Source organism: Perca fluviatilis, chromosome 23 (assembly GCF_010015445.1).
Source record: "Perca fluviatilis chromosome 23, GENO_Pfluv_1.0, whole genome shotgun sequence".
In the NCBI taxonomy this organism is placed as follows: Eukaryota; Metazoa; Chordata; class Actinopteri; order Perciformes; family Percidae; genus Perca; species Perca fluviatilis.
The window spans coordinates 8,256,081-8,400,259 of NC_053134.1; the positions used below are offsets into that span (position 1 = coordinate 8,256,081).

The window sequence follows — 144,179 nt, forward strand, 5'->3', positions numbered from 1 at the left end:
CTGGGGTGCTGATACTAATATTTTTTGTAATTTTTAGGTCATAATTTGTGCAAAGGTCAAACTAAATATGGCATGCATTATATTGTTCTTTTAGAGTGGTAATTTGTCCATTCTAGGACACAAAAACTCCACTGAGACACAGAATATTTAAATTCATGACTAAAAGAGCTCTTTGAGGGGAATTAATACCAGGGTCATTTAGAACGCTATCAAAACAAGTATTTTTTTAAATTTATTTTAAAAAGTACCTATTCACATTCATGTGAAAATATAACCGTTTTTGCTGATAAATGACAAATATTTAGTGTTGATTCTCTGAATCAATGAGGTGATTGCTGTATGCATACAGTACACACATTTAAAAGCAACAGAGTGCATGCACTAGTTTATGCGCCCAGAACGTGATCTAATATGAGTCTAATTAAGCTCGATACTCAATATATTAACTCAAAATAGAGGCAAACCAACATATTAGTGTACTACTATTCTAAACCCCTGGGGGCTTCTGTATGAAAAGAGAGACGTTCAGGTGAAGTGAGAGGAGAAATTGTTTGTCTTTTGTTAATTCCAAATGCCGTGTAAAGTCAAAGCCCTCTGCATACTCTGTTAGCTGGAGGAGCTTTGTGTTTATTCTCCAGCCCGCGGAGCAATCCTCATGAATATTGGAGTCCAAATCAAAGTTTGTTTCTTGCCAATTACATTCAGAATGTTTTATTTCTTACTGTGGCAGATTTGTGGATGTGACAGAATTGATTTTTCTTTATTCTACTCCACACAACTCCACAACTTTACTGTTTCAAAACACACACACACACACACATTACTGGACAGAGATCCACTAGACAAAATGAACAGAGCTGGGTCCAAAGCTTAAAGACAGAAGATGAAACAAAGTTATAGAAGCCAGACCAATGGAAACACCAGCCAACAGGCCAAAGGACAGAGCAGAATATGGGTTTGTAAAGTAGTGCCATCTCAAATAGATGTCTTTTTTTAGAATAATGGGTTATGAGGGGTAGACAGAAGTCATTTTTGGCGAGAGACTGATTTAGGTGACAGCTGTGGTGATAAAATGGGCCAGATGGAAAGTGTTCGGATATGCTTTATAGCGGCTGATAATGTAATAGCTGCCGGATAAAGTAATAATCACTTGTCAGAATGTAACAAAATGACTTCTATATAGGTTGAAAACAAATCACATCAATTTGATCTATTAATTCCTAACTAATAATATAGTATTATCTTTTTTTGGCATTATTGTTATCATCATTCATTTAGATTTCTGGTCACTTTAAAGGTATATTTTACCATATGTTGACAAGCTGTTTCAATTATCCAGCTGCATCTGTTATGACTTCTTGACAGTACTTCAATATTTCCTCTGATGAGTTAAATTATGCCATTTGGTAAATGTCATGCTTTTAGACTGCCATTGGTTGATTCCTCTCAGTTTGTGAACTGTTAGTATCCCATTGACTTTTCCAGGGCATTTCAACAAAGGGCAGCTCCACATGTGGCCCAGGTTTTGAGGGATGTGCACGTGAGGCGTCTGAAGTATTGCAGTTCCAGCTCCAATGCAGTTGCTGTTTTATCTTCAGAGAATGGCTGGCAGTGCGGCGTGACTTCAAGACGCACTTTCATGGTGGGCGAGACAGAGAAATCTCACTAACTTGAAAGACAGAGAGAGATTATGCATTCTGCTGAAAGTACAGTGTGACATTAGGTTCGGGACAGAAGGTCTGAACGCAATAATTTCTCATCACCAAGGACACTTCAATTTGAACAGTGTCACCTCAGATATCACTTAGTTTTGAGATAATGAGGTATAAACGGTGCATGGTAGGCATAAGTCATTTTCAGGTTGATGGTTGAGAAAATAGGCTGCTGTGATAAGGTATACCAGAAGGAATAGGCTAAGGAAATTGCAGAAATATGTCCAGTATCTTTCTACCCATCCGTTCTCACTCTGTCTGGCATCCTGACCCCTGCCATCCTCCCTGTGTGGATGAGTGCTTCCCTGCACCAGGGACCCTGGAGATTGAAGAGATTGGCCGGAGAACCAAGAGCATGAAACCAACTGATAATGAAATATGGCTGGATATCTACAAGAACAAGATTAGACCTGCCTCTCATCTTTGTCCTGACTATCAGACTCTCAGGATCTAATGCACTTTGTGGAGGAAGATGTGTCTATTCACAGCCGTACATACAAACAAACCAGATAGGACACATGATCATCATTACAAAGTATGTTATAGCAACAGCAAAAGTCAAATATGGCTTATATATACAAAGAGCTGTTGTTCAATCAACAGCACAAATAGATAAAGGGAGACATACATTTGCACTGCCAAAGGCTAAAGACAAAATAAGCAAATGTATTAATGCAATTTGGCAAGACAATGTTGAAATGTGGACATTTTGTTGCCATTTCATGTCAGGTATGTTACATTTGGCAGTACAATCTTGACTCCATCTTGCTTATCTTTCAACTGTTTTCTGTGTGACTGTTGAGTGTACTTCCCTGGCCTCAAAACAGGTATATCAATTTGTCAGGAAACTCTTGTTTTCCTGGACACAATTCAATGTCCACAGGCTATTGACAGTCTGGTGTGTGAAATGGATGAGTTTTTATTTTGTTGCAGCCCCATCTATCGCAGCCAGAGAAGGTTTGAAAAAATGGATGTGTTTTTTTGAACATTAAAGCATGTAAACATGTTCTAGTAGAAACCCCAAATACATTTAGGAACATAAAAATGAGCATGATATGGGACCTTTAAGTTTTTTGGCATTTAAATGGAGCAAAGAAATTACTTTGGAAATTGACAACTGCTTACAAACTAATTTAAAGTAATGTTTTATTTTTGGCATTTTTTGACAGGACAGCTGAAGACATGAAAGGGGAGATAGAGGGGGAATGACACGCAGCAAAGGGCCGCAGGTTGGAGTCGAACCCGGGGCCCGCTGCATCGAAGAGTAAACCTCTATATATGGGCGCCTACTCTACCAACTGAGCTATCCGGGAACCCTAAAGTAATTTTTGTGAAGATTTTCATTTAGATAAATGTCTGTTAATTCACTATCTGTCACCAAATGAGGTAACACAATTGTGATTGAGCCTATGGCCCACTGATGAAAAAGCCCTTGCATTTACAGTATTATGAACTGGATGTCTGTGATTTGCCTGGGAAAAAAATCACAAGCGCACACTGTTAGTGACGCATTTTTCATCACTCAGCAGTGGTTGGTCTGTCAGAGAGGGTGAGCAGAACTAACGCAACATACTCACTCTTCAACTCACTTGCGCGTGACGCGGCGTACTGTTTTTTCCGGACTAGCGCTGCGAGTAAATGGTTACTAAGGCCAAACAAAAAAAGTGCCATGACTGCAGACGATGAAACTTCAAAAACATGTGAAAGTGAAATCCAAAAACACACCTGCAATCACTGCTTATTGCCAAAAAGAACAAAACGGAGATCCTTGAGATTGAAACTTTAACTAAACTAAAATAGCCTAACTTTGAACTTAGAACTTTGTCTCTATTTTCCTTTTAATTACTGTAGGAAACTTATGACAACATGGGCACTTATCTCAAAAGGTCACATTTTCTTTCAAACCTTCCAAACAAAAACAAAGATCCACTCTTTACAAAGACGTTTGCTGACAAACTACGTTCACACGCAGCGAAACGTATTATAATTCACTGAGGGATCTAATGCCGTCAGAACTCGGAGGTTCTGACGCTGCTGGTAAGAGTGAATGAGCAGCCTTTTGGGACAAACTAGGGGCAGATATGAATTTGCCCTCTGTGACTATTCCATATGACAGACCCCTACAACTTTTCATAAAAATGCTAATAGGGATTATAGAGAGAGCCTGCAGCACTTTCCATCAGCTGAAAGAGGCCATTATCTGGAAATTTAGTCCTGATATACCTCCTTCCCCACTCCATCAACAGGTGAGGGAATTAAAGCATTTCTATAGCGTAATAGAGTTTCTGTGGGGTGGATGGAGCTTTCTTTTCTCAGGATGGTGGCCTTTATGCAGTCAGGTTGGTGATTGGCATGTTGAATCATCATGAGTGTGTGTGTGTGTGTGTGTGTGTGTGTGTGTGTGTGTGTGTGTGTGTGTGTTAGATCCAGGCAGAGGAACTAAACCCCCCGCCACCGTCACATCGCATTACCGACTCAGTGGCATGGTATCATCACATCAAATTAGTCTTAATGAACACAAGCGAGCCGACTGAGGAGAGAGATAATCAAACTTTTATTAAATGACTTAATCTTCTGTACATGCATAATGTCATGGAAAGAGAGATGGGTCTGTGATGTCTGTCTGCGAGGGAATGATTTTCCCCCTTAAAATATGTGACTGTACATGGAAGCAGAGCTATTTTTCGACCGTCTAAAACCTATAGATTATTTGCCACAGTGCAGGAGCTCGCGGAGTAGCTCCTCAGTGGAATAAAATGATCTAAATACAGAAAGTGAGTTGCTATTACCAGCCAAGCCTGTTTCACTTGAGTAAACAAAAGAGATGCATTTCAAATAGTATGTTCCTTCAGTTCATTTGGTTATCATACAAAAAAATGCACTGTAGCTCACTCCACACATCTTAGATGCCATAAACAGAGCAGCTAAACACCTATCAAATATTGCAAAGACGTAACTTGTAAACAAATTACAGAGAGCTTTTAAAAAAAGAATACACATATATACTAGGCAAGGGTTTCACCCGAAGGACAAGTATAATAGTCAGATGTTAACATTAAAATGTGTAAAGCATATAATTGATCAAAACTCTTGCTATCATTTAAATTGGAAATATTAAAAAAACTAAGGCTGCCCCCTGAAAGTCGAATATTCGAATCATCAGTCGTTGACTCCTCAGTCGACTGAGATTATTCAAGACAAACACTTTTTTTTGGTCAGTGAGAGTGAGCGTCCCCTCGCTTTCACGCTGCTCTTCGGGGTAAAATCATTCCACTACGTCAAGTCGTCCCGTCTTCTCGGTGAAGATGTCGTGGGTACAGGCAGCTGTGGAACGGAGCCAGGCTGAGTGTTAGTGAGACGGAGACAGCTGCCCGGAGGAAGAGAGGCCTTGCCCGGTCAGGCTCCGAGATAACGTTATCTTCTGCCTTCTGCTTAGAAGTGGCGAATTTATAGCTCACAGCAACTTACTGGCTTTTGTTTGATATCTAGTGTTTTGCTATGCTGTTAGCGTTAACCTATTTCATTGGGTTAGCAAAATGGTCTTGGTTCAGTTTGCGGATCTTCTAGGTTTTTATTTTATTACCATTAGCTACAGTAGTTATTGTGCCTTCCAGTTGAACTGAGAAGTTGGAGTTCCCAGTCGTTAATGACAACTGGAATGCCCCCTGAAGTCGGATTTCCCACTCAGAAAGTCGGGAGAAACTTACCAACCCCGACTTCACAATCCAACATAGCTTCAACAGTAGGGAAAACTGTATGAATATACTGTTTTTAGCACTCCTGTCTTGTTTTTGTCTCATTAAATCAGTGGTACACACAGTACTGTCTGTCTGTCTGTCTGTCTGTCTGTCTGTCTGTGCACATGTTGCTACGGTGTTTGCACATGCAAAATACCGCATAATGCGATGTTATCAACTGGTATATTGGCTTGTTTACTTTATTACTTGAACTTGATCTCATTCAAACAAGAGTCGAATAATTGTATTGAACAGCCAATTCTGATTCAACTGACAAAATTATGAGTTATGTAAAGCCATAAAGTTATGTAAAGTTTTCTTCATTGAGGTTTGTAGATGCCCTATTGGGATTTATATGTAAAAATACATTATTGGAAGGAAGTAAATCTGGCACTAATGTTCAGTTATAAAGCACCAGGCTTTAACTGTACCATTTTCTCAAAGAATTGACATAAAAAACCTCACATGTATTGCAAGGCACTATGCCCACTTTGGCTGATGGTAATGTAGCAGTAATTATGTTGAATATGGTCCAAGAGTTCCTCTACAGAAGCTCCATCGTTCCATAGTTCACTAATGAAACTGCACTCAGACACAATTTCAACATAGTAACTGGAGATCTTTTAAAAAATTTGCCTAGGTGACTGCTACTAGGTGCACAAAGTTTCTTTTTTAACCTCTATACAAGTTTTAAAAGATTCTGTGTGCACTATTTTGTGCAGCACATACATTCATTTTACTTTTGCTGTTGAAGACCTTATCAAAAATCCCTCAAAAATGAACAATCTAAATGGCCTATATACAATACATTTACATTAAATATGCATATGATGAGACTGTCAGGAAATGAGAATGTTGAGCCCCTACTAGTTTACTCCGCTTTCACAACAATGGAATAAATCCTCCTCTGGGGGATGTTTTTAAGGCTGTGAGGCTCTGAAGTCGACTACTTTACAGTTTCACCTCTAACACACAAAGAGACAGAATCAAACAGATTAAATGCCATGCTGCTGGACTTGACCCAGGGCAGGAGGTCAGGACAAAGGAGAGAACAGAAATGCTCCATTCATCGGGGAGGAGGCTGGGTTGTTTGTGTCAGGTTCTACCTCGTCAGCTGGCCCACCACTTTCAGCAGAGTCTTGTTCTCCTGTTTGAGTTGCTCATTCTCATCTTCAATGTCATCCAGGTCCTTGGGGGGAAAAAAGATCAAAACAGACAGCTCTGGGGTTAGCACTTTCTGGACAGATTTAGTCACATTAATATTCACAACCCTGCCGCTATACCTTTGAGGGCCCAGTCAGGTTGGAGTGTTAGTCGGAGAGTTAAAGCAAACATTACTTGCTGCCAGGTTTGCCCCTCCAGCCAGGCTGCCTTGATAGCAACAAATTAGACATTAACAGCTCCAATTAGATGCAAGTGAGAAAAGCACTCAGTTGCCACAGCGCTGTCTCATCAAAGTGACACTCCTCATTTTCGGTTTCTTCCATCACCGGTCATGATCTCCTGAGAATGAGCTCAACTGCACTTAGAGGGAAGTCAAACTAAGGAGGCCACATGTTTCTAAACGCCATGTTGTCTCTGCTGCAGAGGAAGAGTGATATAAAGACTAGTTTCAGAGCAAACGCTCGTGTTTAAAGCAGCTATAATATGGCAAGCCCTTTGAGCATTTATTCCATATCCTTGATATCAAAAGTCAGGTTCCTCCACTAGTTAACTAGTAAAAGCCAAAAAACTTACTAGTTCACTAGTTGGACTGTTCCTGGATGTTACTAGTTCACTAGTGCGGTCCAAAATGTCCAAAAAAGTGACAAGTAAAAGATTATGTTCAAGTAGTAAGACAAAATATCCAACTAGTACAAACAAATGTCCAACTAGTACTGACAAAAAGCCAACTAGTGGAGGAACCGGACGTCTGATATCAAGGATATGGAACAAATGCTCAAAGGGCTTGCCATACTATAATAATATATTTTTGTAACAACAATGTGACAATGTGCTCATAGTGATAACCCTACAGAGAATTATCACCTGAATTTGCAGCTTGCCTCGGCTTTATGGAGCTTTATAGTTTCTGTCTTTATTGTTTAGCTGTATCTTCACTGTTTTGGTTAAATTTCACCTAATGGGCTGAACGATTTGGAAATGTAATGTCATTTTCATTGAAAGATATAATAAAATGATCAAGGTGTGATATATATTTTTTTTAAAGCATCTGTACCAAAAATGTAGACTGCGATTTGTAGGCGGGGATATCTCTGCAGCACCACAATACTTAATTCAGAATGGTATTTTGTAGGGCTGAACAGTTAATCGTTTTCAAATCGAAATCGTGATTTAAAAGAATGCAATTAGCTAATCGTGAAGACCGCGATTAATCAAATGTGAATATTAAGTTGAATGTTTGGTGTAACATTTGGTTTTTAACATTTTGTATTCCTCTTTTTATTATTATATTTTCAGATTTTTAACAAGATAACTGAGGCATATCAGAAATTTCAGTTTACAGGAAAGTACGGATATTTTTTATTGAAATTTCTTTTTTATCAATATAACTTTAGCTTCTGTGATTAATGTTCTTTGTTTGGCGGTTTAATGTCCCACGTTTACTTAAAGAAAAACACTTATGGCTGGCAATTCATATCTATGTTCTCATCCTATAAGAACTAGTGCAATGCCTGTTTGGAACGGGCGATTGCTTGGCCTGTGGTATTGCTGCTTGCAGAATTCATCAAAACCAAATTGTACCCCAAAATGACTTACAGAAGGACCCCAAACCACTTAATATGCAACTCCACTGTATAGCCTACTACTGACTTCCAGTGTAGGCTACTTCTACATCAGAGGAAGACATTCTACTACTGTATTTACCTGGCAGAGAATGCTGCAGATTCAGAATATAATCACAAAATATCAGACAGTAATCAGACATTAGCGTCAGGGACTCATGGCAGTGCACTACCCACCCTGCCCGTTATGAGCGCTAATCAGATATCTGCGTTCATCGACCACCAGAACCGGACCATGTGTGTGTGTGTGTGTGAGAGAGAGAGAGAGAGAGAGAGAGAGAGAGAGAGAGAGAGAGAGAGAGAGAGTGTTGTCTTGTGTCCGATCGTTAACGAATTTAACATTTTAGCAGAGGTGTTCATTTCCATACAGGTTTAGTGGCTTGATGGTTAACGGTGAAGTAGGGGATTTGATTCGCGGAGTTATTTTGCTGACTTAATTAATCCGACCCAGGGTGAGTCTGATGAAAATTGATGTATCTGCCTGGTTCAACTCTGAGATTTTCTCGCATTGCACAGCGCTGTGAAGGAATCATCTCCACGATTAGGCTACGTTATGTTCTGTCAGCTCACAGCAATTTAATACAATAGCAGGAAAAGAGTCCCCCCGCTGTTCTAAAGCGTTCTGCATGTGGTATCTGCTGATGTGCAGGTTACCTTCCCCCCAAAAACGGACACACATATATACGTCTCGCTTTATAAGATAGATAGCCTGCCTGTAAGTGGCATCACGCTCTGTCTGTACTTGTTGTCTGGTTGTGCCTTGCATGTGTGGGATTCTGATACGTCCTTAAATTCGTGAATTGTTGTCAAAGACCATCCAAAGTAGCGCAACTTTGCACCTTTTTGGAGGTCTGAGGTGTATGTCACATTTTAGCTGCCAAAACTCTGCTACTCTCTGTTTCTGGTCCTCAGGGTGAGAGGGGGAGTGGCCAGCGGATAGAGCGGCAAAAGCCAATGTGTGCTTCTTTAACCTATATATTTAACAATATATTTAACGATATCTTTTGCATTTCTAATCCATACAACGTCAAACTTGGCACCGCACTTACTCGTGCCTGTAGCAAGACACCTTTTTCTTCTTTTGACAAGTTTGAAATCTATTGGACAGTTCGAGAGATATGTGCATAACACACATACACATACACTGACAGACGTTCCTGCAATTTATAGATATGGAGCAGTTTTGATGGTGTCTCATGTTACAATGCTCGATGACATATTTTATCTGTTACACAGTGAATATTGAACATTAGCTATACCTTCATTTTAAAGCAACACTATGTAACTTTTAGCTGCAGAAGTAGTTCCAATGAGACAACCTGTAGGGGGACCGAAGTGGGAAAAGTTACATAGTGTTGCTTTAAAATCGCAAATCGAATCGTAATCGCAATATCTGGCAGAAAAATTGAAAATAGATTTTTTACCCAAATCGTTCAGCCCTAGTATTTTGACACGTTTGGCCTCCTGTGATTTGGATATTGCACTAGTCCATGCGATAAAAAAATAAAAAATTCGGATTAGTTCAGTCCTACTCTCACGGTTCTCATAGTGTTGTTTTCAGCAAAGCTGTAAAACCCCACTCTACACTACATGCTCAGCACCAAACAGCAGACAGACAAAGTTAGCATCTATCTGGTGAACTAACGAGCCAGATATTTCCCTCAGGAGTTGGTAGAGACCAAAACCAGAACTAAAATAGAGTGAATATTGGACTTACATTCATCAGGTGGCCAGAAACAACACTTTTAATGAATGATAATGTTGCTCTGTATCTTCTAGATGTGTAAATAAGCAACTGTTGGCTGACAAGTTCGCCATATCAACTTATATGTCAATGTTGTGTTCCACTGCCCCCAAGTCGCCAAAAAACAACAATCCAAAACAGTTATTACAGGTTTAACCTTTGAAAATGCAAAGTCTACAACTTGCTTCATCATTAGATCAAGGATCTCATTAGCTTTATTCGCACTGATATATGTGCTTACAGGGATCTGAGCTCTCTCTCTCAACAAGACACAATTTCTCTCTTCAAAGTGTATTAAGGGGGAAATATAAGTCCAGCAGTTAAGCTTTATCTTTTCTTTCTCTCTCAAATAAACTTCTATAGTGACTGAGGGTTCAATTTTCCTCTGCACAGAGACGGCAGACTGGATCAGCTGTTATCTCCTTCTTTCCCATCAGGCCTTGCGGGAGCCTCTCTCAGGGACATTTCTGATGGCTATCACCACGTTGACCGTCCTTACATAAAGGCCTTCTCATATGACCAGCTTCCTGTCTGTGTGATGCTATCAGCGTGATGCCTCCTGCAATATTGCACTCTTAGTGTTTGCTGATGGGTTGTGTAGTGTGTGTATCATGATGACTAAAGTGTTAAGATAATAACCAAGCAACATTCATTCGACTAGTTGCTGAAAATGTGCACAAGTCTTTGAGATGTATCCCCTCCTGCTACGTTTCCCTCAAGAGATGCCAAAAACCAGAGATGTATTTTACCACCAGCCTTTTTGACCCAGAAACACGGGCAAAGGCGAGTAGCAGTTGAGGAGGGATTATTGACAGTCTGATGAGGGTTTAGAGGGTTTGGGGAGGTTTTGCTCTGGCGGCTAAATATAAAGAGACATCAGCTTACATGAATATACACCGACCTTTCAACCCTGACCACAGTGTGAGGAGGTAACAGGACCCCGACCCGTGAGGCCAAACCAAACTTTAAAACAGACATGACTCCTGCTAGTGGGTGCACTTAGGGCTGGGACGGTTACCGCATTACCGCAATACTGCGGTCACGTGATGCCTATGTCTGAGCTAGTCACCGCCATCACCGCAAAAAAAACATTGGCCTGCACATGTGTGCACGTTGTGTCTAATGACATCGTGGATTAATTGATTCTAATGACATGGATTGTGTCTGATGACATTGTGTCTTACATGGATTCAAGGTTTTCTAAACAAAACTTATCATCAAAAGATGGAGCAAATCCGACCTTTCGCGAGTTGGGGAGCGCAATGTTCCATGACACATAATAACATTCCATTCGTGTTGACTATTAGGCCTATATGCGTGAGTAGCCTACCTGTGTAATATCTTGTATCGGAGAAATGTCTTTGCCTTTTCTACCGTGTATTACGGTAGGAAAGGCAAAGACATTTCTCCGTTCTCAGCTGAGGTAGACACATTAATGTTACAGCTGCAGTGTTTACCATTGCACATTAGCCTAGCAGCTAACGGAGTTTCCTTCTGTTTATAGAATCTTGTAAGGGGGTTGCGATATACCGCTCTACCGCGGGAATTTCTTGCTTTTCAACCACGGTAAGAAAAAATCCACACCGTCCCAGCCCTAGGTGCACTTCAGTGTGAAACACTCCCAGTGTGATGGCTACGAGATCTCTCAAAAGCACAATAATCTGAAAGTAAAGCAGCATTTTCTTAACTGATTATCCTGAGAGAAGACTTGGAGTTCTCTTCTTCAGAGAGACTAGGAACAACAAATAAGTCTCAGCAGGGGCCTGTTCTTTGTATGTAAATAACTTGAGACTGTCCTCCCGAGAAGAATGCCCGCATCAGTCGTTTCAGCGAATGGCTCAAATCAACATTAAGTGACAAAGGCATTTAGTGACCGTAGTAATAATGACCACTGTTCAATTCCCGTTGACATTAGTTTGACGGACTTATTGGATAATTGAGAATTATTTGGATTTTTAAATATTTCAAAGCTAGTTTCAAATTCAACTGGAGCTGTAGTCATAGCAACAAGTCCTTAAGCCCAAAACCTGCAAAGGTGCGAGTACAAGCTTATTCACAGTTAGCTGGATTATGACCAAGATTTGTTGGCGTGAACCCGATACATGAACTGAATTTAAAATACAAATTACGGCTGGCAGGCAGCTGTGAAACAAAGCCATTCTTCTGATTGTAATCGTTTTCTGAACACCAGAGGTAGATTGACCATACCACACTGATTGGCTGAAGATGGCGAGGGTGTAATTTGGTGATCGTTTAGTTTGGCCTGTGGCTCTACTTTACTGAATGTGAAATGACACAGCGTGAGGTTAAATTTCACTTTGAACGTTTTAATTGGAGGGTTTTTTGAATGCTCTGAATGTTGGGCTCTACCTTGTACTATCCATGAATCATACTGCCTGAGAGTAAATCAAAAGACAGAAACTGGGTGCTTAACAGTTAAAGACTGTGGTATTTGTCATGTTTTCAGCTGCCACTGCACTGTCTTACTTATTGATCTCCTTCGTTTTTGCTTTGTTCAATAAATGACCAGTCCAAACCTCTAAGATGAGGACCACAACAGTGTTTGTCCAGTATGACTGAAAATACCCTCAAATGTAAGATGACAAAAAGCCAAGAAAGTTGTTCTCAATTAACTTGAGACATACAATCATGTCTGAAATTCTTATCCACCGGGCAGCAAAATTGTTTTTGGTGAATAAATCCATAAGACAATAATTTCACCTGCGACACAGTGAAGCATTAACTTTGATGCTCAAATGTCATCAAACCACTGGGGAGTTTTTAAAAATGCAAATTGCACATACAATGCCTCTGAGTAAAATATTTGTATCTATCTATCTATCTATCTATCCATCTATCTATCTATCTATCTATCATAGAAAAACACAGCTATTATACACAACTCCACTAAAATGCCAGATGATGATTTCCAACCCACACAAGCCACCCACACATGAAAACACAAAGGAACGCATAAAAAAAAAAAAAATTAGAGTAACAAATTAGGTAGGCTGGACTCACTCTGTTCAGCAAGTCAATTTCCTCCCTCAGCTTCCCGATGAGGTCGTCTTTGTCCTGGTGGGCCTTCAGCAACCTATCGTTCTCCTGACGCTCTCTGGCCAGCTCCTGAAAACACACACAAATTAGCAACATCATTACATGAATTATAAATCCTTTCACCATTGCATTGCTTTTAAGCATTGCTGCCAGAAAGGAAGAACTCAAAATTTTAAAAGGTTTTTAGGTGTTGGGGTTGGGATGGGATGGCCTTTACCTTAAGTAAAGGAGTTCAAGTATAATGGGTCTCTGCATTAATGTGGGCATTGTACTGGACCGTTGAAGTGAAGAGGAAGTGGAGCATGAAGGCAACTCTCTCGATTTACCTATTGATCTATGTTCCAACCCTCGCCCAATGGTCATGAGCTCATTGAGAGGATAACATCGCAAATGAAAGCCTTTTTCTTGGCAGTTGGGCTTCGCCCTTACGATGGGGCAAAGGCTTTTGGTCAGTCTTTCGTGTAAAGGCCTTCATTCATTTATGGTGTGGACTACACATGAAAAGTGACAGAAATAGTTGTGGGAAGAATTAAAAAAATGCCGTTGGATTGTCAGTTTCAGAAAGCTGCCCCAATTCTGAAGTGCCAAAGGTGTGTAGGGAGAGGAATACAGATGCCGTCTAATGGTCCAACAAGCACTTTGTTTGATTCATACAAATGCTTTAAGGAGTAGAATTGCTGCTCTGTGGTATTAAGTTGTATGAAGATCTAATTAGGATGCCTTGCGGTGGAGTTACACCCAACTGGGAAGAACAGAATATCCTGGAAGGATTATACGGTGTTTCCCATCTGGCCTGGGAAAGCCTTGGGATTCCCCAGGAGGAGCTAGAGGAAGCAGCTACAAAACATTTTACAGTTTGATTGTTTTCTCTCAGACTAATGTTTGCACATGTTCTTATTAACTGTGTTTTATTGTAATGTTTGGTTTGGATGCAGCAATTCCCTTAAACCAAGACTATTTCCTCCTATGGGTGACAATAAAAGTAACCTTAACCTTACTACTGTCCGGCATTAAGCCGGCTACACATTGGCTGCGTGGCGTGAGCGTGGTGTTTCTGTCGTGTGTCAGCTGCGTGGCGGCTGTGTGGATTTTTGTGCGGATCTTTACACACCAGAAACGTGTCTGACGCGGCGCTGCTGCTGCTAGCCTTGTCTGGACACATGTATGTTTCCCATTGATTTACTGCACTCAAGCAGTAGTATATGTCATGGTAAATATAAATATATACTGATTTGATTACAGCAAAGACAACGTCGGCAGTATTGACGGCAAAATAGGCTACAGAATATTTTGTTTTGTATTGACAGGTGCAATATTTGAAAATCGATTCTTTTTTTTAAATTACATTTATATCTGCATTCATGTCAAAACCTAGAGACTTTCAAACATCAAAATGTCATTTATTAATATGTATTTGTGTCAAAATGACATATACACATCTTTTTCTATTCTATTTTGCCTGGAAACGCTTCCAACACGCTTGCGTGTCGCATGAAAAATAGGCGTTGGTCCTATTTCTAGTATGCGCGCGTTTTCGGTGCGGCTCGAGCTGCGCCTGAGACGTGCGTGTCACGCAGGCAGTGTGTAAGCTCTAACCTGTTAACGTGGGAGCCGAAATAAAAACCGACATGCCACGCAGCAGCCACGCAGCAGACACGCTCACGTGACGCAGCCAGTGTGTAGCCGGCCTTAGAAAGCCTTGGATGTGCCAAATCAAAACTGCAAACAGCTGTATTCAACATTTGAGAATATTCAGGCCTGTGTATTAACATGTTGCCTTGTTAATCTTGCATGGGACTACTTTACTGAAAGCAAATTTTTCTTCCAAAAGCATCTGGTTTTAAAAGGCATTAAGACTTAGTCAACTTAGAAAAGCATTGACTTGTTGCTGCATTACAGTTTTAAACTCACATATACACACACACACACACACATATATATATATATATATACATACATACATACATACATACACACATATATATATATATACATATACACACACACACACACATATATATATACACACATACATATATATACATATACATATATATATATACATATATATATATATATATATATATATACACACATATACACACACAATACACACACATATACACACACACACAACATATACACACACACACATACACATATATACATATATATATATACACACACATATATAACACATATATACACACACACACATAAAAAAATATAAATACACACACACACACACATATATATATACATAAAAATATACACAATAAAAATATATATATACACATATACATATATACACACACACACACAGACATACACATATATATAGAGATATATATACATAGATAGACACACACACATATATACAGCACACACACAGCACATATATACATATACATACACAGCACACATACATACAACACACACACACACACACACACATAAATAGCACACACAAATATAAAATATACACACAAGGAAAGTTCACATGTACACAACAACACAGTGAATGAATAAATATAGGCATAAATGGAGAGAGTTTTGAAATATAAACACAGGAAGGTATTAAATGCGCAAATATGGACACTTTTTATAATGGAACACCAGGAAACATGCAGGTAAGGAATAAAGAGAAGGTAGCCACGATTTGAGAATAGAAGGGACGCAGGAAGGAGTAATGTAGCCCCATGAAAGATCAAACATACAGTAAACTATCTGTATTTAAAGAAATGTATATGAGCAGCAGTTGGATGGAGAAGAGATTTACCTCCAGCACTATATGAAAAGACCATACATGATATATACCATAGAAAATTTGACAAAAGAATGTTAACAAGTTCAAAGGAATGTTTCTAGTCATTTAACTGAGAGAAATACCTGGCACGGAAGTCACTGAGGTCAAAGCAGTACCTTAAACCGCCATTTTAAGTGTTAAAAAAATTATTGTAGAACTGGGGGTATGGAGGGTCTGATAGAGCGGAAGCAGGAATACATTATTTTTGTTTGTCTGCCAAAGGACATTGGGGCAACAAGGAATGGAAGTGGAATGCCCAGTTAGTGGAGACAATTGTAGTGATAGCATATGTCAATCATAAAAATAAAAAAACACGACGCTTCCTCTGTGATTTTACATTTACATGGTGCTTGGGGTCGAAATAGAGGAAGAAAAGAATCCACTGAAACTCAGCTTCCTCAGATTTGCTCTCATTCGCTGATACTTCAAGTCCTATTTGTCAATGTCCCAGGGAGTAACTGACACCTTGATGGTCAAACAGTGGGCACACTAGAAGAGGAAATCATACATGTCCTCAGTATTGTATTTGGCGGTTTTACAGATGTAGATGTTAAGCCATGTCTTTAAATGTGTGTTGTATTTTTCCAACAGAGTTATTTTACCTGCATTGTGAAAAAGGCTTTGAGACAGCTTTTAGATATTAGATACTTTTAGATATTTTTTAAATCCTGGCTACGACCCTGTTTCGGGTGTGACCTCTATGTCTCTATGTCTTTCCCCACCCGGCCAACAAAAAACTATTTTCTCATTTGCTACAGTATCTGGTTGAAACTATGGACAGGAACTTGATCTAAAAAAGAAAAAAAAGAAAATGTGCGTGAAAGAACTATAGCAAAAGCAGATAGTGTATAAAGGGAGAACAGAATCTAAAGGTGAACATTATTTAGTTCTTGTTCCATCGTGGTTACATGTTTAATTTGAGCAGGATGAGTACCTGGTGATATAAATCGCTGAAACCCCATTGGCCAGAGCGACACAATCGTCAAGATGTTCCATCAATTATCAAGAACCCTTAGGACAACAGGCGCTGACCTTCTCACAGCAGGGAGGTGATAAAACCTGCCAAAATGTGTATTCTGTCTCACCTGGACCATGATAGGAAACAGTCCAGTCTCAGAGCAGATGCTCACATTTGCTCACCTTTTCATCATGTTTTAAGGCTGATAGTAACATTTATGAAGTAAACAAACTCATGTGAGTTATATAATGATAGTGTACTATTAAAAGAATAGTTTGACATTGTGGGGACATTTTGCTGTCTTGGCAAGAGTTAGATGAGAAGATTGATATTCTATTCTCATGTCTGTGCATTTACTATGGAGCTATAGCCAGCGGGCAGTTAGCTTAACTTAGCATAAAGACTAGAAGCAGGGGAAAACAGTCAGCCTAGCTCAACGTTTTAAAAAGTATGCCTTCAAGCACTTCTAAAGTTCAAAATGTACTGTTTTGCTGCTGAGCGGCAAGAGACAGTTATAGCATTTCATTTGCGCTTGTTTCTGTGTTAAAAAATGAGTTTAAGGCGCCTGGGCAGCTCGCCTGGTAGAGCGCACGACCATATACAGAGGCTTAGTCCTTGACGCAGCGGCCCCGGGTTCGGTTCTGACCTGCAGCCCTTTGCTGCACGTCATTTTACAGTGTGTTCAGAGGACAGGCAGCTAGCGGATAGTGAGGAGATGTTTGCTGTATGTGACAAAAAATGTTGTAGCCTAAACAACACGTGACATCGCTTAGAGCACCTTTAAGTGGTACTGGCCAGCATTATTTTGGAGTGAGCAGTTTCTCACTGCCTCCAGTGTTGATGCTTAACTAAGCTCATCTCTTCCTGGCCCTACAGTAGTTCCATACTGTAGTTAACACACACAGACGTGAGAACAAGTATTGATCTTCTCATCCAACTCTTGGCAAGAAAGGAAATACTCTTAAGTATATTTCCAAACATTTCACACTATTCCTTAAAAAACACAATGTAACTGGCTTGCATTTCTATTGGTTGGAGTATTCATTAATAATAGCAGTGATATGAAGACAGGGTCAGAAGACTTACCTTCTCCAGCTCCTCCATTCTTTTCTCCAAGCTCCCTGGTGGTGCTGCAGCTCCTCCATCTCTGCCGTGACGGTTGTGTCGTTGTCTGCTGTTACCACTCAGCTCTTCCTCAGATCCCGGCGCTGCAGAGCTGTTACAAACACGCACAAAAACATACATGTAAATGTACTGTGTTTATCATAACTACAATACTGAATACAACTCAAATGCTTAAGTTCTTTTTCTTCACATGAAGAAGAAAATTGAAGAAGAGTGAATTTTGTGGCAATTACCACTATTCAAAGTGTCCAATACTGTATTCACACTGAGGCCGTTTGAAGGTATGAATCATACCCACATTATTAAACTTCAATGGGGTGACACATGCATCATCAAAAGAACAGGTGGGAATATCTTCTGCGCGTTTGCCCTTTCAATTAGGCATGCATTATTAACAGCCCTCTGCCTTTTATTCCATTAATGGAGAAAAGGCCGTCAATGGTTTGCAACTCGGGTGCAAAAATAATTCTGATTATGAAACCCTTTACATATTACAACTTCAAATAGGCTCAAGAATGGCAGTGGCAACTTGTGCGTCACTGTTCTTAAGCTGGTGAGAAAAAAAAGTTTTTGTATGCAGCTTGAGCAGAACATTAACCTTATCTCCTCCTCCACTTCTCGCTACTTAGAGACGGATTCTTGGGAAGCTGGGAAAGAATATTTATGTGCAGTTTATTTTCTTACTGACCTTATTTCAATAATTGTTGACTTGGAAACTTGGTATCAGTTGCTGCTCTGCACCCACCCGCCACACCCCACTACAACTCTCCCCGGTAGGAACAGATTGTGCCAGGTTTATAAAATCTCCCGGGGAATCAAATTATTCTGTGTTTGTCTGTGGGCTTCACTGAATTGTCTGAAGAGGGCTGTCTGCATATTTCTACAGCTGAAAGAGACAGGAAAGCTGCTGGCAAGACAAAGGACAAATATAACTCCTTTGTACCATCTGCGCTCCTTTCAGAATCTGCCAAATATGATGTTCCCATTATTAGACTACTTTACAAAGTACTTTTAAAATATGGGTAAAACTGTCACAATATAGATTTTTTTTTTCTTTTTATTGGCATCCTTAGCTTTTACTGGCTATTCAATTGTGAAACCATGTATAGGTTAAATAACCACACAGGATATCTTTTTTTGGGAAATGAAAGTACTTTATCACATTGATATAAACAACCTGTAAATTCCACCTTTTCAGACTACATCTGGACTTACTTACTGATGTCTCATTTGTCATTTTCTAGAAGGCCCTAAAAGTAATAATAGATTAGAGAGCTATTTTTTGCCAAAACTAGAACAGTTTTGGTCATTTAGATTGTGAGATGTCTGTGGTTTTTGAATCAAATCTGATGAAACCACACCCACATAGTTCTGATGAAGCAGATTAGCAGAGTTTTTAACTGTTAAACTCTTACTTTTGCTTATTTAGGCCTAGTCATGATATTTAATGTTATATTAAAGTTTCCAGGGGCTTTAAAGAAAAAAAAAGGCCTATTATCGGGCCGTTTTTTTGGCAGTTTGCAGATGATCTGTATTGGCATTTTTAATCGCCCGATAACCGATAAAGTTAATTAATTAAAAAGTGCACTACTTTGGCTCCGCTCTGTGTCTATCCCTCTGCTTCGGTTTCACTCACCACCGAGTCTGACTTAATGTCCCGCCCACAACACTATCTTATACCTCGACTTTTACAGAACCAACAGCTTATTTTTGCTCATTCTTACAGAGAGCCAAACACTGCAGCGACCATCGCTTTTGATCAAGAGGGAGTCCTTGAAACGCTCCCCTTGGGGCTTGCCTGCGCCAAGATAAAGTGCGTTTCATTTGTCTCTTTCATTGTGGGCTCTTCAAGGCTACTCATCCTTCATTGGCATAAGCACACATGCTTGTGCATGTACAGTCACGTATACATTACAATGCGTGATAACGAAAACTGTATGTCCCCTCACCATTAGGCCAAAAAAGAGCCAAACACAAAGCAACGACATGCCCTGTGTGTCTACGTCCATGCATGTCATCTTGTTTTAAGAGATACAGTGCCTTGCGAAAGTATTCGGCCCCCTTGAACGTTTCGACCTTTTGCCACATTTCAGGCCTCAAACATAAAGATATAAAACTGTAATTTTTTGTGAAGAATCAACAACAAGTGGGTCCCAATTATGAAGTGGAACGAAATTCATTGGCTATTTCAAACTTTTTTAACAAATAAAAAACTGAAAAAGTGGGGTGCGCAAAATTATCAGCCCCTTTTACTTTCAGTGCAGCAAACTCTCTCCAGAAGTTCAGTGAGGATCTCTGAATGATCCAATGTTGACCTAAATGACTAATGATGATAAATAGAATCCAGCTGTGTGTAATCAAGTCTCCGATATAAATGCACCTGCTCTGTGATAGTCTCAGAGGTCCGTGTAAAGCGCAGGCATCATGAAGAACAAGGACCACACCAGGCAGGTCCGAGATACTGTTGTGGAGAAGTTTAAAGCCGGATTTGGATACAAAAAGATTTCCCAAGCTTTAAACATCCCAAGGAGCACTGTGCAAGCGATAATATTGAAATGGAAGGAGTATCAGACCACTCCAAATCTACGACGACCCGGCCGTCCCTCTAAACTTTCAGCTCATACAATGAGAAGACTGATCAGAGATGCAGCCAAGAGGCCCATGATCACTCTGGATGAACTGCAGAGATCTACAGCTGAGGTGGGAGACTCTGTCCATAGGACAACAATCAGTCGTATACTGCACAAATCTGGCCTTTATGGAAGAGTGGCAAGAAGAAAGCCATTTCTTAAAGATATCCATAAAAGTGTCGTTTTAAAGTTTGCCAAAAGCCACCTGGGAGACACACCAAACATGTGGAAGAAGGTGCTGTGGTCAGATGAAACCAAAATCGAACTTTTGGCAACAATGCAAAACGTTATGTTTGGCGTAAAAGCAACACAGCTCATCACCTGAACACACCATCCCCACTGTCAAACATGGTGGTTGCAGCGTCGTTTGGCCTGCTTTTCTTTAGCAGGGACAGGGAAGATGGTTAAAATTGATGGGAAGATGGGTGGAGCCAAATACAGGACCATTCTGGAAGAAAACCTGATGGAGTCTGCAAAAGACCTGAGACTGGGACGGAGATTTGTCTTCCAACAAGACAATGATCCAAAACATAAAGCAAAATCTACAATGGAATGGTTCACAAATAAACATATCCAGGTGTTAGAATGGCCAAGTGAAAGTCCAGACCTGAATCCAATCGGGAATCTGTGGAAAGAACTGAAAACTGCTGTTCAAACGCTCTCCATCCAACCTCACTGAGCTCGAGCTGTTTTGCAAGGAGGAATGGGCAAAAATGTCAGTCTCGATGTGCAAAACTGATAGAGACATACCCCGCAACTTACAGCTGTAATCGCAGCAAAAGAGTGGCGCTACAAAGTATTAACTTAAGGGGGCTGAATAATTTTGCCGCCCCAATATTTCAGTTTTTTTTTTTTTAAAGGTTTAAGAAATATCCAATAAATTTCGTTCCACTTCATGATTGTGTCCCAATTTGTTGTTGATTCTTCACAAAAAATTACAGTTTTATATCTTTATGTTTGAGGCCTGAAATGTGGCAAAAGGTCGAAAAGTTCAAGGGGGCCGAATACTTTCGCAAGGCACTGTATCTCCCTGGTCTCACACACACACACACACACACACACACACACACACACACACACACACACACACACACACACACACACACACACACACACACACACACACACACACACACACACACACACACACACACACACTATGGTGCTCAGCGGGTGTTGAAGCTAAGCATAAACATCCATGGTCTCAATACTAAATATCACACCGTGGCCCATTAGCACCCTGCAGCGTGAGGTCTGGGGGAGAGAGAGGCTGAGCCAATCACACACTCTCGGGAGCCTCAGCAGGTGGGGAAGGAGAAAGCACAGACAGGAAAGCCTTTAACAACATCAGCCACAGATATAACAACATCTCTCACAAACTTAAGTGGCCAGTGACAAAACTACACTAGAAACCACAACACACAATACTAAACCATCTTAGTACCCTGCCGCGCCCTGATACATGCCATTCCCCTAAATAGCAAGAAAACATCTAGGCAAGGTCCATTCAGAGATGTTTTGAGCTGGTGGTTTAAAGATGTAGTCGGTAATATCTCCCTGTCCACTTTGCACAAAATGACCACAATTTCTGGGTGTGGGATTGCAATTGTAGGTGATCAATGCCAGTCACTCTTCTTTTATCTCAATGGCAGCTGGGATTTCAAGCTTTCTAAATAGGCAGGGCTGGCCTGGGTGTGTTTTGATTTAGAATGCTCCAATCTCCCAGGCCCCCTGAACTATTCAAGATGAGCGACAGAACGCAAGTGGTTTTGTTTCTTCATTTGAAAGGTAGATGGAGCTTGAACTGAAACATTTGCTACATGAGCTTATGAGTTTTATCAGACGGGTCCATCTGCCCAAAAGGCAGACAATAATAAATGCTAGATATCTGGATGGGATTTGATAGGGGCTGCATTATAACAGAGGTTGTTTTTTTTTTTACATTGCAAAAGGAGTTTTTGAGAAGAGCAGGATCAAACTGTACAAGTGAATGGCTTGAATCTGGAGAGATAAAAAAAGATAAAGTGACTGAGACAGGAGATGGCTTACAGAAAGAGAGTAAATTAGAGGGAGACACGTATCTATATAGTTGCTCTATCAGGCATCTAGTGCTGCCCGGTCCACCTGGTGGGTTGTCCGTTTCAGAGCGTCCAAGTGTAGCCAGGCCAGCTGATGAAAGCAGCAGCCATAATTACATAGCCAGATTGAATGTCAGCTGGTGAACTTGGCTGTTGGGGTTGGCGGCCAGCCAAATTGTGGCCAACTGTTGGGCCAAAATTTGGTTGCAAATAAACGCAACAATAAATACACACTGTTGATTGTCTGTTACAGGCTGCATTGTAAGAATCTAATCAATTTCCTCCAAGAGTTTGTTCCCTCCTTTTTAATTTGCATTGAAGTATAATGGAAGCAGATGAAAGAACATTTATTTTGATCACAACTTTGTGCTCTTTGCCAAACAACAGTAAACTGTATGAAATAAAAAGAAGAAACATCTGCCCAGAGGGAGGTGCCAGTCTATCTGCAAATCTGCTCTTGTAATGAATGAGTCAAACTGCTGTTTTTCATCCTGACCTCTGTTCTTTCTCTTGACACATTTCAAGTGATGCTGAAGCAGATAAACTCCACTCTCAGTGTCAGGATAATAAAAGGAGTCTCACCTCTTGTGGCGCCCGCTCCCAGATCTGGGGGTTTCCTGAAACAAAAAGGAGAAAATTACCTTTAGTCCACAAACAATAACTCAAGAGGCTACAGATTTATTTATTTATTTATTTTTTAAATAGTAGCGCTGTTAGGGCTCTAATTTCAGAAAAGCATTAGATATCAGAATGACTTTTTAGGTATCATTTGTTGTGTTCATTTGCCTTGGGTGTGAAAAACCCCCACAAAACTCCATCTACAGGATAAGAGAAATTCATCAGGAGCAAGCATTTATAAAAAGCCTTTAGGTTGTGTATGAACGTTTGTGTTGTTGCAGCTGCTGAGCTGATATATGGATGAGCTTTGTTCCATTTAATAGTTCAACAGGGTCCCTATAGCCCCAAGTTGTGAAAAGCAATCTGCTTTTGTAACATGGGGGTGTGTGTTTATCTTCTTTTCCCATTATTATATGATCTAAAGGTTGTTTAGATCTATACAGCAGTGATGCTCCAATACAATTGCCTTCGGTAAAATAACGTTTCCCTCGGAAAAAATGAGGTGTGTGAGATAATTTCCAGTGGTGTTGTGCGGTGAAGGGTCCCAGGTTTGATTGAGGAGCCTTGGCTATGATAAAATCTATCAGTCAGATGATGGCTTTAGCGGGTGAGGGGGAAACGTTGTGCCCGACTCTTAGCATGCACCAGCCTCTCTGTCTCGGTGACATATCATCCATTACCCGTGGATGAAATCCCGACCCTCATCTCTTCCCTGGCTCAAGCCTGGATAGATTTACTAAGATGGAGGATGGTGAGAGGGCAGTCTTCGGCAGCAGCAGGTCATACACTAAATAATACATCATCTGCGCATAAGACCTGGTTCAAGCAACACCTGGATTTAAGAGCTCTTTGATGAAATTTGTTTTCGAAACTGACATTTTCTAGGATTTCGTATAATCCCACAGCTGCGATAGCTGGACTTGAAAAGCCAGTACTATAGCTGTATCTTTTCAACAAACTGTCTTATCATGAATTTAGTCAAAGGCAGACAGATGGTGCTACTCTATTCTTAAGTGTAATGCACTCTAATGTCAGACTTGGCCTGAACCCATTAAGTTGAATAGAGTACTGTAGGACTTTAACCATGGAGTTGGGTTTGTCAGACACTTTTAGAAACGTAGCAGACTGTGCATACTGGGGACATAGACCGTATAATTAAGGAATAAATGAAGGCTTTCGAAAGTAGTTTAGTTTATAAAAAGGCAGAAAATGGTTTAAAAAATGTCCATCACTATTTCCCAGCATTCTTCAAATTGCTTGTTTTGTCCGATTTGAGTAGTTGCAATCATGATTACACAGAGTACATAATTAGATAAGGGGGTACCAAATCAGTCATGTAAAGACAAGACAGAAAAAGAGGAAGAAAGAGTCAGGCCTCATGTAAAACATTTTTAGTTGAGATGTGATGCATATAGATTTCACAGCAGTTGAACTACACTATAGCTCTAACAGAGCCAATCAATACAGATCACAGTGTAGAAATAAAAAATGCTGTCTATATGTAAATGTGTGTTTGATCTTGCTTATTGCCTCCACAGTCTAGTGTAACTTGAATAAACCAAGAGAATTCTTTGAATATACAACTGACCTGGAAACCCAGTCTGCTGGTTTCCAACAGGAACATGACTATGTAGGAAACAATTGTTTGGTTTTACATTTCCCAAGTTAGTACATCTGTTTTGTAAGATCCAGCACGAGCTAGTTTCATATTCAAAGTCTGTTGGCATACTGACAAGGGTCAGCGGACTGGATTTTTATTTTCTGAGGTGAAAAAGGGTTGAAATATGAGTCAAAACAACAATATGAGGGAAGGTCACAGCAGTCAGCAGACGTTGTGAGGCTTTGCCAATCCTCATTTGCACACAGTCAAAACAAAAGACCAAGAATGATTGTTATATGATATGGAGTATAGATTATAGAGCTAAAGAGGGGTTTCATCTCCTGCATCTTCTGGCTAGCACGAAAATATATGAACTTTTTTGGACTGGTATAAATGAAATCCCGGTTAAAAAAAGGTCAGATCTTTATCTTGCGAAAGAGACAAACTAATATCAGGGCTAAACTGTGCAGCATTAAACAAGATTTAATCATATGCATTAGCTTGCAGGCCAACATTCCTTCTATAACTAAGGGATAAACTGATCACCCACATCCATCTGTGGCTGATATGCAGCCGACAATCTGAGAATGAAATCATATTATGTTTACAGAAAACATCCCAGACTTCATTTGCCACATTACTACTGCAGCTTATGGCAATGTTTCACAGTGCGGACCTCCAGTCTTGGACATGAATCTGCGAGAAAGGTCAGCGTAATTCATGTACGACTTCTTCAATGCACACAATGCAAGCCCACGCAACTTTACTTATCATGCTTGAGCTGCGCTGACAGCTCCCAGAAGCCCGGCTGCAGAGCCACTAAGAATACTTGAATTGAATTGAAATACAAGAGAGACAAATATCAACAATGAAACAAGTACTTCATCTCCGAACTCAAGCAGATAGCCACATTATGTGCAGTGCTATATGTATGTGTAAGTGTAAGGAACATTCCTTGCCACTTTGAATGTCTCGCTTGGACATTAATGGCTTGATGTGATCTATGATTCATGTCTTGACAGCTCATTAAATTCAAAAATCTCTGAAGGAATGCAGTCTTACTCCATGAAAAGGTGATCTTTGGCTTTCCATCCAGCTACCTGACAGTGCAGCGCTCAAGAGCATTTCTCTGTACAGAGCTGATAAAGATCACATTTATGGAGGCATTCAATGAATTCAAGAGAGAGATAGTTGCTTCTTCAAATAAGCATGATTGGCATTAAGAAGAAGCAGGCAGGCCAAATACATGAAACAGCAAAACTAGGCTACTGGAAATTCCCTATACTGGGAACAATCACTGACGAGTATTGTATAAGTTTGTGTGAAAACATTTGAATCATTTTCCCTCTCTTATTGCTGCAATTTATTTACAATAATAATTATAATTATGTGCCAACATTCTACCTACTGTGGCTTACTGCTCTATTGTTTTAGTAGCCATGCTTTGCAGTTTTCTCACACACGGTTTTAATTTAGATGCTAACCTCACCTAGCTGTCTTTGATGATGAAGAAATAGATGTCTAAATGACAACCTGGAACATAAATCGGAGGCTGAAGATGAAAACATGGCTAACCTGCAAACTACACACCAAACAGCTGCACAAAGTCATGTTAAAGGTCCCATGACATGCTGCTTTTTGGATGCTTTTATATAGGCCTTAGTGGTCCCCTAATACTGTATCTGAAGTCTCTTTCCCAAAATTCCGCCTTGGTGCAGAATTACAGCCACTAGAGCCAGTCCCGCAATGAGCTTTCCTTAGGATGTGCCATTTCTGTGTCTGTAGCTATTGAGGAGGAGAGAGGGGGGGCTTGACCAACTGCCACTTTGCTCGTTTGAAAGCCATGATGTCTCTCTCTCTCATGGGTGGGCCAAATTCTCTGGGCGGCCAAAGCAGAGAAAGGGGAGGTAACCTTGCTCCTTATGACCTCATAAGGAGAAGATTCCAGCTCGGCCCATCTGAGCTTTCATTTTCTCAAAGGCAGAGCAGGATACCCAGGGCTCGGTTTATACCTATCACCATTTCTAGCCACTGGGGGACCATAGGCAGGCTGGGGGAACGCATATTAATGTTAAAAAAACTCAAAGTGAAATTATCATGCCATGGGACCTTTAACCTGTTTCCCTGTTAGTGATGGTACAGTTATTGCATGTGTATTAGCCAAAGGTATTTCCCCTGTGTTTCCCTAAGGTTCTTAAAAGAGCTTTTCTTGCAACTTATATCTTTACTAGAAGAAAAAAAGGTTTTTAGGCTGTTTAAAGCTATAGTGTTTCGTTTATGTTGCCCCAATTAGGAATTCTAAGAAATGACAACAAAACTGTTGCATCCACATGACACGAGCCTTACGTGATCGCGCACAGCCCCCACCCCTCCTCCACACAGTTGCTAATAGCCAAGGAGGACACGGAGGATTAAAAAAACATGATGGACTCTTCAGAAGAGGTCATTATCTTCACTCGAGTTTCTGTGTGGGGAAAGTCACCGGACGCCACAATCTTCTGAGAAATACAGAGAGAATTTTGTGGAGCTGATAGTCTTAATTAGCTTTGTAGCAAATTATTTGGCAAAGGCTTGAATGTAACGGACGTTAATTAATATAAATAGTTACGCACTAAAGCTTTAATTAGCACCTTCTTTTTCATGTTTTAAATGATAATCTGTATAAAGTGCAGTGTAGTGTTCCTGGTTTGCTGTGACGTTTTAGTTTCTCACCAACTACCTAGTAAGTACAAGTATTTTTGCAGGTAGCAAAGATAAATATTGGTGTGCTTCAGTTGGCTTATATAACAGTAATCTTTAAAATCTTGAATCAACATAGGTGTGAGTGCGATCGAATATTGTTTCAGGAAACGAGATGAAATCCTGCTGCTCCTGGATAGAAATGCCATGTGATGGGCGGGGAACATTTCCCTGCTGTTCGGACAAGATGCTCTGCATCAGCACCATTTCTTTGGACTGAAAGGTGCTAATTAAAAATGCAAATTAGGTTTGTTAAAAAGTGCTGGATGGCGATTGTTAGCAGAATGTGTTTTCCATGTGAGAGACAGGCAGAAAAAAGACCTGAACTGCTTTGTTGTGGACCTGGCGCCACATTAAATGCAGATGATCCCAAGGAATGTTCCATATGGTTCTGACCGCTGGATCACTGAAACAGGTTTTCTTGTAGGACCTGCATACCAGAGAGAGGAAAGGCCTGATAACCAGGACCACATGCCTGCAGAGGGCCTCTCTCACCAGGCCATCACATATCGGATACATGTGTCCTGTCACACGGAGAAGAGATGTGAGTCCATGCACAAATACAGCACACACACGGAGAGCACACATCACCTCAGTAAGCACATCTAAATGAAACACAGGTCCTCAGAAAGAGATGGAAAATAGATATCATTACAGAATTTAAAACATATGATAAAATATTTGATATCCAAGATCCTTTGTGGAGTTTCCATTATGTCTTCAGCGGCGAACACAGGAGAGTTACAGCTTGTTTTGGTTGGGAAACGCTCTGAGACCTGGGGAGACAGTTTAGAGGCCTGGGTTCTTTTTTTTTAAACTTTTTGTCCAGATATCTTGATACCAGTTTAGAGGCCTGACTGGACGCTGTATATCATAACGGGCCTGACATGGCAATTGCTTGTCTCCCGTTGATAAATGGGGCCCGCGAGGAGCAGCACATTTTTGGAATGCTCCATCTTTACAGATGTCTAACTGACAGCTCTGTAGTAAATCCGCTGACCGTACTGGACCTTTTCAGCTCAGTTTTATATGAGTGACGGTGAGACATCTAATGGTTAGTTTCTGCATAACCACATCTGGTCTGCATTAGGCTTCATGTTGTGATGGTAAGAATAGATTCAGTAGGCATGGATGGACATATTCGGTTTCAAATGATGACTCTCTCTCTCACACTATAAATGAACGCATAGTGGGGAAGCTGCAGAAAACTTATTCGACTGAATTGCTTGTTGTTTGTTTATGCATGCTGCAGACTACCTTAACTAAATAGTCAAATGCTTTGCTTTTTATTTTCTATCCGGGCCCCATCTCAGCAGGTGCTGTCATAATCTTCCTGTTAGTTTGCTGTTTGTGTAGTACACATATTTCATAAACAAGCCCTCGCTTTGCATACTGTAAACAGCCTCAGAAGGTTCCAGCCCAAAACAAAAAAAGCCTGCTGATGCATAACAGCTGATCCATCTGGAACGCAACTCTCAGCTACATCCACAAAGTTGTCAAATCATTTGTATTTTTATTTTTTTATTTCTTTCAAACAACATGTAAATCAGATGGCGTTTTACAGGAATACAAACAGACTGGAGTGCTTTCAGTCTTTACCCAGCTGGATGCTTTTCATATCCTACATGTGCTCAATTTCTAATGGAAAATCACTCTGTGTATTTGAAGTGAGTTTGAAATTGCAAATACCGCACTACTGAATATGAACTATACTATTCTTGAGGAAATAAAGACTCAAATTAGGAGCGTGTCAGTTCTGATTTGGTTTCCTTTTTTCTAACTGGATTATGTCCTCACTCTACAGACGCCTCCTGGACTCATTTGGAGGAAGAGCAGACCGTCTCTGCAGGAGTTCACTTTTATCAAATGAACACAATATTGCTTCTCAAGATTAAAATACTCATTTTGTAAACGTCCCTGATTCCCACTGTTCAGAACCAGACACCTTATACACAAAGCAGATCCTAACACTGGCTTTCAAATATAGTTTGATGAATATGGCTTTTGAGCTGCACAGAGAAACGCTGGGCAGTGTGTGATTTAAAGGATAGTGCTTAGTTACAGAATCTATAATTCTATTGATATTTTGCTACGATTAATCATTCACTTTGTAGGCAATGAAAAAAGCCCAAGCTGACATCTTCAAATTGCTTCTATTGTCAATCTAATGGTCCAAAATTTACAATGATGAGAAAGTGAGAAAAGCAGCAAATTATCATATCGCAGAAGCCTGAGCTAGTGAATATTTGGTATTTATGCACGATAAGACGAATAATTAATTGCTGATCAAAATGTCTTTTCAGTCAATCAGCAATCCTCAATTAATGGACAATTCATCCCAACACTCATATTGTAACAAGCAATATCCATCTCTCTATAAAGCCACATGAACAATACTTGTATTATCAACCAGCTTTAGGAATAAGAAACTTAAACCACCATAGACCTGTGAATAACCATCTCTCCTATTGCTTTAAAAGCATTTAAGCGCAATTCTTTTTGCTTTTTTAACAGATTCCACAGTGATGATGAAATGCCGAGACACCTTTGTGTTTTGCATCACGGCAGCTTTTCACACAAACTCGGCTCCTGAGCCCTCTGGGTATCTCCCTGAGCAACAGTGCCTCTGTTTGGCAGCACCGATGTATCAATCTGTAAAATATTCTGCTTGAGTGATGTGTGGTGGAAAAGTAGAACATCATACAAGTCTGTGGCAGACATTAAAGACTGGAATACACAGGCAGTACTGCAGAGACATCATGTCTCTTCTTTGATTCTGGAAGTCTTTTGTTTTGGCAATGAATGACTTCTCGATCAACTATGTTCATACTGAACCTTCATTGAAATCTCAGACACAACCAAATCTATCTGCATAGATTTATGCAGAGGTTATTGATAAAATATGAATGAATGTGCTGCTCTGTCCTCCTTCCTCCTGTCATGTCAATTCTTACCATTAAGTGGCCGGTGGCAGGTTCAGCTATCATGGACTCGTTCTGGAAAGTGTTGGCCTGAACCAGCTCCTCCTCCTCCCTTCTGTTCTTCTCCCCTGTGTCGTCATCGTCCAGCTCATCCAGGCTCTGAGAGAAGAGGAAGAGAATGATAGATGAGATTAGATCAGCCTTGGGTTGAACGATTACAGTCACAGAGACTATGTTTACATGCACACAAGAAATCAGATTATGGGGAAACCAGATTAAGGCAAGAAGAAGTTTTTACTAATGCCGTATTTGCTACCCATGCAAAAGCATGCAAGAGCTCTGTGGGACTTGCAAATTTATCAGCAAACATTCGTGAAATGGGACGCAGCCACAATTTGCTGTGCTAGAAAATCGCTTTTGTGAAACAGGCCCACGGTTACTCTAAAACCTGTGTTTACATGCAGCTTTTTTCACTAACCAGGCCATATTTTTTTTAACCACGGCTGGTTAATTTGAAGTGCATTTCAAAGATACTTAGTATTTTTTTGTTAGAGAACAGTCTCACGACAAATTATGCCTCAGCTATACTTTCCAAGTTTGAAGTTTTGTCGTGCACATGGGCTCTTGCAATCCTGTTAGAAACTTGCTAGAGAACATGGCCAAGAAATCAGCTTTCTCAGACAGAAATCTTGCTTTGCTAATCAGCTTTCTCTAATCTCTTGCTCTGGTTTGAAGGAATCCAGTTTCTTGTTAACATAAAGTGAAGAAATCAGTTCTCTGAAGAAAGTCGACAATGACTCGGTCACTTCAGTGCATATCGACACACTGACAGATGTGTGGTGACAGGCGAGGTCATTCCCACAATAACAGCGATGTTGACCTCTGGCTCAACACGGCCAGGGTCTCCTCTTAATCCTCTTAAGACATGATCACATTGACTTCCAGCAATCCCTGAAGAGCTGCAGCTTAAACACTACCAAACACTAGATTCTGGACTCTGTAGTCAGGCAACAGGAAGACGGCCTGTATGAGGGCCTTTCACCTCCTGGGGACAGTCAGAGGGGATTTTTGACCAGTGGAATGTCCCTAGAAAACACAATAAAAGACATGTACAAACATACAGAGAGCAAACATCCCTTTGACAGAGGAGTGTGGAGTGAGCTTTCATTCTTTAGAAAGAGATTTTGCACATTGCATGGGAAAACCTCCAACTTCACTCCTCGTAATCTTAGCTCAATTATGATATATGTGCGTGGCCTCAGCTATTTGCATTACTTTACAGTGAACTGTGTTGCGGAGTTACTGGGTTCATCTGTCGGGAGCGGTGAAGATTCATTGCGCAAACAGAGCTCAACCTTAGGATGGATGGTTGGATCGTGACGAGAGAGAGATTGCGGCCAAACTCCCAGAGGGTCACAATGCAAAACCAGTCTTTCCTGTTTCATGCTGCAGGGCGAACAAAAGGTGCCCGCTAAAAAGGCCCTTGAATGGTAAAAATAGCCTTAGAAGGGTAACAAGGAATGCAGTCATTTGCAAGGCCTTTCCTGCCAAACGGTTTATCAGTTGTCCTTTGGGAAAACGCCAACCTCTTTTCTTTCTAATGTGAGCACTTTCCTTCTCCTGGTGTAACTCAGTGCTCACCAGTCCTCTCCATCTTTAACGTGCATGCACACAGGGGCGGACACAATAACAGGAACAAGCCCTGCATTAAATACTACCTTATTTATGTCAGAGAGACCTTTATTTCCATATAGTTTGTGGTGTTCTTGCATTGGATTGCACAATTTTGTACTTAGTTGCACACTTGACATTTCGAGATTAAGACGTTACAATATGAGGGAAATAAAGGGTAGAGGTTTTGGAGATTAAAAAAAACTGAAATTAAACAGAAGTTTATCTGTGTCAACACAAAATGAATTGTGCAGTGACTAACCACTCTGCTATGCACAAACTTGCCTGAAATGTGGAATTGAGATCTCAAAGTTTATTTTGGATAGAGATGCAGCCCGTTTTACCCTCTAGTATTCCAAATTGCTGTGCTTTTCTATATTCCAAATAAAGGGAAAGTGGGATCTGTGTGTGCAACCATATAAGGGATGTTTTTGCTCCTGAATGTATAAAAATGAGACTGTGTATTTTTCTTGCCAATTTCTTACCTTGGACCATGGAAAGAATCAGGGAAGGCGTGGAGGGATGAACAAATGATGTTTGGCTGATGTTTTGAGGATTGTGTTAACATTTAATCATTACAAAGGGTCAAAAACTAATACGTACTAAAAATGTCATCATTTTCTAAGCACAAATAGTGTCAAAGAAACAAAGTACTGTTCTTTAATGTCACGATTTGGCACTTTTAACAGATTATTCTCCTAAAGTTTGTAAATGAAAGCAATGAAAAAATGTGTACTGAAAACACATAACTAACAGATTATTTACATATTCCAAATGAACAGTTTTTTTTTAAACAAATGTTATGTAGTGTATATTTAATGTCTAGTTTGAATACTTGCACATCACCTTTTTAGCTCAGCATTAACCCAGGAAAATCCCATCTGGCTTTTTCTCTCCAAAAATGGTCATTTTAAAGTCTGCTACTCTAAATCTTAATTACAGTTTTGGTTTGCTGGGTGCATGCTACCCTGATGCCACTGATTGATACTACACCAGAACTTTCAGAAAAATCCACAAAACACTTACTGCTGAATTACATGATTATTAATCTCTAGAAATTAAGCCAATAAACATTCATCTATGATTAACTACCCCTTAAAGAGCCATGATTTAGGCTAATACTGTAAAATGCAGCCCAAAGTTTATACACATAAATTGATCAACAAGGATTCCTTTGACGATGATACATGCCAAGTTGAAGAGATTAAAAAAGATGAGCGTGAGCTAAAAGGACCAGCCAGAGTTCCAGAATCATGTCTTACTTCCTGTTTACAGCAGGACCAAGAGTTGGGGGGGTTTACTTTAGTAAAATCCTGGTCTGCTCCAGCCTCGAGACCAATGTCAGTCACTTTGCACATGAAGAATTAAAGAAGCTACATCTGGAGCAGAGCTTCACGGTCTAATAGAATGTCTGTTGTGGTTGGAAACTCTCTTTTTGGGGAGAAGAAGGATAAATAATCTATTCTGAAGCTCCTGGCAGCAAATATCTGCATGCATCAGATTCTTTGTCTGCACAACAGCAGGCAGCGGGCTTTAGTTCCCCTAGTCTGGCATTTGCCTTTTAAAGTGACTGTCAGAGTGATGCTGTCGCTTGGTTCATTTGAGTGAGGGGAGCACATTGTGTGGCAGCACTATAGACCTACAGCATTAGACAGAGTATACGTATACAACAGGTAAGAAATGATGCGCTGCCAAAGGCTGATGTCACCCAAATGTACACTCGACGTTGTTTGGAGGGTACTGAAGAATTTTGCATTTTATGTAAACGGAAACATTTGACATGGACATATGAAGCTATAGAAGAAGTTCAGCCAGGAAGACTATACTTTTAAATCTGTTCTCCTCTATGTTACTGTCAGCTGTGATTTCAATGCCAGTAACAAGTGCCTTAACCCATAAATATTAGTCTTTTTAGACTTCATGTAAACACACTGACTAAGTATATCCTATTTTGTGCTAGCTTACTTTTATGTTTGTCTGGATTCATTATGGTCTGACCAGTTCAAGATAGTGTACTTCCGGACCGGACTGGTTAGCTAAATGTTTGTTTAAACATCTCTGGTTGTAGGTATTTATTATATGGAATTCGGTTTATTTATTTACTGAAAACTGTGATTTAACAGTACATTTAAGGCCGGTAAGGGATTCACAAGGCTGGTAATTTGGGGGAATTTTGTTTATTGTCCAGCCCAACAAAAATGTTCTTGTCAGAAAACCTATTTGAGATCCAATATGAACATCCATGCTGCCTTGTCACCCTGCCAGTGCCCTGTCCACTTAGTCTACAGATTTATCTGTAAACAAGAAAAGGGCACCTCGGCCGGAGGCATACTCTCATACAGCAGGCTTAATGACTTGTGTGTATTAATCACCTGCCGCATCACAGTGTCTTCATTAAGATGATCTATTAGAGAAGAGAGACGCTTGCACACTGATGCCCACTGTCATTTAACCAGGACTTCCAGTCACAGGCACAGCGCTGCGTTCAGGTATGGCAGAGATCAAAGAGAGGACATCCACCCCGGAGCTGCTGGCTGATTAATGGGACACTACAGGCTGCCAGGGTCAGTGTTAGGTCCAGGAGGGCTGTGCCATCTCTGAGCAGGAGTGAGACATCATTTGACAGCTTCAAAAAGGTGTGACTGGAGCTCCACTGATCTGTGGCCAAAAATATTCCATTTAATCCTGTATGGAAAACTAATATGTTCTGTCACCTGCTGTGACCTTTATCCAAAAGTATTCTTTAATCAAAATATCATAAAGATGGTACTGGTATGTCTGAGCGAAAGGTAGAAGTGGAAGGTTCCCCATTTTAATCAAAATATCATCAAGATGGTAGTGGTATGTCTGAGCGAAAGGTAGAAGTGGAAGGTTATTTTAGCATGCTAAAATGGCAAGTGTGCTCTGCTTTTCTCAAACAAACTTTGCTCAACTTTTATTTAACCAGTAGGCTCTCCTGAGATCAAAATATCAAGTTGAGGCCAAAATGGCAGCATACTTATGTTACAGGGAGAAGAGTAATTAAAAGTAAAAAACTAAAGAATAACCACCATTCCATTCAAGATTTATCACCATAGTCAGTCTAGTTTTCTTTTCTTCTCTTTCCAAAATCTGATGCCTTTTCATTTGATTTAAGTCCCACAAATTACACAACCGAGTGCTTTGTTGAAGGGTTGTTTGGGGACAGAGTCGAGTCAAACAGCATACAAGCTATTCTCAAGAATCAGAGCTTGTATTGGCCACAAAGCCCTGGGTTGCTTTCTTTAAATCATGTGTTTATCAAGTAAAAGCCTTGCAATTTTTGGCTTTGAACTTGAAGTCAGCTTGACCCTCATTTTCACCTCAAAAGGAGTTTGCTTTACACGGGGTTGCAATAAAAAAAGAGCCAAACAAACAACAGGGGTCCGGCAGTGAGTGTTGACCCAGAGATAGCAGCATCAGCATTCCTCTGGATGTGTCAGATGGAGCAGAGGCCTGAGGGCAGGCCGGTCAGACTCAGCAGGGCTGGTCAGAGATCTTCGATTGTCTGAAAAAACTTTAATACATGAGTGGGAAACAGCCCTTTGTACACTTTAAGTTTGCCAAAGTTGTTCTCTGGTCTATAACCTCCACAGTAGGTTGGAACAGAGCAGCAGTTTTCGGCCAGGCTCGTTAAGAGTTCACTCAGTATAAATGGGACTTTACACTCCAACACCGCAGACCTCCACAGAAAACCACACGGCCCCTACTCAGTCCCCTGCTCAGTCCCCTGCTCAGAGATGTCAGGCTTGGCAAGAAAGCTGAAACTAGAGCGGACCACCGATACATCAGCAGAGATATCAGTGTCCGCATGCATGTTGGCAGATATGCAAAAAGAAGTCGCAAGGCAGAAAACGGCAGTAAAGTAAAACAAGTTTTATTGGCAACATCTGCATGTAGCAAATATCAAGGTTTTCCGTGTCAGTAACTGTCAGTCATTCTCCCAATGCCTTCAAACTGCTTGCTGTATGGCTAACTGAGCTCTTCAAAATGGATCACAACACAGTGAAGTGTATGACAGGCCAGTGGAAAGACCTTAAATAACCCTCTTCCCTGCTTTAAACAGGCTTACTGCAGCCCCACGCTGGGCATCTGACCCTCAGCAGAACATAATAGTCTTGTGACTGTGACCCCTCGGCACGCACAAACCGACAGGCTTTAAGAGTAACGGTAGTTTACCAAGCTTTGTTATTAACACCACTGCCGCTGTAGGAGCTCTACCTAGCTAGTTAATCCAATGAATCACCATATCAATCTGAAAAACAGCAGTATTTTGCCTGTCAACCTCAGGTGCAAAGCAGGCATTATCAATTCAAACCAGCATCCAGCTGTGGAGGGGTCCTTAAGTGCTTATTGAAGGCGTTAAAATCAAGAGGCAGGTGAAGTTAAAAGCTGCACGAAAGCGACACCGAGTCAAACAGTAAAATGAAGGGTTACATGACGGGAAGTGTAAAACTGTAAAACATTGCTAATGGATGACATTAACTGATTCTAAATTAATACCAACAAAGCATTCAAGATCATGGAAAATTGTGTAATTACATGGTTTTGCCTTGGATGCCTGATAAATATTTAGCTAGCGGTTAAATTTATGCATAACAGATTGGTTTTACATAACTGCGGAGAAAATGCCAAATCTGCTTTTCAAATGACTTAGGATGCCATTTCTGCTTCGCAAGATAAAAACCACCACCTCCATTGCTGCCAGAATTAGGGGTTTTAAAACTTTATAAAGTGGTACATGTGCCTAAATGTAGGTTATGAATATGCATCCACGGGACCTAACTAAGGCAAAAACGTACAAAATTAAGATCTAAATAAGGGCAATTTACCAGTGTGTGAGTGTTACATGTACTGTAAGTCAAACACATTTGCTTTTGGTTCATAAATCCAGAAGAATGCCTGTTTCTGTGTTTTGTACTCTGTTTCCTCCAGGTATAAACATTGTCATCCCAGGAAATTGAAAACATGCTTAACTCTCCTGTCCTGTTGTGCTGGAGGTCTTTATCTTTTTGTGCATTTGCTCGAGCCCTCATAAACACTGCCGACTTGCTTCTGAATGGAGATGCAGCTTGTAGTTCCAGCCCCATTAGCAAGTCTGCCATAGTGTTTGACCGCAGAAAAGACCGACCAGCACGAATGGGTCACCAAAATAGAAACTTGTAAAAAGGGATATTAACAGTTCAATACTAAATTGAGGATATGTTTAGGAGGAAATCAATAGCTTAAGGGGTTTAAAGAAATATGATGGTTAGCGAATACAGCATTTAAATGGGAATTTTGATGAATAAGGTTGTTACCCGCAGAGTAACACAAATGTTCAGCCATCCTGACATGGCCATACTGACAGTGATCCTCGTAATACTTGGGATTGAGTAATAACTGCATCATCCCTCAGTGAGGACAAGAGCTTTAAGCTGTCTAGAGAGAGGTAAAATAGTTTCAACATCTGTTGTGTCCCGACCACAGACCTGGATGGCTGTAACTCAAGCCAGATAGAGATGGCGGGGGCAGGCTGGTGGTGACTGCTGTTAGAGCGTTTATCCCAGCAACCTCTCCTGAGTGCTGCGTCCCGGTAATGAATCCTGTTCCTGCAAACCCGCAGTAATAACGGAGTCCCTGCTGTGTGCCGTACGGAGGCTGCGGGGGGAAGTGGTTCTGTGTTTTGTCTAACCCCTAATCTTGTTTTTGCCCCGGTGCTGGCATGCGCACTTCTTCTTCCTTCCTGTCCTGATGTTGTTTTGCAAAGCGCGGCACAAAAGATAAAATCACCAGTCCTATTAATCTGACGCAAAGCGGTGGTGTTCCAACACTTTCACCATACATGCTACATGTTTCTAGCAACACCTGTGAACCACTGACTTACCCTCTTGTTTTACATCCCATCCTCCAAAGGCAGGTAGGGTTTAGAAAAAACAAGCAAGCAGCTTGGGGGTGGCAGTAGCTCAGTCAATAGGGAGTTGGGTTTGGAACTAGAGGGTTGCTGGTTCAAGTCCCCATACGGACCAAAAGTATGTTGGTGGACTGGTAGGTGCCAGTTCACCGAACCCCCAACTGCTCGGGGCGCCTTTCCATGGGCAGCTCCGTAGATATCTATGGGCAGCTCCCTCACTCTGACATATCTCCATTTAGTGCATGTATGTGTAATTCATGCCTGTGTGTAATAACAACAGAGTGAAAACATTGTAATTTACCCTTGCGGGGATTATTAAAGTATAAATTATTATTATCATTAAAATTATACAACGAAGAGAAATGAATAAGCCAGGAGGCAAAAATGCACAGATACAGCATCCAACATCCTGGTGCTTTCGTGTGTCACACTTAAGCCTCTATTCTCTTTCTGCTCCTCCATAGTCTGGCTATTTAGGTTTTTACATAAAAAAAAAGCTATCTAATAAAAGCCATAAAATGCCAAAAAGAACAAAGAATACTGTTTTGTATTTCAAAAAAATTCAAGCATGTATCCATTTACTGTATTTTGAACATTTCCCAGCGTGGGATCCAAAAAGTTGATCCAATCTTAAAACATAGTTTAACAGTGAAAAAAGTATTCAATCAGGACATCATGTACTTTAACTGAGGTGTTCAGTGTCTTCTTACAGCAGGAAAAATAACACATAGTACATGGGCACATAGAACCGGTATAACTTGTAAACCGGTTCTGCAGCCTCCAATTCTCCACAATCTTGCTCCTTGGAATGTCTGCTATCTCGTCACGTGTACAGCCGATCCTCACCCTGGCCCACGGCACGATGCCGAATGCGTTGTTTAACATCTGGTGTCCCAGAGCATTCTTCTATTTTACCCACAAAGCCTCTTGAGTGTGTTGGCCCTGGTCTACCTGGCATGGACTGAACTCGTCCATTTGACAGAGGAGAAACAAGCCCAGCACTTAGACGGAGAGCTATTGTGTAAGCAGAGCCTCCTCACGATGGACACCCTCACAAAGAGAAGAGATGGCTCGGGCCATTGTGGAGCTCTGACACTCGAGGAGCAGAAATCCGTCTCTGCCTCTCTGTTGATTGGGTTTATCTAATGAGAACGAGAGCTGAGTGCCATTCAGTGCTCGCTGCCTTTCTCCTAGGCTATCGTGGTTTTTGGCTGCCGACGCTGGGTTTTCTTGGCCGAAGGCTGGTGCTTATTCAGAGCTCCAACAACTCTGGGACTATTCAGGTTTCATAGACCTATCAAAAGAACCACAGACATGCTGGGCAGGAGTGAAGCCAGGTCGAAAGCATCCAGGAAGCTACAAAAGTGGAAGCAGTAACCACAGTGCAAACGGCTTTCACACATTGTCGAATAGCTCAATGATTACACTGCCCAACGTGCTCAAAAATGGAGAAAGTTACCTTTTTTAAAAGCAAAAATCACCCATCTATCCTATTCACTAGAGTACAACACAATACATAATCATGTTCAGGGCTTGACAGGATGTTTTAGAACTTTCAAAGCTGGCAAGAAGGCAAAAGCTGATGATACAAACCAGGAGCGATAATGGCCCTGTGCAATTACACTGCATGCTCCAATGTTCAAAACATTATTCATTCCATGCAAGTCCCCCGGTTTGCTCTATCGCTGTCTCTGACACAAACGGTTCGTATGAAATAGATTTCTCTATAAAAAAGTGACTCGTCTTCACAAATAAGCCAAAACAAAAATGAACAATGTTACACCAATTCCAGCCTGTTAACTCTTAATAGAGTGAATTACAACCAGCAGTATATTTCCTTCCTGATTTGCTGCATTTGTATTTCAAAATGAGTTGCTGTGTCCTCTTATAGACCTCTCTAAAGATTCATTTTTTTGGATGCACTTTTGTATCTCATCACTGTTTAGCCAAGTTTCTGTATCCCTATTATTTGGGTTTAGCTATATTGGCATTGGTAGTCGTGTGGGTATTCAGCGATGTTTTTCCATTTTCACTTCACAGTTAATTGCTTTACCAATTCTGATTACAAAATAATAATATGACAGCTTCACGCTTGTTTACAAAAGTGGACTATTCTTTATAGGAAGTAAGGAATACCAACAAGGGCCGACAAGGCTAACCAGACTGAAGGAAATGCTTGACAGGGATTGAAATCTGGTGGTCCAGGGAATTTTAAACTAGGACATTTTAAATTCAACATATGTTGGATTTCTCGCTATGTTAGGTATTGTGTCAGGTTCTCAGTTGGAGACGGTTCCCAGTTGTCAGGAATTGCACAACATTATTAGGGATTTAATTTTCACTAAACGATTCCTGACATTGAGGTTTGAACTCACTGAGCTTCTGTCTCGAGGCTCAATGCTGATTATGCGTCATTATGTGTCAACACACATGTAGAGTGGTTGAGGTTTTCTTTGGTGATTACATCGATATTAATGGTTTGGTTTTGTTAGTAGTATGATGCCACCCAGTCACCTTGCATCTTTGCCTTCTTTACATCAAGGGCCACAATGGAAATACGTCCCGGACATTGTGTTGTACTTGACATTTTTGAAGTTATGTGTGTTAGGATGTCCTTTATCACTAAACTAAAATAAAAAACTGAACTAAAATATCCTCATACTCCTTGTCCTATCATGACAAGTATTTCCTGCAGCTGCTGTAAGAATGCAGTGCTTTTGATGACCCAAATTATTGCATTATGCACCAGAAGCAGCTAATGCCTACATGCCCAACTTAAGAGTGGTGTGTGGCAAAGTAGAGAGTATATTTTTCTTAGTTTTTTTTTTTTACCAAAAATAAGCCCTAAGATGCCTACAACATGCCGGTGTGGAATAATAGAGACTCTTCTGCACAGCACAAAAGACCATAACTGAGACAGCCTGTACCTGCTGAGAGAATGATTATGCAGACAGCTGTTGCGAGAACAAGAAGTGGCTTTGCCCTCAGTTTGTGTGTGTGTGTGTGTGTGTGTGTGTGTGTGTGTGTGTGTGTGTGTGTGTGCGTGCGTGCGTGCGTGTGTGCATGCGTGCGTGCAGCTGGAGAGCAGTAGCAGCCCGAGGGCACCTGATGGCAGTGCTTAACCATCCTGTTTCCCAACCAGCACCTGAACAACACACCTGGCAGTAAAAGGTTTGCAGTTGTGTCACATCTCCTGGCAAACGCCGGTGCTTCCATCATGGAGTCTCACAGGAGAAAGATCAAAACCTGTCCTGGAAAACATCCAAGTGGCTGAATGGTCTGTACGCATGTGCAGGTCCACGTATGTCATAGTTTAAGTTTGGGCCAAAATGATCTCAAGTGGTCTTATTTTTTCTTGCTCTTTTATATTATAACAGTATTGTCCCCTCCCACTTGGTATAATCCTTCACCTTTGCAACCTTCTCACAGCTCGCACCTCTACAACTTTTGGTGGCATTGCCAAACAGGCTCAAACCAGAATAAACCTCGGTAACTGAACTTATTAGGCAGTTTAATGGACAATAAAATCAGCTGGACCAGGGATTAGTGGCTGTAACTTTGTTGTTTTTGTTCTTATGTCCATTAAACTGATAATTCCCAATCTTGTTTTATTGTTGTTATTGTTATGTCCAAGCTTGGTATTAAAGCAAATTTTTGATACAGGAAACGTCTGGCACCAATTTAAAACAAATTTGCCAGTAATTCCTATAGGAGGTACATACTTGAGCCGGAAGGGAATGTTGTCTCTTTCAAAACCGAGGCCAAATTTAGCATTCAATCAAATACCACACAAAAACACTGCGGTCCTCTCAAGATGCCAGAGCGCTTTGGTATTGCAGTTTGCTCAGAGCCTTGATCCAGTCATTAGTGTAGAATGGCTTGCAAAGCAAAGGTTTCCTCCTGAGATTGTTTCCTTTTTTGTCATTTTAAAAGGGTCTGGCCTTTTGGAAAGGAATTTCTGAGCCTAAATCACCGCCTAATTAAAGATACAGTGTCTTGCAGAAACAAAACAAATACCTCTGGCAAGCAGCACGCCCTGCAGCTTCGGAGCCGGTCACAATTCAATTATTTTAGACGATGCGTCTCGTTAGGACTGTCTCTTAAAAATCTAATTTAGCAATGGGATTAGGCTGCATTATGGGAAATACATTTGTATTCTTTGTCTTGTTAGGTCTTTTGTATTTTCCACGACATGTTTCCTTCTTTAAAAAGAAAACAAAAAACGAAAGGTAAAGTTTTCCCTTGTTGTCAAGGAATGGACATTTTCATAGCTGTAATCATTTTAACAGAAAAATGCTTCACGCATATGGTGCCGTTCGTAGACATAAAAAGACAAACTGACACAACTGTGTCTGTGAATTTACAATTTCCTGATAACTGATACCATCAGAAAACCAACTCCCTTCCACTTTACAACAACTGAATCCTTCATAATTTATAGTGTACCCTCTGTTGTTTGTTTATATACCTTTTATTGTGGGAGGAAAATCAATCACAAGATATGACATTTCATTGGATTACTAGAGGAATTTGCCGCTATAATGGTACAGTAAGAGTGAATACAACCACACAGGGCTGGACTGGGGTAAAACAAAATCAGCCATGGACTTTTGAGACCTCGACCAGCCCACCACAATCGGACGGACACCAACCGTCCTTGCAGTCCCCTTCAACACATGAACATACGAGCAGGGTTCAAAATTAGCACCACCTACTAGCCAAATGCTGGTAAAATATGTAAATGGATGGTAGATTTGCTTAACTCACCAGCCCCCCCCAAAAAAGTAAAATTTTAACATTCTCTAACCATTTAGCTGGTGAACAAAAAGTTAATGTTGAACCCTGCATAGCAGCCCCTAATACTCTCACTTAGCTGAGTGGTAGGCTAAGTAAGAGAGCGTGATAATGTACTCACGGAGTCAAAAAGGCTGCCTGGCTCTTGATGGTAAGATGGCTAAAGGTTAAGGGTGGAGCATGGCTGTCATCAAGATGCCTTGTATAACATTAGTTAACAAGTGATAAGTCTGTAAGTTAGGCTAAAGCTGCATTAGCCATCATGTGATCTCTCTCTTATCTGTGGGCTGGTCAGTCAAAGATCAAGGATGTGAATGGCCAGCATTCACATGAAAGACACACAAGTGGGCCAATCATGTGACCTCTCTTATCTCTAAGGGCCGATCAAAAAGAAAAGTTTTCGACCGGAGCGCAGCCCATTCAGCACACGCAAATAGACCGGCCCACCGGGAAATCTCCCGGTACTCCCGATGGCCAATCCATGCCTGCAAGCACATCTAACAATATTAAGGTCTCCTTCCACGTTTTCAATTTTGCTTCAAGTTCCAAAAAAAGTTTTTGCACACCCAAATCTATCACCATGCATTTTTAATTACACAGGAGAGCCACATGCACAGATGGTTTGGCTATGTCTAACTCTGGTCAGAATATTATTCTAATTTATAGAGTCTTGACAAAAAGGGGGGTGGGTAAATAGTGGCTTTGGCGTATTGCTACTGGCACAGGTGAAGATGAATATCAACCAGGAAGTCACAAGGCTTTATCTTATGTCACAACAATAGCGAGGTTGACAACAGAATTATAAAGATCACGTTACAAAGTATTCTGCATACACACGCTGACATTCAGGTTAGTGTCGAGCCAGTTACATTGTTTTGCTGGAGCCTTCTACATTGGGACTCCTACTGTGCCAACACAGGGATCTCATTTAAATGAATGAATGCACTGTATTTTCTTTTTTTGGGGGGGGGCTTCACTGTAGGGCTGAATTTCAATTCGAAATCGCAATTTGAAAGAATCATGAAGGCTGCAATTAATCGAATGTGCAATATTTAGTTGAATGTTTGGTGTAACATTTGGGTTAACATTTTTTATTATCATATTTGCTGTTTTTTATAAGATAAATGCTGGAATAATGTTACATGTCAGTTGGAAAGCTGGTGATATCACGCTGAAAATTCATATCTATGTTCCTCGCATAAAGATATAGAGCAGTTTTGATGGTGTCTCATGTTATAATGTTCCATGACATGTTTAATCTGTTACACAGACAATATTGAACTTTAGCTAAACTTAAAAAAATAACAATCGCAAATTGTTTAGCCCTACTTCAGTGCTAATCCTCATCTGAATATAGCCCAAGGCCAGGAGTATTGGTATATTGAGCAAAACTAGATACATATTGAACCAAAATACATTACATACTCTGTACTGCACACTTATTTTACTATATATGTTATATTGTGTGGAAGTTTGGGGAAATACCTACAAAAGCAACTTACAAATATTTGCACATTGCAAAAAAGAGCAATCAGGATAATAAATCCCATTGGGTATTATGAGCACACTAATCATCTGTTTTTTGATTCACATTTGCTGAAATTTATGGACATTGTTGCATTTAAAACTGCACAATTTATGTTTTACGTTAAAGAAAATTATTTACCATGTAACATACACGTAATGTTTAATGAAAGAGATGGGGGATATCATCTAAGAGGACATTGTATGTTCAAACAACCTCTTGTGCGAACTGCTGTTTAAAGCATGTGTTTTTCAGTTTGTGGGGTGACCTTATGGAATGGACTGAACAATGACATCAAACAGAGCCATAATATCGTTCAGTTCAAAAATATATTAAAGAAATCATTACTTGACCAATACATAAAAGAATAGACCGAAACACAGGAATGGTACCATTAAATTGTAATGTAAAGGTATTGTTGTAAATGTATTGTTGTATATTGTTGTAAGTTATTGTAAGACCTGAAAAATGGTATGCTGGTATATGTATGGTATGGTATATCTATTTGCTTTGTAATAATATGATTTTGTGAAATAGGGGCAGGACCAAATAAGCTATTTTCTTCCGCCTGCTCCTTCTCGAACTAATCCTTTTTTATTTTAAATTCTGACTGTTTGCGTTTTATTTTGTGGTTTTAATTTTAATTTTTTTTTTCTTTGGCAACATTGTTGATTGTTCGAGATAAATAATAAAATAAAATGAAATGAAGTTGATCACTAGTAGGTGTATCTCTGGTAGGATGTGTGCCTTTAGTATATTGCCTTACCCATGTGCCATAAACCCACATGCAAAAACAAAATCCAAGAAGTGCATCAAACCCATGCCAAACCCAAATTTTGCTTGATATTAAATCACATAAATGTGGAATGAAAGAGGATGCCACATTTTAAATGCCTCTTAATGCCAGGTCTTTAGCTCCCATTTGTGCCTCATACTGCATGACAACCTGCGTGGCTGAACCCATATGTGGAATTCACAGTTGAGCCCAGTTATAGCCCAAAGGAGTACCTCTCTTTCAAACAAACAGCAGACTGAGTACCATCTACCTACCGCACAGCGCAGCAAGAGAGGGACCTCTGGGACTATTTTAGTTATGATTGACACGGCTTAGAAAGAAAAACAATGAGTGGAAAACACAGGGAATGCTTCTATTTAAAGCCCACGTCTGCCAGCCTGTTCTCCATGCAATACCATTTCCCTTTTCATTTCTCTTCATGATGTCTCCTGTTGAGAGAAGGACCATTTCAGATGTAAGAGAGGCAAACTGGATGATGGATAAACCAAAAATGAACTTACAATCTAAATAAATGGGGGTGACACCCTCAAAGTTCTTTCTCATGAATGGTATGAGTGGTGAAATAAGATGTTCAACTGGGATGCGTCTTTCAGTGTCTATGTTTGACAGCTGTACACATGTTGTGAGTTTGCAAGCCAGGCAATAGCGTCGCCTCAACAACACATTCCCAAACCATTTGGTACCATTTAAGACCAACAGTCTTTGTCAACCAAGACAATTACAGAGTGTTCACAAGGACTTGATTCATTTATCTTGGTTGTAAAAGTTATGTCAACTTGAGCTAAAGGCAGGTGGCATGTGGATAAAGTCAACTTGAACCATTAAAAAAAAAAAATGGCACAATAGCTTGACGTAGCTCAACAGATGTGATGCAATGAAATGAGATACTAATAATCTGTATGTCTGTACCTGTATTCACAGTTAAAAAGGGGCCATTTTTCAAAACTTCATAACAAGTGCATTTTGCTGGAGATACTTCCGTACTTTTACTTGATTACATGCCGTACTCTGGATACTTCTTTCCCACTGCTTTCCTTGTACTTTGTCTTTATAATTGTTATGAGCATTTATAAAAACGCTGTTACAAACCCAGTTATGCCTCTGCATGACTCAGAAACTAGCTTTTTTCCTAAAAAACGGTTATTTTCTTAACCCCTTCCCTGATTAAGGAAACCAGGTTTCTTGTTTACCACATATAGTTCATTACTAAGTGGAGGATTTGAAAGCTCACTAACCAGCACTCAGAGCAACAGGACTTTGGCAGGATTCCTGTGAGTTGAGAATAACCATTTGCAGGACAAAAGCAACAAAAATACATGAGAAATTACACCCAAGAACAAGGGCAGAAGTTTTTTTTTTTTTTTTTAAATATGAAAATTAATAGCCACAGTAGTGATGGTGCGTGTGAGTGCGAGTCTCTACTTCTGGAGGAAAGGATAATCAGTCAGCAGTGAGCGGCGAGCCAGGTTCCAATATCAGAGGAATTTCAATAAACTGCGAGTTGATCCCCAGAGCCACGGCAGTGGGACACTCATCGAGTTTCTGTGGGTTTGCTTTGGCAGGTTACACCACATTCTCTCCAGAGTCGGCTCTTCTCGCCAGGAGAGATGAGTAGCAGACACTTAGGAAAATAACCTCTCTCTCTCCCCCCCCACCGTGCAGCTGCCGAACATGAAAATTACATCTGGTGGAACGATTTAACTTGTGTGGCCACTGACCACTCGGGCCAAACCGGACTCTCCTATTGCAGATGTCCGTGTGAGTAGAGTAAAAATATTAAGTACTTCCTCCAGACCAAGAGATCTAAACCTAGAAGATACTGTAGTGTTGACTTTGCACTGAGAGTAATTCGTTGTGCGAGATTAATATGACAAGACAGGCTGCCGGTCCCTGAACAGAACCAGTGTTCAATAAGTGAAGAGATATTATCTAAGGCCTCACAATAAACAGACTTAGACACCAGTCTCATTTCACTGGCAGGTACAGTCTTATCTTACTTCAACAGACACATATCAAAACACGAGACAACATAGATACTGCAGAGATGAAAGGGAGTTACTTTACTTGTGCACTGTTGGGCTTGCTCTGCATGCCATACCCCTAGGCTGAGGACAAACAAAGGATGTTTTGCCACGACATGCATTTACAGTAACCAGCTCCAGATATAACACAAAACAAACATGTTCGCTCATCTTCTGTGTTCTGATGCTCGGTTGTTAGTTAGGGACGATAAAGGGGCTGATAAAGTAGCCCTGCGGCGGAGCATATGGTCTGAACTCCATTAAAATCTGTTAAATCCCAAACTACATACATACTACGTATATTTTCCTGTTATATATTTTTTTTTTGTGCAGTTTTCAGGATTGCGTTCCAAAAAGGTTGGTTTCATAACTGTTTTACATCATGTTTTGTCTGCTATTATCTGCTTCAATCTCTCTTAATATCTCTTGTCTCTTCTCCCACTATGGGCCTGTCATGTACAGTATATGTAGTTGGATCGATAAGATACTTTATTCATCCCGAGGGAAATTGTGGGCATCCAGTAGCTTAGACAACCATAACACAACAAACACATACACACATATCTCACATACATAAAAATCACTCACAGAAATTTAAAGAGATGTATATGTGTAGTATATAGCCCCTTTCACACGTGCACTGCAAACGTGAAATAATCTAGACATTACCCCACGGAGCTGTATGCGAGAAACCAAATCAGTTGGACTGGACATTAAAATGGCATTTACCCTGCCAGCTCCTTAGTACAAAGTCTGTGTAACGTCCTATTGAGCCCACGTTTGAATAGAGCCGCTCATTGTCTTAAGAATTCACAGCGAACCAGTGGGCGTCTTGATGACGTTTCTATCGGCTCGCGCAAAACCAGAAGTAAAAGAACATCCGAGGGTGAAGAAGTAGGGTGATGTACTCGAAGACGCCACCGAAAATGTATAACTGGAGAGATGATGAGATTCGCGAAATTCTGTCGCTAAGGGCTGGCGCTGAAATTATCAGACAAATGCAAGGAACGGCAAGAGACTCGGTTGTTTATGACCAAATGTTAAACCAGCTATGTAACCGCGGTGTAATTCGTGCAATGTCCTGTCTCTGCATGCTCTACCCAGTATTTTCAGTGAGAATGTGTCTAACACTGACAACCTAACCTTAACCCTGAGTTCATATAAGAAACGGCTTAAAGCAATGTACAAAACATCAAACTGGTCATTTCCTGTATCAAATTATGTAATCTTTCGAGAAAAAAAACTTTTTCACACATTCTTTTTTTATGGTTATGCAAGCACTTGGCTACATTTCTGCTTTCAGTTTTTATTATTTATTTTAACCTAAAGACTAAAATAAAGATTTTGAAAAACAATTACTGCTTAGTGTGAAGGAATTCACATATGTCATGGTTTTGCACAAACAGGAAACATGTACAGTACATGCTTTAATTTTTAGTTAGTTTTTAGTTTTTGTGCTCTGATGTTCCTGGAGTGGTCTCACCACAGCCCACAATTTGTTTTAATTTTGTCCAGCAGAAGCTTCACCTATTCCAAAAAAATTGTGACTTTAGTATGCACACTGACATCTTTGAGTAAATTTAAATTTGTTGACTCAAAACCTGCTCAGAATTCCTAGGACGTCTGGAATTGAGAGACAGCAAAAGCTTCCTGCCCAAAATAAACACCATTACTGGAAGCTCTTCAACAATGAGTGTGTGGGGGGGATTTGCTAAAGGCAGAAGAAGCTGGAATGGGGAAACTGTGTGTGTGTGTAGCCTTTGATTATGTTATGTAATTTCCACTTGAACTAACAATGGTTTGCCTCGTACTGCTGCATCTCTCTCTCTCTCTCTCTCTCTCTCTCTCTCTCTCTCTCTCTCTCTCTCTTTAATGGGGTCAAAACGGGCCCTTATCTTTTTGGGGCAGGGGTTTGTTTTTCCATGAAGGCTGACTTTGCACAAGCCCTCCTTCCTCATCCCTCAAGAGCAAGAACACACTGAGGAAACTTTAAGCTGCCATCAGCTCTCCTCAAGGCAAACTTTCACAAGCCATCAACAGTGCAATTCCAACCATAAAACAGTGGTTAAATGGATTTCCCCGCAGACTCAATCGAATTTGGACTGTAGAAACCGAAACAACCCTTGAAGTCTTGGTTTAAGTCAACTAAATATCCCAACATGCTTGGTATAAGAACAAGCAAATCAAGCAGTAAATGTGAAAAAAATAACTTGCAACAGTTACACAAATTACAGTAATTTCAAAATTACTTCCTTTCTAATAACGACTGCAACTAAACACAAGTTCCGAAGAAAGTGATCTGATAATGTGTGATCACATCCAGCAAAGCACGTAATCAAAGTAAACACTGACAGGACTTTTCCAGAATCACATTGACGTCACTTACTGTTCTCTACGTCTAGAAATACTTTGTCTTTATGTTGCTGTGCTTTTAGTAATTAATGTTCAATTACTGCTGGCTTCATAGAGGCTTTGTTGTCACGGATCTTTTAAACGGCAAACATTTAGCCAGTGATTAGAATTTGTTACAGAACCCGCCATGACTAATTTAAATTGACTACGATGTACATTGAGATTATAGTAGAGTAAAGGTCGAAACTATTATTAGAATAGTCATGCAAAGCCAATTACTGGTGTCACCATTGCATCATGTTTCTCTTTGGATCATATGGCTACGGTCCTTTTAACTGTTTTACAGCAGGACCTACTGCGGGTCAGCCAAACAAAGCAGAAAGATCCCATTTGGATTTGTGCTGCCCAACGTTTTTAATCATTCTTTGTCTACTAAAGTTGTCTTTGGAGCCTTCCTTGGGTGCATTTGTGGCGTTGAATAGATAAAGAAAGGTTCGGTGGGTTACAGAGGGTTTTGTTTCACCAACATGCTATTGTGTTTCTTGTACTTCATGTGTTTGCATTCCACATTACAGAAATATACTCTGTTAATGGCTTTGTGTATTTACAGATGCTGTAAAACAACAGATTAAATTGGTCCTGTAACAGACCATAAAGTTGAGGTCTGCAGGGAAGAGGAAAGACAAACAGCTGTACTCCCATATGAGTGTTATAGAACTGCTATTACATACCCTTTCACCCTCCACTGTCCACCTCAGGGAGTGGCTCCACTGCTGTAAACTGGCTGTCTTTTCTCTGGGTTACTTTGGTGTCAAGTTAACTCCTAAATAGCAAAGCTAAATGACTATTTTTGTATGTTAGACTCTTGCAATCAATTTGGACAAGTTTAAGTATTCATCTTGACATTGTTGGATGGCCACTATGCTTTAAAAGGCATGGAAGACACCAAATGCTTTAAGTTTTAATTTGTGTAGTCTTCTGTGCATTGTACTGAAAAGATGAGACATGCAAGTGGTTTGGGTTTTACTTGCTCAGAATTTACAATATCTGCTGCTGACACTGTATGTTATACCTGTATTCATCTTAGTTTCATAATGTATCTGTTCCTGTATCCTGCCTGTTGTGATATTTTGTGCTTAATGGCATCATTTTGAAGCACAGAAAATGCTATATAGATAAATATTGAGTTACTTCAGTCGCCATAGCAATACAATGGATGTGTTGAATTGTTTTTGCTGCTCGAAGAATTTAAACTTGACATTTACAAATCCAAACATTGACATGCATTTCCAGACACAATGCCCCAGTTATTCTGACTGTAAACAGTCTTTATTGGAGAAACTTTCTAGAGAAGGTAAAATAATAGTGAAACACTGCCACGCTAAAAGGCACTGGTTGGACATCTGCCTCTCAAGATTTTCAGTATTGGTGTTTGTTTTGTGCTCTAGCATAACTCAAATGAACCTGAAATCAAAATAAGTAGGCTACTTTGATTTGGAGATTAAAATGAAGGTGCTGGTTAAATCCAGTGATAGGCAACTTGCAAGCGATAATGAGATGCAGGCAGTATAGAGTTTAGATTCTATGCCCGAGCCCGAACTTGACCCCTTGATCATGCACTTAAAATAAAAACGGGAATTAACTTTGAACAAGTTTGGAGGAAAGTCGGAGGTATGGAACCATTTTAAACAAGTTGTGTGCAGTGACAACATATGTGTTGGCTTTGTCGAGTGCATTAAGTGCGGCGCTCTCCACGTATTAAAAACATTGTCGGGTTTAAATCGGGCTCGGGCTCATAATTACAGTTAATGTGTAGGGCCAGGGCGGGCTCGGACACAACGTGCATGTGCTCGGGTAGGGTCGGGCTTGATTTTTTGGGCCCGATCTAAGCTTTAAGGCAGCATAAATCCTCTGTGTGCTTTAAACACAGTTAGTCAATTAGTTATTCAATACGTTTGTGACATTTGCCTCAAGTGACAGCAGGTCTGCGTTTAAGACACAAAAGACAGTATTACGCCATTTAGATGCATGTGAACAGGATGCGTAGGTGTACGCATCCTGTCAGGGCATGCTGCACTGCATCAGACCAACACCCCTCTTGAAATGCTGATTCAGATGATGAAACATTGTGACATAAATGAAGAACACAACATACTGTACCTATTCTGGATTATTCTTATCATTACAATTTTGCATTAAAATGGTTGAGATACAGATCAAGATACAGATGGCTATATGCCGTTACACTCAAAAAAATTGTAATCACCTCAATGAATCAATCAAGACCAACTCAAATGTGAATCGTCAGTTACCGGACACTGTCCCGGCTGTAAGCTAATACATCTAAGCAACAATCTGTTGAATGGAGGACAGGGAACTGGACCCGGTGCAGCATGTGATACACAGAGCTTTGATCATCATGTGAGCGACTCAGAGGCTGTCAGTTGGCTTTGACATGTGGAACAATCCGGGGAGTTTTGTGTTTTGACTGGTGTTTTCTCCAACCCTGACATCTCTTTATCCAGTCGACACACTGACTGTCTTGTTTCAGAGGGATAGGGTTGTCTGGTAGATATGAACCATGAAATGTGCAAACCGAGAGAACTGGTACTTGGATGACAACAGTAATTGGTTCTTTGACCAATTGTTTGACTGTGAGTCGGTAAATGGTTGGCTGGCATAAAATGAAGGCAACCCACCTCACCTGAGATAAAGAGCACCTCTACCGACGTCAGAAGAAATGATTACACTTGAAATATAATAGGGTTATTAAGCTTTAGGGAAAACGAGCAGCCGCGCTACATCACACAGCAAGGGCCCGGTATTTAATGAGTGAGGCGATTGTTTAAACCGCCGTTTAACTACATTGATAATGAGATGAAATACATCAGGATTCAGCTCAGCAGGCGACTGATTGTTCAAACACGTCATACATTCGCTTCAGTAACTAACCAGAGGGGCATGTCCCACTTTCAGAAAAACAAACAAAAAACATTTCTGAGTTTTTACAAGTTGGGAAAACAGAGAAAAACAGCCCAATCACTCACAATCAGGTCCTGATAATTGAGAAAATAACTCACGGGTTCTGAACTGCAATCCAATTATACTTGTGTGTTATCACACAATGCTGATGTTAACAAACAGCTTTAAAAATCTTGAATAAATTCTTAGATTTAGTTGTCACCTATTCCTATAATCCCAATGTCATTGTCACCAGTCAATCAATCTGAGTGACAGTTCCAAAATCTAGTGCTTTGAATTTTAGCAGCAGGGCAGCACTTCAGGTTGCAGATGGAAAACAAATTGGGCCTTTAATGTGTAATTTTACTGAACTCTCTATGTGCAGCAAAACTGTTGGAAAATTAGAAAGGTTAGGTAAATACATTCACATTTATCATAATAGTAATTTTTCAAGTGAAAAGACATACTATGCAAAATTCAGCAGTGGTTGACTCGCTTGTTCATGAACAAAATGCGCAAAACGACACAAACATAATTAACCTTTTTACAGAAAAAGCAATAAGTCAATTTGATGGCCTTGCCTTCAGCAAGACATTCAGATATGCGAGTGCCTCAAAGCTCTACTTTATGCTGTCAATCATTCATTTCCAAATGGAAAATAATCTTAAAAATACACTGGAGGAAAATAACAAAACCTTAATGAAAAATGTACTGTGCTTCGGGCGAAACCATCAAACCATGTGTAGTCCAAGATTTATTTTTGTAAGAGTGCAACTGCTTACAACATTAAATCAAATCACCAGAGCTGCAATATAGTTTTACTGCAGGAAAGTAGAGCACAGCATGTTCTAGGAAACATTACGTCTTATGCATCAGCTCAGAATAAATAAATCTCTCTGCTATGCAAGGCACGCAGCTCCTGTGCAGTTTTTGGCTTAACTGTTGAGTTCATTGTCTCATTAAATACTTTTATGTCAACACAAAGAACTTACGAAACACTTCTGTTTGCATACCTGCAGGAGGAAAACGACACATTGTGACTAATGCTGAATGGTGCTGATATCTGAAGATGTTTTACAAAATGACAGGTGAGGAGTTATGGAGGCGGAGAGAGAGTAATGAGAAGACACTGTGAATACGAGCTTTTGTTCTCTGTGGAACAGTTCGGCCTGGTTTACCGATTGTGTCACAACATTCCCGTCATAGCGAGAGAAGAAGGGAGGACTGGAAAGATAGGGCAGGTTCAGCTCTTCCTGGAAGACCAAGACAATAAACATGTCCCACTGCTATAGCACCTTTCTAGCTTTATGTTGCTGTGTCTTGTATGGAGAGAGAGAGAGAGAAATGGTTGAAACCTTGCTAGTTTTTTTTTTTTTTTTCCTTGGTTTCAAAATGCAGACAATAGGCAATGTGGCTGGCAAGGGCAGGGCAGCACAGTTGCATGATTAGTGCATTCCTCACCACTCCACCCCACCCGGTGCACCAGCACACACACAGTCAGTGGACGAGCTCACAGCAACAATAACAGTTCCCTTCTCCATTCCCTTCTAGCCATCTCTAAAGGGCTGATTCAACGCATCGCTGCATCCCCGTATTTACATACAAATAAGAAAGAGGATGTGGATAGTTATCGCTGCCTGCCCACCCACCACCTCCTCTGCGTGCCTGCACGTCTCTGGTTATTTGCCAGATTTCCTCCTAAAACCCCAAAAAGAAGCTGTGGGGATGTCAGATTAGGAAAGCCACTCGGTTCCCTGAGGGCTATTAGAGCTCTAGATAAGCCCTTAACCTGGATAAGACAACACAAAGAAGATAAGAATAACAAATGACTGAGGACTTCAGATACCAGCCAGCATCACTGCCTTGGAACGTATAGGTGTGTGATGACAGCAGCAGGGGGAAAATAGACTTTTAAATAAAGATTTGTGCATGCCAACTTCCTACTGTGAGAAGAATAAATCAGGACTCATCCACACTGCCCCTGAGGCGAAAAAGCCTGCATCTCTGTTGTGTCTGTTGCTCTATTGTAGCAGGTAGATTCACAGCATGCTCATCCCACAGCTCCCTTTTCTTAAGTCTAGCCTGATGAGAGGATCACCCCAGAAATTTGCAATAAACTCTGTGGGGCTTTCAGAAGCAGCCTGAGGATCTAAGGTGAGAAAGCAGAGAGGAAGAGCGTCAGAGTGAACTCCCACCCGTGAGCAAAGCTCTGATTGTTATTCATGAGAATGCTGGCTCTCCGCATGAGACTCTGGGAAAATTATACTGTGGGTCTGGACAAATTAACTGCTTTTCTCCAGAGGTGGACAGAAATGGCTGCCGTCAATTCACAGACTTCCACGACCCTGCGCCCTGCTGTGGCTTATCTTGCTCAGCAGAGTAAAGAGAAGAAAAAGGGATGGAGGGTGAGTATGTGAGAGGAGGAGGGAGACACAGAGAAAATAGGGAAAGCAAGAGATTGAGCGGGGGAATTAGTTCAATTAGATATCCTTGGAAGAAGCCCAACCGCTCATCAGGGCATGGGAGGGGGGTGGGGGGAGGAAATGGACAAAGAGTGCAAAGCAAAAGAATGTGCATTCAGGCATGTCCTCCGGCCGAACCCAAGCTCGTTGAGCCCAAACTTGATTGCAAAAACCGATTTGAAAGAAATATATTTCCCTTTATGATGTTATGAAGTTACTGTGTTATTTATGTATTGCTACCCTGCACAGAACATTCAAGCTCTAGTCTAAAAAGTGAAAGCCAATGCCTACTTAGAGGCATTGGCACACCTGTAACATATCTATATAACCACAGACAGCTGATTGCACCCTCTTAATTTTCCAAGACTAAAGCTCTTTATCCGCTTTTTGAAGCATCACTTGGGAAAAATGGCAGTTCTAAGCTTGAAGTTAGAGAGAGCGGCAGAGCTTTGCATGCAAATGAGGAACCTGGTTGGAAAACATGGCCAGATTAATTGAAAGCGCCTCTCTCCCGAACAGCTCACAGCATGTCCTTAACCAACACTTAGACATGTCACAACATCCCTGATGCCTGCTGGAAATAATAATCCAGAATTTAAATAACACAGCAGCTAGTGACTCGCAAGTTTGTCTCGTCCACAAAATCATCCTTCTGATGAAAGACTGGCAGTATATCAACGTAGCTCCCATACAAGGATTTGGTTGTTTAACAGCACATGCACTGTAACATTATGTAACTGATCTTGAGGGCCAATCGATCCCCATTAGAAATCATTCTCCACTGAGGCAGTCGTGGATTTTCATGGCAGGGTTAGGAGGACGGCCGCATCATAGATACAAAACCGCTGCGAAGCATCCCTCACCGTTTCATCCTCCTCCCTCCTGCGCAGAAAGAAATGCTGAATCCCCACCTAAACGGAGGGAGGAGAAGCATCAAAGTAGAGGGTGAACACTTTCTCAACAAGGACAGGCCTCCCATTAACTCTGAGTGAGTGGGAGGAGGGTGGACTTGCGATAAAGATGGCTAGGAGAGCCACCTATTGTGTATATTTTAGGCGAGCTTGTTCCTCAGCAGCATTACTGAAACACCAAGACGTATCCTTTGAATCCTCCAAGAGATGGGGTGAGAACAGAAAGTCTGGAACACACAACGATAAGCCTGATAGTCAGCATGTGATTGGCTGCTTCTTTAGGCTGTACCGCCACAATAATCACGCTAATGTTCATGAATGTGCCACAGGTCCCAGAGGAGCTCGACTTCCAGGCAATGACATCAGAAGCACTGCTCTGCCTCACGTACTCTTCCCGTTTAAAGACTTTTTTTTTTTTTAAATTAACTGATATTTCAAAAAGAGTGACATTCTAGTTCTTTGTTTCATACATTTTCTTGACTGTCTCTACTGTGATGTGTTTTCCCTTGTATTTTCTTTTAATGCGTGGCAATCTTTTCTCTAGGTATGGTGAAGGGTATGTGATGATGTGGGGCTATTTTAATTTCAAAAGCTAAGGGAACTTTATCAGGGCACATAGTATCCTGGATCCATGAAATAACTGGCCTTTAAAAATAAAAATCTGTCTGCCTCTATGGGAAATTAACATTGGGGTGTCTATACTTATGCCCCCTGTATTTTAAGGAAGAACATTTATTTATTTACGATACATTATTCGTTCACAAAGAAAATTGATGTTCTCAAAGGTTGGATATTTCCTAATTTTTTCAATTAAATACTCATGAGCAGCACTGTAAGTTTACAACAACTCAAACAAAGTTAAAAAAGTTGTTGATGAATGGATTTTTGTCCAGATGTTTGGCAGCACCTTTCCAGAAGGTCAACCGGTCTATCCGATAAACTAGACAGCTAAAAAGAAAAATAAAGTGCAATGCGGAAGTAGGATAAACACCAGCCACAGAGATTTTTCATTGTTGCAACCCAATAATTGTTTGTAGTGATGACTTATAACTGATCTATGAAGGGTGAATTATTTCTAAAGCATGCCTTTTTAGAAAAAAATCCCAGTTTATTTATATGAAAATGTGCAAAAGCAACCAAACTACTAAAACACAACTTGACTGACTGATATTGCCAATAGCTTCCAGATAAATCACTTATTTGGTTCTGTGCCAGCATCATATTTAGTATCTCTGAAAAAAGGACGCTGTCTGTCCATGTGTTTTTGTTTGCACATGTAATGTAGGTTGGGGGGTGTGTTGTGGAGTGCACCTTGCCTGCTTGCCGAGTAACACAATACTCCGATATACAGTATAGGAAACCGTTGAAGCATGTTTTACATTCCAGTAGAAGAGAGGCTGGACTATTGTGTACAGAGGCCATTGTGTTTGTCCACTGGCAGACACCAAACCAGACCATGAGTCATGCTAAGTACAGTCTGAACTCCCCCACCAGCAGCTAACAGCATGGGCTGGAAAGGTTACAGCCCATTCATCACACAGACTTTGAATCAGCTCTAAATTCAAGCCCGTTTCTACTTTTACAGTACTTTGCCGACCATGACAGAGGACACAAGTACATGAGCTTGAAAAACTGGTTTACAGTAGAAAAGCATGCAGTATGTAAATAGTGTTTCCTACCAAGACAAGTGCAACCGTGAGAAAATAAGAAGTTCAATTCCACTTGTCACTCTGGGTATATCACATGGTTGCTCTCCTGTAAGCTGTAGAAATTGATTCATCGAATGTTTAAAGGTTGGTTATTCCTTACAGTGTAACTACCTCCTGTCCTGGTGGAGGCACAATGAAGGAAGTTATCTACATAAAAGTTACCAGCAAAAAGGCATTATTAAACAATCTACTTGGACAATGAACAATCAAACAATGAAAGCCTCAAATGGAAGTGACAGGCAGCTGGAAAATGTTGACCTTCAACAGCCAGGAATGCACACAGCACTCCCATGATGAATTATCATGCTCCGTAATAAAAGGGACAAGAAGCAAAATATGTAGGCTGATGTTTGTAGGGCCAGTGAAGTATTTGTTCACTGCTGTTTAGGAGGCTGTGTTTTCTCAATGTAATGCATAAAATGGTAAACTGGAAGAATGCCACTTTTTACTAATTACTGCAGTTTTCCACACGCAAAATAATCTGATTCAGAACCCCAAAATCAAGACTCAATCTCCACAAACAAACTTCCTTGTAACTCCAGAGGTCAGGGCATTTCCTAAACCTTTTCATCTTAGGTAGCCTTTAGGCCCAGTCGATATCGCTCTGACCAAACAAACCTATTTTAAGGTTGCCAAAACAGAACCATTTCTTATCTAATACCTCAAACTAATGACTAACAACTATGGAGCTTGTTGTTATGTTAATGTACAGCCTCAATCCAGGAAAAAAAAGGTTAAATTGTGTGTCCACAAATAGGTAATTCCATTAGGCTCGTTCGAGATGAGCCAGATCTGCGCAGAATCGATCACCGGCGATCGCCGCCCAACGCATGCCGGTTAGATTTGTGTCCGACTTGATCCCGACTTGCTCTGACGTCATGCACACGTTTACCTCATGAGATCAAGGCGGCCGCAGTTCTGAGACGCAGGTAACGCAGTTGCTTTTCACCAACTGCAAGAGCCAGGCGGACGCAGGCGGACCCAGTGCATGCTGGGAAACGCCGGCCTCTCAGCTGATCGAACAGCTGATTGGTTCAGAATCGACTCAACATGATGACGTTTTATATAAACTTTTTATTGATTTGGAATCGGAGGGATTTTAACTGTGATTTGTCTGATTTAAAGGCTTATTCTGTACAGACCACATGTTGTGTGACTGATAGTTACGTTTAGAAGTCAGAGAGACTGAATCTGTTCAGATTACAGATCATCTACAGTGTGTTGTTAATTAAAATCAGCAACAGATCGCATGTGAGCATTTTGACAGCTACTCTGTCATAATAAAAACAGCTGGACTGTGTAGGAGCTGATATAGGGGTCTGATAAAAGTTTATCAAATCGGAATCGGACCACCACTGTTTCTGTCACTTCCTGTTCAGCCTGAAGGCTGCTGGAATCAGCTGGAAAACTGTCCGACTTGAGAGCGGATTTTTGTCACTGCCCCCGGCTGCTGCCGCCTGCTCTCGTCTACTTTACAGGCGAGACGCAGTTCATCTCGAACGAGCCTATTTTCTTTCACACAATGGTAGCAATTTGTAGTGCAGTGTTTTCAAAAAGCTTTGAGGCCCAATAATCACATCTTGAAGAGACTGTATAGGCCCAATCTAAAGTGCCTCAACTTGGTGATGCTCCCTTCTGTGGCTCCACTTTCTGATAAGGTGGGTGTATTTGGATGTAAACATCCTGCATGGTGCGACTTGAAAGTCAGATATAGAATTGTCAGGCTTTTTTTTTTTTTTCATCCATTGTGACAATCATGAAGTTGTTGCACTGCAGAAGCACCCTGTTTACATTCAGTAACGTCTCCAAAGAGGGGGAACAATTCCCTCTGTCCTCTAGATGATGGTGGGCCCAGAAGTGTTTGCACTTGATTGTGCGACCTTTCAGGCTGACACGAGGAAGATAAATCCAGCCCGGTGGACGGATAGAGCTGGTGACACCGGGCCATTCATCCTGCCCTTGACAGCTTCGCATTTGGCTACTGGACTAACGGTGAAAAAGGGGAGGAAGGAGAAAAAAATAGAGCTCAGGAGAAAAGAGAGAGGAGAGGGCACACAGGCCACACACACAGCTATACCTCATGTTTACTTATGAGCTTGAAGCCTGAAATGCTTGAACACAAACAAATATGGATGCATGCAGGATCGAGGATCTGATTTACTAATGAGCTGAGGATGGCGGGATTTTTATTAGAATCGGAGAAGGAGAGAACAAAGGGAAAAAAGGAAAATAAACCGTATGTATTCACACAGGCCAAATACCAGACGAAAGATGACATACAGAAAGAAAGGGACCAGACAAAAATACAAACAAGGAAGTGGTGGTGAAGTAAGAAAAGCATGCAATCATCCAGGTCGGCTCATGACGAAAATCCAATCTGTCACGCTGACCTGAGAAGTTTCACTGGCTATGAATCTTTCAGGAGGCCGTCAGCGCCACGGGCCACCGAGGAGAGAGGGATACAAGACACCGCTATGAGAAATATTACCGCTCGGCTTCTCTTTCTTTGAACATGAAGGCATGGCTCAACGTCTGTCTATTCAACTTTCACTTATGGGTTTGGACACAGGTTTGGGGCCAGACAAAACATTTTGCTATTAAGTGAGGGGGAAAAAGGAGAAAAACACAGAGAAATAAATTCTGAGAATAAATAAAAAAACTGCATATATTCCAATTGTCACCCTGAATGTCACCCTGAGGTATGGGATATTAGCAGTGATCATTGCTCATTCACTCAAAGTCTTGTAACAGGTTGTTCTCTTACATTGCAGATCTGATGAGCTGCTCATGTCTGTGTCTCCTCTTCTCACTTACTGTGAAGATACCAGAAAGCCAAAGTAGATCTGTTGATGTTGTGTATTGTTTAAATGATACATTTGAATCTTCAAATCATCACAACTAATAATCAGCATGATGCAAGCAAGACAGGGTGCTGATAGGGGCAAAGATCAGAGTAAACACAAATCAAAGTGTCTAGTTCCTGCTCTGTGCCTTGACCTTCCCTTTCTTACCATGACAGGCATCTTAAATTAATTTATTGCAGTCAGGCGTCATCAGTGTGGGAGGGCAAAGAGCATGTTGTATTACAGAGAGCTACACAACAGTGGCAATAGATATTTTCAGCCGCAATATTGAACACCTTTCACTTTGAACAAAAGGAAATCAGACAAGTAAAATGCAGTATTTAGCATCAGTCTGTCTGTCTGTCCTGCATCCCTGTGTGCATGACTAAACCCTACAGTTTGTTTGAAAATGGGTTGTCAATAACATGACGGACATTCTAGTGTCATAACCCCTGATGACCTGACTATCAAGGTGAGGTTAACACCCACATAATCAGGGAAGTCATTACAACAACATATGCTGCAATACGAAAGGAAAACACCGCAAAGGTTAATATGAGTCAGACAATACTTGCTCAAAAACACGGTGAGCAGCTGATGATCCATTATGGCATCATCACATGGGGGAGGCGGAAAGGCCACGCAGTGATGCGGATCCTGTTTGGTTGTTGTTGGATAGGTCTTAGACCGGCAACACAGACACAGTTTGCAGTGTTAGCATATCCAACAGAGTACAAGATTTGCCAAACTCAAAAGAAAAAGCTGAAAACACGAAAAGGACAGAGAGTCACTGAAAGCCAAGATTTGGCAAATAATAGTCAAAATCCTCAGGATCCTCTCTACATGCTGCATTGTATTGGTCTTAGCAACACGTCGGCCACACGTTTTTGTTTGTTGTTTGTTGTTGTTTTGTTGTTTGTTAGCAATTTGGCAATATCAGTCCCTGTTTCCTGTTCGTCTTCCCCAGCAGCTGCAGTAGCAGCATATGATAGCAGACGGTTGTCCGTGTCCAACCACAAAAAAACACAACACAAACATCGGCCCCTGCCCTCGGTGAATGCCAGTCAAAGAGGCCAGTTGCATTTATCTCATTTGAAACCCAGTGTGCTGGTGTTTAGAAGCAAAGCAATGAAAAGCACATCATTGTCCTGACACTCGGTTTGCACTGTACTGTATCGGTGTCCACAGGGTGTGCCTAGTTAGGGTTGTATTTGTCTACATGTTGCTAGAGCACCATGTTTACTCCACATCTCCATATCTCAATTTAAATAAAATAATAAAAAAGGTAACCCTTGATTTCATGTTGTTTATGGAGAAGGAGAACCAGGAAATGAGTCGGGGGAAATGCAACGCTACCAAGCCACGGCCGAGAGACGTGCGTCGCTGTGACGTGTAGTTACATTTTTCGAGAGGTGCACGATAAACGATAAACTGGGACTGAAATCACGCCGTCACATTCACTCATACACTATTCCCTACATCATAAACACTCTGTACTGTACTCGATTAGTAAGCAGTTAATTAAGATTTCAGAAACTCTTATCATTTTACATGTAATGAGGCCTTCAACCCTCAGGAGCAGATGGTGAAGAGATGCGGGGTGGGATTTTTTGTTCATATTATTTTGAAATTAGATGGACACTCAGATAAAATGTCATACTCAATCTCACTTGCAAACCTGCACAATAACACTGCAGTGTACAGTATGTTAAATATTTCATGGTTTAATTGCTTCTGTCAGACAACTGTTGCTGGCTAGGACGACGATGCACGGCACACCTTCACATCCGTTCTGTGAAGGTTGGTCATTTACTTTGTGCTATTCTAAACACATGCAACACAGCAGATGTGTTGGTCAAACTCACGATAACTGGAAGGAGCTAGTACATCAGGTTCTACATCAGGTGTTTCTCAGACAGACAGAATATATTACCCTCAGACTTCCCAGTACATATAAATGATGTAATACTATGAAGAGCAGATGAAAACGCAGGTGGTGTTTCCAGAACTTGCTGCCTTATGTAAGTATTTAACTACACAATGCAAAAGTACATTTAAATGTCAATTTGATGTCCAATGCTCAATGCTTTTCATAGCTTATATTTGACGGTTTTTAATACTTTAAAAAAATATTATATATATATATATATATATAATAAAAGCAGGGTTTCCCCCAAGAAAGTGATTAGCAGCGGTGGTAAGCAGAGCTGTATAGTAACGAAGTAGAACTACTTCACTACTGTACTTAAGTACTAAAAGGCTGTATCTGTACTCTACTGGAATATTATTTTTTTCTCCTACTTCCACTTTTACTTGAGTACATATTTTCGATGAGTTTAATACTTGTACTCAGATACATTTATGTGCTGCATCGTTACGGTTGTGAATTCCTCACGCTACGGAGCCTTTGTAGGTTACAGTGTGTGTAGTTACAGCTACGTTAGTTACATACGCTAATTACATAAGAAATACCCGAGATCGCGTTGTCTTTCTTTTCATTACGGTTGCCCGTTCAGAAGTCAGAGACGATGCAAGTTTGTACTCTATTTAGCTATTGTTGCAGCAGATGAAGCTATTCCTGAGTTGTTTGAGTCTGCAGTGAGTACCGAATGTAAACCGTTTGACCCTGTGATGTGAAGCTGCTAGTTTATCTGTATTTTGCTAGCTTGCTAACTTTCCTGTTCATCACACATGTTACTAGTAGTGTGCAATACGTTTTTTGGGGCTTTAATCGTTCCTGTGCTGGAGAGGATGTTCATTTGACTTGCACAGTGTGATAAATGTACATTTTATTTCAGTGTTTGTTAATATTTGTTATTTTTAATATAATATATTTAATATTTGTTAATTCCTTTGGCTACAGCCTTGGCTAAACATTTGACATAATATAAACAATCTGACATTCAAACTTTTGACTGCTTTCTTTAATAACAAAATAACACAATACTTGTACTTTTACTTTCAGTTCTTGAGTAGTACATTTTAAAATAAACTACTTGCAATACTTAAGTACAAAAAATGTTGAATACTTTAGTACTTCCACTTAAGTGTTGTGCTTAAAGAGCACTTCAACTCAAGTCACTTTTTTGATAGACGCCTTGTACTTTTACTCAAGTATGGGTCTCTAGTACTTTATACACGTCTGGTGGTAAGTCATGTAAAGTCCATTAAGTTTTCTTCCAACTGGAAACGCATCGGTGTCGTTTTCCGTTTTCCCCCGACATTATGATGTGCTGCTTTGATTAATTACCACAAAGCAAACGGTACAACGTGATCAATCTATTACGGATGTCTCCTAAAGGAAACAGATTATAATGTCATCTCATGGTATGGTCAATTTAGCTAACTAGATAGCAGTCCAAACAGGAGCATCATTCAATAACTAAGCAGTGTCGTGCTCATTTTCCCTTTATTTGATAAAAGTGCATTGATGTTTTCTGATGGTGTCCTTATTTCAGATAAAAACGCTGTGTTTATGGTATGTGTAGTTTAGTGTGTGCTGTCAGGTACTGCGAGCTGCTACGTGCATTTGCCATTCTAGAGGGGGATGGATATATAAAGCTGTACTGAAATGATTTCACAAGAGGAAATTAATGTACATGTATTACACGTTTGAATTATACAAAAATGTCTCAAAACAAAGTGCCAAAAGTAATTTGCCAGCAAGAGAGAGCTGGGATGAGAAAACAAAGCATTGTGTAGGTGGTACAGTATAAGATCCCTATCTCCAGTGTTGTATGTCAAGTAGCACACTGCCTTGGTAAACTCAACACAGACACCATGTAGTACATGCACAAACACAAAGATACTCAAGCTTCAAGGCATGAGCCTGTTAATAGGTAGGCCCTTCTCCCGACTATAGCAGGTTTCAGGCTCCTTTGTTGGGATGAAAAGCTTAAAGATCAAGGCTTCGTGCGTTTGGCAGTTTAGAGCCACATATTTAGTCCATCTCAAGGGTTCAACTGCATTCCTGGGCCGTTTCACTGAGCGGCATTTTCAATACTGTGTCCTTTTGAAGTGCAACTTTCTGTGGCCTATGTGCAAGTTCAAACAGCCACTGGGATACAATCCTGTACATCTACCTAATATTCAGGCAAGTCTATCTAAAGTCTAAATCATTCCACTTGTGTTGAAAATATTTTCACTTAGGCCTAAATTGCCAAATAAATCCTATTTGTTTTCATTCAAGGGCAACACATGTGCCAAGAGCACCACTGAAGCTCAGTACTGAAATATTTTTCTTGCAGTTCAGTTTGTGTTTGGCCTTCTCCATGGTAAGAAATGAGAAGTAAAATTGTCATGCAAAACACTGGCGGGACAAAAACATTCTGTTCAGCCAACATTCCTCCGTCTGAGTCTTTCAATTTGCCTCTTAACCGACAGGAGGAAAGTGCTGTTTGTTCATCCTTCCTCAAAAGCAGCTTTTGGTTACACGTGTGTCTGATAACCGTGGTGCTTATCAGGAGAAAACAGTGTGAGCAAAATCCATGGTGACATAACACACAGAGGCAGTGCGTGAAACCTGTTAGACTGCAGACAAAATCGGTCTGTTGGTGTGCATTCACTCATACAAATATAACTGAGGCTTATTGTCCCTCATGCAATAAAACGGCAGAGTGAGCAGAGGACTGTGGCTGCGTCAGATATGAAATATCAGACAGCACCGGTTTTTTGATATGGAAGAAAACATTTTTTTAGAAATTGCATTAGTTGAGGATTGTAGGAGAACATAATCTCATTTATAATGTGAATCAATATCTTCCAATTTATACATTAAATATATTGACTGGCCTTGTAGTCATGTTATAATTTATGGTCAAATAATAACTTGGTTCGTTACTGATGCCTCCGTTCCACAATACAATTGAAGAGTCCTGCTAAAAGGTTTGAGTACATTTTTGCTGTTAAGACATATTTACTATAGTAAAAGTATACTTTTAACTTTACTTTTAACATTGTTGAATTGTTACTTGTACTTAATTCAACAGTAGCACATGTAGACATGAGCAATGCAGTCAGCAAACTTTCTCATTGTCTCATGTCATTTGTAAGAGGAAGCTATTTTTTTATTTCATAAGGTACAAAGTCTTGCTTTAAAAAGATCCTTCTTAAAAAAAACAAAATCTGAATTCTTACCCTACTGACTGACAGAGCACAGACGACAGTGTTCAGAAGTGTGAAAAACAGGCATACCAAACAGAACAGAGTGGGAAAATGGAGACTGAGGTCCAAGTAATTCTACTTTAATGAATACAAACAGACAGGCTCCCAAATGCTTTATCATGCAGAGTGGCCTGTTTAGGGCTGACTCCCAAATTCCCCACAGTCATCAGCAAACACACAGGAATGTGCAACAAATAGGTTGCACATTACAGACGCACAAAATCACTACACACACTCACCAACTGCTCTAATCCACAACTCTCTTGCTTAACACCCCCTGCCGCGTGCGTTTGTGCGTTTGCGCGTTTGCGTGCTGTCAAACTAGTAAGACGCCCGGCGGCTAAGCAGAGAAAGTTCCAACAACCACACAACGGAGGGAGACTTATTTCCAAACAGCGGAAGCATGAAACTGATTATCGCTTATCTCTGCATGCCTCCATAAACTTTTAGGATTAAAATCCCAAACACTAAATTTCTATAAACTGCATGTCAGTTACCACAACACACTCCAGATCGTGTTAATGTTCAGAGCGTGAATGCTGGTAATGAGGAGGAAAAATATGAAAAGGGAATAATGATAGAGGCTCGGGTAATGTTTAAATGAACTTAAAGAAAAAAGGTGTGAACATTTCTGAGTGAAGATGGTTTGACTTGAACTTCCACGGCAAAACAATGGCCGGAATCCAGGTTCAGACGAGGATGAGGCTATTCACTCTGACACGGTTTTGCGCTTGCAGAGTGGCAAACAGTCAAAGTGGATTTGGTTAAACATTTACATTGGTTATGTAACACACTGGGTTCAACCAGTTTATTCAGCATGGCCTTTACAACATCTGACTGATGCAAATTCCACAGGATCAATCACTTTTGCTCCATTTACGGACTTATTTTAGAATTTCAAGTTGACACCAATACAACAATAGTTTGAGTGCTCATATTATGCTTTTTGGCTTTTTCCCTTTCCTTTATTGTGTTATATATCTTTTTTGTACATGTTATAGGTTTACAAAGTGAAAAAGCCCAAAGTCCACCCCAAAGGGACTTCGGGGTGGATCTCCAACAGGAAACACTGTTCACAAACTGCTCCAAACAGCTCTATTGTAGTCCAGCCTTTACTTCCGTGACAAAGGTGTGTCACTTTGTAACACACGTTATAATGCTCACCTAGCTGCTAGCGTGGCACTCCCTCATACTCTGCAACTGACTGGCTAGTAGTACTTACTGCGCATGTGCGACTTCCAACAAAGATGGAATAGAAGTGCGATGCCTCACTCTGTAGCTAAAACAGAGAGCTCAACACACGGGGTGAAAAGATGAGCTGCAGCAATGTGAAGTACAACAAAAATATGGTGTTTTCTGAAAATTAAACCACGTAAACCTATTCTGGTACAACCTCTAAATACAATTATGAACCTGAAAATGAGCATAATATGAGCACTTTAATTGATGACAGACTTTGATTTTTCCTGGTTATTTACACAGTCGGCAGTTAAAGATTAGCCACAAAGACAGCAATTGTGTCACTCAGGCAGCAGCAGGGAGGTGAGTAATGTCTCCTGCAGAGTCCTGATGCTTCTGCCTTCACAGACAGCAACGTTTCAGTGGTCGTCCATGCTGAAGTCGGCTACATTACTCTCAGTTGACCAGAGTTTTGGGATAAAGCACACTGAGATCTGAGAGTGCATAACTCTCTGAGAGAAAATCTGGATGTATTAAGGGACGAGAGCGGAGAGAGCGAGGCTGCCCTGCAGGCACAACAGGCCGGGCTTGCCCTCACTTCTTCATGAGATGTTTGCATGCGACGTCAGTGCTCGGAGGCAGTGCAGGTTTTTGCATGACTGTGCATTCTTGCGCATGCTGTGCAGGGGGTAACGTTGTTCTGCAGTAATGATCTACAGTCTGTTCCGCAGAGTTCCTGAATGGCCATAACTAGAGAGCAGTGACCTGGATTAAAAAAAAATAAAAAAATAAATAGACTTTGAACTTCATGTGCGAATAACAGAAAGACTCAAACTGTAAATATCAAACAGAAAAGAGTGGTTCATCTAATACTACTCCACCACTGTCACCAAAGCTAATTTGATAGGTATAAAATAGATTATGATCAAAATATTTATTGTTCTTTGTGTCAACGGACAAACTGCAGCTCAGTCTGTTTCAAACTTTCAGTTAACTTCCATTAGAAAAACCTTTTAGTGAAATAATTAAACATTTATTAAAAAAAAAAAAAATGTCATATTTAATAATGATGTAGTACTGAACACTAATGCTTTTGCAAGAAGGTCAAATTGACAGGAAGAAGTGCTTGAAAGGGTTCCATGAGTCCAAGACATTTAAATCATGAACATCTCTAAAACTGTATGTACATTGTTTTCACCCAAAAACAAATGAGCTGGGTGTCTTTTGAAACTTCTCAATACAAGTAATACGAGTTACGCATATATTACCACAGTTTCAGCAATGATAAAAAAAAAAAAAAAAAACCTTTACTTACCTTACTTTGAGGTATGCGACATGTATGTATAAAATCCTCTATCATGGTATTTGCGATATTGACTTAACATCATACACTTTCAGGAAAATCAGTTGAGAAAATGATAAAATTGTAGATAAAATAACCGAACCAGAATGTATTTTCTGGTGAGGTAAATACTTTACAAGTCAACGTATTTCATCACATTGATGCAAAAATCATCCACATGAATCCAATACTACAGCAGTAGCACATACTCATTGATTAGCAAAATGACCAACGTTTTGGTAGTTGACTGTTTGTGATATTCTGTGCTACAGACACATTTCGATTTGAAGTATTGAGGTATTGAGTTGGTTCACTTGTCGCTAACTCGCTAGTGGGCAGATTGTAACATTTCTCTCTCACAGCCTCTTTAGCTCTAATCCAGTGATCTGATGCCATCTGACAGCATCGTGGACGCTCACCTAGTCAGGGGTCGCTTTAATGGGAACTGAAGTTTACGTAACATTCCTACAACCAGGACAAAACCACGTGTCACGGCCCATTAGAAGGGCGCTGCGTGTTTTATGAGGTGCTGAGAGACCCCGAGAAACCCGTGTGGAAAGGGGCTGAGTTGGTAAAGACTTCATTGCAGAAGCAGACAACACATTCTCTTTCTTTCCATTTTTTCTCCTCCTTTGGAATTCCCTTAAATTTCACAGAACAGCTCAACTGGGACTTTTATTTCCATTAGTCACCCCTTTGAAGCATTTCCAGTGACAGTGGCCCTGGTAAACAATCCAGAGTTCACTCCAGTAAGTCAACCATACAAAATGTTCTTCTTGGGAACTGGTGCTTCTGGCTTGGGAAACTTCACTTTGAGAAACACATGTTTTAATTAAAAGAGTTTTAGCATTCCTGTTGTTCAACTAACAAGTGAAAAGAAGGAAACACAACACCCTGCCTAAATAGCTCCTTGCTTACCTAAGTCGACGATAAAATCCCTGTGGTATTTACTGTGATGACGTGACCTTGTTTGGAGAAGGTTTTAACAGCAAATGCAACCACATGCAAATTAACATTCTTGCATTATTTTGCACAGCTGTGAATTAAGAGCCTAATAATATTTGATAAACAACTTTGAGGATTTTTAGGTATAGCGAGTAACAAAACGTTTGATTCGGGATGTGACAAAAGTCACAGTTTATTTCATGTTTTTCAGGCAGTATAGAGAATGCAACTTAAATTTAAAGTAAAAAAGTTTGTTTTCGTGGAACAAAAAAACGGAAAGAACTGGACCAATATGCAACTTTTAAACACCTGAAGAAACCTGTTAAACTAGAGAAAGAGGCGTCTACTTTAAGGTATGGACCAACGTGGCTAAAGAGTAAATATATGGGTAGTCTCGCTTTGCCAAACTTTCTTCCACAGCGCTGCGTAGCTGCGGAGGAGGGTCTGGCTAGTCCTACAGCATTCCGGGATGGGAGAAAAACATGCTCTGGTTTATTGGCATTTCTGTAAACCAATCAAAATCGTCATGGGCGGCGCTAAGCGCTGCACGAAGCCCCGGTGCCGCTGGAAAATAGCCTCGGGAAGGAACTTGTTTTGGTGGAACGTGTACATTCAAAAGTTGTTTTAGTCGTGCAACAGAAAACTCAGATTGGACAGATAGTCTAGCTAGCTGTCTGGATTTACCCTGCAGACATATGAGGAGCAGTTAACCACAGTCCTCAGAAATCCACCGGAGTTTAGAATTACAACACAAAGGGAAACAGGGAAGTAACGGAAATCCGGTCGAAAAAAAGGACATACGTGGAATTTCCTGCGGCAACGGGGCAATCCCGGAAGTGGAAGGTCGTGGATATAGACTAATATGTGGGTAATCTACTGTAAATTCAGAAATTAGAGGGTTCTTGTAAAACAGTAGTAGTAGTGAAGAAGTAAGTTTAGTTTCTTACAAATCTGTGGTTGCTCTTGTTGGAGAGGCATCTAAAACACACACATTAGTGCTCATTTCATTAAACCAGTGTCAAACCATGCATTGGGGTAAAACAGGATCTAATGTTGTCTAAACTCTGCTCTCAGCTTGCCCCAAACACACAGTACAAATCGAGCAGAAACAAATGCGGGCACAAACAAGCAGGGGCCATTAGCTGATTAATGTCAGTGCAGCCAGTTAAGAGTTTAAGAGAGCCTCATTTATCCAGGTAAGTTGATTGAGAACAATTTCTCATTTGCAACAATGACCTGTCACATTCACACAGTTACACATTCATATCTGGAAGCTGCCCAGTACACAGTCTAATCTGCTGGCCACTGGTTAAGAGCCTTGCTCAAGGGCACCTCAGTGGTGGGAATGAGCGAGGGACAAGCGCTGCTCTTTCACTTTCCCCACCTAGATTTTATCCTGTTGGTCTGGGGATTGAACCGACGACCTCCGGGTCACAAGCTCACTTCTTTAACCTTTAGACCGCCACTGTCCTATATGATGCACATTGTCCTACACATACCCTAAAATGGCCTGAAACAGGGTGTATGTAAAAAAATTTTATTAAAATTGAGCTTTCATTTGGTATACATGAATCAAAAAAATAATTACGTAAAACAATCAAGGAAAGAAAATGTTTGCTTTAAATGTGGCTTGCACTGAGTAAAATTGAAGTATTGAGTTGGCAAACCAACTCCCTTTTCCCTTTTATTACTCCCTTCAGTAGCTTTAAGGTAGTTAAAGTCATACTTTTTCACACTTTCTGACAGTAACACATCCTATATCTCCCCGTTTTTAATGTCTGCAAATTATCATTAAACATAAATATAATATTCTATTCACGTCTTGCACATAATCTTGAAAAGGTTTCCCCTAAATTCAGTTTGTCACATATTTGGCTTCTTTGGAAACTTTGGCATCTCCACTAGAACTTAAAATAAACGGCAGAGTTTGGCTGCAAAGCATACGTTCATACTGACGGACTTACCAGTGGTGTTTAAGAGGTTAAGATAAGGTAAGGTTTGTATAAAACATAAAACATATTAACAAAAGGATCAGGTTAGACAAGGAGCCCTCTTGTCTGCCATGTCCTCATCTCACCAGAGTGTTAACTGCCTGAGCGCTCGGCACAGTATCGCATGTTAAACCTGTTGACCTCTTCAGTGACGCTGCAGACAAATAGCTCCACCAGCACCCTACAGAAGCCTCTGTGGGGCAGAACCACCCATTCACATGAAACAAAGTTCACACTCCCTGAATGGAGCGTCTGACCACAGCTTCATAACTCACTAAGGTCGTAAAAAGCTGCACAATGAGCCATCAGACTACACACGGCGTGTCCTACGGGGAAAACATGCTTAAATCACAAAACATTTTCAGATGACAACTCGAACCTCACAGAGACGCTCAAACTCTCTCCACACACGCACTCACTCGTTTCCACATTCCTCTGCTGCGTAAGCATGTCGTGAGCAGGTTAAAGGTCAGCATCAACAACAATGCCCTCCAGTTTGAGGCAGTGAGCAGGGTGAGAGAAAGGAGACACCTTCCTGGAGCGCAGGAGGCGGTTTGATTGATGCTGTGCAGTACTGTCTTTTCTCCAGTAAAGCAGGGAGCCTTTATCGGGCCATTATGGCCTCAACAGGCAGAAGATTGGGTTCCCCTGATGCTCTGAAATAGCTATTATGCTGCACAGAACGAGTGGGGAGATAATCCCAGGCATCTCTTTTCACACCTGTCCACTCATATTCACATCACAAAGAGAGCTTGTGTGAGGGGAGTCTTCATTTGCATAGTTTGGTCCTCTTTATATGCAACAGGAGGAGAAAGGGAAACAAAAGGAATAAATATCTGCTCAGGTGCCAGCTTTAGCATTTCTAGGTTTTTCTCTGATTTTCAAAGCTTGTGGAATCTCAGTTCACGAAGATCTGAGAGATAAAGCTTCCATTATTAAAGTGGGATGAGAAAACTCAAGCTGTTATTTAGTGTCAGTGTAGCTACAGTTAGCTAAACAAGAATAATGTGATAGATAGTAAAGTGTGAGGTGTTGCCAAACAAAAGAGTAGTTAAATATGTCATCAGTGAAGATTACATTTGTCAGAAAAATACCTAAGAATTAGGCTTGGGCCAGTGTAAAAATGTTCATATATATATATATATATATATATATATATATATATATATATATATATATATATATATATATATATATATATATATATATATATATATTTTTTTTTTTTCGTTTATATTTTATATATATATATATATATATATATATATATATATATATATATATATTTATTATAATAACATAACATTTTGTTAATTACGTTGTCATATTGTTTATTACCAGTGTTAGCCAAGCTACTTGGAAAGTTTGGTGAGCTAAGCTACCAGTTATTTTACATTAAATGAAGCTTTACTACACTGAAGCTAACGCCCCCAAATAAATGTAGCAAGCTAAGCTACAGCAACAGGGCAAAGCAGTTTACTACATTGAAGCTATTTTTGTATACATCCATGTACACGACATACACGCCTGTGCCTGTTGCGCTTAAGCGTCAGAAATGCTGGCGGAAATGTAGGTTGTGTGGACAATATCACAGTACTCGATCCATAAAAGAGCTAAGCTACTGAAAAGCTATTTGATTCCGAAAACAGCAATGCTATTGAAATTAATTAAATTAAAATAGTAATGCTACTGCCCAACACTGCTTGCAATACATGTTGGATTTAGTGCCATGGCAGCATCCGCACAGGTTGCTAATGTCAGCTACTTTCTAATGTGCCAGAAGGTGTCATAATGACAAATGCTGGTTCAACCGGTTAGTATGAAACCAAATGGTTTAGCCTCGGACACAGGACTGGTGAAAATGGAAATTGAAAAACTGTAAGAATAAACATTACATTCATTTGATGTAAGCACACAAAAAAGGTATCTTAGTAATTAATGTTAAAACAATTCATTGATTAATTCATTCATTGATTCATAGATTGACAGAAAAATTACAAACATTGTTGATTATTGAGTCATTTATAAAGGCAAAAAGCCACACATTTGCTTGTTTCTGCTTAACAAATGTGAACATTTTAGGGCTGCCATTAACAAATATTCCTATTTTTGATTAATCTGCCGATTATTTTCTTGAATAATCATTTGATCTATAAAATGTCGGAAAATAGGGAAAACTGCCTGTTTTGTCTGACCAAAAGTCCAAAACTCAATGATACTCAATGTACTATCTTTCACTTTCTTTTCAGCATATCATTATATTCCTTGTTTTCTTAACTTGCGCAAAGACATAATCGAGACACTCCAAAATGATAATGTGATAATATACTAGTGGACATGTAAGCGTACTCAATGTATCTCACAGATAGGGAGCTGACTCTGGGACACTTCTATAAACTGTACTAAGACCACAGCTCCAGTTGGGATCAGAGACTTGCTTTCTCTCTGCCTCACTCACACAAATCAGCTCACCACTTCATCAGATTACCTCCCACCCCAATAATAGTCTGTTCACCCACTTTACTACATAATCAGCTGCCTATGGGCTCGATCTAACATACCTGGCACAGCCCAGAGTGCTGAAGCCCAGTATTACAGCCTGGCTTGTGACCAGTTTTCAAACGGCTTTGCTCGGCACTGCTGAGCGCCTAATAACAGGATGTGGAGCGCCAACTGAAAAACTGGTCAAACTCCAAAGTTGTTTTGCCCCGAGGGCACCACGTTCCGGGTGGCTATCAAATATAAGAGACGGGAATACGGGAAAGCGGGGTGGTTAATATGGAGAAACACCAATACCGCCTTAGAAAAGCATTTTTTATTTTTTAAAGTGATTGTACATAATCACAGCACTGGCCATGAATGCTTGTTGGCAGGCACAGCTTCATATCAGAGTTCCTGCATGTGTCTGGACCACAGGAATTAGGCAAGAGTGCAAAATGATTTAAATTCAATAACAATGAATGCCTCAACACCGCGTTCCAATACACACACACACACCTCCACCAACACTACCAGCCGACAAGCCCTCCCTCCCTTTGTTTCGTCTCCCACTCCCCACCATCTGAAAGCTGCTTACATTTCTCTCGCAACAGAGGGTCGATTAAACCAGACACATGTATGGGAAGAATTTGGAGACATTTAGAAAACTGCTTTTCTTTGATTTCAATTATTTATGGATTTACAACGTCAAGGGATAACATGTATTTTTCCAACCTGGTCCTAAGATGTTAAAAAGAAAGTCAAGAAACTTGTAGTTATAAAATAAAGAAGCCAAATTACCGCAGTACAAACTAACACTAAAATGGACATCCATATCAAATATAAGACTAAAATGCAACAATAACAAACTTTGAACAAAAATTTGTCACCTTGCACCAAAGATAACCTGTGACCTGACCCCCATTTCCCTCTGCATGTGGACAACTTGATATTGAATAGAAAGCAGGTCCACTGTTGGGGCTTCTTGCTACTTTATTTGCTTTACCTAACTTTATATGAAGACACACTAGTCGTGGTGTTATAGCCATGATTGATAAATATATGCACCACAATCATCTTTTGTTTGCCTGACCGAGACAGCAAGTGGGCCAATTTTTTCAGCCAACGTTAGCTTATCACAAATCTATCAGTATCTGTGTATAAGTAATAAAAAATTGCAGGACAGGCAGTCCAAGTGAGTACAGGTAAATGAAGGATAATTGAATACATAAAGACCCATTAATCATTGGGGAGACAATCTAAAATGAATGTAAGGTTCCTAATACAAGCTTGTCCACACCACACACTCCTTCTTTTAATGTTTTTCATAGCTCAGTTTTTTAATCTCACATTTTTTTTGTCATCGCAGTTTTGTGTAACTTTACGTTTGCGGTTTGTAATTCACTGTTACGTTTTAGAAACTCGTATTTAGTACTCAAAAGATTAGGATTAGTCCGTTAATCGATTAGATGATCAGCTCAAACTTAATCAACATCCATTTGTACTATAGTCGATTAATCATTTAAGTCATGCATCAAGTAAAAAAAAGCCAAAGATTCACTCGTGTGACAATTTGCTGCTTTTCTCTGTTTTACATTGTTGTAAAGTTAAAACATTTAGGTTTTGGACTTTTGGTTGGACAATATAAGCAACTTGGAGACATCACAATGGCCTCTGGTAACATGTGATGACATGTGTCCCTCTTTAGTAACAATATAGACTAAACAACTGAAGTATTAATAGACAAACAAAAATTAAAGTAATTGTTTTATTTTTCTGCAGAATGTTCCACTCAATACACACTTTGGTGATAACTCTTGACTCTTAAAAACGGGATTTTATAAAAAAAAAGTTCATGTTATTTGTTACATTAAAAACAAATAGCAGCTGATAACTCAGCTAACCTAAACAGATTTTTTTTGCAATATTGATATTGGCCCAGTAAAACGCTCTACTCTCAATGCAACTCCTGAGGTGTTCTGATTTTACAAGCAGCGAACGTAGAAAACACCTCTTTGCAATAGTTTTGACAGCCACCCTCATTACAACAACCCCCCCCTCCCCACCATATCATCACACTTTGTGGCAGCAGGGTGAATAAGACAAAACTCCTGACTTAAAATCCAATTCATCAAAAAATAATCCACTATCCTGCTGAGGTGAAACTGTTGTGCATCTCATAACTTCCCTGTGGAGGAAAGGTGCTTTCCATGCAGGGGATTAACATTTCACAGAAGTAGCAGAAGCAGTTAACTGACTCACCTCGTTGGATGGTATGCTGACAACACCTGTTGATCTCCTCTTTTCCCTCAACTTCCTCTTCTCAATCTGCCCTTTCCCCTTCCTAGCACTGGGACCGGTGCTATTCTTCTCCTTGACCTTACTGGGTGATGGGCTTCCCTTGTCACTGTCATTGCAAGCCATGGGACTGGAGTCCGGGGAAGCGCACTGAGGCTTCTCTGTCTGAGGCGGGGCCTTCTTCAGGTTGCTCCCCGGCGGTGAGGCTGTGGGGGAAGCAGGGAGGGCAGGGTGTTGCGTTTCCTCCTCGGGTCGCTTTAAAGCCGTGCCGGAGGAGGACCGAGCCACCGTGTAGGAGGAGGGGAGGCTGTTCCCAGCGGCGGTGCTTCGGTCAGGGTTGCCGTTATTGGTGAGCTCGGTGCCCGGTGGGGCGTTATGGCGGTTACTGTTGTTTTTGCTGTTTGGGTTGCTGGCACCCAAGGGAGCACCAGTCGCTGCGGCTATGTCCCCCAGCATTTTGGCTCTCATTTTCTCACGTTTTGCCTTCCACTCCTCCAAAAAGTCTGTCGTGGCGTTTGACTTGAATCCGCCTGTGGCCATGATCCCTTTTTTTTGTTGATAAGTTGGTTAAAAATAACTTAAAAGTTGTTTTGAAGTTTCGGCTCTCGGCTCCCGTCGTCCTAATAGCACCGCATTCCTCAAGTGATTAACCGGGTGCTGTAGACAGGTAGGAGGAAAATAAAGTTACGATAAACAAAACTTGCTGTTTTTTTTTTTTAAATGTCTCTTAATTAAAACCCAGAGACGTTTTAGTTCCACGTGGCGACACCTAACATGTCTAATGTCAATAATAGCTGTTTCTTAATGTTTGCTGCTAGTTTAAATGCATAAAAGTTGCAGCTCTCCGGGTATCTCTGGTGATATTCCCCCGAGTAAAAGTGCCTCGAAGTGTTTAAAAGTTCACCAGAAGTAAAAGGTCAGGTAGAAACTCACCTGTGTGGAGCCCTGTCTGTCGCTAAACTGCTGTCTTCGGTCCGACCAGGTGTGTCCGCGGTCCTCGCAGATGAATGGCGCTTTTCTCGAGCGCTGAGAGCCGCAGCGCTCGTTCTGCCCTCTGACACACCGGTTGAGTCCGACAACACCCGAACACTTCCGACTGAAGCCGAAGCAACTAAAGAGCTCGGCCCGAAAATAAAATCATCGTAATGGTCTTTAATATTCCCCATAGGGGTTTGTACTTTTGTCTAAGGCGATTTATGGTAGCCAACTTTTTTAATGCCATTTGCTTTAGCCTATTCTATGGTATTTTGTGTTATTCCTATAAAGACTGATTTATATATTGCCATGCTTTATCATACCTTTGGACTTTTATGTTATCATTAATAGATATTACTGGAATTGTTGGGTCTTTGTAAATTATAGAGTGCGGTCTAGGCCTACTCTGTAAAGTGTCTTGAGATAACTCTTGTTATGATTTGATACTATAAATAAAATTGAATTGAATTAATATTTAATTTCATGGACTCGTACTAGTAATATTCCTATAATGGGAATGGTTTTATAGTGATCTTATTATACAGAATTAGAACAGAATTAATTTATTTATCTTTTTCTTTTTTTCTTCCTTTTAGCTTGTGTTACTGTAATTGGCTTTACCATAATTTCTTTCCAATTTGGTCCATTTAAATGTGTCTTATTTACTTTGATGTATGTTTTTCTCAGTAGTGGAAGAAGTATTCAGCTCCTTTAATTTACTTACAATACTACAATAGCAGTTTCACTGACGAGAAGTTGTTGTTCAGAAAACCATTCAGTGATGACCGAGCAAACGCCATCTGCTGAGAAAGATTGTGTGATAGGACAAAAAGCGGCAAAAAAAAATCAATCACTAACATACAGCTCTTTTCATCTCAGCACACAGTACATACACTCAGCATCACCATTTCATCGCTGCATGCTGATGCAAAGCTCCTTAGAAATAACTCTGCACGGCATTCCAGCAATATTCAATCCCTGTGCCTTTCTGCCACCATTACCTCACTGTACGAGCAGGTTTCTCCCCACACTGTGATTTAGACCTGCTATTGGTGCTTACTGTCAGAAAGCTCATTTCAAGCAGGGATAATAGCACTATTAGTTAACCGTACTGAAGGGCCTTATGGTGTTAGATTTGTGTGCGTCTAGCTTGCTCCCAAGGGTGCACTGACTTTTAGGCAAGTTTATCATTGATATGTATTTATATATATTATATATATATATATATATATATATATGAAAAGTGGCTGTTTTGTGGAGAGGTGGGCGGATGGTAGGGTGGGTTGGGGGAAGGGAGGTGGGTTGGTAGGGGTGGGTCGGTATAATCAATAACAAGTATTGAGAGAAGCATAGTATGTAAAAATAGAGATGAAATTCTGTTTTCTTTGTTGTTATTTTGCCTTTATTTGATGTACTTCTTGGTACCTAATCATGATGACCCACAGAAATGTATAAATATAAAAAAATAAAAATTCCAAAAAAGAAAAGAGGCTATTTTGTGTGTTTTGTGTGCCCATGCTATTTGCCATACAGGTCTGAAAATGTGACACCCATCCACATCCCCACATTGGTGAGTAGGAGACCAGGCATTCAGCCATTATCTCTGCAAGTGCCAACCTTGTTACTGATAATGAGAAATCTTGGGTGGAACAAAAGGAGTGAGGCGCCTTTCCTAAAAATAAACCCTGAGCTATGGACTCAGGTCACACTGCTGCATATTTAGCATATTTCTGTCTGCTCTTGAGGAGGAAAAGGAGAATGAGGGGGCACAAGGGTCGTCGCTTACTGTTTCCTCTCATGCCAACACAAACACTGCTCTGCTGCTTTTAACTACATCCCATTCCAGTGATGTATTCCCAAAATAATCATGCTTAGACTCCACGTTAAGTGTTTTATTCGAGATGTATTCAAACTGTCCCACACCCTCGCTGAAAGCTCTTTAATGAACGTCCATATCATGCCTTTTGTAACCCATGACATGTTTTGCAGTTAAGAGGTAAAATGCATTGCTTGCCTAGCTGTAAAATGAGCAACGCAAGTAATCTGTAATTCATAGTAAACATAACACTGTGTAATGGCCACTCTTGCGTTTTCATTTATTTGACATTAATGTTTCAGTCAAAAGCCATTAGGTTGGTAATTTTGTAGCGAGGAGCTCACTCCCCCGTGAAATTGTTTATCCAAGAGTGAGTAAGTATTCAAGAAATGTTTCTCCCGAGCCTCCCAGATGTTGGGTTCGCACACAGTTCTGCAGATACCCTCCATTGCAGTCTGAAGAATTCTGAGAAAGAAAGAGAGAGAGAGAGAGACTGGGGAATAATGAGTTCAGTCATGTTAGTTCATCAGGCGTTGACGGCTTTGAAAACAAGTGATTATCTTTTAGACTTTGATCTGGCTTTGAGCTCACAACTTTCTGCTAAATCTTTGAGCTGTGTATTGCTACGAGAAAGCCATCAGTAAAGGTTGCTTTTGGCAAATGCGAGAGTCCCTTTTCCTTCAAAAACAGTTTGACATTTTGGGAAATATACTTGCCGAGAGTTAGTTGATACATTACAACAGTGGATTATAACAGTGGATTTTGGAAGCTAGGCTAGCTGTTTCCCCCTGTCGCCATTCTTTATGCTAAGCTAAGCTACGCAGCTGTCTGTAGCTTCATTATTAATTGTACATACATGAGAGTGGTATTCATTTTCTTATCTAACTCTTGGCAAGAAGGCAACTAAGTGTATTTCCCAATAACTTTTCCTGTCACCTTTATTTATGAAGGGAAGGAATGCTGAGCATCAACATCTTTACCAAATTTAATGGCAATAATTATCTGTTTTAAAGTGGCTAAAACGAATCGCCATAATATAGTCAGCAAAACAGTTGGCTGTAATGTAAATGATGTCCTTTTTTAGTAAAAGGGCTAAAACTTGCATGGTGTAGCCCTTTAAAAAACACCAGGTGTAATTGCTGACATCACTACGGAGCTGTTAAGTATAACCAAAGAGCTTTTTTTTGTGATGCAAGGAGATATACAGAATATCCAGAATTGTGCTCACATTCTCTGATGATCCTGGATTTGAGCTGTTGAGCTTCCGGTCACAAGCCTGCTGTGGAATATAACCCTCCTCTGTGTACACGGCCGTGAGTCAGGAGTTTTACAGTGAGCTACGGTCAGCAGCAGGAAGGAAGTTAAGTAGAGGGACAACAGAGAGCTTTAGGTGACACGCTTCCTATGAAATACAGAGTGAAAGTCAGCAAACATTGGCAAGAAAACTGTAACAACGTAACTAAACTTATAAGCACTTAAAGTGCTCATATTATGCTCATTTTCAGGTTCATTTCAGTATTTCAACACGGTCTCACGGCAGTTCCTGAAATGGTCACGTCGGTTTAATCTATTGATTCGTGTTCACAGGGACGTTTTTCCCATTTTTTTTCGTGGTGGCGAGCGCGAAATGGTCTATACAGAGATTGCGGGGGAGGACACCTCACACGACGCGAGACGGGCGCCACGCACCCCGGGAGACAGCCGCGGGGGACGCGCGACAATAACGGGATGGCGGAGGTTGGGTTTAGGAAAAAAAACAACGGGGAAAGGACGCCTCATACGCCGGGAAACGGCCACAGGTAACGCGCGACAATAATGGAACGGTAAACGCCAGACTCGGGACGCGATCCCCGGCCTCCGGGGTGAAAGGCCTGAATTGTTTGACCCATCCACCACCCCAACCAACCTCCTTACGCGGGTTGTCGGCATTTCATACTACTCGCTACCGTAGTCGTGCTGTGCCCACGACATATTCTTCCCATTTAAATACATTAGTTTACATTTTCGTGCTGGCCACCACGAAAAAAAAAACACCATATATTTGTTGTACTGCACATTGCTGCAGCGCCTCTTTTCACCCTGTGTGTTGAGCTCTCTGTTTTAGCTACAGAGTGAGGCATCGCACTTCTGTTCCATCTTTGTCGGGAGTCGCACATGCGCAGTACCTAGGTCAGCACAAGCCAATCAGAAGCAGCGTATGAGGGCGTGCCACGCAGCTAGGCAGCTAGGCGAGCATTATAACGTGTGTTACAAAGTGACGCACGTTTCGTTACGGAAGTAAAGGCTGGACTACAACAGAGCTGTTTGGAGCAGTTTGTGAACAGTGTTTCCTGTTGGAGATGGTAAGTCCCTTTGGGGGGACTTTGGGCTTTTTCACTTTGTAAACCTATTACATGCACAACAAAAGATATATAACACGATAAAGGAAAGGCAAAAAGCCAAAAAACATAATATCAGCACTTTAATAAATAAAACCCTCTACATGTGACATTCAAATTCATTTAGCTAAAAGTATTACTCTGCTGCCTAATGAGCCCGGCCCACAGCCCTTATGTTCCTCATTGTTCTACCGATCCAGTCCTCTGTCCGGCTCGCAGGTTTGTCCGTTTATCCCCTCTGTGCCCTCCAACGGCTCCCAGTACCGTCCCAGTGCCATCTGCAGGGTGCCATCTGTTGATGATGGTGGCGTGATGGTGGGTCACTGTGCCAACCTCCTCCCCTAGCTTTGTGATGCTCAGTCGGCTGAGATGGCACACTGCAAAAAAAGTTCTCCCAGTCTTCTAAACCCATTTGTGTCCTGCTTAACTCAACTCAGCCTACGAAGCCACTTGGTGCTTCATATTAAAACCTACAGACAGACAATCTTAACACAGCTGAAACGGCAATGGAAACAACTTAATCAAAGATTTGTTCCCTTTTGTTTTAGGAACTTAAGACATTAAAAGGCCCAATCGTTAATTTGTAAATACAATTTACAAATGATTTATACAATTTATTTTTGCATTTTTGTGCTACTCATCTAATTGAGAATATAGGCATATTGTATGGCAGTGTTTACAAAGAAATACTGATGTAAACAAACATTTAACAGCAGAAAACATCAGACTTTGTTGTTGTCTAGTGTTAGTCTCTGCATTTAAAGACCGGTCAAACTTTTGTCAACTTTAGTTTACATTTAGGTCATGGATTTTGCCTTTAAGACTACATGACTTGTAAAGGTTGCTGATTATTTTTTTTGTAGTGCAGCCCTCAGTGGGCAGATCAGCTTAGTGAAATTCTCACAACTGACGGTAACGTCCTCCAGTAACAGCAAATTTGGGAAGCTGGATTCATTACCGTTAATTCATTAGTGTATCAATTAGCACTACAGTCATCTGTCCTCTCCTTGCATAACCTCTTGAATGTTCCCATGATACATGCAGGATATTATTTCTGCAGCTGCTGACACCACAGTCAAAGAGAAAGAGACGTTTCCATGTCGTCTGCTCTAGATGCACCCTCACCGGTGCTGCATTATGTCGTTTGTCGGTATGTTTGTCTTTGTTTCAGTGACAGACTCGATCTGTCACTTCATCGGGACGCCTCGATTTGTCATGGTCTGTCAGCGGAGAGAGAAACCGCCGCTGCCGTTGGTCCTCAGCACTGAGGGGTGTTTTTGCTCATCCAGTGTGTCTAAGACTTGTGTGTATTGGGGTTAAAAATTGCAATTGGGGAGGTTTGTTTGGCTTGCTGCACTTTACGGTAGAGAAGAGAGGGAGATTAGGCCATGGTGGAAAGAAAAATGAGCAGGAAGAGAATGGGTGCGAGTGTCTCAGTGTGTGTGACAGCAGTTGCCAAGATCTAATTCCTTCTTTATGGATGATTTCCAACCTAGAGACTCCCAGCACGGCATCTCATTGGTGGAGCTGCTGTCAGGAATCAAAGAGACCAGCCAGCAATCATGAGGATTTTCTTTTAGGTCTCTAAAGCTCCCGTTGAGACTTATTACTGGTCACATTTCCATGGCACTTAAAAGGGCCGTATCCGTGTTTTCTATAGGTTTTTATCCAGATTGACAAATACTTCACGTCTGTACACAAAGAGTATAGCGGACAAGCGGAAGTGCTGCAACTGAATGAGCTCGAGTGTAGATGAAAGCCTGCCGAGCAACATTTATCATCTACGACAGATGTGAAATAAAATGAAACATCACAAACGCACACATTGCGGTATAATGTGGATATAATAGCTCTTTGCCTTTGAGTCAGCATTAATTCAAACCATTTGTTACTATGACATGGGGTCACTTTTAAGGCCAGGAATCTGTCTACAAGTAGTTTTTTTTTTTTTTTTTCTCTCTCCCTTGGGTGAAGGTCCTGATGAAGACATTCTGCTCGGTATGGTTGAGGAAGCATGTCCGTGTCGCAGTAGAGACACAAACCAGACTTCCTAACCACGTGCTGAGGCAATGGAAAAACAGAAAAGACACTTTTCTTTGCATGACTCGGAGCAATTATAGCAGATACCACCGCTTATCCCCAAAGCTTAATCCAATAAAGATTGGAGCCCTTCGTCGCAGATCTAAAGAGCAAGTCACACCCAGTGAGCCATTATTGACGAAACATGCCAAAACTAGAGCTTACAGTAAAGTTGGTTCCAGGATCACTGTCACAGTGATCCCATAAAGAGGAGTCGGTCTTATTCTGTGGTGGAAGTTGCAGCACATATGCTCACATACTGTGTGTACACATGGGATTACAATAGAGCACAGTGAAGCGTTGCAGATTCAGTATGAATGCTATTTATCTGTCGGGATTTTAATTATCTGTTGGGATTTTAAGGGAGACCGGTCAGCGTTTTACTGTTAATGCAGCGCTGCAAATTACCAGTTAAGAGACAAGTTACTCCCATTACTGGAAAAGCAGAGGAGGTCTCCTGATTCAAGATCTTCAAGTCTTAGGGATGGCAGTAGCTCAGTCAGTAGGGAGTTGGGCTGGGAACTGGAGGGTCGCTGGTTCAAGTCTCCATACGGACCGAAGTATGATGGTGGACTGGTAGCTGGAGAGGTGCTGGTTCACCTCCTGGGCACTGCCAAGGTGCGCTTGAGCAATGCACTGAACCCCCAACTGCTCAGGGTGCCTTTCCATGCTCCCTCACTCTGACATCTCTCCATTTTAGTGCATGTATCAATAGGTACTGAGCATGTGTGTGTAATTCAGGCCTGTGTGTAATGTGGGTATATATAATGTGCAGCTGATGATATAGCTGGATAGGACTCCTTAATCTGCATATGGATATGGACCAACTAGCTGACAGAAATCCCTCCCCTAACAGTAAAATAATGTTAAGTACACCTGACTGAGTCTGCAAAGCTGTGCACCATCTACTGGTATGATGGGGGAGCAACAGTGAAATGGCTCTCTACTCCCCGTTAGACACAGAGCAGGATATATTTGAAGTACTGAAGACATGCGGTTTAATTTGAAATTATTTTCATAGGCATGCATGCCTGGTTATAAGCTAACAATTGCCTTAAAAGACCATTAAAGGCCTAATCACTGGAAACAGTCTTAACTTGAAACTACTTTCTACCAAAACAATAGCCCCTATGAAAACAATTCACAGTGAGTTGGCAGCAGAGTAACAAGAACATTGTTTCAAGAAAAAGATGTTACTGTTAATTAATTTAAACGCAACTGCAGACATTGTATTTACTCCCAGTGCCGGAGGTAGAGATGATTTTTTTGGGAGAAGTGTCCTGGCCAAGAAAGGGAGCAAAAACATGTTACTGACAAACATCACAAGACACTATAAAATTTGCCAAAACACTCATATTTAAAGGTGGTTAGAAAATCCTATATAAATTCTTATAAAATTGCCAAAAAAAAGGATTATTAAAACCCAAACGGCACCTTTTAACAACCCTAAACAATAACATAACAGATTCTAAAATACTCCCCAAAACACAGGATATCTCCGCAAGTGTTTCTTTCTTCAAACCTTTGGGTGAACCACTTTGAGAGACATTTACAGTGGTGCTCATAAGTTTATGAACCCATGCTAAAGTTGACTAAAAAGAGGAATTAAAATTAATAAATATCTTTTGAAAATTGATCTTAATGCCTTGAAAAAAATTAAGAAAAATCCAACCTTTAAGGACACCAATTTTATTTGTGAATGAATAATGTATCGTAAATAAATAAATGTTCTTCCTTAAAATACAGGGGGCATAAGTAAGTACACCCCTATGTCAAATTCCCATAGAGGGAGGCAGTTTTTTATTTTTAAAAGGCCAGTTATTTCATGGATCCAGGATACTATGCATCCTGATAAAGTTCCCTTGGCCTTTGGAATTAAAATAGCCCCACATCATCACATAGCCTTCACCATAACTAGAGGTTGGCATGGGGTACTTTCCATAAAATCATCTCTCTAACTGAAATAAAACCATGCCAACCTCTAGGTATGGTGAAGGGTATGTGATGATGTGGGGCTATTTTAATTCCAAAGGCCAAGGGAACTTTATCAGGATGCATAGTATCCTGGATCCATGAAATAACTGGCCTTTAAAAATATAAATCTACCTCCCTCTATTGGAATTTAACATAGGGGTGTGTATACGTAATGCCCCCTGTATTTTAAGGAAGACCATTTATTTATTTACGATACATTATTCATTCACAAAGAAAATTGGTGTCCTTAAAGGTTGGATTTTTCCGAATTTCTTTAATTAAGGCAATCAATTTCCAAAAGATGATTTTTTTATTCCTCTTTTTAGTCAACTTTAGCATGGGTTCCTAAACTTATGAGCACCACTGTATATCCTTCAAATGAAATCTGCGGAGATAAGGTTATAGAAAACCATTTAAATAATCAGACGTGGGAACTTTACAATGTACAAGTTTATTTTTAATGAACTCTTCAGTGGTTGGTAGTCACAGCACAGCTTGCACGTATTAAGCCACACACCTATTATACAAGATGACGGGAATGAAATAAAATAAAGAAAAATCCCCAAAAAAAAAGAAAAGAAAAAAAAAGTCCAAACCATCAGTCCATCTGCAGCGACTTTTTTTTTTCTCTCTTTTTTAACTTGTTACTAAAAGATCCTTAAAAGGCCACTGAAATGCATAAAATGTTTTCAGACGCATGGAATATTTGATGGTGACGATTTTGCTTTAACCTGACATCAAGACTCCTCACATGGCATTGACAGTGCATGTAGACATTGTAAAAAGGACTGGGTTAGAGATACCTAATATATTCTTTATAGTGACAACACCTTTGCTATAATACTACAGCTTTAAAAAAAAAAAAAAAAAAAAAAAAAGGAGACAAAATTAACAGCACTCTTCCAAGATACTGAATACAATGAAAGTGAAATGTAGTGAAGCGATTATTATTTTTTTTTTTTAAATCTCACAATTATGTGAACACTTATTTTAAACTGGAAAAAAAGGAAGCACTGAACACTGCCAGCCATCCCTTTGTAAGAGAGAGGCTCTACTGTATTGTATTCAATGTCTTCAGACTATAAAAAGAAAAAAAATAATTAAAACACACCTTTTTGTCCTCTGGAATTTGTATACTTTTAATAGTAACAGACGGGAACCATAAATGCATGCCATGTGCTGGTCTCAAACAAATACATACAGGTATATACAGCATCACTCAGTACCTGCTAAAACAAAGTGAGAAATAGCATAAACTGACTACACTACAAACTTAAAACAAAAACAAAAAAAAGAGGAGGAAGGTGAGCGATGGAAGCGGTGGAAGAGTGAAAAATCCTACTTGTGATGGACTCGTCATTAAAGCATAAAAAAAAAAAAAAAAGAAAAAAGAAATGCATATTGCACATACAGTGAAAGCTTAAATTCCACCAGGTCTGCCTCGTTTTGCTAAAGCGAGAATTCGAAAGTTTCCCTCTTGGAGGAAGACACACAGAGGTAACAAAAATGGGGGAAGAGCGGCGAGTGTGTGTGTGCATTGGAGGAGATGTGTGGAGAAATTAGGGGCCACGAGGAGCTGATATAGAGCAGAAGTGGCACTTTGAGGGGTTCAAAAAAGAAAAGAAAAAAAAATAAGGGAGAGAGGAAACTGCACAGCACACAACACTAACACAGGGAGAGGAAAAGAAAAAAGGAAAGAAAAATACATCAGAGAGATTGTGGCACAAATAAAATCAGGTGTTGGATAATATCTGTTCTTCAGTGATAGCTGAGAGAGAGAGAGAGAGAGAGAGAGAGAGAGAGAAAAAAAAAAAAAAAAAAGAGAGAGAAAAAAAGAGAGAGAGAGAGATCGCTGTAAGTGTTTTTTCTTTTTCTCTTTATGTACAACTAAGGCTTATTGGTTAAATAGTTTTCAGGCTTTCTCTGCCCACAATGCTTTTACATGCTCATCACACAACCCTTCCTTCCGTTTGCTCTGTAAACTCAAGTGGTTCTATCAGGACAGCAACCACACAATCAAGTGGATAATAGTCGTAGAGGTGGCGCAGGGGGGTAGATAGATTGATGGATGGATGGATGCTGTGGTGGTGGAGGAGCAAAAAGGGGGAGATAAAGAGCTGGGAGGAGATAAAGAAAAAAAAAAAAAAAAAAAAAAAAAAAAAAAAAAAAAAGGAGTCTTGTCTCTGATGTCTGTTGCAATTAATATCTAAATGTGCAATTCCATTAGTCACTGCCGTGGGGGACTACGGGGTGCAGAAGATGGGGTGGCGGGGGGGAGGGGTGAGGGGTGAGGGGGGGGGCTGTTCTACTTGGAAAGCTTGCTAATGACTCGAATGAGTGCTCCGTTCTCGTCCTTTAGTCTCTGGTTGTCTGCTTTCAAGTCTGGGAGCATCTGAAAAGGGAATAAAAAAAAAAGAAAACAGGGATGGAGGGAGAGACACAGAGAGAGAAGGCTTAGACACGTCTTGACACATACACTAGCTGTTAAACCAGTCAGGCCAGTTTTACAAAACTGTTAATTGCAGCCTGTGTAAGCAATCTCAGAGTCACACAGCACCTCTCATGTTTTGTTTTCTCCTTAAAAAATAAAAATCACTTCCTTGTTCAAGACAAAAGAGAGAGAGAATAGTGAAAGCGGGCACACCACAGGCCAAAGGTCCTGAGAAAGCCATGCAGAATCTGAACAGCTGCTCACCGGCAGCCACAAAAATACACACACACACACACACACACACTTTTTTTATTTGATGTAGTGCATACAAAATGATTATTGTATGGTATTCTAACAGTCCCTCCAGAAAAACGCGATTATGCGATCGCATAATTCAATGCATAAATCAGCCAAAGTCTGCATATTCATGCGGGGGCCGCATTTTTTCAAATATTTTTTCGCCGCATAAATAGCCGATTTCCCCGCAAAATATGCGGTGCTTGCATGATTTCATAATCCCTGCATTTTCGTTGCAAAAAAAGTCACATATATCTTAGCAGAAAGTTGAAAAAAATGTTGCATTTACTTCACACAAGAGCAGCCATTTTCCCCTGTTGCCATGGGAACGTTATGAAGTGACGTAATTACGCGACGTGAACATCATCGAAAAGCAGGTGTTGGAGGTTGAATTTGACATGTACTTTGAGTCTCTTAAGTTGGTATCCAATAAGAAAGCTATCTTAATATCTTATGTCTACTCAAATTTCTTTAAGTGCTCCTGCTGTCTTTTATTAACGAGTTTTGAAAGTCTGTCTCTTTTGTATCTTTTATTTCCCTCTGTTTAGACTATTACTTTTATTTTTACTTTATTATATTATTTGTATATATTTTTGTATCTTATTTGTTTACTTATTGCAATGACTGAATAACTGTAAACTATTTTTGGAAATTAAGTTTAAAAAAAAAGCAGGGTGTTGGGGGAATCAGTTTTTCTTCTCTTTTTCATCAAATGCAGTTTTTGCAAGTTCCCGCATTTTTGCAAGTTCCCGCAATTTCGTCGCATAAAAATCCTGCATATTCCATCGCATTTTTTAAGAAAACATGCCACATAATCAAGGATTTTTGCCCGCAACAATCACAAAAAAACTCAGCGTTTTTCTGGAAGGACTGATTCTACATCCTACAGAGCCCAGCAAGTGTCAGGAGCAACGGATTTAGTTTTTTTTTTGTACAAATGAGGAAAAGATGCTCTTGAAAACACGGTCACGTTACGGTAACAGCAGGACTTTAAGTTACAGGTTGCCGTGGCTACTTAAGATGTTAGCAGAGGAATAGCAGCTGTTGTTTTGGTATTGAGTTGCCTAAAAATACTGAATAAATGCCATTATATAGATATAATTATGTTATCACTTTTAATACAGTTCCCCTCGTTCCCTCAACACTATTGTACAGCTGCGATGCTACATGGGATGTTTCAGCAATACTGGTTTGGTTAGGTGCACACACTTTATACCGCTGTGTAGCCTCAGTGCAACAATAGAAAAGGGATAGTAAAGCCATGGATGGGCTAATCTAAAAGGACTCACTGCCGCTGCCTTTTATTAAATTAAATAATTATTCAATTCTTACACTGCACTGTAACTCATTTTTGTATTTTATTCCTGTCTTACTCTATTTTAGCTTGTTTTTATTTTCTATTCTCTTGCCTCTTTGATGACTGAATTCATGTTTTTGGTTGTATTTAGATGTCTCTCACTATCTATCTATCTAGCCTTGAATTTGGATAGAGAACCTTGGATCTACTTTAGATTCAACATGTTACACAACATTAGGACATATGGCAAGATGAGACTGATTCCCAGGAGGAAGCGAGTGCATATTAACGAGATTGTTTAATGTTCTGTTAATTTGTGTAATTATTCATTTAAGAGTATGAGTTCAATTATTCAACAGCCAAATGTATTTTTTTCCCCCCCTCATGACACCTGCCGGGCTCCATAGTATCCAAGGTAATGCTCCATTTTGTCTGACAGGCAGACAACAACAACCTATTTTTGGATGTTCATTGTGAGCTACGATAGGGGAATTTTTGCATAGACTGTATCCGTTTCTGGCATATATGAACACGTCTGATTTGGGGGCTTGAATCTGAGTTTGCCAGATTGCTGCATGTAAACTCAAATATTTCCAATATAAACATAATGGCTACTGAAAATTCACCCATTTGGGTAGCGGCATGTCTTGAACTCCACTCGGTGATTACAGATATTACTATGTTAGCTAGAGTTTGACTCTTCTTTAATAAATAAAATGTACAAATGCTGTGGTGGGGAAAACTTTAAGTAGAAAATCATGTTCTACAACACGGACACTCCAACAAGAGATTTCAGTACACTTAAAAACAAACTCATTTATTGATTACAGATGATGATCAACTGCTAGATAGAATATTCGATAATGTTAAACTTGATATTGATCAGGCACAATGCTAACCACTGCTGTCGGCCCATGCAGCGGATTTTAAAGGTCCCATATCGTGCTCATTTTCAGGTTCATACTTTGGATTAATGCTAGAACATGTTTACATGCTTTAATGTTGGAAAAAACAACAACACATTTCTCTCATACGGTCTACACGTATTCATTGTCTGAAATGCTCCGTTGTAGCACCTGTCTCTTTAAGCCCCCCCTCCCCAAAAAGCCCAGTCTGCTCTGATTGGTCAGCGTTTCCAGGTCTTCTGCATCTGCGCTCTCGGAGATTCTGCACCATCATTGCAGCCGGGGAATGACAGTACCGGCGCGCGCGCATAGAGTTGTGGTGGATTGAGCGTTTTGATACTTTCATAGTATTTATAAAGCACCTCGACCTGCTTTATGATAAAAAAAAAAAGGGATGGAAATTTCACTTTTTACAATATGGGACCTTTAATATTCGTTGAAGTCATCTGTCAAATTCAAATTTGTGGAGTAAAGGGTGGGGGGGGGAGAAAAGGTTTCAGTCTCTGAAGATTCGGGCCAAAAAAGTTGATGCCAAAAAAGGAAGCCACTTCATGCAAAGAAGCCAGAACAAGCCAAACTGAACACCTGAGCTCCCTCTGATGGAAGCATCACAACTAGAAACTACAAAGGGGACACTTTCCTTTACAGTACTTGATATGTTAATAATTTTAACTTTGGAGTAAATTTAGACATCTGCCACCCGTTAAATGACTCTTAACTGAGCGTTTTCTCCACCCATTATAAACATGTTAGTTAGTTTGACATATTTGGGATGTGTTCTTAAGTTGCAATGTGTTGAAATTGCCTTCCAGTTGTGTACTGTAAAAGGAGAGTGTCCTGTTGTAAGAACTAAAAACATAAAATAAATAGACACCCTCCCCAATCTGAAAACCAAAAGCTCTGGGGAGGCAGAGGGGGGCGAAAAGGGGAGTTTACAAAACCAGTGATGGTGGGGCGGCTGGACACCTGCCTGTCTATGGGTGCGGGCAGAGCACGAATGAAGCATGAGAAGAATGGGGTTGGGAAGGGGGAAGGTGAGGAAGAAGAAGGAGAGGAGGAGTAGGTGGAGATGGCGGTGGACAGACGGACGTGGCTTAGAGGTCGACGGCGGGCAGCTGGCTGCAGGCGGACTGCGAGAGCTTTGCCAACACGCGGGACAGGGCCCGGTTCTCTGCCTGCAGCCGCTCCTTAATCTGCCGCAGGGCCTGAACCTGCTTTACCTGGGGGAGGTTCTGCAGGGGGGGGAAAACAACAACCACAACACAGGAAAACAAAAAGAGAGAGAGAGGGAGGAGGCAGAGAGGACAGAAGGACAGAGTGAAAGGCCGGCAGAAGAGGAAAAGAAACAAATTAGGAAAGAAAAGGTTTAATGAAAGACAGGACAATATAAATTAATAGAGAAGAGGGGCCGAGAGAAGGAGAAAGGGAAAACAGAAAAGGAAGACTGTTAGAAAATGGGGACAGATTTTAACCGGAGGAATGATTAAGAGCTTTCCGGTTCAGCATGATGCTTGTAGATAGAATGAAAAAGTGACACTGATAAGATCAGCCAGCTGCCTAAAAATAAACACACTTCGTTATCACAGAGATGGGAACACTTGCTTACTAGAATTTAATAGATTTTTTTTTTCTCTCCTCCTAAAAATCAGTTTTCAAGAAAAAGAACATTTAATTGGCCGTGTCGATAAAAGATGTCCACATAGATTACAACAGCTGACCTGAGAGGTGCGCTGACCAGAATAACAGATGCACGTTTAGGAGTCTAACATGAGGACAGAGGTAACGTACCGTACTGGGCAGAATATAAAACAGTTCTGAAAGTTGCATGTGCAAGACTGGAGGTTGTATTACACTGGAAGACTTAAACCTTCAAAACATCAGATAGATATTCTTTTTGAAGACCCATCAGGTTTTTTTTTGTAGCTATAATGTTGCTAGTTTAGTGATTTTCTTGAAGTCTATAGTCTTTTAGAGTAAGTCAGCCCGAGAAGTTAGTTTAACCTTCGAGAGGAGTTTGTGTAAGCTGCCCTGGAGGAAAGAGAGAGAAAGAGTCGAAAGTGCCTTTAATGCAGCAACAAACAGAAAAATCTTTCACAGCTAAGAATTGTCATCATGTCATGAGTCAGAGAAAATCATTCTAACCGATTCAACAGCCTGACAGGAGAGTATGCTAGTATGAGACCGACAGACAAGCGACACAAATGTATGATTTATGTGCGTTCTGCTGTAATAAAGGTATTTCATGTTTTACTTTTACAAGAGAAAAAGCGGATGAGGATTGTCTCAAGGTTACTTTTTCAACTGGAGTCGTTTCTACGGCAGTGTCGTCTTATATTCAGGGCCAATATTTTTGGTTCAAAATGGACTGGAATGAGTAGGGCTGGGTATGGGTACTCGATAGCTTTAGGGTATCAACCGCAATAACCAAGTACCAAGTAGTATCGTGTTTGTATATAGTGTATCCTGTTTTTGTAGTTTAGCCTAATCATTCCTGTTGTAAAAATAACATTGCACTTCAGATGTTGAATTGCTGAGATCTGGTAATAAGCTAAGGAGTAGTTTTGGTTTTACCGCCAAATAAAGTGGATTTGAATAATTTGTTCACCATCTGTTTGATTGTCTGACTGCTCCTGTTCCCAGATCCTCCCAACAAAGTAATCAATGAAAATATGACTCACCACTCCTATTAAACCCCCCAAAAAGTAAGTGAGCCAGATTTATATATAAAAAGGGACACTCAGACTGAAGTGACAGCTGTTAGCACTATATTGGCACTCACAAGTACCACCTACACACTAGCTGCAATCATGACTCCATTAATGGAAATCTTCTATAGTACACAAACAGAAAATGTAATGCATGTGTGTAACTGCGTGTGGTGGTACCTTAAGTTCCTCCTCCATCTCAGAAATCTTCCTTTCTAGAGCTCTTCTTTCCTGTGGGGTGGAAGCAAAGCAGGTTAACTCAGGACTTGCACATTTCATAAAAGACAATTCGCAGAAAGCACACTGTAGTGCAGGCTACACACACACACACACACACACACACACACTGCATAAAATAAGGTGTGAAAGATGCTTGAAACACACTCGTGAGGTGACTGCAAGCAACGGCCAGTTCAGACTTGCATACTCAGTGATGTAAACATAATGTATACGTAAGGATATCCAAAGAGAATGAGTCATGGAAATGGGGACGTAGATGTTTAGAGGTTGTGTTGGATGTTAAGTTAAAGGGGTGATAGAATCCAAAACTGATTTTACCCTGTCATAGTTGAATAACGACAGTTCGGTGGGTAAATAGGACATACATAGAAGCTCAAAATCCCATTGACACCCCTTTACTATGAAAATCTCATATTTTGAAACTGCCGCTGAAAACGGGCGAATCTCAACAAAGCTGGAAGTTGACATCAACCTCCCAAGACCTGTAACTTTGTCACGCCCATGGGTGTATTAAGAGAACGGTCACGCCCCAACATTTACATAGGCTACACAACTGACCTGAGATCAGGTAGTCTTCTGAATCTAGGTCGCGCAGATCTCTGCTATTCCATTACAAAGTTCACTTCTGAAACTTCTTTATGCGAGAAATCAACTATGTAAAGCTCAAATATGGGCCGCTTTACGAAAATGGATGGCTAATTGCAAATTTTGTCCGACTGTGTGTCGGAGTTCAGCGGCCGGTGCTGCCTGTGTTGTTGCCTCGCCGCCTGGCCTGCCTTCCTTCACAGACCCCGGCCTGCTATGAGGTACTTGGAGCTGCGTCACGACTGGCAACCCACAGCACTCCATACCCGCGCAAAGTCACCGTCTTTTGGGCTAAAAGACAATCAAACGCCGCTGCTCTGACAGAGCTCCAGGGCCTGCAACTCCTCTCTTCCTGCTAGCTAAATGCCCAGTGTTACGCCAGCAATCTCTTACCACAGTTCCAGTTAATCTTTGAATGTGTGTAATTATAATGTGTTGAGTTATTTAAACAAACGATTGGGGAAATAAACGTCGCTTGTCCGCGAGTCTCATTGATAGAGCCTGCGGCTGGATGTAGCTCTAGCAATGAGGGCTAGCCAGCCTCCTCTTAGAATTCCTCTGAAATTCACAAATATTCATTAACTTGAAATCGGACACCGTTGTTAGCTTTATAAGACATTTAGCTTGATGTTGTATATTGGCGTGACGAAATTCAAACCGTAAATATACTCGAATTACACCAAAAATGAAGCCAACTATCCGTGATTTGTAGCTACACAGGTAGCTAGGATTGAAGGGACAGTTGCAGCTAACGAAAGCCCTACTCTTCACAAATATTCATTAATTTGAAATCGGAAACCCTTGTTAGCTTTATAAGACATTTAGCTAGATGTTTTATACGTGGCGTGACGAAATTCAAAACTATAACTATATCACGGGCTACATCCAGCCGCAGGCTCTATCAATGAGACTCGCGGACAAGCGACGTTTATTTCCCCAATGGTTTGTTTAAATAACTCAACACATTATAATTACACACATTCAAAGATGAACTGGAACTGTGGTAAGAGATTGCTGGCGTAACAAGCTCGCTGACCGCGCTCTCACTCACATAAACCGGGCATTTAGCTAGCAGGAAGAGGGGAGTTGCAGACCCTGGAGCTCTGTCAGGGCAGCAGCGTTTGGTTGTCCATTAGCGCAAAAGACGGTGACTTTGTGCGGGTATGGAGTGCTGTGGGCTGCCATGATGGAGCACCAAGTACCTCATAGCAGGCCGGGGTGTGTGAAGGAAGGCAGGCCGGGCGGCAAGGCAGCAACACAGGCAGCACCGGCCGCTGAACTCCGACACACAGTCTTACCAAATTTGCAATTGGCCATCAATTTTCGTAAACGAAACGAAATAATGAAATAGCCCGATAAACAATATGTAACTTTGCAGTGTCTGAAATATGAGACCTGCTGCCGAGTCTCCCATGTGTTTCTATGTAGTTTGCTCAAACCAATCAGCACGTAGTTCATTCTGAATATTCATGAGCATACCATATTTGGAAGAAAAGCTCTTGTTCCAAATAGAGCCATATTCACAGGGTAGTTAAGGGCCTAATAAAATAGCATTCGTGCAATTTTCAGCCCAACCAATGTTACAGATCCTATTAGGAGACCTTAAGGAACAGTGTAAAATACCCTATATAATCATTCTATCACCCCTTAAACGAAATGGGCAAAAAAAAAAAAAAAGAAAAAGAAAAAAAAGAAGGGCATTGTTGTATTATAAAAAGGTTGTGAAGACAAATGGAGAATGGTCTTAAATGTGGCTTGAAAATAATGGATGAATGTTTAACAACTCGAGGGCTTATGGTTTCACGGCTTCACAGCTGCAGCTGAAGACGCAAGCATTATTACTGAATGAGTGACAAAAACCATGAAAACACACACATGCACAGGTTCTTTCAACAGCAATTTAACAGTCTACGATTGTTCTACTGTACACATGAAGATAACACACTTTTACACACAGAAACACACACAAACAGAATATGCAGTCTTGAGAAGAGGTGACCACACGCTGCCTCTGAGGGTCTAATACAGGTGAGATAGAAGGTGGCAGTGTTCTGGGTGGCGAGGAGGGAGGAAGTCCCTTTGAACCCGATTACATGTGTGACACGACAGCCAGCAGCAGAGAGTAGACTAGTACAAAAAGTCAGGTTAAGATCATACCACCACCCAGATGATATTGGGGCCTGCTTGTTACCTTCAGACATAAACCCATTGGCAGTGTTACCAACATGTTTAAAGGCAGGTTGGAGTTATCAGAAATAACAGGAGGACTTTTGAGTTTGAGATAAACTTGAGAGACAGAAGTTATACATATTTTCAGTAAAGTTCATGGTATTACTAAGCAAAGGAGGACATTTGTAATAGAGCTGGGTTATTGAACTAGTTCTGTCATTACCCTTTTCTCCATCTCAAGCTGTGATCGGTCGGCATAGCGTTCCTGCCTCTGCAATGAGGAAAAATAAAAGTGAGCAGTCACAAGGAATCCTAATCGTCTTATCAACGCTGATGAGCGGAAGCAGTGTGAGCTCAGTGTACCTGTGTGGCCTTCTCTAGTTGTAGCTTCAAGTCTGCCAGCTCCAGGTCCGTGTCACGTAACTGGGCCTTCAACTTCTCGTTCTCAGCTAAGATCTGCTCGTAAAGCTGAAGGGAGGGACAAACATAATCCACCAGTCAACAAGTGGAACAAGCAAACCACCAAGGCTTTCTAAACAGAAAAAAAAATATAGCAAATATATATATATATAAAAAAAAAGTTTTCGTCTTACATAAATTCCTCATTATGTATGTAGGAAGCCTAAACTTCTCTCAGCTCGGTCACCATGGCTTTGAGAGCCATTTCTATTACTTTGTACTATGTACTGTTTGGCCTGTACTTTTGTGGATTGTGCAGTTGAATTATTAGGGTGATCATGAATTAGACTCCATGATTTATTATTTGTGCCTACTCAGGACTTTGCAATATCAACCAGTGACATGAACAAACTAGAATTACCGCCTTGCGGTTGTTTGCCTCCGCCAACCAGTCAAGTTGCAGTTTACATTTATGTCTGTCCAGACTCATAATATACTGTATGTAGTGAAGATTTTGAAGGAATTTAATAAAAAAGGTATTAAGTGTATTTTGGAGCAAAACGTGGATGCTTCACAGACATCTTCAACCTGGCAGCACAGAAGGTCTACACAACCACCACAGTTTCGAGATTAGTGCCACCAATTCAGTATACGATCAAATGTGAAATATGATCCCAATCTCCCCTTCTGTTAATGAGTTAGGGCCTTGAATAATGGCCAGAAAAGAGAAAAGAGAAGCTGAACCTTTGGGTATCAAATGTCATCACTTTATTATTTTATCTTATTAGATATTTGTGTGAAACTATGTCATAATTAGCATAGGCATTCTTGAGTTATGGCCAAAATGTGTTTTGTTAGGTCACACTGACCCTTTGACTGCCAAAAACTAATCCTCACCCTCAAGTCCAAGTGGACATTTGTGCCAAAATTGAAAATATTTCCTCCAGGCGTTCCTGAGATATGGAGTTTAAAATAAATAAATAATGCCTGTGGCCACGGCTGAAATATAAAAATGTTAAAAATATGTGTTTTTGTGTACGGGAGTCAAACTCCATCAGTGCTCTGAATTAAACCTGGGATCCAAATGAGCTTAAAGGGTAACTACCGTTTCTTTCAACCTGGACCCTATGTTCCTATGTGTTTGTGTCTAAGTGACTGAGGGGGGGGAGGAACAATCTTTGACACTGGTCCAATATTAAGCGAGATCGCTGCAGTCGGCAGCGGCGAAACAAGCTACAATGTAAGTTAATAGGGCAATTGTCCAGTTTGTATTTACCTTCACAAAAGTGCTCGTTTTGCCACTGACTCAGATTAATATTCTAAGTGTCTGACAACATTATGGAAAGGATTACTAAGGAGGTCGACCTTTCTGTTAAAGATTAAGATCCTTTTTTAAAAAAAAACATCCGCGAAATTGCGTTCGCTAAACCCACCAGACTCCATGTAAATAAACCGTAATTTTAGCATCGTAAAATACACTTCATTCAAAGTCGACAGAAACAAAATAAATGTATGAAACATCACAACTCTAGTTTTGGTTGAAATAAACACATAGTTTACCGATTTCCATGTGGCTCTATACTATTATATACACGCTAAAGTATTGCGTTTATAAATGGAGTCTGGTGGGTTTAGCGCTAGTGATTTCAGAGCTGTTTCTGGTTAAACAGAAAGGTCTCAAAGAGGTTTTAAAGGTCTATCTCTGAAGGGATCCTTTCCATAATGTTGTCAGACACTTAGAATATTAATCTGAGCCTGTCAGTGGCAAAACGAGCACTTTTGTGAAGGTAAATACAACCCATTAACTTACATTGTAGCTTGTTTCGCCGCCCGACTGCAGCGATCTTGCTTAATACTGGACCAATGTCAAAGATTGTTGTTCCCATCAGTCACTTAGACACAAAAACATAGGAATATAGCTTCAGGTCCAGGTTGAAAAAAAAACAGTAGTTACCCTTTAAGCAGCATTGTAAATAGCCTTTTTACATATAGTACACACCTTCTTATAGTCAGTGGTGTCGTCCCTATCCAGTCGGCTCGAGTAGGTCCTCCGACTCTCGCCATAGCCACGGCTAAAAAGAGTGTCATTGCGATCTATGGATGAAGAGCTGCTCTCATTCCTACAACAGAAATAACAGGCGTTCAATTAAAATTGTTTGTGAAATACAGATAATATACTGTATAAAAAGGATAATAACAAAAAGCATTATAATATGAAGGGGATGCAACATACCTGGACAATCTGTCACTCTGTAATAAAGCAAAAACGAAAGTAAGTGTTAATGTTGATAAAGAGAAACGCACTCTCCATCTGGTGAAAAAATTATCTTATCAGTCAGTGTCTACTGGAGGACAGATTACATGTGTGCATAGTGAGGAGGGCATTTGTAATAAGCTTATACAAACAAAACTGAAGAAAAGGATGTGATGGGATATTTTAAACTAAACCTCCACTTCCACATTCTACAGCCTCCCTCTGCATGCATCCGCACCTGGCCCGTACTCCTTTGCAATCTGCCTCCTACACACACACTCCTGCACTTTATACAAATATATGATGACTTATCCCTAAACAAAGTGCCTCGAGGCGTACTGTGTCTCCAGGCCTGCTGTGCATTGTGCGGTGCCACAGCAGCGGCCGTGAGGATGGGGCCAGACGTTAGATAGGGAGGTCGGGTTGGAGTCAGATATTTTAAAATTGCAGTCAGCTTCCCGCGGTGACCAGAGGACAGTGACAACAACCTCAAGGAAAAGGAAAATGACCAGTTCAACTGATCAGATAAACAGCCAGCTTGGCTCCATTCAATGCAAGACTAGAGATTTTTTTTCCTACCAAAATGGTTTTGTGCTTGTCTGGGGGTAATTGGATGAAAAATACTTCAAAAGGGGGTACATTATTGAAAAAAAGTTTGAGAAGCACTGCTCTACCATATCGGCATTACTCAAATATAAAAAAAGAAAAAAGAAAAAAAACATTTTGGTGCTTTTAATTGAGTGCCAGGCAGGAAAGGAAGAGCACTTCCTGCACGCTTGCACAGATAATTGCTTGCTTCCTATTTAGTGCTCTGTTGCTGTTCCACCCTTTCTATTGTCCTATTGAAGGGGAGAGCTGGTAGCTGTGTATATGCCTGATGATTGTACTCAAGTCTGCTCTCTATGTTATGCTGCAAAAGACAATCCCATTCAAACAGGATGTTTATCCAGCCAGCAATATTTTCACAACACTGCGCTTTCTGCTTCATGCTATGTCTTCCATGGGTAGTATGAACGCATTTAATTCAATTCAAAAGCTCATTTATAGTTTTTCTTCATATTTCAGGGACTGGAAGACATGTTCATTTTGCCCAACACTGGTTGAAATTCTTATTTACAGTGACTTATGCGTGTATGACTATGCACAAAAGAGCAAAAAAAAAAAAAAAAGCATAAACAGAGTTGAAAAGTGCTTTTGTTCTTCTTAAATTTCATCTCCAAATTGGAAAAACTCTCTGCCATTTCAGTGTGTGTGTTATGACCCAGCAGTGACCCAGACTTCCTTTCCTTTGTATGTCTGCATGTTTTTAAAAAACCCACTGATCTATGGCTGAGACCACCTTTGGTTTGCAAGGTCACCCCAGCAACCAGACAATCACCAGAAGATGGAAACTGGGGGGGGAGATAATAAAATTCAAAGGCCACAGTTGGTGTGAGGGGAGGAAATCATAGCTTAACAGGGCAGAGTGGTGAACATCAAAGACTACTGGCCATGCTTGGCCTTGACTTCATGAGATGAGACACGAGGAAGGACCAGAATAGAGAATAAATGCAGAAGGGGCAAAAATGAAACGGAGGTCGTGTGGTGTGTGTGTGTGTGTGTGTGTGTGTGTGTGTGTGTGTGTGTGTGTGTGTGGAGTTACCTGTGGCTCTCCCTTGGTGCTGCCCTCCTCTGAGTCGGACTGCTGGTCAGGGTCATTTTCATCACCCTGGAATTGAAAGCAAAGAAAAAAAAAAAAAAACAGATGAAAGGGTTACCATCCAACTGATCAAAGAGGAACACTCAGGGTTGTGCGAGTGTTATGAACTGCTGCACCTCATCAAGAGTGCTATGAATACTTATGATGGTGAAAGAAGTGATAGCAAACTTCTATCACTGTGTGCAGGTCTCTTACATCCTGGGTCCAGAAGGAGACTCCAGTGGAGCGTCTCTTCTCGCGGGGCCGCCTGCGATCCCGTATGGAGCGGGGCTGAGACTTGTCCTCCCCTTCCTTCTCCTCCTCCTTTTTGTCCATTTCTGTCCAATCGAGAAGAATGACAGCAGGTTTACCACACACACACACACACACACACACACACACACACACACACAAGGTAATATTGCTGCCATGATACTAAAATGACAGTAGGGCTGCACGATTTGGCACGCGCTACTGCCCAAACAGAGTGACTGGTCGCTGTTCATCTTTTGTGGACGTTGTTACGAGGGTGTAGCGATTAACACATCCATGGGGTAGCGTGATTCAGAGGTAGATTCAACGTGGATTCCACACACAACCATGAATCAGAAATTAGTGAGAGCGAGAACTGCAGGCGAGTGAGTGACGTCAGTGTGAGGGAAAAGCGAGAGGCAAAAGAGAAAAAGAGACAGCAAAGACGATGTGTGTTGTGAGTTAACAGACAACACCAAGCTTCATCTGTTGTTAATACGGTCGGTAAAGTGAAGGGTACTTACAACGTGGAGTGCATGCAGAGTGTCTCGCACACCGCACAGCTTTTTGTTTACTCAAAACGCACGATTTGTTCGGTTATGTAATCGCGACAGTGACATCACGATTGCGACTGGATTAATCGCGCAGCCCTTAATGACACCAAATGAAAAGACCCAATAGAGAGGAAAACCTACAAAATGATGACAGCCTCACATGTTCAATCTCCAGTGTAAACCATACAGTTAACACTAAATAATAAAAAGAAGAAGACCAGCAGTTGTGTGCAACATGCATTTAACACAGAGTTTTGCATATGAACGTAGAGAAAATGAAAATCCTCTGTTGTTGACCTCTGGTCAGTTTTTCACCAGAGCACTGATTAAGCCTGATTATTTTGACATCAACGATGTGCAAATGACCACACAGTATTCCTAACAAGAAATCAAAGTGAAAAATTAAAAAAAGTTCAGGTTAAAGGTGCTCCAAGCGATGTTGGGAGACGTTATTCTTGTTGACGTTCAAAGTATTTTCAAACAAAACGAGACTAGCTCGCCCCTCCCTACTCCTCATCCTGTCCCCTACCCCTCCCTTCCGTGCTTCAGCGAACTAACCACCCCAACCCCCACCCCAAATCCTTCTTGTCGGTTATTGGAACGCTGGAACATGGTTTGTTATGTTTTTGTGGTCCAGGTTGGCCACTTTGTTTTTGTTGCCGTTTGTGGAGCTTGGGCTGTCTACAGAGACCGCGTTTTTTCACAGTGTGTTCAGGGGACGGCCGCTCGCAGATAGTGAGGAGAAGTTTGCTGTATGTGACAAAAAAAATGTTGTAGCCTAAAAAAAAAACGTGACATCGCTTTGAGTACCTTTAAACAAGGCACTGATTTGACTTCACAAGGCACAATAAGGACAGGTTGTTCAGAGAAAGTTCAGAGAGAGAAAAAAAAAAAAAAAAGAAGGTGAGAAAAAGGTTGTGGTCGAGGGTAAACAAAGAGGTCAGTGTTTCCATCAGTTGAACAGACTTGAACTGCCTTCTATTTTCCCAGGAACGCTTCATGGATTTATTTGTTAACAGGAGGGACTTCATTTTAAACACAACCTAATCCCTTTCTGGATGCCTCTAGTCAGCATCAGGCAGTTTGCCCATGAGAATGTGGACCTGTGGAGATAAGATACCAGCATCATCCTACGCCTATTATGGCTTTATATCAGAGGAGATGGCATTTAAGTTATTTCAGTTCAATGCCATGATAGTTAAGCTAGCCACAAAAAAAAAAAAAGGAATCACTAAGGTTGGACTTAAATTTAAGTTTTCTGTGATTATGACCCAAATGACCAAATTGCCAATCTAAAATGATGAATATGAAACATGATCCTTGTCTCGGAGAATTATAATGGCCGTACAGCTGCTGTAGAGGTGTATTCGGATGGGAACGGCACTGACCTTTTTCCGTGTCTCTGGAGGAGCGGCTGTAGGAGGAGGTGATCCCCGTCAGACTGTTAGGCCTGTTGAGGGAGCTGGAACTGGAGGACAATGCGGTGCTGGAGTACGGGATGGAGCCGGTGCTGACTGTGGAAATGGCGGAGGTAGAGGAGGAAGACGAGGGCCGGTAGCGCTGGTAGAGAAGAGGGAGAGAAGGAGGATATTCAAATATTCAAGGTGTAGATGACAGGCGAGGACAGCGACCCGTCTTGGTCACAAAACCTCCGAGCAGAAATGTACCTCTTCGAAGCTGCGGTACTTCGATCGGTAATCGTCTTCCTTGGTCTCCGTCTCCTTCTTCTCCTCCTGCTGCTTTTCCTTGTCCTGCTTCTCTTTCTCCTCCTTCTCCTCCTCTCGGGTCTTTTGGGGACGACTCCGGCCGATTGTCTTTTCAGCCTCTTGCAGGTCAGTCAGTGTCACACCCTGGAAGAAGAGATTGATAGACTAGCTTTAGAATTATAATTCTTTGCTTGAATCTTTTATATTATTATTTTTTTTATTATTTTATAACCAGAATCCTGTTGTTTACATTACGCCTAGCTCTGCAGTCAAAAGTCTTACTGGTGCTTTACAATTGGGGTGTCATTCATTTCAAAACTCTTGTCAGCTTGTAAAATGATCAGCTCTGTGTACAGGCCCAGACGTTAAGTGCTGCCTGTGTACACAAAAAGTGCTGCTTCAACCAGGATAAGAAAATTTATTTAAACAGTATATGGCTATAAGACCATAATGTAAACTGAGGGCAACTACAGGTCACCATGATGTGGGGCGCTTCTGCCATTTTACTTTGTCACTTTACTGTCATGGTACTTATTAAAAACGGTGACTTGTTTGGTGGGAAGGAGGGATGAATGGAGTCTCGACACATCAGGGGTGATAAAGGTTAACTAACCTGGGTGGATCTTCTTGACTGCCGAGCCTGTCTAGAGCGAGCTTTCCTCTGGGACTCTGACTCCTCGTCTCGCACTGGTGTCAGGTATGACCTGAGAACACACACACACACACACACACACACACACACACACACACACACACACACACACACACACACACACACACACACACACACACACACACACACACACACACACACACACACACACACACACACACACACACACACACACACACACACACACACACACACACACACACACACACACGTTTGTGTTCATCTTCGGCAAGATGGCGAAGCACATATATGACCCGGAGTATTTAAAATGTGGATTTTTGTACATTGAGGATATAAAGGGACTGAAACCCCAGTGTGTCATATGTAATGAAGCTCTTAACATGAGGGCATGAAACCATCCAAAAAAAATGTCACACACACCCACCCACACCCCCACACAAGGTGGAACCTTTGCGTTCATAAATATGTCTAGTAATTGTCATTGTCACGTATGGTAGTATAGTGCCTTAAGGTTGCACGAGGTGGCCTGTGATCAGAAGGACGGCTGCTTTCATTTAAGGACTAGATTGGAAAGTGAGAAAATAACGCTCTCCCATCCCACTATAAATACCGCAGAGAGAGGATTTAAATTGTTGTATTCAGCAGCTTTTTACTTGCCAACAGTAAGACTGCAGATAAACTATACAGCTCCAGGTGTACATTTGTGGAAGGGTGTGAATGTGAAGCAGCTATCTAGGTCAAGAATGTTAAGCTTCCTGGAAAATGTTTGAGTTTGTTAAGATCAAGCTTTAAAAACAACAGTGTGGTAAAACAGGACTCCAATCTCTGCGTTTAACCCTTCACTATTAGAGTTATCAGGCCCAACAGGCAACACAGTTTAGAAAATAAGAGTGAGCTATTCTAGCACTTTCTCTCAGCGTGCCTCTGCTGGACACACAGAAGTATGAACTCATTCAGTGCAGCGTGGAGCCTTGGCCTTGAGGAAAATATGTAGCTTCTGCCCCCATTCCTTATAAGGAAAAGTCACTGGAGAAGTCTAGGTTTTGAAACCGCCCTGCCCTACTCCCACCATGACAGGTGGCTTTTTTCAGCACTGCAACAGGAAGACATCCACTTGACCCTACTCAAACACACACACACACACACACACACACACACACGCACACACACACAAACACACACTTTCTGTGAAACGCTCCCTCACATGCTCCCTCTATCACAGACCGACACAGAGAAACTCTCTCTTCCCCGCCACACTGTGTACAGAGTTGAAGAGCACACACCCTGTTCTCAAACAGAGAAAATGCATCCGGATTACTGTTTGACTGACGGAAGCTTAATATTTCTTGAAGGTGTTTCCAGTAAATGTTTTGTTCCAATATCCAAGCTATCTGATCTTGTAATTTTCATAAATATACATAAACAAATACAGTAAATAAATACAGGAAGTACTCTTTTCCCAACTCACGCCAAGAGAAAGAAATGTTATGGGATGCTGAAAGTCCAAAAATAGCAATCAACATGGCAAACTAAACTAAATCTGAACTACAAGTAAGGGATAATGTAGAGCAAGCGCGTCATAATTGCGAATTAAACCCTGACAGGGTGATTCAAGACCCCTCAGCAACCTTCAATTCACAAAAATGGCCTGCTCGCTCAACATTACACCACTTATCCCAGAAATCAATAATTTAACATTATAAGATAAGGTAAGAAGCCTTTATTGTCATTATATTACAATGAATACAACAAAATTACGAGTGCACCTCCCTGCGGTGCTTAAAATAGAACTATATCGCACACCCACATATAACGTAAGAAACAACATTCATTCAACGTTCATCATTAAACCAGGGCAGGTAGTTGCGATAATAAATATATTGCACAGTTAATACAGGGTTTCTGCAGGTTTAACAAGTCAAATTAAATTTTAAATTTCAAATTTGCAAAGTAAATGCATTCATTCAAATTGAATAAAAACGACACGGAGGAATAATTATTCATATACATGAAAGAAAACATATGTTCATATACAGCAAATTATATTTGGACTAGCGAAAGAAAGAACTACAACACCACGGAATAAAAAAACATTTCAGGGAGTATCAGAGGTAGCGTTGCATGGACGTAGGAAAATTAAGACCCGTTTCAAATTATTTAAGACCTGGAACCCAATACTTCAGTTAATTTAAGACTTTGTAAGCCCACAATTTTGATTGTGAAACTGACTTTTTGAGACTTTAAGACCCCGCGGAAACCCTGTAATAAAAAATTATATTATAATATTGTACAGATCAATAAAATGGATTTTAAAAACACTCGTAAGAAATGTGAATTAGGGTGCGGAGACGTTATGTGTGTAGATTTAGAGTCTGGATGTCCATGTTTTGATGGACCTGTAGCGTCTCCCTGAGGGCAGGAGATCAAAGAGATGGTGGCCGGGGTGAGAAAGGTCTTTAACAATGTTTTGTTTTTTTTTGCTCTGGAAAGGAAGCGGCTGCGTGCCATGTCCTGAATAGACCTTTTTCACGGCAGACATGTTGACATGTCATAGTAGGAAAAGCACAGGTGTATTCAAAACCATTAACGATGGCTGCATTCCACCTGCATTGAGCAATCGTTAAGGTTATGTGCTTTTCCTACTATGACAAGTCAAAATGTCTGATGTGAAGAAGGTCCATTGAGGGGAGAGGGCATCAGATGATCTTCTGGGCGCTGTTGATGACCCGCTGCAGTGCTCGTTTGTCAGCTGCTGAGCAGCCCGGCATACCACACACACTGTGAGGCAGTACTGTATGTGATGATGCCATTTAAATTTGACTAACGATTGATTTTATCGTTTTTGAAAATGATCGCCCTGAGTCTATGATCATCATTCACAGCAGTGGTAAATAATGGACCGTAGAATGCTGTAACTGACCAATCAGAATCGAGTATTGCATAAAGCAGTTTAACACTTACATATGAAAGGACATACTGTACATGAGTTATGTAGAAGATAATAATAATAATAAAAAATAAAAAAAAAGTTATGGGTGTGTTTGAGTTACCTGCGTCTTTCAGAGCCAATGCCAGTGGTGGTAGTAGTAGATATGGCGGTGGTGGTAGTGGTCGAAGTGGGTGGTCGTAGTAGAGCCAGTGTTCATAGTGGGGATGACCGCAGCAGACTCCTTCTCCTTCTCCTTTTCCCTCTCTGCACTCTCCTCTGACCAGTACCTGTTTACACATAAGCATTGTTTTAAAGAAATGTGCTTAGCCTGTAAGATTTCAATTCAATCAGTTCATTTTAAAACTGAAATGTGTGGTTGTAGAGGTCTGCTAGCAGCCATTTTGGATGGCAGACACTGTGCCATTCCCTATATCCATATAAAATACACTAAAAGGCCGGTGATTCTCAACTGGTGGGTCGTGGACAGCTGGTCAATAAATAAATAAATAAATAAATAAATGAATAAAATTGAATACGCATCTGATTTTGGACTTTGGCCTTTTGTTTAAAAAATATATATATTTTGACAGACACACGTCAGAGCCGTGCAGCAGTCTAGCGCCGTAGCCACCATCATTTGATCAACGTCCACTTTTAGTTTGGGTTGATCTTCGGAGGCAAGATGGTGAAGTGCAAATATGACCCGGAGTATTTAAAATGTGGATTTTCGTACATTGAGGATATAAAGGGACTGAAACCCCAGTGTGTAATATGTAATGAAGCGCTTGCACATGTGTGCATCAAACCATCTGAAAAATGTAAATATGTTAATTTAGGTTATATAAAAAAAAAAAAAAAAAAAGGGTTTCCGAAGGCCATTTTTGAAAAATAAATCTGCTTGGTTTGAATTCTTTAAAAGTGGGTCGCGACTTAATGACCATGGGAAATGTGGGTCACAGGGTGAGACCAGTTGAGAACCCCTGCTATAAGGTTTATTTTCTATGCATGTATGCAATTTCTTTGGGTCTCTTAGAATAAAAAGGATAAAATATCAGAAATGTGTTTCAACCTTTCAGAAAAAGTTAAATAAAACCTCCTAGTGGAATATCTACAAGCTATGGATTACAGATGTCCGGTATCTCATTTTCAGGTCTGGCTGATGGCGGTCCCGTTCATGTACCTGCTGGTTAGACTGCGGGTGGAGGAGGAGCCCAGGCTGGAGAGCAGGCCGCGATGGCCTGTGGGCGAGGTAACAGATGAGGAGGTGGTGGTGGTCGTGGGGGGGGAGGTACTCGAGGAACTCAAGTCCTCGTGTCTTCGGCCAAAAGAGCCGCTGGAAGACAAAATGTCAGACAACACCACATCAGAGTCACCAGTGAGCCAGAACGGGACACAAATACAGGTATGTTGATCGCAATTAGTTAGTTAGATGCTCTGATTATTAACTGTAGTTGATTAATTAGATATTGGCTTTTTTATTTCTTCTGCATTATACAGGAACATTGTGACTCCATAAGATAAGAGATAAAAATAAGTGGGCAAATTATGTTTTTTATATGACGACAAGTGGGGTAAATATACTTCATTTTTACACTGCACCTTGCTTCTTTTGCATTCTTTATGACAAGAATGCCCTGTTTCCTCTAGAGCTGCAACGATTAGTCGACTAATCAAGTAGTCGGTCGACAGAAACATGATCGCCAAATATTTGGATAATCAGTTATATGCAATTATCAAACCGTTTAAAGTAATTTTTCATGCAGAAAATGCTATTTTCAGCCACTCGGAAATAGAGATTTCCTGCTTTTCTTGGTTTTTATAAATCACTTTAAACTGAAATCTTTGGCAAAAGATTTCAATTCAATTTGATAATAAAAAAACATTGTTAGTTGCAGCCCTAGTTTACTCTGATGCTTTTGAGCAGTATATTAAACATTGGGCAGGAGACGGTTATCCATTTTATTTTATTTTTTAAGATTTGTTTTCTGTGTGGCATTTTTAGGCCTTTATTTTTGACAGGATAGCTTAGACTTGAAAGGCGAGAAAGAGGAGGAACGACATGCAGCAGAGGGACGCAGGTTGGAACCGAACCCGCGGCCGCTGCGTTGAGGACTGAGCCTCTGTTTGTGGGCACAAACTCTACCAGGAGCTACCCAGGCGCCCCGTTATGCTTTTTCTTTCACAGTTTTAGAGCCTATGTTGTATTTTCCACTGCAGAGGTTTGAAACATTGATAGTCCGAATGCTGCATTTTGGGCTCCACCCTCTGCTGTTAGTTATGACGGCTCTACATGGGTTTTAAACAAAAAAGGTCAATCAATGCCACATAGGCTTAATACATCGACAGCGAAATCCTCTACGGGAAAATGCTGTGATATTACTGTTAATTTGTGAAAAGTAGGTCCAACTGCCTTTGTGAGACGACTCTAAGGGTTCCGTTAGTGTAGTTTTAGTCCTAATAATGACAATTGATTTAAAAAGGACATTTACAATTGTACCGTTTCAGTAAAAATAAGCTTTTATATACTTTAATTGAACGTACAGAGCTGTCGCAGTATTAGTCGATGCACGACATGTTACTGCATTTATTGGGTTGGTTTGGAAAACATTTTCATCTTTACTGAAATACTTTGGACAAAGTGATCCGGCTTTATACAGAGGCAAGTTCTGAATGTTGAAACCACCTCTTCTAGTATTCATCTAGACCTTACAGGAGGAACACGATACACAAGGTAGGCACTTCAGCAGAGCAGGGACACACAGTCAGAGAGGACAGGTGGGTGTAGAGACGGCGGTGCCCCGGGGGGAGGCTGGTGTACCTGCGGTAAATGCTGTAAGACTGGTAGTGGGAGGTGGGTGGCTGCCAGGGTTTAGTATTACAGGTGTTAGGGTCCAAGCTGGAGGTGGACGAAGACTTGGCTGGCACGTCCCGCGTGCTGCTGCTCCGCCCTAGTGCTAGCGTGTGGGACGTGCTGGCGTGTTGGCAGGCGGGTGGGCAAGAGAGGCATGTTAGCGGTGGAGGCGCACACAAACACACAGATATAGTACAAGTAACATACATATTTAAAACTACTAAGCTTCGACACACTATTTGTGCATGAATGTCATATGGGGCTAGCTGCTGACTGGAAAATTGAAAGCAACAACAGAGTTGTGTTCATAAGTTATACAGAAGCCATGAATTAAGGTTTTTGTAGATTTTTGATGATTGCAATCACCTTGTCCAGTCAACACACACATAGTTCTAAAGAATTTATAAAAAATACACGGTAATATAGGTAATTTTTAGAATAGAGATTTTTAATAAATAAGATTAGATAAATTATTATGGATCGTATTTTTCCCATATGACAAGCATGCAGCGAGTCCATGTCTAGGTTTTGTGCCACAAACAACCCTGGGAATTGGATTTATCTGGGAGTCAGACAGGCTTATAGGCTTGTTAAATGCCAGAATAATGCATTGCAAACTCAGTGGCACAGCAACCTGACAGGACAGGTACAGTCATGCAACAGACTCTTACAGCAGTGATAGAGAAAAGCGTGCTATTTCGCATGGCTTTCTCAGTAGCTGCTGCTGTGCATGGAAGCATGTACGTACATATCTCTGATGACATAATCAAAGCGAAATGTACAGTGGATGACTGATAAACAACCATCAATGCTGTCTACACAGTAGGTTTTTCTTTTTAATTTTTTTTTTTTTAGTTCCAAAGCTATGCAAGTCAACCTCATGATGGAGGTTGAGGGAGCAGAGATCTGATGATGAGATGAGGGATGGAAGTTTGGCAGAGATTTGTTTCGCAGCGGAGGCTAACCTGCGCTGGTAGCTGGGGGGTCGGTTGGTGGAGGCGCTTCCTTCGCTGTTCTTCAGGTCGTCATCCCAGCGTCGCCGGGTGTATGAGCCACTACGTATCAGAGCAGTAGAGTCCCTGGGAAACCACAAGCTACAATAGTACCTCAGGCTTTCCCCAACAAATACTGACATAGATACTAGATATGGGCACATAAAACTGATAGTCTTCCCCATTAAACCTAATTCTACCCACTTTACTCACTTTGAAGTCTACCAAATCCATTGCAGCACAACATAACAACCTAACCAAAGGCAGTTTCTTAGGGCCACACACACATGCACAGCATTCAGGCCCTTTGCCTGCAACACATAGCAGTGGGCAGCAGGTGCCGCTAATGCCAACGCAGGTTTGCACAGAGCCACTTTGCTCCCGGCTTTCACCTGTTTTCCTTCTCATCAATGTCTGAAGTGCTGGGAAGTCTCCTGGGGATGGTGGGGGCCACGTAGGCAAGTCGAGTTCCTTTATCCTTTTCCTGTAGACAGAGCAACAAAAAAAGGACCCACGTTAGTGAGCATTTATGGACAAATATCACTACTAATTTGTAACTTTATTTACCATTAAAAACTAGTAAATATACAGTAAAATACAGTAGCAAGCTGGTAAATGGGAACTCAATAAAAAGGCTAAAAGAAGGAAGAGGCAATGGCTATATTTGATATTCTATACTATAGTTCACCTTCTCTTTGTCTTTGTTGTCTAGAGAAGAGGAGAGGCGAGGGCTCGAGGCTGAGCGCATAACCCCAGTCGTGTCCTTCTCCCTCTGAGCTTCCTTGGTGGCTGTGATCTCCGCTAGCGCCCCGTAACTGCCCGTCTTCCTCAAACCCAGCCGCCACGACGCTGGAGACTCGTCCTTCCTATCCTCGTCCTTCCTATCCTCGTCCACTTTAGTTGAGACCTTTCCAGCAGGCTGAATGGCCTGAGAGGTGGGGGAGGAAAGGCGGCGATTTAGTGTGCAAAGTTAACCATGGAAAAGTAGATGTTTAGTCATCTTGGTGAGTAGCACAAAAGTCAATCAGGTCAAAACACTGGTCAAAAACGGTTTGGATTAATCTCCAGGGGCTGCAATTTAAGAGGACATTTTTAAAAGGAAGGGCATGCCAGTTAAGAGATCACATCCACTGCTGCTAATACTGGACTACAAGTTATTCCATCCAGAGTAAATGCTATTCTCAAAAATATGATTATTATGTAGCTCAATTAAACCCTTTGGGATTTTAGAGTTCGGTTGATAGTTTTCAGGTCTGGACACACATACATTTCTAAAACAAACTATCAAAAATATGCATACATAGCCATAAGCAACTAAACAAAAACACAGAAGCCACACAGACACACGGTGAAAGCACGACCAAGACAGTGCATTTGTTGAGTACAAGTGAAAAGGAAAAAAAAATAAAACACCATGTCGTGTTGATGAGTGAAAGTCAGCGATCGGGAGGTTCAATCAGCATCACCTGGATCGGGCCAGGGTGGTTAGGGGGGGGGCGGAGGTGTTACGTACTTTGTCAGTGCAAAGGTGCATGAAGGATGAGAGAACAACTCCGGTGCACATCAATGCCTCACCATAGGTTTTTTGGGCACTAGAGAAATGCCAGTTTTGCGCAAGCCTTGACGCCACAATGCAGGACAGCCTGGCTCCGCCACAGGCATGAAGGGAGTAATACAATCAAACTAAAGCCAACCAAGACAAGAGCCCAGGATGAGAAAGACGCAGAGAGGAGGAGGGAGGGCAAGGAGGAGGTTGAGACAGAGAAAAAGCCAGAATAAGACAGAAGCAGCAGCAAAAGAAACACTTTATGGCAAGGACAGATCTTTTTAAGGCCTAGTCACACCACACAATGCTTACTGCCAAACCAGGGGGGAGGGGGAGGGGGCGGGAGAGACGACTACTATTATTGTTCTCTGTTGGAATAAGTGACAGATCCAAACATTGTTAATGTTTTGGTCACACTTGTTAGACAGAAGACATTGTGACATGTGAGCACTAGGCTTCAAAGAACGACACGGAGATAATTGCAAGAAAAGAAGCAGAAAAAAAAGAAAAATTTTGAAAATCTTGGATAGGTGGCCACTTATTACAGGAGGTCAACTAAAGGGTGCAAATTCAGAGAGATAGAGCACTGTAAAGGTACCCTCTTATTTAGGCTGCATTCATGAGTGTACAATAATAATGCAGTCTGTTGGCAGAGTCTGATATCACAGACCTAATGCAATGAGCGTCAGAGCTTTTATTTAAAGATTTAATCTTTGGTTCTAAATGTATGCCATGTGAACTTTGGTCACACTAAAACACTTAAATACCTTTCCAACAGTTAAACACGATGTCCCATACAGTATTTGTTTAAACCAGTGGACTGAAGGAAGCAGACATACTCTTGGGAAAAGTCACCAGGTTCACTTTAGTTAAATGTTTAGCCTCATTTTTCCAGCAGAGGGCAGCAGACTCAAAAATTAGAAAACGCTACCAGGCAGGTCCTAGTTTTAATCCCAACAACCAAACCGATCTCAGCACTCCAGCCTCCTGGTCTCCTAACAAGTCTTGTAGTAAACTGGTAACGTCATCCAGAATTGGCCACCAATCATCCCCACGGTGCAGTTTGTTAAACACCCCTGACAATTAGTCGTAAATGTCATTCTCAGGGCCTCTGTGACATTTGTTAACTGTGTGCGCTCATTGTAATGCAACACGAAGAGCACAAATCACAACCAGGGACAACCATTGCTGTGATGGCCTGGAGTAGGAATTGCAAACTCATTTATGTAACCTCCAGTATCTTCAGCCGGCTGTCAAATTAGGTTTGTGTTCAAGGGGGAGAAAAACTAAATAGAATTTCACTATTTGTGTACAGAACGAGGTACCAACGTGTCTCCGTAGACCAACGCTGATGTGACAGAGGAGGTGCAGTTACTACTTAAGTGGTTTGAGGGTAGAATAGTGACATGATTGCATCACGGGTGAGCTGCAGCATTTCATTACCCCGAAGCCCTTTTTCAAAATCAATCAGCTGCTAATTTGATCTTCTTCTCTTTTTTTTAATGACAGTTCTGTGGCAGCTCTCCGTGTAGGGTAGGATTATAAATACTTGTCCACCAGGTCGCACCTTCTTAACCGGTGAAGTAGGGGTTGTCACCTGGTTGGTTGGGCTACTTGGAGGTGACACGGCGATGCTGGTTGGGGCTGGCGTCGTGCTGTTGCTCACCGATGCTGAAGGCTTGCTCTTGTCTGGAGGGGTAAGAAGGAAAAAAAGTGTGTGAGTTGTTTGAGTCAACAAACAACAATGAATGAAAACAAGTATGGAACATGTTTTATATACACATGCATTTATAGAAAATAAAGATTTTATTATTAGGTGACAAAGAAAAAGACCCTGACTGAATGAAATTCTATGTGACTAATTTAACTGACAACCAGTAAATGCTTATTCTTTAAGGCTCGGACACACAGAGCCGATAGTCGGCCGTTGGACTGTCTGGCGAGGTCAGTGACTCGAGTCTGTTCGGTGCCGTCGTCCGTCGGCCTTCCTTTTGCCCAATTTGACAGGTATAAATCGGCGGGGCGGGCACTGCCGGGAGTCGGACTCAAATGACCCATCTGATTGGTAGAGTGCTAAGCTGGAAACGGGGAGCGGAATGAGTGTCACTAGAGTCTCTCAAAATCTGACGAACATCTTTTAAACTGACCTTTGTCGAGCTGAAATGAAGACAGATTCAGCAACTGCATGGCCTATTTCTCGCTTAAAAGGTTTTCAGAAACACGTTTCGGTGAACTATTTTAGTACAATATGAGATTGTTTGCTGAACAAGCCGCCATGACGGTCTTTGAATTTCCCGCGTGACATGTTCGTCCAATCAGCTGCCGGTTTTCAATTTTGGGCGATAAGACAGATTAGCGCCGCCTGCTGTTATGGAGAGGTATTACGTCTCGTCGCTTTGGCGTGTTCCGAGGCCCTTTTTTGACCAATTTAGGGAGACCGATCAGCCCAACTGCCTTTTCTGCCAACGTTTGGCTGTCGGCTCTGTGTGTCTGGGCCTTAAAACACACACGCAAGCACACACCTGCTTCAGTCTCTGACTCTGAATCTTCGTCGTCCTCTTCCTCACTGGAGCAGCTCGATTCGTCCTTCTTGCCCTCCTCTACTTCATCCACCTTCTCTGGTTCTATGGTCTCAATGCACGGGGCGCTCTTTTCTGGCTCCAGAAGCAACGTTTCTTTGCTGCAACACACAAATTTAACAAAATTAGCACAGAACTACAGGATCAGTGTAGTACAGTATTTAGAACGGCAAGAGAGAATACAAGTCAAAGATACAAAATATAACATTCAAACTTTTAGTTATGCCTGCAAGTTGGCTTGATAATCCTAAAATGGATTTAGTAGGCAGTTTCCACTATTTACCTCTTGATTGGTTTCAGTGGTTGGTTGTTATCCCCAGTGGTTGTTGTGGTTACAATCAAAGGAGATGTCTTCTCACCTATCAGCTGGAATAAAGAAAACAAAAATCAGCAATTCTAACACGTTTTTACAGAGCTCACTCAAATGCATCTGCTGACACAGTTGTTTTGTGCTGATATGAGTCATTATAAAATGAGCAGCGACACTGACTTACCAGATTTTGTTTCTTTTGTAGTTCTTCTAAGTGTCCCAGAACATCTTCGTCTGCTACATCAAGAGCTGTCTGGCCCTGAGGAAAAGAAATAAAAGTTATCTAAAATATGAACTGCACAGCGCTTTACTTAATGACAGGACTCAGGACGGCTTCAGCCACTCACCATTTTATTAATGAGGTCCATATCACATTGATTCTCCACCAGTATCCTACATGCCTCCTCTTTGCCCCAGTGTGCTGCCGCGTAGAGGAGTCCAGCCATCATAGTCTTTAATATTTACATCATACCCTGTTTGGATTAAAAGCCTGCACAATGAAGGAGTGGGTTGTGCGAGAGAGAGAGGGGAAACAAAAACAGATTGTTAGAATTTGCAAATCTTTTTTTTTCTTTTTTCCCCCCCTTCGTTTTCCTGGATTTGATTGTGTAAACTAATCTTTCAAGGTGCTGACAGTGTCCAGGCTTTTAGAAGTGCGTCAGCATTCTAACCCCAGGTCAGATTTATTAGATACAGTCTCACAGTCCCTTCCCCGAAACACATGGAGACATAATTTAAAAATCTTGGGTCATCTCTTAGCAAGAGCAGAATGAGGTTGGCAAATTTTAAAACCAATATTTCAGCCCATAAATCTGTCATGATGGGGAAAACATTTAGATCCCCGTCTTGTATATTGTAGTCACGCTAAACATCAGAGATCTTAGAGCTATCTATGGCAGCAGAGTGTGCTGGCTGGCTTCCCAGACCAGATGGACAGGTGGCTGCGGTTCCTTTCCTCGGCCAGTGTAGCCGTATTAAAAACAGCCCACAGAGACGACGTCGGAACAACGCATTGACAAGATGCAGAGACAAAGATATGGTTATTGGCATTAGCAAAGAAAACACGCAATGCTAGGCCTCACTACTGTCTTGACTATAAATAGTATTTATGGAATGTACCAAACAGGAAAGGCTTTATGTAAAAACAAGCTATTGGTCGTTACATTTTCATTTCTTGTCCCAGCAGAGAAAGGCATCATGTTTAGTCTTAGTCTTCTACCTGTGAAATCAAGGCCACTGCTTACTTTAAAACCTCGACGTATCCTTTCGCAGCAGCTACATGGAGTGCCGTTCCGCCAGACTTTGTGTGCCGGCTGTCTTGGATCTGGCCGCTGTTGAGCCACTGCCGGGCGTCCCTCAGCATGACCCGCTCCTCCTCCTTCCGGGCTGCCTCGATGTCCACCCCTGGTAAGTGACAGAGGAGGCGGACACAGTCAAAGAGGCACTGCATTATTACCTGCTACTTAGGAACAAGCTGCCGGCTGTAATACTGAACACAAAACATGGAGGAACGAGACACTACACATCCGTCCACATCCACATTGTAAAGAGTTCTACTTCTCTCGCATCTAGATATAAAAAAAAAAAAAAAGGTATGTGAATGTTTGGAATACATTACAATAGTTTGTGACTATAGATTACAGAGAAAACTGAAAATAATTCAGTGCATATTTAAACTGCTATGATAATGAGACAATAATGATAGCTATGAAGTTACACAAGATTGAACCCATGTGCTTTTATTCAGGATATCCATTGTGTTTAAGGTTCTACAGAGGAAACAGACACGACATTGTTCTGGCAACCTCTCCAAACACTACAAGTGTTTTAGCGAACAGTTTTAAAGCCAATATTCAGTCAATATGTCAATGAAATTATGTCTGCAAAAACACAGGCCTCAGTCAGTTAAGTGGGTCGATATGACTCAGCTATAAGCTGCATGCAGTGCAGCAGTGAAAACAGGCCTGCATGGTCTTCCTGGCGCCTGGTTGGAACGCAAGACGATCTGAAAATGCACAACTGCAGGAGTCGTTGACTCGTCAACTGAGTGTTAACTGTGTCCAACTACATAAAACAGTGATCCAAGGAGTGCTCTGGGGTAGGAGCCAACACGTCAGCTGATCTTATAGGTTTTTGTTCTACTCCCAAGGATACATCATCACTGATTTCATGCCACTAGAAAATCTTTAAGATTGCATCAAGCTTTTAAACCAATGAAAGAGGAAATCTGTGTCTGCAAATTTGGCTCGGGCAGGCCAAGGAAAAGTCTAACTTTACACGGAGGGTTAGCCATTGCTAGCGGGAGAGGAGCACAAGGAGTAGAGGATGGATACCCGAACCGAGTTCGGACAGATATTAAGAAATGATGTTCGGGTTTGGGTCGGGCTCGGTCACATCAGCGCCATAAGGCATTGAACATTTTAAATTAAAACAGCTTATTATGTAGGTGCGCGCCTGTGTTAACGTGTGCTGTGACATTTCCGAATGCCTTCCTACAGTTGCTTAATAAAAGCAGGCTTTCCACACAAACAAACGTACATGTGTTATTGGTATGAGAAACAAAAAAACAGAAAGGCTCGGACATAAATATCTTAATGCCTGTCGGGCTCGGGCCGGGTTCGGCTACTGCTCTGTCGGACGCGGGCCGGGCTCGGACAGAAAAATGCGGCCTGATCCGCACTCTAACAAGGAGATCTGTTAACAAGAGGACGCTTGATTCCAAAACAAAGCCTCGATTCCACCAGGGGCAGATGTTCCGTGTTCCGGTTGCGCCATGGTTGTGTTCCGTCGTACCACACCAGGAGCGTCTCAGAAGCCCAACTCGCAGATATTGTTGTTTCATTGTCATTTTCTTTTCTTCCCCCATTTAGTCCAGTTATGAAGAACTAGGATCAAAGATTTGTGTTGTTAAAATAGTAAATAGTAATGATTGGATATCAAATCAGGAGTCTGCACAGGGTGTTAATTCCCTGGATGCTCTAGCCAGGCTTGTTTAAAACCGGAAGTGTTGCTCATTAGTGGGCTGACGTCTGACAAAGTGAAACAAAATAGGAAGAAGATGACTCAGTGTCTGAGTTTATTTTTGACTGGATTCCAAGTTTCATTTCAAACCAAGTGACTCAGTGAGGGAGACTGTCTTCACTATGGTTGGCTGGTCAGTGATGGCCACCAAAATACTGTCAAAATACTGTTTTATAAAGGTTATTAAAATCAGAAACAGTCAACACAACTTTAGATAAACAATCACCTACTCTATCATCATAATAAGATTACAAGCGAGACATGTCATGTCATCAAAATGTAAATTAAAGACATAAGTCACAGCCTCAGACTGAGACTTTCATATCATAAGAAATTTCATTTTCAAAATGTGATCCAGCTTTGTTTGGTGTTGCACATTATTGTGGCGTATTCCTTCATCACCTGGACATGTTACATTTCTAAAAATAAATACATTTTAAAACACGTGTTTTTAAAATGCTTAATTTGTAGATTGAAACAGAATACAGTGTCAGGTACGCATTTTGTAACTCTATTTAATTATTACAATTAAAAAAGGTGGGACACCCACAGAAATGCAAGAATTCAAACTTCAGTTGGAAATGGGGATGGCTTTTCTTACAAGAGAAAACAGTGTACATACACTATGGAGGAAATGAACCTAAACTTCCTTAGGCCAGTTCAGTTAATGTAGGCATTGGGAGCTGGCCAGGTAGGCCAAAGTCCCGTGATCTCTTGGGAAGTAGCCTACACTGGGTCTATAAAAAGCAGGGAGCCTAATGGCCTCTAAGTAGGACTACAGAACAAGAGCTGAGTGGAAGACTTGGCAGAGGTTCAAAGTTGAGTTTTTACAAGAGAGCAGCACATCTTGCACATGAGAAGATAAAGAGACAATCCAATAGACCAAAAAAGGACTAGTCTCTCCTTTCACCTCGCTAACAATGTGCCTACAGTATGTTTAGTAAAGCCAAAATGAAATATGCACAGAAATACACCCCAAAGCAAGGATCCACCCAGAGGTAAGTATAGATACAGGCTTTTCAGAAAAGTCAAAAAAAAAAAAAAAAAAGGCAACATTTGTTTTTTATTATTTTGAGCTGAGAGGGAACTACTAAATAACCCCTGTGTCCTCTCAGCACCAGGGACAGAGCGTGATTTAGAAACATTTGTGAGATGGTCCACCTTCAGTCCAATGCAAGGACACGCAGCAGCCCTCATGAGACAGCTGATGGAGGGGAAGGGGTGGTGGTGGTGGTGGGGGGTATGAGGGTGACAGGGCCGCACTTGAACCAATCATGGTCAAGGAGAGAATCTAGAGGTTGTTCCCGCCAAGAGGAAACCATGGCCACACTTGCTAACAAGTGTAACCCCATGACTGCCATCTCCTTGATAGGAGAAAACCACATTACAATCATACAGAAGCGTTACACAACAGCTAGTTGCATAATGCTGCCTGCTACTTTAACACAGAAAACTGAGCGGTGGATTGTCTGCGGCTGCCCTGAGGCAGGGATTGTTGCAAATTCACTCTTCAGTGGAGTTTGATCTCAAAAGTTGTTTCATGAAAGTCTGCATTAAAGAATAAATAAGGCTCTAACTTGAAAATATAATGTCCACGGTATAATAAAAGTATTCAGTAGTTTGGCTCGTGATATTTAGGAGCACAGTAAATGAAGATGCACATTTGGTTTTGTGTCCGTTAGTGATGGATCTTTGAGGAGGCAGCGTGAGGATGCTCTGAACAAGGCAGCTGTCAGGCATCGGCAAAATGAAAGCCGACAGCTGCCGCTGGCCAGGATGCTTGACGTTCGGGTGGGTGCATGTCTCACTGCCATTATATAACACGGACTAGGAGCACAACATGCAAACAGCCCTGGGTGTAATTATCTCTGGATGCCATGTGCATTTAAACACTTGGACCTTGACTCAAAGAACTGTGAGGAGTTTGGCAGCTTACAGCCTTTTTTTCCTCAGGATGCTGGAGAGATACTAGACAGTTAATAATGCACAACAGTCTTTTTTTGGTCAGTGTAATCAACATTATTATTTTTTTTTATATAGTAAGAGAGTGTGCAGTGTTTTCTACGGGGTGGTCTGTAGATATGAATGATGATGACAGGGCAAAAAAGGTCACACCCACAAAGCATGGTAAACGAGACGGGATCTGTGTTCCATGACGAGTTGGGTGGTTTGCCGACATGGTCGCAGATCCCTGACGCCCCTGACAGTCCGCCCCGGTTGACAGCCGTCCCCTCCCCGCAGGGATCCTGAGAGGGCGCAGCAAACATTCACAACAAAAAGTCCACAGCCCTAAAGGGAGTGAGTTTCAGGGGAGGGGTGCTGTTAAGCTCACAGACGGAGCTGTGAGCCTCCATCGCCCTGAGCCTTTCAAAAGCCGAAAAAGTCGGTCGTGGCGCATCGCCACGGATGAAATGCGAGGAGAAGAGGGAATCCTCCCACACCAAGCGGCCACCCCTTACCCGCCAAGTTGAATAACCTGGGCAGACTGCGGCGACTGCTACCCGTTGAGAGGGGCTTACATGATTGGCTACCTGTGCAAGACCTGCATTTGACACCTTACTGTAAACTATCAATGACAGTGGTTATAAATGTAGCATTTCTCTCTGCATGCAAACACATGCAGTAAAATGTGAGAAGGTAACGCTTCATTATAATAATAAAAAAAAAAAAAAAAGGCAAATGGTGCCACAGAGAAGGGCAAGCTAGCAAACCTTTATTAGGAAGCTGCGGAGCACCCCTCTGGCCCGGGGCCAGTTAACACGTCTGTGCTGGTGCCTCTCACCATAGGGGAGGGCCTTTCATCATCTCAAGAATGCCCTGGCCTAAAATAGAAAGACTCGACTTTTCAGTTTTGAATCATCACATGAGTGCTCACAACACAGCTGGATCACTTTCGTATATTATGTAAGTTTTCAAGCAAGAGAGTGAAAAACAGCAGGTGACTGGCACTGAATGAGAACTCGGATTCTATTTGATGACATACTCTTGCATATCTGAAATACACACAGGGACCCTACCACACATCAGGATGGTTTCTCAATATGATTAAGCTGGATTACATGGTAATACTAGAAACTTCTTATTCTTTTTATTATTGGCTAATATCTTGGCTAACTGCATTTACAGCAAGGTTTATTGAGCACTGTAAATAACCCACTAAATAAAGCAGAATGCACATGGTCATATCTTCATATCCCAAATGCCTCCACTTTTTCTTTGCATTAATGATACATAACCTTCTGACAGAGGCTGCGTTAGCTAGAGCACATTACTAGTGGTTTAATTCACGAGACACTTTTTTTTTTTTTCACGTTTTTGCGTTGGGAGAGAAGGATGACACAGTAGTCCAATATGGACCAGACGGTAGGAGTTCAAGACGTCTTTAATACTGTACCTTGTCTGTTGATCTCATTCTGCAGGAGCTCCTCCATTGCCTCCTCTTCAGCAATGTCCAGAGGTGTCTCGCCCTCACTGTTCACAACTCCTACACTGGCACCCTGGCTTATGAGATACCTGCCACACACACACACACACACACGGTTATTTATATAAACATCCTAAGGTTTTCCAAAGTGGTGTTATTCTGGTTGATTTTCTACTGAAAAGTTTGAGGTTAAACTCTAGCCTCTGACGGGGTGAAAGGGAAAGGAGGTAGAGGACAACTGTCACTTCCTTTAACTGATGAGGAAACAGTTGAAGGACAGGAGCTGTGTAATGTTGTTTTGGGTTCAGTGCCAGAATTGGTTGACAGTCTGCAGCTCCTGTTTTGCCCTGTCACAACTTCCTAACACGTCGAGGCCAAATTACATACATCCACCAATTACACTGATTACATGATTCATTACAATAATTAAATTCATCGGTTGCAATATCGTGTTGCCGTTTATTCATTGCTGCTAAAAAATCCCCTATAAGACATATGAATAATATGAATATTCTTCAAACACTGAGAGGGAAGAAATACCCACATGGAGAAAAAAAGACCTTCTATGAAGACAAGGACATGCTAACGCACAAGTCTTACTGGCGTTTAGCACACACTGACGCTACACCACACACTATATGACATATGGCGTTTTTCCATTACATGGTACCTGCTCGACCCGCCTCGACACTACTCGCCTTTTTTGGTTTTCCATCATGAAAAAAAAGTCCCCGGTACCTGCCAACAGGTACTTTTTTTTAGTATCACCTCCGTCGAGGTTCCAAGTGAGCTGAGGCGATACCAAAAGATGACGTGTAAACCTGCAGGCTACAGATTGGTCGGAGAGAATCATCACTAATCACGGAGTCATCGTTGCTAGCGACAGACGGGGGTGTCCTGAACAAGTCCGTAATTTTTAAAAATTGTTTAGCCTGCCTCCAGCTTCTTTTGAAACAAAATTTGTCTTCTGGCTGTGGCAACAGCCACATGCTGAGAATCAAAACAACACACCTTTGATGTTCCATGTGTGTGTGTCCCGTTAGGTCACGGCAGTTTCCTGCGGCGTCGCTATGATGACCAGCCACACTCGCCTCACGCATGAGGCGGTACTAATTCTGCAATGGAAAAAGGAGGACGGGCACCGCGGCCGAGCCAAGCAGAGCAGGTACCACGTAATGGAAAAACGCCATAAGGTAAATAACCATGGAACTTTTTCAAATAAGTAAGATGCTAATAGAAGTCACGCAGTGTTTTTAAGTTGCAAAGGGTCAGGCTGTGCAAACAGAGTAAACATGACACACCTAAATGATGAAGAAAAAGAGGAGTCCAAAGAAGGAGTGGCCCAAATCCAGACAGGTGTGTGGCATATGGAGGACTCTCTGGGTTTTACGCTATACTACCATCCAGACATTATGGTACATAACTGCAACTACAGATGCAATCCAAGCATTCTTTGCTACCAATCCAATGCTCCGTACTAGAGGACTCTAGCCTGGCATCGCCAGACCAACCTGCAAATGTGTTTGAATTTGCAAATGCATGTTAGTCTGGAACATCTCAGTTCATTTGTCGATTTCCAAGGGGCATTATCAACGGGCGCAGACCAAAAGGCCTGCGGATGCAATTGAATACATCTACAACCGATCAGAGCGACGAAAAGGTGTAGCTCTGAGCAACACATGCAAGATGAGGCGAGGCTTGCTCTGTTCGAAGCAGGATTCGTATTTGATCAGCACCGCCTAGTTTGACGAGTTTCGTGAGCCTGGTGCCTTGCGCTGGACGCCGTCTTCCAGTTACTTTTGGTCACTATGTTCGATGAGCACAACACTCCTAGTCAGTAATCACCTTGAACCTGCCCCATGGTAGATAAACGGTTGAGATTGGTTCGCCCAGGGCCTGGCCAGCTGGAAATCTGTCTGAATGTGAGGGGGAGCCAGACATATCTGCCAGAGCAAATTAAACATGAGCTCGCAGATTCATCTGGAAGACTTGAGCATCAACTAGGTGGTCCTCAGATGAGACACGAGTCACTTCAGCAAAAGGTTGCACCCCTATAACATGAAGAGACAAGTTTCGTGGAAATCTTTGTCTATGTAACCCTTTACAGACCTGAAGTTAATCATAAAACTCTACAAATATTAGCAACAACCTAAATACGCATTTAACATTGTATCAAGGCTGCTTAGCGATTTAACCCTTTATAGAACTTTGTTTCCCCCAGCAGAGATTCAAGACCTTTTTACCCATTCAACATCTTGACTTCAGCTGCTTTCGATTAAAGCTGCAGTAAGACTCAGGCCCTTCTCATTAGGCCAACACACCACTTGAGACGGGCTCAGTGCTTATGACTTCCCCCTAAATGGCAAGTGACTGACTGCAGTTAGTTTCAAAGTTTTATATCTTCTTGATTGGACTTTCTATTCTGCCTATTTTAGGTCAGCTTTACTAGGATTTTGGCTTTGTGGTCTGGAGTCCCACTGTGGGATTCCTAACCAACCCTCCCATTAGATGGCTGTGGTGACACGGGCTTATACAGTCCAGCTTTGGAGTTCCCGTCACTGTGAATGAGGATGCTGGGATTAAAATGGGCCTACTGAGAGCTAACCGCCCACTTCAGGTTGCGTAGTTTCTCTCTATGACACGATGTCTCCATTAGTCACCCATATCAGGCCAACCACTTGACCTTTTCATTCATTATACGACAACAAAAAACGTCTTGTTTTCTGTAATACTAGCCCAGTGCTGTGTTCATGAGGCCTACTGGACACAGACTTGCTGGGTCTAAGAAGTTAACACTAAAATATCTCAAAATTGTGTCGACATTTAAGCCACACGTTTATCTTCCTACATCCAGTTGCACTTTTTTTTTTTAAAGTAACATCAATAGTGGGGATATATTTGTAGCCAGGTTCCCGTAATGGAACACAGAAGTAAAGCAGGTCACAGCACACTCCCAATGTGCTGAACAATGTGTACAACTGAGCTCCTTCAGCCCCTTTTAGCCTGTTTAAATATCCTCTGATAACATCTCTGTCTTGTGTTCTTTGCCCTAGGAGCAGTCTTCTTACCTGAAAAGGACTGGGGGCAAGAAAATACTACAGTGCAACTCTAGAGCTCGATTCCAGATATAGTGGCCTGATCTCTCCATATTTGATTACATAACTCTAACAATGTGTGTCTGCGCTATCAGATGGGCTGTGGCTCCTACCAAAATGTGATAAGAACTGTGTGCTACTGAAAATGATGGTTTTTGAGGTGTTGATTCTGGCATGCAAGCTGAAATGACCGTTGGCATTTATACAGTAAACATGCGCCAATTGGCAGGAAATTAGTCAAAACAATGTTAATTTCATTACGACAAAAGGTGAAAGATGTTAAGAGTGCTGCTGTGCAAGCTTTAAATAATCCAGACCAAAATCCCATTTTATTGAGCTAAAAAAAAATTAGGATTATAGTACAGCACTAGGCCATACTGAGTAGACAATCTTGCCAGCACCAACATAAAAGACAGAGGTCACTAATGGGGGGCAGAGATGTGACAGGACAGTGCAGACCTCAGCTGGAGCCTAGCCATGTCACCCCTGATATCATTTTGTGCTTGACAATCCAAATGAAATTGTATAGTACCAGCTAATGAGGAGTGCTGCAGTTGCAAAAACAAATAAAATGTTTTTCTTAGAATGAGCAAGATACAAAACAGGATGTAAGGATGAGTTAGCAAAAACATCAAACGTGATGAAAAAGATACGAGTGCTTCTTAGAAACTGAATAAACAGGCCTCTCAATACTTACTCTGCTATGTCTAGGTATCCACAGGAGGCTGCAGCATGGAGGGGGATCCAGCCCTCATTGTCAGGCTGGTTGATGCTGGCTCCATGCTCCACCAGGAAAGTCACCATGTCAACATTGTCATCTATACATGCCTGAGAGAGAGAGAGAGAGAGAGAGAGAGAGAGAGAGAGAGAGAGAGAGAGAGAGAGAGAGAGAGAGAGAGAGAGAGAGAGAGAGAGAGAAGCCGCTGTAAGAAACAAGACCTGACGTGTATGTACACACATGCATTTGAGCTCATGTCAGTGGGATGGCCTAATGCATTGAGGTGCTATGCATATGTGCTGCTTCTTTATGCAAAAAGTAAGAGAACTCAATCTTTCAATGACTGCTTTTACCTAAGCACTCAGCTTTGCACATTAGCCAAATACTTTAATTGTGATAAATCAAACAGCTGAAATAACCACAAATGCACATAAACACAGTGTACATTCTTTTCTTACGCTGAGCAGCAAGTGAATCAGTAGCCCCGTTTTAACCTGGTGTTAAAATCCAATCTGAGTGATCAGATCACAAGTGGACAGCTCGAAGTAAAAAGGTAGGAATGCAACCAGGACGCACTGATCAAACGATACAATAACCCTATTTTTAGTTTCATAAAAAAGGTCCCAGAATTCACGACCATCTAGCATAGTACAACAGACATTCCTGCTCTTACATTGCAACAGCTGCTGTTGCCATTTAGTAGTCTCGCGTTGCCAGACCTCTCTCCACAGCGCTGTGTCAGCGGCGAGCCCGAGTGGTTAAAGCAGCAGCTGTAAAACGGTGGAACGGTTTCATATCCTATAAATTCTTCACAATAAAAGTCCCCTGCTATTTTGTTATTTAAAAGCTTTTATTATGAAGCAGCAAAGTCAGGAAATGTTTAGTCTTCAGCAGTAGGGCTGGGCAATATATGGATGTTGTGATTTGAGAGTAGATATCGTCTTAGAGTTTGGAAATAGTTATATCTTAATATAACAATAGTGCTTTCTTTTCCTGGTTTTAAAGGCTGCTCTACAGTAATCCACATTATGGATGATTATTCATCAAAAATCTCATTGTGTAAATATTTTGTGAAAGCACCAATAGTTAACAATACAATATCGTTCGAGGTATTTGGTCAAAACCTTTGGGATATTTGATTGTCTCCATCTGAACAATCCCGGAAGTGGAACGGCATGAATATAGACTAGCAGTAACTTAACCCGACTTTTATAAGCGAACATGAAATGTAAAATAAAGCAGATATAGAAACTCAACTTCAAACCACAGAGATTCAATTAGAAGCCAACTTAGAAACCTACAGAGCTGAAAACGGAGACTCTCCTGCACAGGTCCCGGCGCCCGTCAGTAGACATCTACTTATGTCGGCAGACAGACTGTAGGCAGCTCATTATCATTAGAATCAATTAATTGAACGTTTTTAATATATAAAATATGTGAGCTTAATAACTGAAATGCATACACACACGGAAATGATGTAAGCTACACGTTTATTTGCATGTAGAGCGCAGAGGTGAGATCCGATCACAAGTGGGCACTCACTAAAACACATGTACTTAGAGCTATGCACTTGTTATCGGATCATTCAGAACGGATATTAATACCAGGTGAAAACAGCCTTACTTATTTAAATCCACATCTGTGGTTGAGCAAATAAAAACAGCTTTATTTGCCAGCACCTTTCCCCCCAGTTTGTCATTTAATCAACCCTAATTATTAGGAAATGTGCTATTCTCTGGTGCTCGGGACAAAGTACAGATGTTATGCCAGTGTCTTGGTAAAGGACAGGAAGATGTCCTAAACAGGCATGTAATTAGGTGGGAGAGGAAATTGGAGCACCTTCAGGAAAATCTGATAACTAAATAAATAAATAAATATCGTGATATGAGACTAGATACGGTCTTAGATTTTGGATATCCTAATATCGTAATATGACATAAGTGTTGTCTTTTCCTGGTTTTAAAGGCTGCATTACAGTAAAGTTATGTCATTTTCACTTACCAGACTGTTGTAACTGTTCTATTATTTGCCTTCACCCACTTAGTCATTATATCCACATTACTGATGATTATTTATCAAAAATCTTGTGTAAATATTTTGGTGAAAGCACCCAATAGTCAACCCTACAATATCGTGGTGGGATCGATAGAGGTATTTGGTCAAAAATATTGTGATATTTGATTATCTCCGTATCGCCCAGCCCTACAATCCATATAACAAAATACCCCAGTTAGTCCAAGTAGGTCCAGGCACTTTATGTTTGATGATGTATGTTTGTGTGGCAGTGGTACAGTATGATACTAAGGTTTTCTTAATTATATGTTTTGGCAGGGCATATAAGAATTCGCACACCTAATTTCGGGCATAACTCAAAGGAAATCAAGTACGGTTTATACTAGATACCAGACACGTTTAAAAATGATTGACACATCCTAGACTGTCACCACAGGAGATCAGAAGCACAGAAAACAAAGTGGGTGCTTAGCATGCACCAGTCTAATTTTCTTCACACCAACAACGTTGTTTAACCATTTTCTGAAACCCCCCAGTACAGCAAACCAAACCATATATGACTGATGACACAGTGAAAACAAAAGTGATACCCACAAAAATAAATAGCGCTGCAAGTAACATCTTTCCTTGGCCACACGCCTGAGAAGAAGCAAGCTGTCAAAGTGGTCACATTTCTGCTCAATATCCAAAACAACGAGACCGAGGGAAAGCAGAAATGGAGAGCCTGCATTGCACTCTCCATTCAGGACACACAGAGGCCCTGAGGTTAAGACGTTACCTGAAATCAAAGACCCATAACTAGAGGACCTGCAGAGCAGTGGTCAGAAACAAAGTCCTCAGGTGGGGGAAAAAAAACGACAAACGGCAAATCTTTCTTCTCCAGTATCTCTGCAGCTGTCCAACAGGTATTAACTGATCTGTGGAATCACAAATTCACAGTTTGACAGCTGTTGTAGTAAATAATCAGCAGAGATAAACACACAAATCCACAACAATTAGCCTACCATTTAGCAATATCAAAACCCCCCTTACCCATCAGTGAACACTGTGCCTGGACTGTCTCACTCTCTCTACTGGGGTTGCTATGACAACAAAAGCGTTGACAAGGGAAACAGATACACATGAACACACAGCGGCCTCACGTTTAGGGCACACGACTATCTGGCTGGAATCCTTGTCCAAATTTGGGCCGTTTACAGCACCGTACATGGCCACAGCTAAAGAGGCCTCACTGAGCTTATCTGACGGTGTGTGTGTGTGTGTGTGTGTGTGTGTGTGTGTGTGTGTGTGTGTGTGTGTGTGTGTGTGTGTGTGTGTGTGTGTGTGTGTGTGTGTGTGTGTGTGAGATATGGTTTAGTTGTGTGTGGGAGCTCAGGCACAGAATTCCTCCAGGTGTAGATGGACTTGTTAACAGAGGGTTCATCAGACTTTGTTACAGGATAGGATAGACAACTGAGGGTAGGGGAGACAACAACGCCAGATATGACTTTGACAGTGCTGCAGTTCTCATCAGCACTAGTGAAATGTCACCCACAAGGGCTTGATAGTTGGACATCACCATCATGTGCAAATGATGCCTATCCTGTGCCAACACATGGCAGCTTGTGGTTCCCATCCAAGTCCACAATTTGGTAATGTCAGCGAAGGCAGGCCTGTAGTTCAAATAAAGTATCGGATTGAGTGACGGTGTTGAATTGGCAACCAAGGCAGAAAGTGAAAGTGAGCTGGGGGATTGGCTGGTCAACCAAGTGAATCAGGGACTCTTTTAGAACGGCCTCTTTAAATTTGTCACCACTGCCTTTTGTTTTCTCCTTCGACAAGTGAAAGAACACAGATGACGACATAAATGCAAAGCAAAAAAGAAGAAAAAATAAATAAATAATCAGTTTCACTTTATTTAGATCAGACATACTTTCAATTCTTATTACTTACTATTAAATTGTAGGCTAGTGTGTACGCCGCATTCTCTTTGCGCAGTTTCGTTTTTTTGGATCATAATTACAGAATACTGACCTGTCATTTATTTTTGTGCAGACTCAGAAAGAATGTGCATGTTGGCCGTCAGACGGACCGTCGGCTGTATTCTTTGTGGTGTGTTCAAGTACAACTTTTAACATAAGACATCAGGTGAGGCGAGGCAACACGTAGCATTTAATCAGTCAGCATGGCGTTAGAGTATCAGGTACCTTGTACAGGTATACTGCGCTCTTTCCTTTTTGACTGCTGGCATGGGACTGAGAGAAAAAAAAAGAAAAAAAAAAAAAGCCTGTTACAGCTTTTTGCCTCATCTGAAAACTGTCCTCCATGCCCTAATCTAAATCCTCCCCACGCTTATCTCTTCAAAGTCTTCTCCTTCTCTAAGAATGGAAACAAGCCCCTTAAGGTGAACGCAGTGCTGGCTGTGACCTCCCTCTTCATTGCGTCACATTACTGCAGTGGCTCCTCCCAGCAGCTATTGGAGGCAAACAAAGGTAATCCCTTAATGGCTGTAATTGTGTGTAGCTGACAGGTGCCAGAGTGACAGCCTGCATCAAGAGTATGCACAGTGTAGTGGCCAGAGGGACAGGATAAAGAAGAAGAGAGTCAAGTGAAAGTACTGTGGCATTCTTATTTCCAGAGCATGGTGGTGTCCTCCGTATGTACTGCTGATGGTGGGATAGCAATCTCTTGCAAAATGAACCTCCATGGTTCATATACATCTACAAAGACAAAGTATTTCATATCTAACAGCAGGCAGAGTGGGTGAGTCAGAAAGAGTAGAGGAGGGGGATCGGAGTCTGACCATTAGCCTAATTGAAGTTATATTAAGAAACATTATAAGCTGAATCCTGTCTCACACATCACAATCAGCCCTGGAATGACATACAGGACCTGTGCTGTGCTCGTAGTTAAACATTCAGACATGTTATGACTCAAGCAGACATGTTGCCATTTAAACCTGTTTAGCCAGTGTGTCTGAGAGGGGGAGAAGAGAGGAGGCCTTGTAAAGCATGAAGGCAATAATATGGAAGGCACTACACGGTTAAAAAAAGAAGAGTAGGACAAAGACATGTAGTAAACCAAACCTAAGATTAAAAAAACAAAACGATTTTCATCACAACTGCACAATACCCTAAACGCATTCTAAACTAGAACACAAAAGTGATACAGATACAGTAGATGTTACACTGTACCGCAGCAAAATGCATACAAAAGGTTGTCTTTTGAAAACAATTTGGGTCGATTCTTAATTTCCATTGTGAGGATACATTCACTGTATTGCAGGATTGATGATGATACAACGGTCTGCTCCACATGTCCATGTATGATATAGTAGACCGGAGAAAGCCGAGGTTGCTGCATTGATTGAGGAGGAAATATTGACTTGCTTAACACTATGTGGCCAGAGCACATTAGATATCACTCCATGTATCCTGTCAGTTTGCCAGACAGGGCTACAGAATGAGTCCTTGCCGTGCTTTCTGATAAAAGTACCTCCCTAATGGAAACTGAGGCTTCTGGGAAATGTTGACGTAAAAGCGAGGGGGGGAAATCAAGTACTAACTTAATCAATGGACAAAGGATGCTCCATTTGATTGGCTGACAGAGGTAAATGTTCAGATAAACAGTTCTGTTTATCCATTATGCGTTGTGGGACAGACACACACACACACAAGTTTATATTGTAGGAATGTACAGTGTAGCAGGGTCTCCTGTAATGCTTCAATGGAGCCTATTTGATACTTGAGGTTGTGACAGACCACTTAGCATCTTATTTCATAATACAGGACTGCTCCTAGCATATTCTTTTCCAAGTCCTCCAAACATAAAGGTCTAAATCACGAAATGTGTCGTCTGTGTTTATGAGCTGGTGTATCCTGATGGGAGCACATTAAAATAAACATCAGTCAGACGTCACTGGACGGTCAGCCTCTATTAGTCAAGAGAAAAAAAAAAAACTCGCCTCCAGTGGAACTTTATGAAAGAGCAGGATAAAGAAACCTGTCCCTAGTTAATGTGAAGCACCCAAAGGAAATATATATACTGGCCTCACAGCTGGAAAAACCTATTGTTAGCATAAAGTAGAGCTGGGCAATCTATCGATATTATATCGATATCGTGATATGAAACTAGATATAGTCTCAGATTTTGGAGATCGTAATATGGCATAAGTGTTGTGTTTTCCTGGTTTTAAAGGCTGCATTACATTAAAGTGATGTCATTTTCTGAACATACCAGAATGTTGTAACTGTTCAATTATTTGCCTTTACCCACTTTGTCATTAGATCCACATTACTGATGATTATTTATCAAAAATCTCATTGTGTAAATATTTTGTGAAAGCACCGATAGTTAACACTACATTATCGTTGCGGTATCGATATTGAGGTATTTGGTCAAAAATATTGTTATATTTGATTTTCTCCATATCGCCCAGCCCTAGTATAAAGAACCATTGACATGTCATCCGGCCTAACCTTGCTAGATAAATAGTAGTCATAAATGCTTGATAAACGTAAATGTGTTCATGTTGACTTGTCGAATTATAAAACAAGGCTTAATTTGCGTATAGTTGCATTTGGCCAAAAAATTCCTAAGACAGAAAAGTAAATAAAAGCAGAGCAATGTACATATCTCTCACTTCACACTCGTCAATTAACTCCACCCGCATGGGGCTGATTATAGATCAAGATCCCACCTGAGGATCAAGAGATTAATTTAATAAACCTTCCAAGCCAGTGGGGATAAATATGGAGAGGATTAGGACAGAAACAATACAGCGTCCATCCATATGCACCAGTCTAATCCTGAAATAATATGGAGGAATTCAAGCCCTACTCCCCTACTAGCGGCGCAAAAAAGATGGGCTAAGCCACTCCCGGAGCGGGCACAAAAATGCACCCATCACGTGCACCTAAGAAAGGAGGCCGGTCTGTTGCCACGACAACAAAGCCAAAAAGAGAACATGGGTTCAGGCCTTGTCAGGCTTTTGTAAGAAACCTAAATTAATAGAGAAAAGACTTCATTTTAAAGCACACAGGGGTTGCTTGGATAGCCCCTGAAGGCACTGTGAGACAACATAAAAAAAAAACTAATGTTGAAAGGAGCATCTTGAGGTGCCATCTTTCTTTTGTTTTCAAATCTCTTGCAGGCATGACTTTTAAATGTTATTAAAGAGATTCTCATGCCCTTTTATGGCTCCTTTAAAAAAAAAAAAAAAAAATACTACTTTTGTATAGCCACATTTACATCTTTTATTGATTAGCATCTAGCAATGTTAAGAAAAAGTCAGTTACTTTACCTACAAGATGTAATGATAAAGCCACACCAGTTTACCTAGCTATAACTCAAACTTTAATAATGCTTTCAGTTTCTATTTGTGCTTTACATTTACACAAACTTCCATCACGCCAATGGAGGTAATGAGCTAACAGGAACTGAAGTGGCTCAATCAATCAACACAGAAGACAATTATAAAATTTTGCTAACTTTACTTCAAATAGACAAGTCTGACACCCCAGACAAAACATTTTAAGAAGGCAGAATCTTCTTCATGCTATAGTAAAGGGGTATAGCTTCTGTGTGTGTATAAAAGGGTAGGTTTATTATCCTCTGGGCCATCGTGGAGAGAGCTCTGAGCTTAAATTCAGCACTACTCCACATCAAGGAGAGACACTTGAGGACCCCTCCCCTCCTTGACTTCCTTTAGTAGCACCCTCAGATGGCCAACTCAAGCACCCTGGAGAAAGCTCCCGTTGTGGCTCCTGCACGTTTTACTGCTGAGAGTAGCAGAGAACTCCGTGGCACAGGCAGCCAGCTGAGCCCATTGTGCTAGCAGCTATTCTACATTCAATGGCAATGGTGCATGGCCACGATAACAGCCATGACTGACAACAGTGTGCCCGTGCAGCAAGGAATGTCATGAGAACCATCAAGCGTGTCACAAATCAATCTAGGCTACTTTATGCAAGTAGGCCATATTAAAAGTGATCCCACAAATAATGCACACATCACATCAAAAAACATTTAGACTCTTGCACCAAAGTGGCCACATCTCCCAAGTATTTCATATGCAGATTTTGGTAGGATTTACCACTGCATCAATTATGCTGCGCTCTACTTTATTCAGTCAAACATTTACACACAGGGATCATTGTCCGACTGACTAACATGCACCCAGCACTAGGACATCTCCAGACACACAACCTACTCACAGCATTATTGTAAACAATTGCAAGTCTCTGCTTAGAGCTTTTTGCAGCTGTATTATAGGAAAGCAGTGTACAGGGACATAAAGCAAGCCATCTCAACAGCCATATCTTAACATCAGTTTATACATCGTTGTTCATGCAAGAGTGAAGCCCTGAGTATAAATTTCACCAACAAATTTTACCCTCTTTTCCCTGATGGTTGGATTCTAGCCTTGAGCATAGTTTAGGTTTGGGCTTTATTTGCCAGTGGTGGTGAATGGAATTTCGTTTGTGGTGCTCAATCATTGAATACGGTCATTCTCAACTCAACAGAGACATGTCTTTTCAGAAACACTGTCCAGATTCTTAAAGATAATCCACAGGCCTCACTGTCAACAGTTTTCATAAGTACAACTGAACCTTCTACTGACTAAATAGTCCCAAAGAAAAGTCCCCACAAAGATCTCTGTTGATTATGCTACACTCACTAAATGTGAAATTACAACAGCAACAAACCAAGAGATTATCACAGTGATGGGGGAACAGCTGTTTAAATCCCCAACAGCAAAAGGCTTAAGTCACTTTGATTGTGATCAGGACTTTGGCTGGGATCAAAGCATCTACACAACCATTAGACTCTCAGTGCACTTTAAAAAAATAAAAATAAAAATAATAATATAAACCTTTGCTTGTGGAGAAGAAGGATGATCACTACCATTCTCTAAGAACAGATATTAAAATACACAATAATAAAAACTGGGAAACTGGGGAAATGTTGTAATTTCTGTGGTAAGGAGGATGGCTGAAACCCTCTAGTATCTGTCAGGAAAGCCAAAACATTATCTAGGTATTGTGGTGTGAGGTTTGTCCAATATTTCATGTACAAAATGGAGAGAGAAAAAAAGAGCCTCGTCGGCTTTCAGAATGTGTGCTTAGGGCATCCACAATAAAGCTTAATAGCACAGGACTGGTTTTTCCTTAAAAAAGAGGGAAAGCCCAGTTTTCCCCTCATATAAAGCGACGGTGTTGACAACAAAGCAGCTTCTTCTGGAGCTCAGAACTGGCCTCTCTCTCTCTCTTTTACTTTACTCCTCTCCCTTTTCTAGTACAACTTCTATCTGCACCCACCTAACCAGTGAGCAGCAAGGCCCTGGACTAGCATACCAGTGGAGAAATTCCCAGATAAGTAATACTCCTAGCCCAGGGGCTTCAGGCATCAGCGCTTTGGCCACTCCTCGTGGGCTACGTCATCGGCTCAGAGGCGCGCAGCCACTTCCACAAAAGGAATTCCTTCTTACCGTCCCTGCATGTAAGTAGGAGTGCGTTATGGGTCTGTGTTTGCATGCGTGTGTGTTTTCATGTGCGTGTTTGCATGTGTGTGTGTGTGACAGATCAGCCCAGACAATGAGAGATGTGGTGTAAAAATAAAATAAAAAGTGAAAAACTATACTGGAAATAGAACAATCCAGACACGAATAAAAAAAAGGATTACATGAGGATCAGTAAATCTATACTTGGTAGAGACTTTAGTGTGAATGTTCAGTCTGTAAGGTAAACATCTGTGTGTGTGCGCGTGTGTGTATCTGAGACAAAGAGCTCACAGCTCCTGTGCTATTGGCAGGGTTCATGAGGCCAGAGGGTACGAGGGGGAGGGTTTGAGCGCTGCAGGGCGACCAGCTGGGTCCCTCCGCTAGATGAGCCCTGTTGGGAACACACACCAAAAAAAAAACAAAACAAACACAACAAACAAAACACACACACACACACACACACACACACACACACACACACACACACACACACACACACACACACACACACACACACACACACACACACACACACACACACACACACACACACACACACACACACACACACACACACACACACACACACACACACACACACACACACACACACACACACACACACACACACACACACGCTCTTGCTGCTGCTACAGAGGACAACCATATATGGCCCTGGGATTCCCATGGAAAAAGAAGACCAGGATTGAGAAGGGGGGGGGGAAATGCAGGCGAGATTGTAACTGTATGTTTCACTTGGGCTTTCGCTCAGAGGCCAAAACAATAGCCCCACTTGAGAGCCAAATTAGTTTCCATGTGAGGGGTCCAAAGGCGAGAGGGGGCACCGGGCATAGAGGTGGAAGATAGCCACAGAGAGATGGCAGAATACAACCTCCGTTGAAATTTCCATATAATAGAACCCTTATGTGCAGGCTACTGTATGGAGGACAGTAGATAGCTCAGTCAGCAGTCACTGACAGTCTACTGAAGAGGCATTAAGAATGGTCCACATACTGCACCCCCTCTCCTCTTCCCCCGGCGTCCTGGCACTGTCAACGCTGATGCCAACAAGCTCTGAGCCCAAGAGGTTAAATGGGTAGTGTGGGTGCCAGGGTCTGCCCTGCAGGCATTCTACCAACTTATGTCCATTACCAGCACAAATATGGATCATAACCAGAGTAACACTGCATCACAACGCATGCTGAATTGCTAGTACGCGGTCACGCAAAGACCAAGACCACAGTTTTGAGTGGACTAAAAATCTGAAAAGGAGTTTATTGCCACAGTAGTTACCCAACGTGGAATTTGCCTTGGTGATTGGTGCATACATAACAAACATTTTAAAACATTAATAAGAATAAACAATAAATACAGAAACAAAAATATATACAAAATAGTAGTTTAAGTAGTTTATAGCTGTTTAAGTAGTTTATGAATGAAAGATAAATGCAATCTAATCTACACCTTAACTTTAATAAACTACTCATATGTAAGCAAACGGACCAAGAATCCTGGACATTTGATTTGGATAATTGCACTTTTTTTACTTGATTTTGATCCGTTGTGCGGCCCTTCAAAAACAAGACTTCTACTACGAGTGAAAATGTATTCATGAAATTCAAAACAATGATATAGGCTAGGCTACTGATGAAAACCTCAGGCCTCTCCATATGAGAAACTGGTCAACAATTTAACAAACAGAAAATCCATTTATTTAACCCGATACATATAAAAGATGTAAAAAGAATGATAATGCATATTTGTTTGCCTGGTTTTAGTTAAATCATTAGGCAAGGCAGTGCAGATAGCTGTATGCCTACATGTGTGTGTGTCTATGTTACGGTAGTGAAATAAAAGCAGAGGGAGTGGAAGAAGCAAGCTCACTAGTGGAGCCTCAAAGAGGAAATGAGAAAAATAAACAGCCACTTCCTGTTCCTCTCTGGCCTGAAATCTCCAACACCCTGATCCCTCCTACCATCACCACCTCCGTAAGGAAAGACGTGCAATACCCCCCCCCTTCCCTCCCTTCGTTCTGGGCCTGAAAATTCACAGCACAAGGACATCCATTTTTACTGTCCTCCAAACAACCTAAATAAGACACAAAAAGGGGCATGGATGCACATTTTAGACAAGTTCTTTGATTGTTAACCACATTAATGATAAAAAGTCAATGTCAGCTGCCTAAAACATGCAACCGATGCCCCAGAGATTACACAATGTGCACCAACTTTGCACAATGTCAGTCGATACTCTAGATGGCCAGTAAACATAAAACTATGATTAAATCGGTCATCAATCACAAAATAAGGTTCCTGCACAGTGGACCAAAATGCTGCTCAACATGATCTATAAGGCGACCGGGGGACCAGACCTTGAGGATCGTAACTCGACTGTGTCTTAGCATGAGGGGTTGTGGTTCATTAATTTTTCATTTAACACAGTCTATTAACATCTCAGCTTGATTGCACTCAGTGACCTGACATTTATGCTCTATAAAACATGGGAGATAAAATTGTGTTTGAGGGCAGTGTTATGATTTCATCATGTCTTATTTTGCAATCAGTCATGATTTAAAAAATTGTATGATTTCTGTTACCCGTCTTTGATGAACAAAAGCATAATTATTTTCTATCACTACTTCGTTCAGTCGGTTATCAAATATTATTAGTTGATTTCTTTAATGTAAAGTGTAAAAAGTTTTCATGATTTGTTGGCAAAATTAAGTATGGGGAGTGAAATCCTGCTCATCTCCCTTTACCAGCTAGTCAGTTGAATCTTTATTTTATTGTCCAGTGTGGGACATTTGGCGTGCAACTAGGTTTAAAAACATTTTGGATTATTAAAAAACATGTACTAAACATCTACCAATAGAAAAAAAACATCACTTTCTAGCTAACACTGAGGCCATACTTATGTAAGTCAATTTGACTCACAAGCCAAAGTGCTCAGACTGTCATGGTCCAGGCCCATTTACTGACACTGCTGTTTATCTGCAGGAAGAGCATCACTCGCATGTGCTTATTCACGAGAACACTAATGGAGTAGCATCACAGCAAACCGCAGTTTCATTCAATCTCATGGCCACTGATGGATCAGCACGAACAATCAATCCAGCCTCAGGAAGAATAGCTGCTGCAATCCCGGAGCTAATGAGGATCCCAAATAAACAAACAAACCCATGCCAATCAAGTGTAAAGACTGAAAAAGAGAGATGTGGCAATATATTAGCTCACTGTCCTATCAGCTGATATTAGCTTTAAAAGCCAAGGTTATATTAAATTATAATTATTTTAACTGCTGATAAATTCCAGATTGTAATACAAGCATTTTTTTCCCTAGAAGAAGCCCCTCCAGAAAAACGCAATTATGCGATCGCATAATTCAATGCATAATCAGCCAAAGTCCGCATATTAATGCACTTTTGGCGCATAAATTGACGATTTCTGCGCAAAATATGCGGGGCTTGAATGATTTCATAATCCCTACATTTTCGTTGCAAAAAAGGCACATATATCTTAGCAGAAAGTTGAAAAATGTTGCGTTTACTTCACACAAGAGCAGCCATTTTCCCCTGTTGCCATGGGAACGTTATGAAGTGACGTAATTACGCGACGTGAACATCATCGAAAAGTGGGGTGTTGGGGGAAATCACTTTTTTTCCCTCTTTTTCATCAAACCGCAGTTTTTGCAAGTTCCCGCAATTACATCGCATAAAACTGCATAAATATCCCATCACATTTTTTAAGAAAACGTGCCGAATAATCAAGGATTTTTGCCCGCAACAATCACGTAAAAAACTCATTTTTCTGGAAGGACTGCCTAGAAGTATCATTTATTGCTACTGTCAAATTAGCAACAAAGTAATGACAGCAGGATACATTTTCTAAAATATGGCAATCTATAATAGGTGAAAGCAACAATGATCTTATAAGTTTCCCCAACTGAGAATGTAAGGATATCATGTCCTCGATGTCTTGGCCTAACTAAAACACAATGTGCAGACTGTGTATAATGGGCCAATCACCATGTTTACCTCTATTCCTCATTTTCGTCAGCTGAAGATGCAGCCATTTTGAGAATAAATGGAAAGAATGTAACCTCAGCCTTTCACAGACAACAAGTGAACATGCGCTTAATTGTACTCGCTGCTCTGTAAGACAATGAGGAATTCACAGTCTCTGGGTCCAGGTGTTTTCAGTTCAAAAACAGCTCATAAAAAAATAAATAAAGAAACACTCCGCGTGAGACATCTGACTGCCGCCAAGCAAACAACACAGCGGGATGGCTTGAAGAAGACCTGGCTTAAGTAGAAGACAGACACTATGTGCCACGGGTGGGGGGAAAATAAACCAAGCTGAAGTCATCCCACAAACATTTCGCAGCAGCTCAATACTATGCACGGCTTGGAAAAGTGGGGGCAGGCGGCAAAGCACGTGGTGGGGAATAATCTGTTAAGGCACCTGGCAGATTCTTTTACCAATCTTCGTTCCGCGAAGCAGCGATAAGAGCTGTAACCTCACATATGGGTGACAAATAGTGGCACACGCTATCCTCAAAATGCATTCAGCAGACAAGAAGAGATAAACCATGGCAGCCTTGGGTTTGAAATCAACTTCTCATTTTCCTAAATTCATATACAGCAGTACTGCCATGTTATGGCAATGTAATGACCAACGTAAACATCAGGCTAAAAAGTGAAGTGGAACATTGAAAAACAAAATCCACCCCTGCGCCACATCAAATGTGCTTTTGGGGAAGGTCAAGTCTGTGTCCATAGCCTGGCCGAAAAGATAGCACAGATCTTATATACGTGGCAGCAGGTTTACTCTACTGAGGAATTCTCCAAACGACCCCAGGTGAACCAGTTCCCACCTGCAGAAAAGCTCATCTGACATACTTCAGAGAACACTCGCTGTTCCAGATCCTCTAGTGGGGATGCCTCTGGCGTTTTATCCCTGCTATGCATCGGCAGCAGTGTCATAAATTCAGTTGGGATGCATAGGCTCCATGCAGACCAGAATCAACTGAGCCATGCATGATTTTAGTTTTAGAGACAGAAACCTACACCATTTCTCACTGAAGACAAATGTACGTGTATCTTTTTACCCTGGCATGATGCTTAGTTGATGTAAATGTTGTTGTTTTCAATAAGAAAATCACCTTTACAAAATCAACTATGCTGCAAGACGTTTTACAGTCCTTCCAAGCCCATTTAGCTTCAGTAGCTGTCCATTTTTCAAAGTCATCCATGTTATCATGACACACTGTGCCAGGTAAACAACACAGACGTGTCACAAGCAGCAGATGACCCGACATGTTGCAAAGCATTGGCGCGCAAACACCACAAAGACTTCCTGCTGTTGATTACGGGGTTGGTAGAACGGCTGAATGAAACCGTGAGTGAGGGCAGCTTGACAAGGACAGACCTGCCAATTATACACAGGTAATGTATACATGTTCTGGGGCTCCAATTCTAAAATTAACACTCTCAGTCCTCAAGCACGCTGAAGTTACAATAGCGCTACAGTGATCTACTGCAGACTGGAATTCAGCATTGCCTTTGCTTTAAATGTGAGGAGTTAAATTGAGACATCACGTTTAGCTCATATTAGTGCATCGACAGTACAACCGCACGGACTCAAAACACCCGTTGGTGCTTGCTGTGTAAAGCACAACACACCTTTAACACTGGTCACACAAACCAGCTGCCGACTGAGCTTTTATAATGGCAAATGGGGTGCTACCGGCAGAAAATCTAATGAAATATTGCTTAAGCTGGTTTCACACCGCCACATGGCAACCGCCCCTGACAACAGGCTACCTGCAAGAGCATTTCCCAAAAACAAAAAAGTTTTTAAAAAAAGTGGTTCCAGCCACCAGGCGGTTACCACCAGAAGTTCAGCACGTTGAACTCTGGTCGGCAGAGCAAATTCTGTGCACATTCACGGCAACTGCTTCCCCTCAATAAAATGACTGAAGGCGGCGAGTTATGGCGCAGCAGTGTAAACGCCCCTTTAATCAAACTACACCGTCCATCTACCATTGTTTCTGCTGTTGTGTCGACGTTTCGTTGGCTTTAATCCATATTGAGCCAGACATGGTTTCTTTCTTGTATTCCTAATGTTGCTCCGACCATCTGTTTAAACTCAATAGATAGGTCACAACTTACTTCTGCAAGACTTTTTAGTTCATGTGATTAATAAACTCATGATATAATATTTCCTCTACTGTACTTACAAGACAGCGATGCTGTTTGAGAATTTGATCATTCATCACAATAAACAAGGGTACAGAGAGGCTGCGTAACAATACAATCAAATTCAATTATGATTAGTCTTTTGCATGCACTGAACATTACCAAATCACATAGGTCAATGTTGGCTTCTGTTTTAAGACAATAATTGAAATATCAAACAAAGATATGTCTTTAACAATGATAAACAATCATAGCTAATATGGCAAGCCATGATTAGGTCTAAATATTAGCCCCAATAAAATACCAAAACATGACGATAGCTAATCACATTAGGAGGACTGGCAGTTAACTATTCATGCTAGACAAAGAACAATACAATCTGTGACTGACTGTCTGTCTAGATTTCAGTCCATAAATTATTAAGTTGCATCTTAATGTATTCTGCATTATGTTAGAGATGCATGAGTGACTAGCTGCTACCGTAAGATGGCCTTAAACCATAACAAAGAAACTGGAAGCCTTGTGCAACCTCTTGCAAGAAAAGCAACGTGAAAGCAGACTTCTTCTAAAATAGGCAGATATCAAATGCTGTAGTATGAGCATTAACTGTTTGGCACGGAGATCCTCTTACAGCCTAAATACTGTAACAGGAAAAGTAATTTACCATAAAAAGCCAACAATAGGTTCTCATTTAACTAAGCCAACATTTTATATGCAATTGACCTACATCATGTCTTTAAAGGTCCATCTACCCGCCAATAACTCTTCAGCTGGTTAAGTCATACAAACAGCAGCTAAGAGACTAGTTCTCTGCGTTAAACCAACAAAAGAAACAGGCGACCTGGCTCTACACATGCCAGGTAGTCCTCTCGACACACCAAAGCAACCTGGGGCCATGTACCATGTCGTCAAGTCAATTTTATTTACATAGCCCAATATCACGAATTTGCCTCAAGGGGCTTGTACACAACGACTCAATGACACTTAAATGATGGACAAAATATGGACTGAAATGCTGCACTTCAAAGTCAAGCTGAGTGGACTGGACTTTGATGTTCAACAATACGTTTATATAAACTCCTTAATCATGCTAATCTCTACAGCAAATGTGGAATCAGAAAAAAAATAAAAATAATCCCTTAACAGAAAAGAGCCCCCACCTCCCTCCTAAAGTTACCTGAAAGTAAAAGATTTCACTACCATTCAAATAGACCCCAAGGATGTTGATTTTGATGACCATACATATCGAAAGGCAGGGGATTTACAATGCTTTATATGAAGGTAACAAAAGGATTCCTAATTAACATCTACATGCAAAAGAGCATTGCTTTTTCATCTGGGCTCATTTTGGGCCACATGCTGCACACCCCCACAAAGACCCACAAACTGCTGAAAAGCGGATAATAGAACTGTGCATTACATCTCACCCTCGACATATTATGTAATTCTAGGTAGTCTTTATCTAACGGTCATTAGATCTGGGAGTTATTATGAAGGCAGCTAGAGCCCTGACAGATTCTTGTGGATTAAGCCAGTCTTGATAAGTCACCAACCTGTTGTATAGCCTAGCAAAACAGGTGAGAGAAAAAAAAGGGGAAGATATGTAATGCAACGTGATGCTTTGCTTGTCTTAGCCAAAGGGCCCCTCTACAAGAAAAGGCGGGATTTTCTCCCTCAAGCAGAAAGACAGGAGGCTTGAGGTCTGTAAGAGGATGCCATGATGCCTTTATCAGAAGGACAGGGACATGGCAAAGGAATTTCTTTTTTTTTTGTTGCTCGTCTTACTGACCAACTTTGAGCCTCAGGCACAGCTGAGAATCTCAGGGTTGGGGCTGTAGTGAGAGATCCACAGCAATTATGTAACGTTTTAATATGACTGATGCTGGTCTGGATAAAAAAGAAAACAGCCGCCGTACCATCTTCAACCACATGCTCTAGAATTGTTCCATTACAACAATTCATGAAAATGATTCTCATTTTAAACAGCTGAGCACAGCCAAAGACTCTTTCTCTGTTCAGTCTGTTATGCAACTCCCACTCTGTACATGCAAATCCACCAACACAAGTGACTAGCAACCTTCCCTGAGTCGTTGTCATGGAGACCGGGCGAGATAATGTTCGTAGACTTCAGGGCCATAATGAGGGTGTGTAATGTCAACAGAGCAAAGGCATTGTAATACCCTACTCTGACATGTTAAGCTGGGCTGAGTCTTGTCACCTCGGTCCTGGGGATCAGCAAAGGCCGTGAACGCTAAAGACAAAAAGTTCAGGTGTGGGTCAGTGTGGAGATTTTCTTGTTTGAAGCGACAAGCCCCGGTTACCGCCACACTAATTGCCTTGATGGAGCTCAGTGGGCAACAGTCAGCTGGACCTTGGCATTGTTTGGGGAGAGGCAAGCCAGAGAGAGAATGACTAGAGGGGAGGGGTTTAGGTGACAGCTGAGGAATGTCTGCTCTGCTCTCCCTTTGCCATGGTTTCCAGCGACTGTCATGTGAGGAATGCACAGGCTAGGACGACAGGACTTGGAATGCCACCCTCAGAGACGAGTTTAGCTGACAGGATCTGGAATCTGGACTGGCCTACCGAACCCCTCACTCACTTGTGCGTCCTCGTTGCCGTCCACCTGAATCCATGCAGTCTGCATTTGGGTAAACAAGTCAATCACGTCGCAAAAATGGAAATTTGATTTTGAAAATTACAAAAGCTACATAAAGTCGCACTCTTCACTCATCTTATCAAAAACTGAAGACGTCAAAAAATGGTTAACTCTCCAAACCTCATCCCAACAATTTCCATATGCACAAGGGGGCCTGTAATGGTCTTCATCATGAATCCCATCATACATAATACAACAGAAGAGAACATGTCTACAGGTCTTTCTGCAACAAGTTATTTTTTTAAGTGACAGAAGGCCTATGACTCCCATAAAAACACCCTCTAACCTAAATGTGAGATTATGCCAGGGCTGCACTACAAAGCAGAGCTACAGTGAGTCATACCCAAACTTAGTATCAACTCCTGAAACCCAGTTAGGAGAACTTGTGGTGGTGGTATTTATAACCCTGCACCGGTCACCAGCATTGGGGGTGATATCGCTGCACCGCGTGTGAAATGAGCCATCTTGTAACAAAATGACACTTCACAACAAAGCCAGAGGTCATTTAATAGACTAGTGCAATTTATTGCACAAAATTAACCTGTCAGAATTACCACTGATTGAGTTTTTTTCCCCCGATGCAAAACTTGTTAATTTCAGAAAACCATGGCATGCTTTAGAGATTAGTGTCTGACACCAATAAGTAAAGTAAGGAAATGACGAAGACCTAAAGAAAGACATAATTTGTATGATTGTCCATCTTCCTTTCACTTCATCTATGGAAACTATCATCGCCTTGACCTTGCTGCAACTATGGGATTAGCACTTTTAACCGAAATCCCTGTATTGCACTTTTCAACTCCTTTATAAGAACCCTCAAACCCCCGGTTCACATGCTGGCCTACCACACACACACACACACACACACACACACACACACACACACACACACACACACACACACACACACACACACACACACACACACACACACACACACACACACACACACACACACACACACACACACACACACACACACACACACACACACACACACACACACACACACACACACACACACACACACACACACACACACACACACACAAAAACACACACACACACACACACAAAAAACACACACGGCAGCTTTTTTCATCTCCAGAGATGGTTAGGTCTGGACAGCGGCACTGCAAATTCTTTCCACACTCTAGCTTATCCCAGGACATCAGCCC

General features: G+C 41.2%; 2 protein-coding genes across 2 annotated transcripts in view; both read right to left on the reverse strand.

Moving 5' to 3' along the window:
• Positions 1-4,243: 4,243 nt before the first annotated feature.
• pawr (PRKC, apoptosis, WT1, regulator) lies at positions 4,244-76,941 on the reverse strand. Its single transcript, XM_039792437.1, has 7 exons — positions 76,797-76,941; positions 75,828-76,520; positions 30,545-30,670; positions 23,216-23,250; positions 17,887-18,016; positions 13,001-13,105; positions 4,244-6,638 (listed from the first exon to the last, which is right to left on the reverse strand). Exons 2-7 carry the CDS (start codon positions 76,401-76,403, stop codon positions 6,552-6,554), a joined length of 1,059 nt encoding a protein of 352 aa, XP_039648371.1. The 5' UTR covers positions 76,404-76,520; positions 76,797-76,941; the 3' UTR covers positions 4,244-6,551.
• Positions 76,942-86,925: 9,984 nt separating this feature from the next.
• The window catches only part of ppp1r12a (protein phosphatase 1, regulatory subunit 12A), a 59,853-nt gene continuing 2,599 nt past the window's right edge, over positions 86,926-144,179 (reverse strand). The window contains 27 exon segments of the mRNA XM_039791438.1: positions 86,926-87,477; positions 92,901-92,951; positions 95,938-95,985; positions 96,078-96,182; positions 98,113-98,233; positions 98,347-98,363; positions 100,010-100,075; positions 100,262-100,383; positions 102,240-102,411; positions 102,519-102,701; positions 103,171-103,261; positions 106,242-106,309; positions 106,311-106,410; positions 107,340-107,453; positions 108,939-109,091; positions 109,937-110,050; positions 110,356-110,447; positions 110,652-110,891; positions 113,077-113,198; positions 114,032-114,189; positions 114,372-114,454; positions 114,583-114,657; positions 114,746-114,827; positions 114,829-114,888; positions 115,643-115,802; positions 120,814-120,932; positions 124,636-124,766. Of these exon segments, the coding sequence (XP_039647372.1) occupies positions 87,391-87,477; positions 92,901-92,951; positions 95,938-95,985; positions 96,078-96,182; positions 98,113-98,233; positions 98,347-98,363; positions 100,010-100,075; positions 100,262-100,383; positions 102,240-102,411; positions 102,519-102,701; positions 103,171-103,261; positions 106,242-106,309; positions 106,311-106,410; positions 107,340-107,453; positions 108,939-109,091; positions 109,937-110,050; positions 110,356-110,447; positions 110,652-110,891; positions 113,077-113,198; positions 114,032-114,189; positions 114,372-114,454; positions 114,583-114,657; positions 114,746-114,827; positions 114,829-114,888; positions 115,643-115,802; positions 120,814-120,932; positions 124,636-124,766 (2,934 nt within the window). The 3' untranslated portion in view covers positions 86,926-87,390.

Coding starts and splice junctions, on each gene's coding strand:
- pawr (XM_039792437.1), bottom strand. CDS start 76,403: ATGGCCACAGGCGGATTCAAGTCAAACGCCACGACAGACTTTTTGGAG. Junction 30,671..75,827: donor TCAGCATACCATCCAACGAG/GTGAGTCAGTTA, acceptor CTCTTCTCTCAG/AGCCTGGATGAGCTGGACGA. Junction 23,251..30,544: donor CTGCCACCGGCCACTTAATG/GTAAGAATTGAC, acceptor TTTTTGTTTCAG/GAAACCCCCAGATCTGGGAG.